The 144,179-nt window shown below is 45.9% G+C and overlaps 5 protein-coding genes across 6 annotated transcripts in view; 2 read left to right on the forward strand and 3 right to left on the reverse strand.

The window, feature by feature from the left end:
* LOC119446218 (myotubularin-related protein 3-like) overlaps positions 1-8,973 on the reverse strand; it is a 44,652-nt gene extending 35,679 nt beyond the window's left edge. The window contains 1 exon segment of the mRNA XM_037710584.2: positions 8,826-8,973. The gene's annotated coding sequence lies outside the window, so the exon portion shown is untranslated.
* Positions 8,974-9,294: 321 nt separating this feature from the next.
* On the forward strand, positions 9,295-22,581 carry LOC119446220 (F-box/LRR-repeat protein 20). Its single transcript, XM_037710587.2, has 2 exons — positions 9,295-10,268; positions 11,011-22,581. Exons 1-2 carry the CDS (start codon positions 9,723-9,725, stop codon positions 11,776-11,778), a joined length of 1,314 nt encoding a protein of 437 aa, XP_037566515.1. The 5' UTR covers positions 9,295-9,722; the 3' UTR covers positions 11,779-22,581.
* Positions 22,582-23,064: 483 nt separating this feature from the next.
* Positions 23,065-35,437, reverse strand: LOC119446221 (coiled-coil domain-containing protein 86). The gene is made up of 4 exons (XM_037710588.2): positions 35,237-35,437; positions 33,586-33,715; positions 26,016-26,090; positions 23,065-23,217 (listed from the first exon to the last, which is right to left on the reverse strand). Exons 1-4 carry the CDS (start codon positions 35,326-35,328, stop codon positions 23,110-23,112), a joined length of 405 nt encoding a protein of 134 aa, XP_037566516.1. The 5' UTR covers positions 35,329-35,437; the 3' UTR covers positions 23,065-23,109.
* Positions 35,438-56,805: 21,368 nt separating this feature from the next.
* On the reverse strand, positions 56,806-119,933 carry LOC119446222 (smoothelin). Of its 2 annotated transcripts, XM_037710589.2 has the most exons (10): positions 119,760-119,933; positions 93,797-93,878; positions 93,233-93,308; positions 91,151-91,306; positions 90,455-90,640; positions 89,781-89,870; positions 77,426-77,492; positions 76,306-76,405; positions 62,705-62,856; positions 56,806-59,927 (listed from the first exon to the last, which is right to left on the reverse strand). In XM_037710589.2, the coding sequence occupies exons 2-10, from the start codon at positions 93,860-93,862 to the stop codon at positions 59,804-59,806; spliced, it is 1,017 nt and encodes a 338-aa protein (XP_037566517.1). In that variant the 5' UTR covers positions 93,863-93,878; positions 119,760-119,933; the 3' UTR covers positions 56,806-59,803. The 2 variants fall into 2 exon arrangements, with proteins under 2 accessions (XP_037566517.1, XP_037566518.1); XM_037710590.2 differs by lacking the exons at positions 56,806-59,927; positions 62,705-62,856; positions 76,306-76,405; positions 77,426-77,492 and adding exons at positions 83,214-84,183; positions 85,933-86,160 and having other exon boundaries at positions 119,760-119,928.
* An 11,883-nt stretch (positions 119,934-131,816) lies between these two features.
* On the forward strand, positions 131,817-143,285 carry LOC125944410 (carbonic anhydrase 1-like). Its single transcript, XM_049664865.1, has 8 exons — positions 131,817-131,890; positions 132,288-132,422; positions 136,872-137,023; positions 137,589-137,681; positions 139,096-139,210; positions 139,679-139,683; positions 140,953-141,099; positions 143,190-143,285. The coding sequence occupies exons 1-8, from the start codon at positions 131,839-131,841 to the stop codon at positions 143,283-143,285; spliced, it is 795 nt and encodes a 264-aa protein (XP_049520822.1). The 5' UTR covers positions 131,817-131,838.
* Positions 143,286-144,179: the final 894 nt, after the last annotated feature.

Consider the following 144,179-nt stretch of genomic DNA (forward strand, 5'->3'; position numbering starts at 1 on the left):
ACTACGCAAACCACGCAAAGACAGTAACGCTAAATCTGAGAAATAGCGAGCGTACGCTATGGGATCGGTTAGCGTTCTGCGCATGCGCAGCGACGACCCTCTATGTTATAGCGTACGCAACGGTATAGCGTATGCTAAACTAAAACTGTCTAATACTCTGCAGACGGTCGACGCTACCTCTGAAAACAGTTTTTTTTTTGCGATTTAAAATGTTCCAAGTATCTCAATTTTGAAAACAGCCTTTCTTCCTCTGCCAACAAATCTGTCACTTTTTAGGCGCTCACACTTTGCCACTGTCAGAGTTTCACTGTCAAGTGATGCACAGCCTGTCACTTCAGTGTTGGATGCAATGTCGTCTGGTCATCACTCGTGATAATAGATTGTGTTAAAGAGGTTGAGACGCCAAATTTGGAGTCTATAAAAAACCTGCTGTAGGCTTCCTCTGTATGCAAGAACACTCCACACGAAGTGTTGGACACAACAAACATTTAAAATATATTTTAATTTGCTTCCAAAGAGTGCCTAAATGCTCGTTCTTGCGATCGAGACCCATTGCTAGTGCGATTGACACCGACGTCACTGTGTTGGAAGCGTAACGAAAGTTTTAGTGACGTCATACCACATTAGAGTGACGTACAATGAGTGGTGACCTACAGCACTGGGCAAGCCTCTCTCTCTTAGAGAGCGTCAAGTCTAGAGTGCAGTGAGCCGCATCGGACGCAGACGTAGAGGGAGAATTGGAGCTGCCGCAGCTAGCCATGACAACTGTCGGTGTGGTTTTGCTTGCCTGCGCTGGTACAGACAGAACGTGTGTGTGAGAGCAGACGATGCAGCAGTGCGTGCGTCGCAGCTTTGTGGGCCCACGTGACCAAGTTTCCTAGACAGTGACGTCACTGTCCGACTCGGCGCCCAGAAACCGAAAATCATTCACCTAAATAATGCAATATTAAATTATTTCCCTAGAATATACGAATCTTTGAGTGTGTGTCATGCTTCCTGGAGCAATGAGAAACGTTTGAAACAAAGAACGCGCAAGCCACAAGTTTGATGTCTCAATCCCTTTAATGCATGTTGCAAATAATGGCTTAAAAAATGTGTATAATATGCTGGCAAATTTACCAACCGACACTGTCAACAATTACAAATGACACTTTCCTTTCTTTCCAGCAGTGCGCTAGCCAAAGTGACATCTGCTGTGGCGAAGTGCACATGCAGCTAATTTGCCCGTACGATTCATGTAAAAAAATGTGGACATTATTTCATCTTGCCACTCTTCCCCTGTCTGCATGCATTTAATGATCATGGACTAGTAAGTAAAGCTTATCATATAAGAAATTCCCTACAGCAATGGGTGCTATGTTTGCTGCATGGTCGGATTTATCGTATGGCCAGTTGTGTTTTTTGTACACTAATATGGTGGATGTCTGGAATTCTCCATTGTCAAACAAGAGAACTACTCTCAACAGGTACTGTGTGTGGTTTCACTAATGATTTGTGCTCACCATAAGCACCTAGATACACACGGCTGTACCTAATTCATAATTGCACTTGGAACTAGAATACAATGTGATTAGGAATACCGCATTCAAATTTTGTGCATGTTCCATGTAAAAATGGCTGCCTACTTTATATTACATCATACATAGGCTGCTTCCATTTATATGATGACTAGTGGCAAGCAGAGTTGCAAAGTGGCAACTCCGGAGTTGGAATGATTCCGGAATCATTCCACATTTTTAAACACCCAGAATGTTATGATGCCACCAGCATGACAGATGGAATGGGAATGGAATGGAAGCCAGAAATTCTGGCAATGGAGCTGGAATGGAACGGACAACTAGTGCTGAACCATTAAACACTGAAGATAAGCGAGATTACAAATCTACAAAACTGGTAAATTTGCCATTTAGGCTAAACTAGACTATAGAATATATTGTATATATTGTATTATAATATATTGTATTATAGAATATAGAATATATTGTATTTCTCCTACCGGTTCTTTCAGTATCCACCTATAGGCGACTACTTCTGCCACAATAATTATAAACACGGTAGTCTGCGTGCCCAATTCTACTTTTCTGAAGACCCGGAAACCTTCCTGCGTTACAAGGCTAAAGTGTGTTTAAAGAGACAAACTTCTAGTTGTCAAGAATTACTATTCGGTTTAGCAGTCGAGGACGGCAGAAAACTAGGTGGGGTGATGAAGTTAGGAAATTTGCAGGCGCAAGTTGGAATCAGCTAGCACAAGACAGGGTAATTGGAGATCACAGGGAGAGGCCTTCGTCCTGCAGTGGACATAAATATAGGCTGATGACGATGATGATGATTCAGTTTAGCAAGAGCACAAACGACCTACAACACAAAGATAGAGGCCAAGAACGATATCGCAAATTGTTGCACCCTGCACGAGTCCTCGGTAATTTGGAATGCACGCCCACTAATATGCCAGTAGATAGGGAAAAAAATATTAGTAGATATTAGAGAGATCACAGGCAATAACGCAATGCAGAGGTAACAGGACGCCAAGCATATTTCTAGTGCGAGAAAATTTGATGTAACATTGTAGCATCCTGAAGTCCTCAAAAATATGTTTTCAGTTAGTATAGGCAGGCAAGAGCAAGCAGTCTACAGTTATAGAGAAAGCGCTCATTTACTGGAATTGGAGGAATGGAGTGGGTCAGCTCAGAAATTGCAGAACTGGGAATGGTCCAACTCTCACCAGTCCAAGGAGGTAAATGGAGTGGTGTTACGGGTTATCTCCATTCCCCTGGATGAGGGCCCCACTCCGTAACTCGGGTGCTAAACAGAATCTTCGGTAGGTTGGGTTATCTTGCTTGTTTTACGGCTATTATTACCACCATTCTCATTTCTTTGACTTCAATGCTGAGCAATCACCTATCTGACACTTCCTATTTTTCATTAGGATTCAAGTTATCCCTCTATCAACATACTCTAGGCATTTTAGAAGCAGCAGTAGCACTAAGAACCAAGAAGTTCTGGGCATGATTGCGTACTTAACCAATGGCACACACGAACACAGGAGTTTCTTTTGATGTCGCTATTCCTAATGCCGCCCTGTCTTGTGTGCAAATAATGCAGTGTTAGGAAAAGTGTATAAGAAACTTACCTCATTAAAAGGGCCTTCTAACACTGTTTGAAGCTGTACACGAAGAGCATTTCAGAAATGTCTCCCAATAAAAAAATTTTTGAAAGCATTTTGTTATGAAAAGGAAAAGTTATCACTATGGCTTTGCTTCTCTCTTTTTTCCTAGCAAGTTCTAAGCCCGTGATTCACCACAGCAAGGGTAACGATCCCACCCTCCTGACGAGCCGCTGTGATGCTGTATTTGTTTTACTTATTTAGGTTGCTTAAAGTGCGTTCTTACTGTGACTTTCTCACAAAAAGCATGCAGTATTGTGGAGTCCAGCCCTCCCTGCATGGAAATAAAAGAAGTTCCTACCATAATATTTTAGCCTTGTGACCGCATCCGCTGCTTGTGGGAATAAGATGCTGCCAGCCCCAGAGGGTGACATTAAACAATTCAGATGCTGTGTCCACAAATGCACACACTAAGATAGTGCATCAAAAGCACTGATAAAAATAATAACATCTAATTGTGTCCGATACATCTTGAAAGACTTCTGATGGGACCTGTGCTGCTAGCTTCAGTAATATGTGTAAAGTGTTTAAGTAAAACAAGTTGGCAAGTAGATGTTAGGGTGTTCACTTTTATTGTCAGTAGGTTGTCATGCAGCGGGTTCACTTATGTCCGTCTTTCATGATGTTTTACAACAGGAATATTACTCAAGGGGACGGAGAGGTGCTTTCTAAATATTACAAACATGAATAATTGGTGTTCTCATATCTGGCGTACTGTATAAAATTTTTGCATGGAGTCCACATTCAGAACAGCTGACAAAACTCACTGAAGAATATGCAAGAACTATGGTGAAACTATATATTCAATGAACAGAATTAATTGATGGCTGAAGAGGCTAAAGTGGTGCGAAAAATGATTTTGACATTCAGAACTGTGCCGTTAAGTGAAGTAAACTATGCACCAAAATAACTGGGCATTTCAGCGGCAACATTAAGCAATCTTTAAAAGCAGTGCAGTAGAGATAAGCAGGTTACACATTATGCACACCTCCAGACATCAGAAAATGTGATAATCCTTGATCAGCTTACTAATGAACAATATTCACAATTAGCTTTTTTAACAAATTAACGACTCATGCTGCAAGTGTGGAATTTCTCAAGACTAGAACTAGCTTTAAGATATGCAACCCTAAACTTGCAGCAAGATGCATTGACATTCCACACAGTTGTGTACAAGGAAGGCCTTCTGGGAATACAGTACGTGGATTGGCAATGCATGTCACCTGATACAACTACAAACCACCCACTTCAATCAAACAACAGTTTCGGTGAAAAAATAGCATAGTTGTTAGCGGCAAGCTATGACTCAACGAGTGGTAAATAGATCTCTCGCGTCAGGTTGCCTATCTGGAAACAAGCCAAGAGCATTATGTACAATGGAAGCTAAAAATAATTGTTTACTGGATTGCTTGTATTCACCAAGGTCAACAGTTCAATGTTAGGAAGAGCACAAGTTAAAACATTCACTACGGCAGAGTCCAGCAAAGCACAAATGTCTTACTCGACACGTAACACTCAGAGGAAGTTGTCATTTTTTTTTATCGCCGCTATTAGCTCATATCAGATGGTGTATCAAGGACAAACTAAGAGAGCGTTGTTCTACTGAAAGAATGTTGTTCTACACTAACCTGATCCAGACCAGTGTAGCTATGACATAGAGAAAAAAAAACTCCCTCTCGAGGTAAACGTCCCAAAACTGCAGTGCTGCTTTCCAAGGTACTCTAGAAATGCCTTATCTGACGCTCTCGCTGTCTGTCGCTAGAATGGCAACACATAAAAGAGCGACGCGACACACCGCCCATGTTGTGGTATGATAAGATAGAATGCATCGGAAGGGCTTTGACTTCTGCTGCAAGCCGCATTTTTTTTTTTTTAATATTTGTCTGATAAGCTCACAACAGTGAACAGATTGCAAGCACCAGATTGCAAATTGGCAACAATTTCTTCAAATGTTTTCTGTTCTTTTATAAGAACAAAAAAGTGATACATGCAAATACCGATAGCTCAGAAAAATAAAAAAAGTCCACTGGTTAAGGACCACCAAAATTCGGAATGAAAAATTTACGATCAAGAAAGCTACTCGCCAGAGACGGCCTGGACCAAGGCCATTGATTCTCTGAGCAACAATACAGTTTTATCTCTCTCTCTCTCAATATGTGGATTTATTTATAAACACAATGCAAGGAGCACTTTTGAGATAGCCATGGCCATGCTGCAAAGCCCCATGCCTCACACTGTTTCAATTATACCAACATACTCACGTGTTTTTTGAAGAGATGAATTTAAAAAAAAGTAATAATAAAGAAAAGGGGGCAAGAAGCAGTTCACAGAATTAAAAGTGAAGCACCATGTTCATTTTGAACCACACGTGTATCTTGTGACAACCCTACATGGATGTCTTAATAAATTTAGAAAGTGTTAAACAGTGAAATAAGATATCCAGCTGGTATTTGGAGGAGCATTAACTACTAAAACCTTGCCAGCTGCACTCCCTTAGAATGCATTAAAAGACCAACAATCCTATATGCAAAAGTAGGTAAGTGCATGAAATGCTCACACCTAAGTGGGACAGAGACGGTTTGAGTTAAACAACTGATGTTGCCTGCAGGCAACCTGTGGAGCATGCAGTCTCCAAAATGCGGCAGCTGCAGCAGTGGAACGACTTCCAGCAGAGACAAACAAAATGACTGACTGTTCCAAGTTATATTTGCGTATCAGCTTGTGGGCATAATATGATGACCATGACAAACTGTATTGGTGTGGACGTATGTCGGCAAGCTATGAGTCAACTCACTCAGAATCACATAAACCGGTGTCACACAGGCCCGACTGAACCCGATTGGGATCGATCAGTCTGGGCAAAGAAGCCATTTACGATGGAAGAATTCGATCTGGATCAGTCTTGATTGCGATTGAACGTGCCAGGTGTGACACCGGTATTAGACTCAGACCGACCTGCGAATCCGAGTGAGCCTGGCTGAGTGCAAGCGAGTCCAGCTGTGTAGAATTTTGGTGTGTCCAAGTTCGAGTGAGCCCTAAGCACACAGTATATTTTGTGAGCAAGTCTGAGTGAGTTCCGTTTATTTTGCCGACCTACGAGTATGGGTTCTGTCTAGAGACAAATTAGGACTTGTGGACAAGTTTTTTTAAGAGTGTGTTGTCAGACATTATTTCTCAAAGCAGCCATCAGCTTTCAGGAGGTGATGAGCTGATGTATTTATCTTTTCTTTTTGTTACTTGCACACCTGCTATGTGGGTATGTACTAAACTCACTAGCAAGAGTTTGGTGATCACAGATGCCACAGAATTTCTTTTTTCTCAGCGTAGACACCCAGGCTTAAATCAAGTAATATAGCTCATGCGTGCCTGCCCAACCAATGTAATGCATTGAGACAATTCCACGTACGCCTGTGCTGGAAGAAGTTACAATTTTTTGGCTGATGGTGCAGTCTCGAAACTGTTTCTCCAGAGGGTGCATACCCAGTGTCGCAGTAAGCCGCAAGGTTGACTCTGCTGTTTAAGAATAGGTGGATGACACTGTTGAAAAGGGACATGTGATTGATTTATTGCTTGTGGTGTACCCCAAGTGTCGCGACATATGCGTCTGCATGACCCTGCACCTCACTGTTTGATACAAACTGTGCAGCTTCCCCTCCAGCAGATGTTACTCTGTGTCACACAATTAGTCAGAGCAAGTCCTTCACTTAGAAACATCAGCTTTTTTACATGCATCTCATGTGAAAAAATTACCAGCGACCAGCTTTACAATAGACTTATGACCGAAGATTCATAGCCTGCTTTCTAATGCCTAGCTGATTACATGGCAAAACAAAATTAATCAGGCAGTGCTCCAACGCACTTGTCCTCTTCTACCATACCCTTGCAACACTTGTATGGGCTCATGCTGAGTGCTCCTTTTAGTTGCTTTTGCCCAATTATGCACTACACATCTTTCAAAAGTGAAAGGCCTTGAGACAGGCGGTGTACAATGAAAGGGCAACACTATACTCAAGCACTTTTAAAGCACCCATCTAACTTGCAAGCACAAAGTTTCCTTGTTGGCAGAATGTCAACAGTAGCAATCGAACACAGCTGTCATAGGGACGTTGCGACAATCGCAAGCAAACTGGAAGAGGAAGTGTGGAGGGAGAGAATGCGATGGTGTAAAACAAATCATTTTTCTTAAGCATTAAGAAACTGTCGGCAAGCATGCGTTCACATTCCAAAACATGCGCATTGTTTTTTGTTTTCCCAGGTCGGCCTACGTTAGAAAGTGCATAAATGTCCTATGCACAAGCCAGGCATAACATTCTACATTCAGTAGCTGGTCGCACTTGTCCATTCCAGGACCATATAAAGGCAGCAGTGCCGTGAATCTTAAGCTGTGCCCTACCCGACAGAATAGACGAAACGCATTTACCACTACACGCTCAGATCCGCACCTGGCCAGCTGCTTCACAACAAAGAATCGAGCACCGGCGCGGTCGCAACGCAGCCGAGTTGGTTGGCTAGGCGGTGTACGCGTACAGAGCGTGCGCGCGCACGCGCCAAGGCACGGGACGGATACGAGAACGCGACTACGACGGTGGGGCACACCGCCCCTCCTTGAGCTTACAAGGCTGCGACGGCGGCGTAGTACATACAGACCAGCAGGGGCGAGCTGCCGCCGGTCGGGCGAACGACGGAAAAAGGAAGCAATCGTTTCCCTCCTCGGGTTTCCGCGACACGGACGAACAGGGACGAACGGATGCAAGGCCGGCAACCACACACAATCGCATCGGCCTGCTCAATGGCAAAGCCGCCGAATTCGGCGATCGAGTCGTCCGGAGTAGTGCGCGCCGAAAGAAAGAAAACCGTAGGTGGCCGGCGTCGCCTGTCCCGAAGAATGTGAATGCAGTTTCTCCAGCGCGCGCGACTCGCTGAAGGTCACTTCGCGAGCGCCCGCTCCTTCACCTCGCGCGCAGACGCAGCGCTTTTGTTACTGTTTTTTTCATTTCTAGCTCCGGCTGAGCGTTCTCTTCCTCGGCTGCCGAGGGGAAAAATAGGAAACCGTCCGCATTCCCGCTATCTCAATCGCCAATTCCTGAGGTGCCGTGCGAGGCTAGACTGGCCAAGCGTAACCGAGCGAAGAAAGCACAGCAAGGAAGGGCCGCCTGTTTGCACTGACGTTCGTGACAACCCCCACCTCCCCTCCCCGGACGCGTCGAGAACCTCGATCGGGGAAGGCTCAGCGTTTCGCGACAAACACGCGCGTTGACAATGGCAGTGCATGTATTGCAGTGTGCACTAGTACGTCCTGTCAACGACTGGAATGCTTTTGTGAGACAGTGGAGCGCTATCTCGACTCCAGCAGTCTGAAGCGCCCATGTAAACAACCCCTAGTCAGTGCTGAGGAAGAACGCTTCCACAATGACCCACTTTCACCGCGACGGCTAAGCTTCGCCCCAACCCCAATCGTTTGCGCCACAGCTGAATACAAACCTTATATCGTTTCTTCAAATGTGCGAGAATGCTCCTGTTAAGTCTCCAGCAAACTTTAGCTTCGTCAGGTTCCAATCGGAGCGCTACAACAAGCGTCGGGACACAGCGATGCCCGACAGACCAAGTCATTCGTGAACGCAATAGACGGCTTACATCGAATCTATACGACAACCGGACTTACCTTAAACGTCAAGAAGCTCAGATGTGAGAAGGCAAACTGAGTTCTCTACTCACAGTACTTATAATTTTGCTGATTATCATGACGTAAATAGGGCCCTAGCAGAAAATCGATTGCGGTCCATGAGTTACGTCACATCACAACAAAGTCCTTCGAGAATGCTTTTTAGACAGGGGGCGCAACTGATCGGAATTCTTTTAAATCGCTTTATACAAATTTTAAAGTAACCTAAAAAAACACTATTATGCAATACACTCTCTAGCTTAGACTTAAATAAGTAATGCAAGCGCAATTTAGTGATATTCTAGTAATATTAACTAATGCACTGTAATAAGGTTTAAAATGCTATTTACACGACAAGTTGTTGTATTTGCATAAAATCATGAGTATAAAACAAAATAAATATTTAAAAACAGTATCAAACAATAAAATACTAAATATTGTTATATATTTGGATAAAAGGGTAGGGGCGCTAGCCATTATTCAGAATCAGGATTTTAAGAAGAGTTGCTGTTTCTATCACGTTTCCCTCCACACGCCCACCCCATCTTCCTCGCGTTCCCGCGATGAGTTTCATGGCATGTTTACAACTTCATACCCGTGTTGCTGTGTTTACTGAGCGGCGCGAGAGAGTTAGTTAATGTGGTTCAAGCATTTTATAGTTGCAGTGTCTAAGGGGAAATTGCCTGTATTCAGCGATCACCTGCCTTAGCGCGGTAATCGAGGCCTTCTTCCGAATCCCTTCGACGACAGCGGAGGGAGACGCTGCGTTGTTCCGCGCATTGTTCCGCGAAAGACACAAAAGCAACCGACGCGCGTCCGCAAAAAGCGCGTGTGATGGCGAGCGACCAAAACGCGTAGTCGTCACCAGTTGGGATACGCTTCGTCCCTCAACAAGTGATGACCCTGGCGCCCAAGGCTAAAGTGGAAGTGCTGGTCAGAGCAGTCACGGCGGCGGACGACGATGCCCTCATCAACAAGAAACTTCCGAAGGAGCTGCTGCTTCGCATCTTCTCCTACCTGGACGTCGTCTCGCTGTGTGCCTGTGCACAGGTGTCCAAGTTGTGGCACGAGCTTGCGCTAGACGGAAGCAACTGGCAGAAGATCGACCTCTTCAACTTTCAGACGGACATCGAGGGTCCCGTGGTGGAGAACATCTCGCGCCGATGCGGCGGCTTCCTCAAGAAACTCAGCCTTCGCGGCTGTCAGAGCGTCGAGGACGCGTCGCTAAAGACGTTCGCCCAGAATTGCAACAACATCGAAGACCTGAATCTGAACGGCTGCAAGAAGCTCACGGACAGCACCTGCCAGAGCCTTGGGAAGCACTGCAGTAAGCTGACCTTCCTCGACCTGGGCTCGTGCTGCCAGGTGACGGACCTGTCACTCAAGGCGATCGGCCAAGGCTGCCCTGCGCTTGAGCAGATCAACATTTCCTGGTGCGACCAGGTGCGTTCCCTTGCTTTTTGCGAAACGCCACGGCTGTATACCGGCTATGGCGTTCTACTACTGAGCACAAGGCCGAGGGTTCGATACGCTGTAGCAGCGGGCGCAAATTATCTAGGGGCAAATCCAAACCTGCCCGTGCGCTGAGCATTCAATGCAGGTGTCAGCCTCAGCGCGTAGATAGAAAAGCAATCGCTTACTGTCCGTGTTGCTAAGTTAATTTTTGCGCACAACTTTTTTGTAATAAATGAGATCGCGGGCATTTCCATCTGTCTGTGTTTACTTCATTTCTGCTTAAAAAGTAAGCTCACTGTTAGATAGATTGGTAAATGTGCTCAAGTCAGGCCATAGAAGGCCAGGCCATTACTTTTTACACCTAACATGCATTTAGTGAACATTTTGTAAAATTGTGCTCGTAATGTGACCCGCTCGGTGTCGAAGCTATGCATTTAGCTTCCATATTTTCTTTATTTGTTACTTTCACTGTCCATTTAAAGTTCTGCTGTTCAATCGGGAGCACCTTTCCTCAATTCTGTCGACTGGAATGCACTTGTCAGGTTAATTTGATGCATCATCATAGGTTCTAATCATGGATCTAGAGAAGACGCTTTCATCGGACATGCCATCATAATGCGCAATCTTGCACTGTGTCTGCTAGATGCATACATGTCATAGAGAATGGTGCTCTGAATCGGCCAGTGGACTTGCCACTGTCACTTCAATATCAACACATGTCCGTGCGTAGGTGTCAAAGTATGGCGTGGAAGCTCTGGCTGCTGGTTGCCCAAGGCTGCGCAGCTTCGTCAGCAAGGGCTGCCCGCTGGTCAATGACGAGGCAGTCTCCAAGCTGGCCCAGTATTGCGGCGGCCTGCAGACCCTCAACCTTCACGAGTGCACCAACATCACTGATGCTGCAGTGCAGGCTGTCAGCCAGCACTGCCCCAAGCTGCACTTCCTGTGTGTCTCCAATTGTGCGCATCTGACCGACACTGCTCTCGTGTCTCTCAGCCAGGGCTGCCACGCGCTCTGCACGCTCGAGGTAGCCGGCTGCACGCAGCTGACGGACAGCGGCTTCCAGGCGCTGTCTCGCTCCTGCCACTCTCTCGAGAAAATGGACCTTGAAGAGTGTGTGCTCATCACGGACAACACGTTGATGCATTTGGCCAATGGCTGCCCTAAGCTGCAGCAGTTGAGCCTTTCCCACTGCGAGCTCGTAACGGATGAAGGGATCCGGCACCTCGGTGCGGGCGCCGGTGCGGCCGAGCACCTGCTTGTGCTGGAGTTGGACAACTGCCCATTGATAACAGATGCTTCGTTGGAGCACTTGGTCGCGTGCCAGAATCTGCAGCGTATCGAGCTGTACGATTGCCAGCTGATTACACGCGCTGGCATCCGCAAGCTTCGCAGTCACCTGCTGGACCTGAAGGTGCATGCCTACTTTGCACCTGTCACGCCTCCGCCCTCAGTCGGGGGTGGCAGGCCTCGGTACTGTCGCTGCTGCGTTGTGCTCTAGTCAAGTGAGAAAGACGTGGGTGTGGGGGAAATGGGTGCTTTTAGGAATTGCCTTTTGCTGCTGCTGATCAAGGTAGTGTAGAAATTGTTAATGTTGGACATGTAGCCCCAATCATCTACGTGTGGAATGTGTCGACAGTTTTCTGATGTGGCAACATCTACGATTGCCTGTGTGGCTTAAGATAGCTTTCTAGAATGTGGTGAGAGGAACGGTGACCATGTGGCAGCATGTTGTCACCAAGAGGTTGTTTCAAGTCCACAGTTACGTAAATGTTGCTACTGCAGTTTGTTGCACACTGTTTGCACATTCTAAACAGGTGTGATTTGAGCTTTACATTTCACGTCATTTTTAGCTCTTTTTTTTTCCTGTCTTAACACAACTCAAAGCACATTTTATCGATGTCAGGGGCAACCATTCTGTTGAAGATATAGACGAAAATTTGATTGGCAACATACCACCTGCCACCACTTGACAGTGATTTCATTATGCCAGTGACGATGACAGTCTTTGTCCACAAGTACAGACTTGATTCCCATTCCACAGTTTGCTAAGTGCTTCTTTGAAAGCACCGGCTATTTGTTAACATATTCCTTGCTGCAAGTGGGTTGTAGGTACTGCAGTCTTCGTGATAGTGACACTTGGTCATGCTACTCAGTGGTAGTAACACTTTGACAGTGTGAGAAATTGCTTAATCATCCTTAAACTTGCATTTCTTGTTTCACCTGGTTCTTGATTACGTGTCTAACGTTCAGTACTGCATAACAGGTGTAATCACAGGTATAATGACACATCAAATAAGGTCAACTGTAGACGGTGACCTGAAGAATGCAGATGGCTTAGTGGTATCATAAATGCCATACTAGTGCACTGCTTGTAACTTCATCTATTTAATCGTATTAGAGGATTAGACAAGCACTGATTTTTTTATCATGCTTGTGATTTACTGTCATGGTAGTTGCTGCCAGTTTGAGCAGATGTGATACAATGCATCATTTCCAGAGGTAAAGAATAAAATTAAAAAGCAAAAGCTTATACCTGACTGTTTGTCTGCTGATAGGCACGTTTTTTTTTCTCCCTCTCTTATCCTGCAAAACATCGCTCCGAGGCCTTGACAGCCTGTGACATATGGTATCTGAATTGGGACAGTGAGCATATTTACCACTTGAAACAACATAAAAATGAAAGATGGTCCCAGGGTTGAACCACAGATGTAATCTATTTGTGTCCAGTTTATTCCACCTTTGCATTTTTGTTCTGCTTTGCGGTTGTGACCTTGAATGGTTCAGGCGTGCTTTTGCCTGCAAGAACCTTTGCAGCGTGCAACTACATGATGCTGGCGGCAGGGCAGCAATGTTTAGTGATGCAGGCAAGGGTGCTTACTTTTCCATTTTCACCAGAACACTGCGTACACAATCACAGTTTACGTATCACAGCACTGAATCTGAAATGTGGTGTTCAATTTTCAGGCTCTTGAACCCTGTGCACTCGAAGGCAGCATGATTGTTTGTCTTCGGCTCGCATGACAAGCAGATGAATTTGTACAGCGCAGATGACATACATACGAGTGGATCCCTCGTCCATGTGTCATCTTCTTTATAGGAAAATGGTTAAGAGTTACTAACAAGCCTCCCATGACCTCTTAATAGGCAATGTGATGATGCAGATTCACTGCACATATCGTGGTGCACGCACAATGTTTCACAGCACAGCAAAATGTGTGCACTGTGTCTTGGAGAGCAGGCTACAATATGCCTTGATGCAGCACCATAATTAAAGACTATGTAACGAACGCCATCACTTGTGCTGTTGTGACACCCTGTTGGATGCCTGACTTCCTATAAATCAAGACTGCAACCACTTGTTAGAAAAGAAATTGTTTGGGAATTAGGTTATCACTGCAAGGAATAGTGATATTCAGAAGAAGAAAAACCTACAATATATTGTTTGTCTCTACTTTTCAGCATAAGCGAGTTTTGACTTTGAAACGGGCAACATTTTGGATAAGTCACTACAGTTGTGAGCTATCAACATTTCCCCCTCTCTCCTAATAAAGGATAAGGTTTCCTGCTTGAGCTTCTGACCTACCCTTTTCACACGTTGATAACAAGTCAGATAACAAGTATCTTCTTTACGTACAGTGGACATTTGCATACTAATCGTGTGTGAAGTAGTGTAATGAGCAAAAAACACTGACACACTTGTTAACAGAGCAAGACTACAGCTTTTCTACAGCTTTAGTTGCTTGAACCTACCATTAAAAAAAAATGAAAAAAAGCTTTTTCATAACTGCTTAGCATGTTGGTCAAAGTGTTGGCCGAAGGTGAAAATGTGGTCAAAAGACATTTTAGCATGGTTTCGTTTGTTTTTGCATGCCCACGTGAGGATTGTTGCGCACGATGCAGCCTAGAATATTGGTGACCTATAGCATGTACCACAATACTAAATTGGTAATGCGTAGTCACACTTGTTCATTGAAAATGTTCTTCAACTTGATGTTCCAAGTTTTCCCCAGTGTGAAACCTGTGATTTCACCATAATTAACTGTGCCAGGGGGCGTGTTATAGCACTGAGAATGTCGTGAGCACATTGTGTGTGCCAGTAAAAGAAAGTCTGTCACTTCTAGTGACTTAGACCATATATCAGACCACTTTTGTGCCCCCAAGCATGGGTAACGCTTCAGTAGCAAAGTTGTGTAGAGCACTTGTCAACTTTCCTTAATTTGGCATCAGTTACCAAAGTACTAAAAGGCACCCATGTTTTTCAAACACTTATTACTCAGTCTTATTCAAAAGGACTCACTTGACCTTTAATTAATTTGAAGCAAAAAGAATAATCTTGCTGGGTTAGGCTTAAAAGATGAGAAATAATGCTTTGTGTGCCTGCCATTTGTACTGCAGATGCTTTTGCAGATGATTTCTGTAAGTGAGGCTTGGCATGATAATTAAGTGGTTCCTTAGGCGTTCAGCAGAAATCTTGTGACATTTTTCTTCATGAAACATCTAGGGCATATGCATTTATGTGTAATGCTGAAGCGGTGCATTATCCAAATGCATTTTGGCAAAACATTACTGAGGTGGAGCTTATCTAATCAAAATAAAAGTTTGACCTCCTCTTGAAAATGGACAGAAAACTGCAAAGGAAACCAGCTTGGTTCTTCGAGAGATAACATTGTGATTTAAAAAAAAGTTTTCTATAGTTAATTTTCACCGGTTGAGCAGGTCGTAGACTAGGGTAAATGTCTTTCAGCTACACCGTTTACAGTGAAGAAATAAATCTGGTTTCCTTTGAAGCTGTCTGATGATATCACTTGACATGCTGTGTTCCTCTCATCAGAAACATTAGTTTCTGACTTGCACATTATATTTGTACAGCGTATAACAGCAAGGCACAAAGACGCACTTTTAATTTACCATGCAACTATTATTAGCTTCTCTGAACAATTCATGCCAATTAGTCTTTTGGTTCTTGTAAATGCCATATTCATTTGTGCAGTCACCTTACTGTTTGCGTCGTTTGCAACAGATATTTCTTCATGGGTAGAGCACTCGGGAGTTCAGTTTTAATTTTATGATATCAACACAGTTCTTTCCGCCCTTGCATATTGTACAGCAGAATCTCTTTTATATGTTCCTGATTTGTGCAATTTTCCCCACAGCAGACAACATTGAAAATATCCGTGATACGTCGTCTTAGAAATTGTGCTAGTTCTCGTATTTTTTCATCTTATTTTTTTAATCTTTCCAATTGTATCAGTGATGTTCCACCGTTTAGCACCTAAGTCCACTTGTTTTATCAGCAGCATTCTGCACGTGTAGCAGATGCCTTTGCATTTACTTTTTATCTTTTCATAGTTGCGGCATTGTATTGTTTTTCCCCCAAATACCATTTCAAATTCAGTGATGAGGTACCGTAATATTATTGGTCATTTTCACGAAATGCTGCTCTCCATGCATGCAGCTTGGCTAAACGCTGTGGAAGCTGATTGGATGAAAGGAATTTGTACGCAGACATGCTTCCCGTTGCCGTTATTATTTACATCACACTTTCTTGTGTCACACATGCCCTCTCGCACTGTGTTCCAGAGGTACTGCGACATCCACACACGCTGGTCGCTGCGCTGAGCTATCTTGCTTGAGAGAGAAAGCATAGCTAAAAATGATTAACCAAGTGTACGGTGCCTGTTTTTAACTGATGCCTTCGTCATTGAATTGGTAGTTTTGGCTAAGCTGTCTGCCTTTTACTTGCAAGCACCATCTCCTGCTTATCTGGTTTTGTTCTGTACTCGCTAGGGTTCAGCATTTTCGGTTAAAGTAAAAAAAGAACGAAAGAAAAAGAAAGTAAAATAATAACTTGGGTGCATCAAATTCATTTTAAGAAATTCAGTTTTTATTTAGAAAGGTCAGCATTTGGAAAGTTGAAAAAGGAGAAATTGCACGCTGTTGAAGTTTATACGCAGCAGCTATGCATTTGTGAAGCTTTATCATACAAAAGTTGGGGCAGATATGGCATAGAAATGGCAACTATTATCGAATAAAGCGCTTGTTATAAGGTGAAAACTACATTAAATCCTAACCAGGGTCTCGTCGATATTAACGTCAATATTGTTTTATTGAATTGTGAATTTTATTGAATTCTATGAATTGTGTTTTATGTGATTTCAGCGTTCCATACTGTATAAAGAAGATTGCGAGAGAAAAATATTGTTTTATTGGCAGGTTGGACTTGGGAATATCAGCAAGGTTTAAAGATTGAAGCAAAATAAAGAGACAGGAACACGTTATGCAGACACACACAAGTGCTCCCTTTTCGTTCTTGTGCCTTTCAATTTTCCTTGAAAATTTAAACATGTCTCGTCAATCGTACGACATGGCCAAACCTCATCAAAGGAATGATGGTTAGCTGAAGCAGCAGAAGCTGGGCATGCAAAAATTTTTTTTAAATAAATAAAAGACACTATGGAACAAGGAAAATGATGGCATCTCTTTTGACTTTCTCCTTCAGCTCCCCATGATTTCGTAGATTTTAGCACTGTCCAGCTGAGGCTAGTTAATATTTCTTTAGTTAAATGATTAAAGAAACACCAGTTATGTTGCATTAGAAAAGAAACGGAAGATTCAACCTAACAACTGTTAGACTTTGTCTACAGAAAGGTTCCAAATATGCAAAAGTGTAGTAAAATTTGGTGTTATACAAGATGGTCAACGGCGATGTCATTAGGGCATGAAATTTAAAAAGGTGCGATGCTTGTCTTTTGCGCTAGTAGATAGTATTTTTCTGTGTTTTGAATGGAGAGAGACAGTTATGGCGCTGGTGCATTCCTCAATCCCCTCAAGTTTTGAAAGCGTAATCTACCAGGACAAATTGATGTAGTGTTTATTAGTATCCCTTTTAGATTGTAGCTACCTGAAGCTACATGTACTTACATTTTTTTTGTACGTCCACACATTCACATTCTTTTATGAACAGCATGTGTAGCTGTTGCATGTGCCTCATTAAGGCACACTCTTGCTTCCTACTTCTGTGCATAGTTGACAACTGCTAAAGCTCCCTACTGACAGGAAAAGGATTACTGTGTTCACTGCACATTATGCTGACCGATGTATCGTAGATGTTACTTAATTTAGTATGCAAACCTTTATGTGAGCACTCATTGGAATAAATGAGTAAGCTCCTTACAGAAAGAAGCTGATAAGGCTAAAAGTAATTGAAGATCCGTAAAAGATATTAATAAAGAGCGCGCCAAATATATGCAATGTAAAAGTTGGAAATGCTGGTCCCTAGTCATTTTCACATTACATTTTCTTGTTTTTTCTTACATTTTGTGGCAGTATGGGAGAAAAATCAGTCATGTAATAGTGTAAGTGGTGAGGTTCTGCCAATGGTTTCAACATGTTTTGTATTACTTCGCATACGTTGACGTTGGGTCTTGTTAGCAATATGAGCAAGTAGCCCTATTTCCACGACCAAAAGGTAGATAGCTTTTATACGTGGTGTATTTAATGCTAACTGTATATAGCACTGTGCCGAGAATCTCACTGATGAAACTGTCCATGCTTCCTGCCAAGTGTTGCACTGTACTTCATAATGACGTGATGCTAGTTGGCTCTCAGTGCATTTATATTTCACTGCTTTTGCTACATACATTGGTCTTGGGAGTAGTATTTCAACATAGTCATCGCATTTGCACGTGTCGTTGTGTACCGCACTCATTGTGGTAGCACCGCTTAGTAAAGAGAGTTGCTTTAATATTCTATGAACAAATCTGATCTGTACCACTGGCAACCTTTAGAGTTCTGAGATCACACCAGTTTCAAAGTGCCACTGGTAAAAGCTGGGTGTAGTGAGATGCCAATCCGTTGAGCTTGACCGAGGTGCAAGCTGTGAGTGGTGACCTGAAGCATTATTTCAGCTCATCAGCTATTGTCGATTGAAAACGAAGTTGCTTGAAATGGCAGGTGCAGCCAGTAGCAAAAAGATGCTAATTTGTAAAAGTTGCTTATTTTGTGTTCTGTGCTGTATGTTGCTTGAACCTGTCATCATGTAGCTTTGCAGGCACAGGGTTTCATGGTTAGCTATTTTCCTTTTTTTTTTTTTTTCGAAATGGTGACATGATGTTCAGCACAGACATTCCTATGCTTTTGGCCAATCAGCGTGCCTGTATTTTAAAACATGGGGCCTATGGGGGAACTTTTGCAACTGGTGTGATTGTAAAACTCTGAATACCCTTGTCTTCTGGAGGGATGGCCTCACTGGCAAAGAAAAATCTTGCAGCTGGGAGAAGAAGTGTTTCTCGACAACTCTAAGGAGTAATTCGTAGACATTTGTACACTGAGTATGGTTAGGAGTTGTGAGCAGTAGTTTGCCTTTTCTTCTTTGCTTGCAGCTTACATCTCTGTGTATTGTTAGAATGGATTTACATGGTCAAGAAACTTGGTAACTTGTGTCCACCAAAGCAGTAACATTTTTTTCGCTCGCGATACAGTGTGTTAGAAAGATCCATGTTGATAATTTCTACTGGCCCTCTGAAAAGAAAATATTTGTGTGGAATGAGGATGGTGTGAATTTATATTGGTGATGCTGTGGCTCTGTACATTTAAGACAACTTGTATGTGGGACTGCATGTAACATACCAATGCCTTTCGGCACTTTTCGCGTTCATGAGTGGTCCGGGCGGAGCTTCGAAAATGGCCACTCACGAACATGAAAGGCACCAAAAGGCATTGGCATCAGGAAAAGGCATTGCTACAAAATACCGGCCCTGAAGTTGTGTGAACGATCACTAACAATTTAAATTCATGATTTTTGTCTTTTTCATTTATCATCGTATTTTTTTACTTCATACCTCATATTTCAGTTCAATTTTTATGTGCTAAACACTAATTTTGTTTGTGCAATGTTCACATTATGAAATGGCATAAACGCATGTATAAATTTATTCCAGTGCTGGGAGATTGCCAATTCACTTGTTCTTGCATACTCTGTTGCCTAGTATGATTTATGGAAGTAGCAAGCTTGCAATAGTGCTGACATGCATTCTTACCAGAAATATTGTATTTTAGCACTCACAACCTACACTAAAAATTTAAAGAAGTTACAAGTACATAGCTAGAGTGCGGTTTGTGTGCGAATTTTACCTCCAGGTGCAGCTTTACGGCATTGAAGAGCGCGTTGCCATGAATTTATAGGGGTGTGTAGTATTCATAACTTTCACATAACAAATCGAATATATTGTAAACTTAATTTGGTCTTCAAATCGAATAGTCGCTATTTGCTAACACGAATATTTTTCTATTCGTTTTTGAATATTTTCAGTCGTCACCTGTGGCCGATTGCGCACATAATTGTAGCAAAAAGTGCAACAAATTTCATCCCTGCAGCCATAGTGCACGAATAAAACAAAAGAAGTTACTTAGTGGAGCACATTGTACGTCATTCAGGGAGCCATACTTTTCCAGTTAAACTGCTGTCATTCGCACTCATTGGAGAGTCCCGAGTTTGTGAACAAACTGCTTATTTGCTCTGAATGCTTCATTTGTGCAGTGTAATGACAGAAGCTTGATAATGTAGTGAATATACTAGGACGTGAACATCGATTTACATTTTATGGTGGGCACGGCTGTTTATTATTTGAAAACTACATTTGAAAAGTACTCTACGTTCGAATCGCTTCTGGCACTATTCAATCCGTATTCGATTTGATGTAAAAAATTACTATTCGCACAGCCCTAGTAACTTATGTATAAACTCCAGTCATGTCATGGTGAAGCCAATGAAAAGCAACAGTGAAAGCAGTGATGTATGATTGCACAGATGTCGGGTTAATTTTATAAAGGTTTTAGCATTGTTCTGTGTTGCTCTATGTGCAATTTATATGTGCAGTTTTTTTTTTTTTTTCCGTGGGTTGTAATTGAGTGCAGGGGTTATATAGAGGTTTAGGTTATGCATGGGAAATGCGATATTTCCAACACGGGGGGAAGCAGCGGATGAAAATAATCAAAGCATAAGTTGCATGATTTCTTACCTGGAACAGAGGCAAAAGCAAAATGCAATTATTTGTGAATGAGTTGTACTAAAACATACGTGCTTTGTACCATGCACTTCTTATGTTAACACTATTGGTAATGTTGGAAAGCCAGTTAACATTCTGACTTTACACTTTGAGAGAAACTGTGATCGCTACCAAGATGAAGCATTGTTGTGAAGTTGTTGAACAAGTTTACTGCTAACTTTCCCCTCCAATTTCTGACCTACTAGGCAAGATACCTTGACTTGACAAGGAGTTATTTAGTGCAGACTTGATACAACTTTCACAACATTTCTTACTAGAGGGTTATGTGGAGAATGCCAAATATTGAAGTGTTTGTATGACACGTTACGGAATGCAGAGTTTTTGTTACTGTCGTGTACATGTGGGCTTGCTAGTTGCAAATTCTCGTCAAAGGGCTTTGCATTACATAATAATTACACACATGTAATGGCTATTGCCTTTCATTAATAAGACCAAGATGATGTTACATTAAATTACAATGATTACAATACAAACAAGGCAGAAGTTTACAGGAAAGTGGAGGCTTGAAGCTATTAACAGTAGTTGAACAAGGAGTGCCACTGGAACCAACGCTTCAACAACTCAACAAGGAGACTTGTCAAAATTAGGACAAGTCCCCTTGCCAAGATGGTGGCACCAGCGACCTTCCTTGTTCAACCACTGTTAATCGCTTCAATGATTACAACGGAACTTCTATGTAACTCGCTGAATAATGATATACATGTTCACTTTCGAAAACGCTTTTATGCAGCTAAATGCCTCTGTAATAGTGCAAAGAAAATGTAATTTTTGAGTTCCCACACAGAATTTGCAATTTTGTGTCACCATTGAGTACTTGCCGTTTTGCCCACACACTGCTGTTTACAATAATTGGCATAGAAAATCTGCGCTGGAATGGAAGCTATTTGAATAGCTATCATGCTCAACACTGCTCTCGAAACTAAGCAGACGAACGGACGGCACAGAGGTACAAGCACGAGTGCTCTCCTAATTGGCTATGCTAGCAGTAGCTTGCACTACACTGTCATATTATTGTGAAGGCAAGTGTAGTGCAAGCACTTTGCTGCTAAATTAGATTTATTACTGAATGACTAACACACACATACAGTGTCACTGCAGCAACAGTGTTGTTGATGTGCCAAGCTCAAGTGCTAAGCAAAATTTAATTTGTACCACTACATGCCTGAAAGCTGGCTTCGAAACACATGTGAATTGTGATGCTACATCAAAGATAGCTTCAGTTTATTCTTCAGATTTGTAGCGATATTTTGCAGCATGTGATCTACTCCAAATTAAAACCTTGTCCAAGATATTCTTTCAAGGTTAATACAGATATCCCGAGCTACTGCATGCCAAATGAAATTCATTGTTACAATGTCAGGGCATTCAGTAAAAAATTTTTTTGACAAATGAAGCATGAAGAGATTTTGCAGCAATACTGTTTAGTTGATGTGCTGAAGATTATTGCGTGTTCTGCTGGGCCTAAATATAGATTTGATAGAGTGCATAAGGAAATAAAGGTGATGAGAAGGGGTGTTAAACCACTATTCGAGCTCTATGTTGCCACTGTGCAGTATTTAGTCAGTAATCTAGCGTCTGTGCAACTGTTTCGTCTTTTGCTTGCCACCTAATCGTTGAGGCTATCTTCCACTTTAAGAGTCTATGAAAATTTAACAATTCTGCACTGTACAATATTAGACTGCTAAACTTAATTACTATGGCCATTTACAAAGATAGGTTTGTGCTACTAGAATATGCACAGTAAACTGTTTTGTAATTCTTTCGTGTTTAGCATTTTGCTGGCTGATGCAAGTGAACGAATTGGATAAATACACATACAGTAAGACAATGCCTTGTTACTTTCACTTTTATTTGAATTATGCAGATCATTGATGACAGTTAAGCTTTTGGTTTACGAATTTTGGCATACTGCACTGGAATAGGGCCAGATACCTAGGGCCAGCAGAACATTTTGCATTTATGTATGCAGGCAGTTTATGATACTACAAGAAGTGTACTGCGTGATCTTGCCTACGTGAACCATTTCAGGTGGTTTTGAAGTGGTGGAGGTAGAACCAAACTTCTGTGCATAAGAGCCAATTGTGTTTTAATTATCCTTTTAGTTTGGCTATGACAAACAACCCGACTGCAAAGGGAAGGCATGCAATACTCACCTGTCATTGCCGGATAAAGTGATCATGCCACTGCTTTTTGTTTGACTCGGCATGTTAAATAAAAAGCTTTAAAAAATACAACATTGCTGCATTTTATTTTGTGCCTGCGTTTGAAAATGCTAGCACATGACAAGGTATGGGGCCAGGCTAGTCACTGTTCCATGGTACAAATTGTAGCATGCTACTGGACAAAGATGAGAAGGGACCAAGGGCTGTTTCCAACTATTTCTTAATTCTGGAAGTAATATGATACATAGTCACTGAGAAATGTTCGGAATTAGGAATTGCCTGGCTTCCCCACTGAGATTTCACTGGACTTTCAGATGATCACGAACAGCGGAAAGGTGTTTGGCACTTCATTAGTACTGCACTTCATTAGTAGTGCATTTGTACTCTCACCATGGCTTTATGTAAAGTGTCCACACAGGGCATAAAGCAATGGTAGCTGAACATGCCTGCAAAATCAACTAACAAGCACATGCTTGGCTATTGCCAGTTCTGCATTACCTGATGCAAATAGGGCAAAAAAATATATATAAAAAAGCAGGAAACAGACTAAATATAACTGAGTATACTTTAATCTTTACAATTATTCTGTACATCACACCTTTATTGGTCAGCATTCTTGGGCTTCTTAGAAACAACTGTAGTATCCGCCTTCTTGACGTGCCGGAGCTGCTTTTTGGACATCCGCTTGATTTTGGCAGTGTTCTTGATCTGTGGTATGAAAAGGAGGGAAGAAACTGCTGTTTACATGGTCACTTATACTATACAAGAAACAAGGATCATATGTAATGCATGGATTTATTGAGTCCGAACTGCAGTGCTTTTCCAGGTGAGCATCAAGTGCATTTAGGCTGACCTCTCAGCTTTTCTATCACAATACAGTCGAGCGCCTCTAGAACAAAATCACCTATATAATGAAGGAATAATTCTGGCCCGGTTCTAATGTAAGCTGTGCGGTGCACGACCTTTACAACGAATTGACCAGTATACATATGATTTCAGAGGCCCCAAGCACTTCATTATAAAAGCATGCAACAGTAAATGTCTCTCTCTCTCTTTCTCAGCACATAAGTATTTTTTTCTTCAAGCAGAACAATGTGTATTAGAGAGTATATCATGCTATATTTATTTGCTGGGTCAAGAAATCCTGCTATGTAACAACATGCACTTGCTCTACGACCTGTAAGTAGTGCAACTGAATGTGCAAATACGACGCTGCCATTGTAGTGTAAACGTTTCTGCTTACTGCTTCCATTCCAAGTATTTCAAAATGGCATCCAAACAGTCATCTTTTATATGAACAAACACTTAGTATAATGGCCAATTTTCTAATATGCATTCTGTACAACCATACAGAGCATTAGATATGTAAAAATAAGCTGTCTATCCCTGTGATGGCTTAGTGACTGTGGCATTGTGCTGCGAAGCACGAGGTCGCAGGATCAAATCCAGCCTGTGGCAGCCGTATTTCAATGGGGGTGAAATTAAAAATGCGCATGTACTGTGCATTGGGTGCACATTAAAGAACCCCGGATGGTCAAAATAATTTGGAGTCCCCAACTATGGCCATGCCTCATAATCAGATCGTGTTTCTGGTACGCAAAACCACAGATTTGTTTTTTAATAAGCAACCTAAAATTAAACAGCATCTAAGAGACCAAAGAACTGTACAACATGAGCATTTTAATGCACATTCAGGGGTGGGACTGTAATTTTGGCACAATTTCTGGAGTGTTTTGGAGCAGTTTGGAGCAGACCAAATAGCATTTGAGAGCAGCTTGGAGCAGACTAAATTTCATTTTGGAGCAGTTTTGAGCAGGCCAATCTGAATTTTCTGAATAGAATACGGCAGCACACTTCAAAACCACGACTAAACACAGAATAAACCAACAGGAAGCTCGTACTAGAAGCACACTTTGTAGCTATAACGTACTAGAATATGGAAGCGCGGGTCGAGCGGCGGCTCGGCGCATGCTTTTCTGTAAAGTTGGAAACATCAGTTGCACAACGATCAAACTATATATTTCCGCGCCTACGCCCATGACGATAGCGGAAAATGTTCTCAAATTATGCAGTCCAATCAACGTTGTAACATAATTTCTGTGTCACCACATGTCACCGCAGATCAAGAGAGCTGCAATCAACCCTGGGCTGGTATGATGTAAAACTATTCGAATCTGTTTTTTTGCGATGGCAATTATATGGACACTCTAGGCGCATTTCTGGCATCGCTGTCGCCGTGATGTTCCATACAAAGTCCAGGGGCGATAACATCATCGCCGCGTGCCGCACACTGTATGTGCGAGTGAAAGTGTGGGGATGAGCCGACGATGGCGGCTCAATCTCGCGCGCGTGAGGGAGGAAAGCGGGGACGAAGCACACTGTCTTCCATCGCGCGCAAGGCACCAGGGGGGGGGTCGTTCTACTGCGGCGGCTGCTACGCATGGCGCGGCTGCGCGGGCCCTATCCTTAAAGCGATGTGCGATGAGGAGATAGTGCGAGTGCTGATAGCTTCGTGTGTGCTGTTTTTTGCCACTTAGTTCGCGTTGAAGCGAGGTAGCGCAAAAGTGAATTCGCTCGTGGCTGCTGCCGCGCTTGCTCATTCCAGGGTTTTCACAGCAAGTTTCTGTGGTAATCCAGTGAGATGTGTTTATGTTTGCATGTGCGTGCGTGACACCATGCTTGTTAGTTTACTGAGTGAACACTTGTTTACAAGTTTATACGACCGATAAAACTATTATCCTTGCTTCTTATAGCTGTCTACTAATTTGCTATCGCAATCGATGCTTAGTCTTTCAGGCGATACTGCGACGTTTTATTCCAAATCTGCCATTAGCCCTTCATGATAGGTCAAAATGGCTCACGCCTCGCCCATATGGACATAAAGACAGATTGGAATAGTTTTGCTATACCGGCCTTGGGGACATAGACGCCCGCCCGCTTCACCTGCTGCAGTGCGTGCCTCCAAAACATCTAGTTCGCTCACAGTGCTCTCAGCCTACTTGTTGTTGTTTTGCATCTCAGCTAGGGAGCGCTGAGCCGCTCTGCCCACTAAACCATATTAGCCGTCCCGACAACAGCCGGCAGTGGCCGCGCGCGTGCCGGCCACTTGCCGGAAGCGCAGTAAAGTGCAGTGTTACAAGCGCGAACATTACGACAAACTCTGCGGAAGGTGCCGTCACACGTGCGTAATGTGGATGGCTGCACGCTTTTTCTTAGAACAAATTGGCTCGCTGTTCGTGGCCACTACTTAAGCCCTTCTGGCGCAGCATGGTGCACTTTCAGTAAATTTTCTGTGTTTAGCGCAGTTTGGTGCAGGAATTTGCGTCTGTATCAAAAATGCGCAATTGGCGCAGCAATCCCACCCCTGCACATTGTACATGCTATACTAGGCAGTAAAGTGTAGACACAACTTGTGCATATCTTGTGCTGCAATCGCAAACTGTCACTTGTGCCTTGCTTACAAGATGAAATTTCGTTACAGAGGACGGAGAGAGACAAAAACTCACCACTTGCACTATTTCTGCCTTCTTGGCATTCTCCTCACGTCGCCTCAGGTTTTCTTCCCTCCTTTTCTTCTTCTCCTGAAATTGGAATAAGTTGGAGCCAATTGAGAAACTAAATATATATACACACACACATGTATACACACACGCACATACTGAAAAAAAGTAGCCTTACCCACAGCAATAACAATCTGGCAGTCAAAGGTTGTGCTGGTAAGATAAGGCTGACAGTAATTGAAGCTAAGAGAGGGAAGAATTGAAATATTTCACCTGCACAGGGGCAATTGAGATTTTTAAAAATTAAAATGTGCGCGAAGCAGAAGCAAGTAGAAGAAAATATGCCACATAAGAGTTGCTGAATAGAAAATAAATTCACTCTTTCATTACATGTGATGCAGGCCTACTCTCCAGAGCTTTCTTACACCACGAGTTGCAGAAAGGACTCAGCAGCACTCATGCTTCTAATAGTAGCTTTGAGCAAAACGAGAACAAGGTGAAAGCAGGAGCCAACTGTTTCGACAAGTGGACTTGTCGAAACGTTGGCTCCTGCTTTAACCTTGTTCTCGTTTTGCTCATCGTCTTGAACTTCTATTTCTCGCCTTCCCCGTGTTTTCCCTAATAGTAGCTTTGTTTCTTTTGACAAAGCCCTGTATACACTCGCAGACACACACGTGTGTGCGTGTGCTGTTGTTCAGACATTTTTCATATCGCAGCATTAAGTTTTTTCCGTTCCCGTGTCAGAGAATTGGGTGATTAAAGCTTTGCTGTCATACCCATCCTGTGCTTAACTTTTGATACCCCAGCTTCTGAGTGATGATCTCGAGCAGCAGGGAGCGGGTGATTTATGGAAACTGGAAGGGCAGTTTTGAAACTGAGAAGCGAAGATTTTTTTCAACTGCGCGCCGCACGCTTTCGGTCAGTTATGCAGTAATGATTGATAGCCTGCCAGCGCGGTCTTCGTCGTGCACGCTGCATCGGCCTGCCGTGAAGTACCTGCACCATTGCCTGACCATACTGCCGCTCGTGACGTCCGGTCCATACACTTCGCACAAGTGTCGATGTATCTCTTCTGACGCCAGCTTTTTGGCATGTAAGAACCTGATTACGCTGCGAATTTCACATTCTGTAGGAGATTGTATCTGAGCGGCCACCTCCCGCGTCCCAACGTGAAACCTGATGTTCCATACCTTTCAGGAGAATTCCCATTCCTATGTACACAAATTCCCTGTTTGTGACAATTCTCCCTGCACTGTTCTAAAAAAAAGATCCCCATCAATTTCCATGCACATACACACACATAGGTTAAGTGTGTATATATATAAAAAGGTGTCTTGGCAACTGTAGGTGAAGTCATGTTCAAAGACATTACATGGTTTATTTAACATTTCGATCGGACAGAAATATAGTGAGAACTCAATTTATAATGTGGAACTCTCTAATGCCAGTTCCCGACATATCTTACGTGTAATCAAAGCTCCAGCATAAACTAGCACTCGTGGCTCACAGCTCTTTAGCAATTCTGAGTAGATCACCATATCTAATACTGACGCAACAAACTGCAGTTCCCGTTTTGTACCCAACAGCACACCAGCTTTTCAACAACAAAGGCTATTAGAACTTGAAGCTAATCGACTTCAAGTTTGGTCCGTGCACTGAAAAGGGTGCGCTGTGGGTTGTCAAAATGATGGCTTGCTCAAAGGCATAATTCTAATATTTACTTCACCAACCTTAAAATTCCCTGCAATATCGCATAGATTACAACTCTCCCTTTCGTCGAAAATTGTGGCAGAAAATTCCCATAAAAAGGGAAACTTCCCTGCACGGCACATCACTACGCGAAACACAAGAGCTGCATGTGGCAGTGGAATCGGCGACACCAACAACCCTATGCCAACACCTACGACATATATCCCTAGAACGACGCTTCAAAAATGCCCAGTTTGCTGGGAAAATCCCTAAGTTTGTGTATTTGTGGTTGATGCATTGTCAACATTGGGAAAAATAAAAGCAAAAGCTAGCAAAATTTATTTTGCTAGCTTTCGCTAACTCTTTCATGTGACCCTATCGCTGAGGTGGGCCGCCGCTCTGCGCAGCTCCGACCTCGGCGACCAACTCTGGGCTGCCCAGCAGGCCTGCGAGGCGGCGCTGAGAGGATCTCGACGTCCCACGTGGGAGACCTGAGCCCAGGTCGTCAAAACTGCAGGACAACTCAATAAAGTTATTACCATCCATAGCGCAGGTGAATAGGATTGACATACGTTTAGCTGTCTCCAAACGTTCTCATGCAGTCTCCCCAGTTTTGAAGCCAGCGCTGCGCCAAGTAGAGTGCGGTCTGGGCTCGAAGCCTCAACCTGTGTCCCATGCAGGCATTCCGCTGTCATCACACCATCGTCTTCATCATACTGCCATCATCATTTCATCGTCGTTACAGTGTCATCATGCCGCTTTCGTCACACTGTCCGCCATTGTCATTCCACTGCCTAAGTCATCTCCGTCGGTGTCATTTCAACGTCATCACACTGTCGTCGTCACTCTGCCTTCATTCTATCGCTGTCATGTCGTAGCCATTCCAGCGTCGTTGCCAGAATATTGTCATTACACGCACATTCGTATCACGCACAACTGGATGTCTGACTAGTTTTACACTACGAAGCCATCACTTGACTTTGATCCCGATGGTTTCTGCCGGTTTCCTTTTTCTTTTTTTCAGCGGCCATCACAATCTAATTTCTGTATGTTAAATTGTTAAGGTGTACATCTTTGAAGGAGCTGATCCTGGCTCATGCCCCTCCACATCTCATGCAACTTGTCAAGGGCTTCACAAATTTTACAGATGGGTAAGCGGCGATCTTCGTGAATCTTTCTGAGAACTGTAGCCATGTTGACATTGGCTATCACAATTGAAGGGCACTGTTATGTTTGGCCCTGGTTTATTTTACAAGATGTCAGAGCTCGGGTGGGATGCATATGTGGACGCCGCATTCCTTCCAGGATGGCGCCTGTTTCGAGCCATACGTTACGTGTCAACTGTGTGCACAGCTCAAGTTTGTTTGAGGTGTGCACACAGTTGAGCATGCTGTCCACAAAGGAAACGGCTGCTTGTTGGAAACAGCCAATGGTCAAGGGCTGCCATATCTGGCTCCCCCCAGTGCTGGCTGCAGTGCATCACCACCTGCGTTCGGCGGCGTGTGCACCACAGACAACCCTGCTGCGGAAGCGGAATTCTGTGCTTCACCACCGTGCCTGACAGTTCCTTTTGACCTGTGCCGGACCATAAGCATTGCCGGGTGCACCACTTCGATTGACCGCGGGATGAGCCCGACGCAGCAACGCGGTTCTAGAAAGTGTTGCCAACCTTATATAAGTGCTGTTGGGGCCAGGAAATCTGCCTGGACCCTCTGTTATCCCTGCTTCTTGTATAGGGATGTAGTAATCTACCGTATAAAAAGCTCTTTGCCAAAAAGATCTCCTCGGCTTTGCGTGAAGTGGGGTCCAGACCTCCTGCCGGCCACGCATACCTCGGCACATGCAACATTATGCAACGTGTTCATCATGCTACACAGGGTTCTGCCACTTTTGAAATGGCTAAACCACTCACTACGGCCCATAGTTTTATATCTAAATGCTTGAATTAGCATTCGGTAAGTCTTAACTGGCATCTTCCCCAGTCAGAAACAAAACTTTGCACATTCTTTGTGTTTTCAAGTAACTCATTACAGCCAATGCAAAAGTGTCAGCACATCATCACAGAAACAGTACAGCTCATGACGAGCTCTCTATAAAAGCACACACTGTGAACACTCTTGTCAGCTGTCAACAAAAAATTCTAGATTAGCTCATGATGATGAGTGGCTTTCCCTTTGAAGCAGAGTGGTGGCATGTGCCACCAAATTCAAGTTTACTACATTTGTGAATGCCACTTCAATGTCATTAACACCTCTTATTTTGGTGCCTCAATGTGTTATTGATGTCACTGTTCCTTCTCTACTTATGCACCACCACTCTTCTGAACATCTCTTGCTTATATTAACCATGATAATGTTTAATTTCCAGTAGCTACAATTGAAACGTACGGCTTCATGAAGACCAAGAAATGATGAAGACTGATTGTATATATCTCTCATCCTGACTTAATTGTATGCCATTCTAACAAAATACGCTTCATTGCCTCTGTGGTACTCCTACACGTTTTGCATAAAGTTTAGGGGTGTGCGAATAATGATTTTTGAGACTGAATCGAATACGAATTGAATAATGTCAGAAACAAATCGAATAATTTTCTAATAATGAACAATAATATAGAACGATGCTCACATCCTAGTATTCTTAATGTTAGCAAGTTTCTGTCATTACATAGTACGTTATGAAGCATTGTTTATTAAAAGCACCAATGGAGCTTTAGGAGCAAACAAGTAGTTTCTTTGCATGCACAGGACTCTTCAGAGAGTGCGAATGATCGCTGTATATATAGCGTGCAAATTATGGCTACCTAAGCGACGTAGCCTGCTCCACTACGCAGTAGCGCACCCAGGATCTCTGCCAGGGGGGGGTTGACAGTTTGCCAATACCATCTAAGCAGCACTAATTTCAATTTCTTCATGGGAAATTGTAAAAAAATTCGATTTTTGCGCAAGTTTGCGAGTGTGCAGACGATTGCGCATCTTACATCTTAGTTGCAGTACTCAAAGGCACAAGGAAAGAAGGGTTAAACAAAAAAAAAGGGGGGGGGGGGTAACTCGGCCTCAGGGGGGGGTTACAACCCCTGAATCCCCCCCCGTCAGTGCGCCACTGCCACTACGCAAGTTCTCATGTTTTATGTCTAAACTATGCCCGCGGGGGTGAAAATTTACCATACTTTTGCTATAATTTTATGTTAAATTGGGCGAAGGTGACGTTTAGAAATATTCTAAAAGTGTTTGAAAAATATTCACATCTACGAATAGTGACTATTCCATTCGTTATTCGAAAGTTTCGAGTCATCGCACACCCCTATAAAGTTATTTTGTAGCAGCCTGTCTAAGGGAGGCCTAGAAAAGTACTCAGTTGCCAAACCAGAGTTATGGCAAAACATCTCTTTCTCCCCTATTTTATAGTTTTACACAGCTGTCTTCTTTTTCATGTTCTCTAACCAATATTCGCCACCTGCTTGTCTAACTTTAAGCCTAATGCTCCTTTTCACGCCACTGAGAATTCAGAATTTGCCAACATAAATGCTTAAGCACACTTGCTGCCCACCTGCTGTCGTTCATATGGCTCAGTTCCTTCTAAAATAATATATTGTACTTTGTGCTTTCCTCACCTCGAATATTGTCCCATGAAACCCAGTTACTGCTTCATTACTCCTTCACATAGGCCTTTCACCACCGCATACTTGCATACTCAATGTCACACACACATATATATATAATGTTCTGTGCTTCCTCATTGCTGCATTTCTCACGGCTTTTGCTATAAGTGCCTTTTTGTGAGCTTTCAAATATCGCACCGTTTCAACACATCCATACACCAAGTTATTTGTATCCTTTTACTGTTGGTGTCTTGTTTTGGGACTCCCTGTTTCATTTACTGCTGAAAACCACTAGACCCAATTTTTCTTGGACTAAATGGGAATCCCAGCTTCTCACCCACACTGGCCACAAAATATCAGAATATATCCATGACTCATGGCAATATTGAATATCGCCATGACTATTTTTCTGCTAACACAATGTCTGCATACATTAAGCCTGACTGCAGTTCCTCTGCAAATACTACATTCAATATGGGACGAAATTTAAAGCCTTTTTTTTTTTTTTGTTCTAACCATTGTTCCATTCTTCTTTCAAAAATTATAAAAAAGAAGCGGGGACAGTGGAAAGCCTTGTTGCAGCCCTTTCTTAATACATACTGTTCTTTTCTCGCCTCGCGCCTTCCGAAAAAATCTGAACATTAATCTTCCTGTACATATTCTTTAGTAGCTTTTCAATGTTTTTTATTTTTTTTGATGGCCCTTACTAACAGCAAATACCATAATGCAATTTCTGCAAAACACAGGACTACTCGACGCTTAAAAAGTACGCTGCTGCGTTAACGACAAGCTTTCATCTCATCACTGTTCTCGTCATCATCGTCCTCCATCCTTGTTCTAGTCCTTTTCTCTTTCCTCTGCGCAGGAGTGGCAGGCCAGAGAGCACAAGCTCAGGCCTACCTTCGCTCCTTTTCTATAAATAAAGTCGTCTCTCTCGTAATATTCTCAACCGACTACACACTGTGTTCCGGCAACACATGTATTCCACAAACACCTCCTCTTTGCATAGTGATATGCATCACTTATGTTTGAGGAAGCTATGTATTGACCTTTTCAAGAAGGGCACTGTGAGCACCGCTGCCACCATGGGTAAATGGTGCCATCTAGCGAACCATATGAAGCCAAACAGTCAGAGAAGCTAAGGAAAGCATAGGGGAAATTATTTGCCATGTTTAATTGATGCCTAGAAATGATAAGGCAATGAAAAATAAAGTGAACGAAAAATGCAACTCGCACCCGCTGCATTTATGTGTGTACCTGTGCGGTGGTTATGTTGTCATAAGTATTGAGCTACACACCACCACCTCTGGAAAGATATATTTTGTCAATGCTAACGCTTAGTAGGATGTAAATTCTGCCATACAAATTTCTGCAGTGACCTGCAGTTGCACAGTAGCAAAAAGGCTTGTGGATTACTGAAAATCGTGTATCAAGAGATAATAAATGTTTTGTTTTTTTTCCAGCAGATTCCTTCTTTCTCTCCTCCCCTGCGGGGAGGGGAGTCAGGCGGCTTTCCCATCGGTGGCACAACCCTCGTGCAAACCAGCCACAAATGTAGACAGTCATGTAGCCATGAAGCACCATGGCCATTTGACCAAGCAAAGAACAAGGTAGGGTGGTCGGAGAGAAGAAGACTGCGAGCCCCAGCAAAGGAAAGACCATTGCTAGTGCCTTGTTTCTCTCCTTTGCTGCACCCTACCTTTGTTTGCTGTATATGAGCCCGGCAAATGCCTCAGTCATTACTAGCCTGCAACCCAGTGAGACTGCTGGTTGCAATAAACGTTGCTGTTTTCCTCAGTACGCTTCCACTCGTCCTTGTACTGCTGAAGTCCGGCCACAGAAGGCGAGCACTCAGGAGTTGGTCATCGAGCCTAGGCCCTACGTGTGAAGGCAGCTTGGCGAGAGCCCTGTCCACAAGCGTGCTGTTTCACCGTGAACCAGAATGCTGTACGAGCAGCTCAAAACATCCCCGACTATAATTTTTTTCGTTTGTTTAATCCACATATCATAATTGTGTTGGTTGCTTGTTAACCAAGGTTGCGACTTAGTGCACACAGCTCCTCAAAAATCAGCCTGCTGTGCATTTGCCTAACTATATGGTACATCAGGAAATGAAGTTCCTTCATCCTCTAATCATGTGCTTAAATAGAATAACAGCCACAGTATTATTTTCGGGAGCTGAAAATCTGGTACAAGAGAGTATGCAGCAATAAAAAACAATACCCCAGTACCTTTTTTTAGAGTAACTGCCATGCTGCTTCTACTTATTGAAAAGTTCAGTCTTACCTCAATTTTTCTCTTCTTCTCTTCCTTGATTTCACGGTCGAGTGCCACTAATGCCTTTCTTTCTGCTCGCTGTTCCATTTTAAACTTCCACGATGTTTTCAGAGGCCTGTCTTTCATCATGCTTGAGAACCTGCAAATGTTTCAGAATAAAAAAAATGAAAAGCCCTGTTTTATTGAGTATAAACACTAAGTAACAGCAAGGGAAGAAGAGGCAAGGTTGCGCTAATTCAATTACATAAAAGCAATAGTTCAAACAATGATGTATCTAGTACTCCATCCAAGTGGAACAGTAACCACTGCTAGAATTTCGCCCAGACATAATGCTAATGCTGTTGCTGGCATTATCTGCAGGTGTAACCCGAATGTCACCTTTGTCTGTATGGAACAGTGCTGAATGGCATTGCATTCTATCCAGACAGAACAGTAATGTTGTAGGGGGTGTTCCGTCTGGATGAAACCTACCATAACAGCTGTTAGCTGCTACACGTGGCATATTGGAATGGTCACTTCACAGCACTAGAAGGCCCATGTAAGACAGCAACTGAGCATAAGCATGCTGCAATGATTATAATTAAGGGCGCACGAATAGTAGTTTTAGAGACCAAATCGAATAGCACCAGAAATGAAACAAATATTGAAAACTTAATGAGCAGCTGTTTTCACCAATAAAATAACACACTGCCCACATCCCTTCGTAAGGCATTCCCTCACTTTTAGTCTAACGTCTTCCATCAACCCCTGTATTGATGGGAAATAAATATTATTATTATTATTATTATTATTATTATTATTATCCTAGTACATTCACAATGTTGGCAAGCCTTTATAATTAAGTTGCAGCATTGTTTATTAAAAGCACAAATGGAGTATAAGAAACAAATAAGGAGTTATTTTGCGTGCTCAGGATTCGTCGGTGAGTGTGAATTGGCCGGAGATGGCTGGCTCCCTGAGAGACATATAGTGCACTACGCTACGTAAATTCTTTTGTTTTATATCTACTATGGTCGCTGGGATGAAGTTTATAGCACTTTTGCTCCAGTTTAAAGTTTGACGTGGTACAGTTGACGATCTAAAATATTCAAAGAACTAATGATCATGATGACAGATTATCACTACTAGATACCCCGATTCTCGTAATACAGACTCTTGTCTGTATTACTCGATCTTGTGCCACTGCCAGCCCACAAAAAAGTGGCAAGCCAAATATGCAAATAAACAAGAGTTGCAGTGCCACGCGAGTAGCGTTTCCCACACACAGTTGTCGTGTAGTAAGAATTTCTGCGCATTTCTGCGCACTAAGCTCATCAACACTTTGAATGGTGGCGAAAGCGATGCGCGACCAGAACACGGTTTCGTAATATACTATGTTTTAAGATCAAAATTTAATCACCGATGTCAGCAGCAAGTTTGTCAAGCAGATGCACTACGAAGGTAACATCTCACCCGAGAAAACAAACGAAGCATATGAAGCGTGCAATGACGAATGGTTTTATCACACTTCCCACAGTAATTTTGATATGTTCACACGTTATCAAATATTACAGGTGAACCTATCTATATGAAAAATTGAAAGACTAATAGCAATGCTATTTTACCAATATTTCTCGCTGCACTTCCATGTGCGAGTTAGCACACTGAGCACGTGCCATACCTTTTTTTCTCACTTTTCCACACTCGGCCAGACTTTGGAACACCTCTTGGAATTTCTTCCACGTCGCCCTTCTTCTTTTTGGACCGGGTCATAATGATCGTGCGTTGCTATCCTTTTCAGTCCAACGAAGCTTTGCCAAAACGACAACACGTGCTGCGGACAGCGGTTTGTAAACACGATTGCTCTCTTGACTTGGCTCGGCTACGATTCGACTTGATCCGGCTACATTTTAGCTCATTGAAGCTTGGCTTAGCTTGGCTACAAAAATTAGCTACAGCCACCTAAAGTATGGCGGTTACGATGTAACCGATTACTTCTGGCATGAGGGAACGGCTGTTGGCACCGGCGCTCGAGATACCGAGTCGAATATCCTGCAGGCTGCAGTCGAGATACCGTGGTCGAATCCGCCTTTTTCACGGCGCTACGGCGCATGCGCCCTGCCCTGGCGGATTAGTCGCGAAACGTTTTGGAAGGGTCGCGCGCGCGGCCGTGCGGCCCTGTCTCGGGAAAACGTCCCCCGAAAAAAAAAAAAAAAAAAAAAAAATGCGCTCGCACGCGCGCTACTGCAAGTGCAAACTCGTGCTGTGTACCTCGTTGAAACTTCACTGGTAGCTCGACGTCGGTGCGGTACCGAAAACGTGCGTAGCGTAAGACTGCAACTCCGCTTTTAACAGAAAGCAGCGAGGGCTTCGTCCAGACTGCACAGCGAACCACGTAGTTGCCGCCTTGCATTGATGGCTGTAATAGCAAATTTATCGATAAACTCCTGCGTTACACTTCGACCACACTTAAAAACACGTTGCTGACGAAGACATCTTGCAGCGTCGGTCCTCGCTTGCTGGTAGTGGCAGCGTGTGCCCGACTTCACGTACTCGTTCAAGACGCGGTAACACTGGGTCGATACGAGACCGACAAGACGCGGACGCTTACGATTGGCCGACCATGCAGCACTGTGTCGCGGGGACCATTTTATCATACCAGGCCTACAAGACGTAACCGACGAGCGCGAGTTGTACTGCGACGGGCTTTCTTGTCAACCGCACCGATAAAATCAGCGTGCCGACCATCATTCGACCGAACCCCGCGCGATCGGCCGTCGAAGCCGATAACGCGATAGCCGCAACGCCTTCGTTGGTATATATAAATAATCGTGCTCAAAATGAGTCAATACATGCCTACGAAGTTGAAATGCACAAGATTGGACCCTCTCAATCCGTGCACATAAGTTTCAGCCAATGTTGATCCTGTTCAGCGGAGGTTAGGCCTGGCGCCGTCGAGTTCGCGCACCCGCTACCGGCGGACCTATACTGAAAAGTAAGCAAGTTAGGATGAAGGAAAGTGCTTTTATAGTCCAGTTCTAGCTTTAGCGATTTGAAATAAACTACTCTTCGCGTCGATCGCCGCGTACACAATAAGCTGCAAGCGGGGACACAACGCTGTGTCCAACGCCTGTGCCAACATCTGTACGTCACCGTTCCCGTAGGCTGCCGGTCATATTCGCAACGTAGATGGGTGGGTTTTTACGTGTTGGCACGCTGACACATTTCTTAATTCCTGAGACGTACTCTTTATCTCTGCGTCAAACCCGAAACAAGAGACGGTACATTCGGTACAGCAGCATAAACAGCCGCCTCGCTCAGTTATATACCAACGGTGTCAGCGATGTCATCCGCGTTATTGCAGGAGAACAACACGGCCTTTAAATGAGCGCTTATGCGAGCACAGTTTGCTCTAATAATGTTTTATCACACGCGCAAACTAACTATCGCGAAGTTAAAGAAAAGTGAGAATCAGTAATAAATTAACAGCCCAATATTTGTAACTGGATCACAGCCGCTATTGTTTAAGTGGCTCAGCCGCTCATACTGACTCGTCTCACGATGGAACAACGCGGCTCATATGAGCAGATATGTGTGTTTTATTCTACGTTTCGACATTCTTTCATATCAGCGCATTTTCATATATGCACCTTTCCCCTATTTTTTGAGGCTAACAACGATCTGTGGCTGTAGATGCCGATGTAAACAAGTGCATCGCTTTGCTAAATCCGACGCGGAAGGCTGCGCACTCGAAAACATCTTATTTATGCGAAATGTCTAAAGAATGTGTAAAAAGAATTACAAAAAAAGCGAGGTGCAAGTGCAGGAGTTAGCGCCAACAAACTCCAAAGCAGCGGCTACGGTAGAGGGAACTCAGCGTGCCTTTATCGGCCGCACTGTAAACAAAACAGCACACTCAGGCCTGCTCATAGCTGCCAGGAACGACAAGCTGCCCCCCCCCCCCCGAAGCCATTAATAATTATTCGCAATCCACGAAACGCACAACCGATGCGCACTTAACACGGGCGCAGGTTCACAAATCAACCGGCGAGAGCCCCAGCCCCCTACCAAAACGTTTCCAGCGGCGCGCGGCAGAGGGCAGCACAGGAAAATGAAAAAGGCGGATTGCCCGTCCAACTCGGGTGCGACTGTTTTCACAACAAATCCGTGCAGGGGCGGGGCCTCGCCTCGACGACGTATCATCATTTTCTTTTTTTCCTCTCTGTTTGGCGGCGCGGTCGGTTGTGCCCCGGTGCCGCGGCGGTCGTTGGGTGTTGCGGAGCGCAGCGTAGCAACACCCCAAATAAAAAGATACTGCTTCAGTCAGGTAGACTGATCCCTCCCTGATAGTGAGATTATCTTTGGATCATCAAAACTGTGATGCGTTTATTTAGGAATACCATCGATCCCTTAACAGCAGCCACAGTTGTGCCTAGTCACCACCAGCCCAGCGTGTTCTCCGTTCCAACGCCGGCTAAAGCCTTTAACGCCGGCGTCGTTGGAACGCCGCCAAACACACAGGAAAAAAAGAAAAAGAAAATGGTGATACGTCATCGAGGCGAGGCTCCGCCCCTGCACGGATTTGTTGTGAAAACAGCCGCACCCGTCCAACTCTAATGGTCCAGCGGTCATCTCACCTACGCATTGCATGGCCTGCCCAGCTCCATTTTTTTCTCTTATCAACTAGAATATCGGCTATCCCCATCTTCTATCTGATCCACACCGCTCTCTTCTTGTCTCTTAGCGTTACGCCTAACATTTTTTCGTTCCATCGTTCTTTGTGCTGTTCTTAACTTGTCCTTGAGCTTTTTTTGTTACCCTCCAAGTTTCTGCCCCAAATGTTAGCATGGCAGAATGCAATGATTGTACAATTTTCTTTTCAACGACAGTGATAAGCTCCCAGACAGGATTTGGCAATGCCTGCCGTATGCACTCCAGCCCAATTTTATTCTTCTGCAAATTTCCTTCTCATGGTCAGGGTCCCCTGTAAGTAATTGACCTACATAAACATATTCCTTTACAGACTCTAGAGGCTGGCTGGCGATCCTGAATTCTTGTTCCCTTGCCAGGCTATTGAACATTATCTTTGTCTTCTGCATATTCACTTTCAACCCAATTCTTACACTTTCTCGATTAAGGTCCTCAATCATTTGCTGTAATTCATCTCCATTGTTACTGAATAGGACAACGTCAACTGCAAACCGAAGGTTGCTGAGATATTCGACGTTGATCCTCACTCCTAAGCCTTCCCAGTCTAAGAGCTTGAATACTTCTTCTAAGCATGCAGTGAATAGCATTGGAGAGATTGTGTCTCCTTGCCTGACCCCTTTCTTGATAGGTAACTTTCTACTTTTCCTGTGGAGAACCAAGGTAGCTGTGGAATCCTTGTAGATATTTGCTAAGATATTCACGTATGCCTCCTGTACTCCTTGATTACGCGATGCCTCTATGACTGCTGGTATCTATACTGAATCAAATGCCTTTTCATAATCTATGAAAGCCATACAGAGAGGTTGATTGTACTCCACAGATTTCTCGATTACCTGATTGATGACATGGATATGATCCATCGTAGAATATCCCTTCCTGAAGCCAGCCTGTTCTCTTGGTTGACTGAAGTCAAGTGTTGCCCTGATTCTATTGGAAATTATCTTGGTGAATATTTTATACAATACTGAAAGCAATTAAGCTTATAGGTATATAATTCTTCAATTCTTTAACGTCTCCCTTCTTATAGATGAGTATAATGTTGGCGTTCTTCCAGCTTTCTGGTACACTTGAAGTCGTGAGATATTGTGTATAAAGGGCCGCAAGCTTTTCAAGCATGATATCTCCTCCATCTTTGATTAAATCGACCCTTGTTACATCTTCTCCAGCAGCTTTTTCCTTGGTCATGTCTTGCAAGGCCGTTCTAACTTCATTGCTAGAGATAGAAGGAGCCTCTGTATCCCGTTTATCACTAGTAAAAGCTCGATGATACGATCACGGCTAATACGAATTTCCGGATGATACGAATTTTTCTGTGGTCCCGGCCGAGCCCCAATACTTTGCAACGTGCTAGAGAACGGTTGTTACGAATCGATTTCCGGCCTGCGTTGGTTGATACGAATAAACGCCGCCCCACCGACGGCCGCGAAAGAGAACAGCGCGCAGTCACGCGCTTTCTCCCGTTCTCTTTTGGTGCGGAGGCGCGGACGCGGCGCCGGACAGCGCGGACTCCGCGACTGGGCGCGAAGAGTTTGAAGCGGTGGCGCTTTTGTACTTTTCCTCCTTTTCGGCGGCCGCCCATCGGACGGAGTGGCTGCTGTGCTTCGGGCCGCGTTCTTTGTGTTTGCGCCATTTTACCTAGTCGCAGCGAGCTATGTCTACCGAGATAGGATTGTCTACCGAGATAAGACATTAGAGACTTTTTCTTCAAGAAATAAATGCTTTTTACGTACATGTGCCTGAGTGAGTTCACCTCTGACTCTTTAATTTAGCTACCGTCGAGTCTCGTTAATTCGAACAAGCTTATTTCGAACATACCGCGCACCGACAATGCTCTTAGCAGCGCGCCAAATCACGCGGCGGCGCCTCCGACCGGCATTGCTCCGACACCGCCGTAGAGCAAAAGCTCAGGAGAGACCCCTCAATGCCGCGCGCGAAGGAACGGGGGAAAAAAAAAAGAAAAAGAACCCGCGGCGGAAATTTCACCCTCTCTCAAATTGCAAGGTCGCCGTTTCTGCATCGCGCCGGAACAAGCGTGTACGTGCCGACTAGTGTGTTCTAGACAACCGTATTCTAGCACACACTAGTGCCGACGTCTCAGCCACGCGGATAAAATGGCAGTGAACCCTTCTCCTCTATGCTTCCTCTATTTTCTAGTCACATGTTGACCTTGCACGCTGCGGCAGCAGCGCAGAGGGAAGCAGCGGCGGAAGCGCAGTCGGGCCAACGAAACTGCCCACGCCCGCAAACGCTCGCTTCCCGATAACGGCAGAAAACGAAACTTCAGGGAGCGGCTAAAATAAGCTGGCGCCAGCACGGCGGCGGGCGCGCACGGAGATGTGCGCACGGAGTCGAAGGTGAGAAAGCTACGAGGGAGTTGAGAGGGAGGAAGGGAGGGAGGGCGAGGGGAGCCACAGAAGCGGCGGAGTTGACGCGGCCAAATCCGCTTCCCTGCCGCCCTCCTCCCTCACCTTCGACGGTCTCCGCGCGCACCCGTGTGCCGGCGCCGCCCGCTCCCTGAAGCTTCGTTTTCTGCCGTTATCGGGAAGCGACCATTAGCCGGCCTGGGCAGTTTCGTGACCCGCGCTTGCTATGCGCTTGCTTGCCGCGATATTTCACGACTCGCACCGTTCGTGCATCGTGCTATGGTGCACGAATACTTCAAAAATACGTCCTTTATATTCGAACAAATTTTCGGGCCCCTTCGAGTTCGAATTATCGAGATTCGACTGTAGTTTTAATTGTTTCGATGATACGAATTTCGGCTAATACGAATATTTTTCGTGACCCCGTGAGATTCGTATCATCGAGCTTTCACTACTTCAAATGAAAGTAGCTTGGCTGCTCTGGGAACTGTACAGGTCAGTATAGAATTCTTCCGCTGCTTTTACTATGTCATCGAAATTTCTGATGATATTACCGTGCTTATCTTTCAGTGCATACATTTTGCCTTGTCCTATGCCAAGTTTTCTTCTTACCGATTTCAGGCTGCGTCCATATTCTACTGCTTCCTCAATATTTTCCACGTTATAATTTCGAATATCCCTTACTTTCCTCTTGTTGATCAGTTTTGACAATTTAGCAAATTCTATCTGATCTCTTGAGTTGGACACTTTCATGCTTCGTCGTTTCTTTATTAGGTCCTTTTGTTACTTGGGAGAGCTTACGTACTAGTTGCCTTGGTGCCTTACCTCCCACTCCAATTGTTGCTTCTGAGAGGAGCCTAGTTACGGTTTCATTCAGTACCTTCTATGCTATTTTCATCTTCCTGTTCTAAAGCTGCATATTTATTTGCGAGCATCAGCCTGAATTGGTCTGCTTTTACCCTTATTGCGTCTAGGTTGGCCTGTTTCTTCTCGACTCTCTCTCTCTCTTCAAATTGAGAGAAATCCTAGACATCACTTACCTATGGTCGTAATGCAACTAACACAGCGCAGTAAGGATGAAGGACAAGTCGAGACAGGACAAGCTTCCTCCTATTCAGCCTCCTATTTATACTTCTGCATTGAAGTCGCCCATGACTACAGTATACTGAGTTTGCACCTTTATCATTGCCAATTCTACATCTTAAAACTTCTATTTCTTCATCATCATTGCTGGAGGTTAGAGCGTAGGCTTGTACTACTTGTATTCTATACCTCCTATTCAGCTTGATTACGACGACTGCTACCCTCTCATTAAGGCTGTAGAATTCATCAATGTTACCAGCTGCATCCTTATGGAATAGAAATCCTACCCCGTATTTCTTCACCGAATCCAATACCTGCTGTTTCGACCTTGCATGGCCGCCAAAATGTTTCTTTTTTGTTTTTTTTTCTTTTTTTCTTTTCCAGGAGGCGGGTGAAGGAGTTAGCAGTGGCGTATCAACTAGTTCACGAGTGGGGGAGCAAGCGCCAAGCCCTCTGGCCACAGTGAACTAGAAAACTACTAGTATTCTAGTTAAGTATATGCCATGACCGTCATATACGTACTATATTGTACAGGGTGTTTCAGCGAACACTTCAAAAATTCTTAAAGGTTGCCTGTGGCAGATAGCATAATTTTAGTTTACGAGCTGGTCTACTCGAAGAGGCGGACATTACTTGCACAAGAAATGAAATGCGTAATTGAATATAACTACCAATAATTCACTAATTAGGTTTTTAACTAATTACCTGATGGTCTATATTGCAATTTACAAATTGTAGCCGTGGAGTTCGCAAGGCGGATCCACTTGGAACGAATTCTCAGGATGACACCAGTTTCAAGATATTAATTATCGAACTTTGCGGAGAAATGCATTGGCATTCCAGTTAGTATCTTAAAAAAAAAACGTCGCTTTATGGATTCAAGCACAAATTTAACTGAAATAAATTTTGAAAGTGTTCGCCGAGACAATTTGTATACTAGAGGTGGGTCAATATCAACGTTTCCGAATACGAATCGAATCTGAATAGTAAGTATCGAATTGTCAAACGCGGACGCATGAACCGGGTGTTTCTACGAAGAATAAGTAATATTAAAAAATAGTTTTGAAATAAAAGGACGGTTCATCATCCATGGACTCGGGAGCCACTCAAGCGCAAAAAAAAAAGGTATATTTTTCAAAAGCACAAAAATATTCATTGTAACGCGAACAGCGCATCAACATAAAACATAATAAAACACAAATTAAAAACAATTTAAAATTAAAGAATGGTTGCACGTTGGAGACTTCGCAGATGCGCGTGGTTCAGCGCGGCAGTTCCCAGCTGTAGTGCACGCCATGGCGCCGCATTTCACGCAACTGCATCAGCCTGTGAAGTCCCAGAGGACACGGAGGAATGACGTCGGTCGACGGTGGCGGGACGTCAGCTGCCCCGCCTTCGGCATGAGGCACCGCAGATGGCTGTCTTTTCGGGGTCAAGCAGGGTAAACGCATCTGGTGGATGGGCACCCCGTCCTTGACCATAGTGGAATTGAAGGGCCCGTCCGATCCGGGCTCTCGCGCGGTGACGAAGGAGGAGTTTGCGCCGTCAGTCACCGAGTCGAAATGATCGTCGAGATCCGCGGAACATCGCATGGTCTCAACCTCTTCGTCTGAACCTGAAGAGGGCGAATAAGAAACTGTCGTCGCGACTTGAAAGCTACCGGTGGAAGATGCCAAGTCGTCGTCGTCGTCGTCGTCGCTAGCCAGACGAGAAGGACGATCCTTCTCTGGTTCCGTGGCCGCCGGGAGCCCCATTGTAGTGGCGGGTGTCGAATACGCCGTTCCACACTTGCGACGTTGTCGAGCCGCAGGTGCCGGTGTACAGATTGCGGGTTCCTGGCGGCCACGGAGCGCTCGCTTTGGGCCACGGAGGCTCCGTTTGGGAGCTTGTGAAGGTGTTTCGAAGGTCGGACGCTTCGACGCCATGCTTTCTCGAGAAATATACGCGCACTCCTTGTTCCTCGCCTTTCACCGCAATCATTTGGTTGCCTGGAACTTTCACGGGGTATTTTATATTGAGCGATGCTAGAACCTCCCCCCCCTGGTGACCAGATCTGCGATATCAGATGAATCGCCAGAGATACAGCGGGTCCCGTGCTTTGTGATGTTCTATTTCGTTTTCCATTCTTGTGTTGCGCCGCGTGGTAGATATCAGCGATAACGGCAACGTGGTAGAGTACGTTCCAAGCCCGCGCCAGTGACGAAGGGTAAATCCAATTCTAAAGGCGCAGATACAGTTCGGCGTTTCCAGCGTGCAAGGCAGCTAGAGGTCGGCGAAACCGGATACGTCACGCCGGTGACGCCAAGATCGCCGCGTTGAACGCGGCGGACGTGGCCCGCAGCAGCGCGGTGAGCGAGCGCTTTTTCGTTTGGCAATGGCGCATACTCAGCACAATCTGCGTTCATTGCACCCTAGCCCCTAGCTGTAGGCCGGCCAGCCAAGCTAGCGCGCATGCGTCGATGCTAGCGCGCGATGCACTCTGGTCAGGGGCTCTGACGCGTGATATGACCACGACTACGGTGTACTAGAAGGGGACACTGTAAGAAGTACACTGTAAGAAGTACACTGTAACCACGACCTACGAGTTCAGTAGGTCGTGGATAGGACATGTTCTATTGACGCGCTTGTCGCGCCAAAGCGTGACGAATGCTGCCAGTCACGTTGGCTGCACAGTGACGCTTTTACCACTTTTACTGCCACGTTTTATTGCTAGCACGCGCAGTCTCGGAGGCCATGAGCGAGCTAATTAGGGGTGGGCGAATATTCGAAGTTTCGAACATGAACCGAAATGCACACTAACTATTCATATTCGTATATAAAATAAGGAACTTTTCGATATTTTCGAATATTACAATATTGCCAGATATTGCACAACCGACTGTTGATGTACGTTTACTGTTCTCTGCCTTCTAAATAAGATATTACGAATTATCAGAAGTGAAACAACAGAAAAGTTTTTGAAGCAATTCAGAAGTAAAATGGGCATGCAATAAAGCCTTGTTTTAGGTTTTGCGGCGGAAGCCTATATGACAAATTGTGATGTTTTGCTTGTGTTCTGTCGTGTAGTGTATTCGGCAGCATAGTCATGTAGCGATTTGTATTTTTTACGCTACCGCCAGTGATGTTTTCCTTTCAACGGGCCCTATTACACGTGTCTACGGCACAGAAGCTTCGCAACAAATTTTCCCTTTCCGTAACTTGTGTTCTTTTTTTTCAGCAACCATTTATTTGGCATTCTTGGAAAGCTATAGTCATGCAGTAGCCATTCATTTTTGAAGGAAGGTCAGATATAGCCAGACGTTGGCGTTCGATCAGCGCGACTGAGAGGAATTGTCGACGTCACGGCTGCGCACTGGCCGTGGTGCTAGCACATCTACGCTCGTGTGCAATTTGTACCATCATTGTGTCACTCCTGTTGCATCTGTGAAGCAACCGTGGACCATAGGGAAAAATTCAACAAGAGGGGACACTCGGCAAAACTGGCAACAGGAAACACGTCATCATACGTCACACTATAGAATTGATGCCGAACGTTATCTGCCGCGAGCATCGAAAAAAAGAAAGTGAAATTAAGTTAACAGACATTGATTTATTTTTAAAACTTTTTGCCGCGAAAACTAAAACGTTTTGCGTATAAATGAACTTAAGCTTTGCAACTTATTTTTCTTGCCTTGCCTAGCGACAGGCCAATGACGCGCCAGATGCATGCGTCATCCGCCAGACACTCCCCCGAAGCCAGCGAGGACGGCTGCGCGCGATTGAGCGCGCGCGCGGCGACCCGTCTGCCTCCCCCCCCCCCCCCCCCCCTCTTTTTTTTTTTTTTTTAAGTGTAGCCTGGATTCTTGGGCTCCCGGCGTATTTTTGCGTTCCTTCTGCACTGGGACAAGACACCACTGCACTATTGGACTACGGCAAGTGAGAAATCTTGTTTCACAGTCTACGACGCAATTAGGCTTACGGCACGGGACCGAGACTTAAGACGCAGTTAGCAAAAAAACAGCTCGGCCATCCTGGCGCAGTTAATTTGAGTTAATGCATCGTGCTGGGACATGTTCCGAAGCTTTCTAGGGGATTATTGTAAGTTATTTCGGTTCTCTTGAGGCACACTGGCCGCACAGGGCACTACATGTGACGCAGTTAGCGAGAACCAACTCGGCCGTGGTGCGTGGTCTAGTGCATCTTGCTAGGAGAAGTTTGTGCCGCTTTCCCTGACGCCAGACATTACTGAAAAGTAATTTCGTTACTTTCTGGGGTACTTTTGAGGCACGCTGGCCGCACAGCGCGCTGTGACGCAGTTAGCGATAAGCAGCTCGGCCTTGGTGACAAAGTTAGTTTGGCGTGTAATGAATCTTAGAGGGATTTGTGACGTTTTTTGTGGCCCCGCAAGAACATATACCTTCCTTCGGTACTCACGCCTGTTGAAAACGTGATGGGCGATTTCCAAGAGTGATAACGTATGGGAGTTCATCCGGCGCCACGCGCAAAAGATAACGCCGAGGAACATATCAGAAACTTGTCATTCGAAAATTCCGTCTTCTAAAGGACTGAAAACGGGCTTTGCACCCACGCATTTGTCTTGAGTGCGAGTAGAAGGCATTTTGCGAACGTCTTGCATGGTCCGGCTGGGAGCCTCTGTCGCGTCGCCCGTGGCCAAGTTTTGGAAACGCGAAGTCGCCCGTGTATTTGTGCTGCTAAAGTGCAGGAAATAATGCCCGGAAATGGGGGAACGCTTGGAAATCAGATGTTTTCATATTTTATGGTATTGTTTGGGATGAGTCGGGTAGTATCTACGCCATGTATGTAAAAGCGAATTGCTTTTGTTTGTAATGCCGCCCATTCACCGCTTTCGCACGTTTCGCCTCTACACGCAGTATTCCTATGTCTAAATACCAAAATGACACATGCTTGTAACATGCTGTTACGTGCTTGTAAATGTAACATGCTTGTAATTTACTTTTTTTCAGCTGATGCCGTCCGGTGGAGCTTCAAACGGGAACGACTGCTTACGTGAGGTCACAACGTTGGATGAACGCACAAAAAGCGCGGAACGGCCTGTAGGCTACAGCGTGCTCGCGCACTATGCGGCGTTATCTCTAAACGCACGCGTAATCCTTGTCGCGTATTCTCGTCGGAATCTGCATTCATTCTAAGAGAAAGTCATGCTTTCTGGATAGCTTGGGTGGATGGAATACATGAGCGTTCATAACTGAGTGGTGACCAGTGAGTTCACCATGCTCTACTTTTAATTATACCCAATGCCTTGCATATCTGAGTTATTTCGCCTAACGAAACTATGAATTCATAGCTTATCTTTCATGTGGGCGAGCGCCGCGGCTCGCCTATAATAGCACTGGTGGAGCGCACTTTTCATCCTTATTATCGTGTTGCGCGATGTATGTCCTTGTTTAATTATAATTCGAGACGCATTCACTACTTGGGAATAAGATCACAACTTTGACTGTAACACGACGGCTCCTTTAACAAGGATGACTGCGTGCAGTAATAAAAGTTCCCAAAATGACATCAGACGGCGTATTCCAACACGCCAGTTTCATGCACAGGAATTAATTTTATGCATGCGGCACTATAATAAAGGTCTCTTCAATGCTTCACAGTAACAATGAACATCGTATAGTGCGCTATTTATTTACGAAATCTGGCCGCTTCGCTGCACCTTTAGTAGAGAGTATTCTAACATTTGATCGTGTCTGCGTTGGTTGGCGCAAACATTCATTTTTTTTTGTTCAATGTGGTGATACGTTGCTAATCAAGGGGGTGTTCAGCAGCGTGAGTTAAATGAGTATGAAAAAAAAATTCATTGGTGTCCCATATCGATTGCCAAGACGACTTTGACGGCGAAAGCTTTAATGCGTTAACGCCGTTTCATTTACGATTGTTTGCTTATTTCGGTTAATTAATTCAATAGCTATTAATTGGTCACGACTAGGTTTAAATATTTTTTACTTGCTGTTACGAAGTCCTGAACTGCCTCTGGTAGGTACTACCAGAGTCCTTCCATGTCCTTCCAAAAATGGAAGGACTCTGGTACTATTCTTTGGAACTCTTAATTAGTCTTAATTTGGGGGTGTGACTAGCCTTATCACGGAGTCTCGAATTGATGTTAAGTAGTCTCTACTATTCGCAACCCTTAATTACTTTTAATTTAATCGTAATTATTCTTACTTAGTAATTCACTTTAGCACGCAATAATATAGGTGTCGTATGATGTCCGTGTATTGGTCTTGTTAATTACCTTAATTACTTTTAATTAGTCTTTGGGACACTTGAATTACTCTTAATAACTTTTAGTTACTTGGTGATTCATTCACTTTTACATGATTTATTGAACGGTTGAGGTGTAGTACGCCGCTTCTGATTTTTGCTACCGCGACTGTTGCCGACGATGGTCACATTCCACGACTTATGAGCCAGTGAAGCCTTTTCGCGTTAAAAGGCGCCTGATGCCTATTAACGCACGAGCGCTTATGCTCCATCGCGTGCACACGCGCGCGCACACAGCGTTTTAGAGACCGCATCCGCACCTGTAACAACCCTAAAATGCACCCAACGCTAGGCAAAACCTATTTAGGTGCACCGGGGAGCGAAGTGACCCAACACCACCTAGATAGCACAAGGCCTGTTCACTCCGATTCATGACGTCATGCTATCTGACCCGACTGCCATAGAATCTAATGGGGATGCTCCCGAGTAAGCTAGCAGCGGTGATTTTGACGTCAGCGCTTTCGTCACGCCAGCCTTGGCAATGGAAATTTCGGGTCAAATGGCATGACGTCACGGATCGCAGTGAACAGGCCTTGTGCTATCTAGGAGGTGTTGAGTGACCTTGCTAGGCAGACCGCGCATGCGCAGACCCTGGCACTGCTTTTTCACCGGCGCTTTCCACCGACGAGCGGCCACCGGTCCGGCGTTCCAAGTTATTTTGTGGGCACTTGTACATACATCTACCCTTCTAGCCTAGAAATTCCAGTCGGGATCCGGTTCTTGCAGTTTATACTGAACCATTCTGCCACGCACACACGCATACTTAAATTATGGAGTTTTGAGCTCCAAAGCCAGCCAGATCTTTGAAACGTTCGGAGCGTACGACCCATGCCACTTCCTCATCACTGTTCCTTGTGGCAGCACACGCCCTGAGGCACCGTGTTATACTGCACTGTCTCTGGAAGCGGCTCACTTTCCTGGTAGAAATTGTGAGACGTTGTACCGACTTCATGATCGCCCAAGTTATTCATGCTTTAAAATTTCTTCGTGAAATACGCGTACAAATGCCATCGGCGTTTTAAGATACACCACATGACATAGCCATATATAGATACATGTACGATTGCATACCACGTAGCTGCTAATGGCGTCACAATTCGTGTTTCTCTCGCTTACGCTCGTCCACTATGCCTACGTAGAAACCAACAATCGCCATGTCGTATATATAGGTCGCGCCGAACGACCGGCATAGAAATGATCCCGCTACCGCCACACGGTCATCTTCGACGTGGTCGTCGTTACGCTGCTGTCGTCACAGACACGTACGCTCACGACTCACACACATAATTACTCAATTTACACAAACACGTTGGTCTACCTGCTATCACTTTGTGGAATTTCAAACAATGCTAGATAACCAGGGCCGGTATTTTGTAGCGATGCCTTTCCCGTAATAATGACTTTTCGCGCTTATCGCGCTTTGTCAGTGGTCAGAGCTAAAGCCCCTATATATAAAAAGTAGCGCCATTCTTAGATCTTGCAGCCACCGCGCTCACCCCCGCGTTTCCTCCTCGCCACCTCCTGTCGCCCCAGCCTCCTCCGCTCCCCTATTGGCCAATCCGTGTCACCAGGGTCCTTCAAATTGAAGGACCCTGGTGTCACGTAGAAGCAGGCGTTGCGCTTTTGTATATTTTTTCTTTCCAGCGCGCTCCGACCGCCATTCTCGGGCCTGTGCGACGAAAGTGCTGTACGTACAAACGCATCAAATGTGTTAGGGACAAGAACTTCGTTGTGATGGCATGCTGCTGCGCCTTAAGTTGCCGCAACCGACAAGGCGAGGGCAAAATGCTTTTTTTGTTTACCATCCGGCGAGCGCAAACGCTTGCTGCACACTTGGTATTTGCGCCGTCTCGCATCGTCGCGTTGCTACTTCCAAAACGGCATTATTAAGGCCAGTTATTGACTGACGAAGCAAAATCGGGCCTCAAAAACTGCTCCGTAGGGCGCGATCGAAGTTTTCCGCGGATTTCCTCTGGTAGCGCGTTATCTGTCGTCTGCCACGGCAGGCCCGACGTAGGCGGCGCCACTGTCGATATCACGCTTCGATCGCGCTGGCCGCGCTGACCGCCACAGTGGAACGGAAGAGGAGGGAAGTGGTTGGCGCTGCTTCTTATATATAGGGGTTTTAGTCAGAGCGACGGTCCGCTCGCGTTATCAACGGGATCAGCCGGCCGTGAGCAGAGGATGATAAGACTTTTAGAATAAGTCATAGGGTATCGCTACAAAATACCTACAAAATACCGGCCCAGGCGGGATCAGCCGGTCGTGAGCAGTGGATGATAACTTTTAGAATAAGTCATAGGGTATCGCTACAAAATACCGGCCCAGGTACCTGCAAAATGCTTCGCATAACATCGATCACCACAGTGCGTGGGATGCGCACAATTTTAACGATGAGTCCGGTGTCGGCGTCGGCGGCGTTGTCCGTTAGAATCCCGAACCGAACTACGCGTCCCGAACCACGCAGGCCCTCCGCGTGGCACATCATCATCAGCAGCCTATTTATGTCCACTGCAAGACGAAGGCCACTCCCTGCGATCTCCAATTAACCCTGTCTTGCGCTAGCGTATTCCAACTTGCGCCTGCAAATTTCCTAACTTCATCTTCCCATCTGGTTTTCTGCCGACCTCGACTGCGCTTCCCTTCTCTTGATATACATTCTGTAACCCTAATGGTCCACCGGTTATGCATCCTACGCATTACATGGCCTGCCCAGCTCCATTTCTTCCGCTTAATGTCAACTAGAATATCGGCTATCCCCGTTTGTTCTCTGATCCACACCGCTCTCTTCCTGTCTCTTAATGTTAGTCCTAAGATTTTTCGTTCCATTGCTCTTCGTGCGGTCCTTAACTTGTTCTCGAGCTTCTTTGTTAACCTCCAAGTTTCTGCCCCATATGTTAGCACCGGTAGAATTCAATGATTGTACAGTTTTCTTTTCAACGACAGTGGTAAGCTCCCAGTCAGCATTTGGCAATGCCTGCCGTATGCACTCCAATCCAATTTTATTCTTCTGTAAATTTCTTTCTCGTGATCAGGGTCCCCTGTGAGTAATTGGCCTAGATAAACATACTCCTTTACAGACTCTAGAGGCTGACTGGCGATCATGAATTCTTGTTCCCTTGCCAGGCTATTGAACATTATCTTTGTCTTCTGCATATTCATCTTCAACCAAATTCTTACACTTTCTTGATTAAGGTCCTCAATCATTTGCTGTAATTCGTCTCCATTCTAACGCCTATGTTTAACGCCTATGTGCCTCGCGTGGCACATAGGCGTTACCAAACTAATTGAATTTCTCAAAGTAAAATGCGTCAGAAAATTCGTAAAGTGCGACTTACACGCAACCTACAGACCTGATAGCGTCAGATTGTAATTTGAATATACGAGAGAGCATAATTCTGTTACGCGGAAATTCAAACTCAAACCCCTTTTCCAGCTGCCGTTTGAGGAGTGTCTTACTCCTGACACACGGGCAAAAGTAAAGTCCTTTGCAGGAAACCCCTTTTGTTCTCTCTGAAGGACCCTTTGCAGAAAGGAGTTGCGCCGATGACACACGGCCGCGCACTAACTTCTTTAGGTGGTTCCTCACATGAACGCCGGAAAAAAGAAGAAGAAAAAAAAAAAAAGGCGCTGCTTGGTAAAGCAGCAAGAGAGAGAAAACATTTACAAGAAGCTGACCATGTAGATTACATTTAGTGATTGTAGAACCTAAAAACATTTTTTCCACTTTTGATGGTTTATAATGCGCATATTTGGAATTTAACATGGCGGCGCTAGCGACGTGCATGGTGCGGGCGTTTGAGAGTATAGCTAGAGTAAATCTTCACTCTTCGACAAATCGCATTACAGCTAAAATTTAAAACATTTTTCAAGGTAAAACAAATGCTTACGGGGCACCTTAGTTATGTAACAGGTTTTCTTCTATTGATGAGTTGTGCACGCTGTATGCGAGAGTACGCCTTTCTGCTTGAAAAGTAGATGCCCGATCTTCTTTCCCGCAAAGGAACTTTGCCGCCGGGAGGGAGATGCTCCTTTGTGATGTGTCACTGCGCTTGAACGTCTTTCCAGTAGATGTCCCCTTACGTAAAGGACTTTATACCCCTGTCAGACGGGCATCCGCAAACTCCTTTTATCTCCGTCGTCTTTATCTTGAGGGAGATGCATGCGATGTCACACGGTCGCCCTTCCACTAAGGAAGTTTAACGGAGCTTTTGGTCAAGGGAGATCGGCGATCTCCCTTGACGGCGATCTAAAGGAAGTACTCTCGTGCTCAGGCTTGTTGTTGTAAAGCTGATAATTTAATTATGGTTTGCATTAAAAATAATGTCGAGTGTTTTTCAAAACAGTTCTGTTGAAATAAATAAACGTTCAAGTACAACCCGCCGGGGTGGCTCAATCAGCTAAGGCGTTGCGCTGCTGAGCACGAGGTAGCGGGATCGAATCCCGGCCGCGTCGGCCGCATTTCGATGGAGGCGAAATGCAAAAACGCCCGTGTGCTTGCGTTGTAGTGCACGTTAAAGAACCCCAGGTGGTCAAAATTAATCCGGAGCCCTCCACTACGGCGTGCCTCATATTCAGAACTGGTTTTGGCACATAAAACCCCAGAAAGAAGGAGAAACCTTCAAGTACAATTCAGCCTACTCGCCACGCCGCAAAGGAACACAGAGAAGCACATGATGGCTAGCGTCACTGTCAGCACTGCTATGTTTAGAGAGCGCACTTTGATTTTTAGCGAGGTGTATGTTTTTTGCGTCAAATATAATAAATAGTATTTTTTATGGAAGGAGTGTTAATTATAATAGCTACGAGCGTAATTAGAAGTTATATTTTTGTAATTCTACAAACATCAAACGCCGCTGATAGCACCTCTGGCGGCTTTTTCTGAAAGCTTGTTATTGGCCGTGTGACACGGCCACAACTTCCTTGAGGTCGAACTCCCTTAGGAAGTTTCGCGCTCCCTTATCCTAAAGGAATTTGTGGGTGCCCGTGTGACACGGGTATAATGTGCCCGGGTGTCAGGGGTATTAGTGGGAGCGGCGCGTCCCGCTCGGTTCCTTGCAGCGCGCCACCCAGATGGCGCTCGCCTCCGCGCATCCGCGGCAGCGGCGGATCCCGCTGCGCGGGGGTAAAAAAAAAAAAAAAAGAACCAGGAACTGGCCTTCGTGAATAGCGTCCGCCGCCAGCGTTTGCAGGTAAATATTATTACATAAGCTGCAGTTGCCAGGAAGCATGAGAAGCATTTTGAATGCTATCGCGTTCCACTCTTAAAGGCGAAGCTTAAGCGTCCTCCAAGTTCTTTTTGTCCTAAATTCATGGCGCTTACGATGAAATCTTCGCGATCATGCTTCATATATAGCGTTAGGAAATACTTAATCTATTTGATCGAGTGAACAGCTAGTATTCTAATTGTGTGACTTTCATCACTTTTTGAATCTTTTCAGTGAAATTTTATTTTTCAGCTACGTACTTTCAGCCGTGCGTTTGATGATCGCGCTGTATGCTCATTTTTTATAATTGACTTCTGGACATTGCGATGCCCAGAGGGCAACGTGATTTGTTGTATGTTAAATACGTCATTTTTATTGCGAGATTTGTCGCTTGTCATACATGTGCATGTGCTCTATATCCGACTGATGATGTTCTTTTTCCTTAATTTTTCTGTGTACATTCACCTTTTTTTTAAATGTTTGCAACATTTTGTCGCTTGATTACAATGTACCATGTATAAATTAAAATAAAATTCTTATTTGGTTGTGAGCATCGAAATTTTCGCTTTATAAGTACCTAAATCAGCGCGCTTATACGTCAAAGAAGGCTAGCTGTTTTGTACAGTTTGCGCGTGCTCAGTACGGATGACGATAAAAGCAAACACAGGAAAGAGGAAGCTAAGAGGCTCCGCGCGTGTCGAGATTCCGCACCACGTACTTACGTGCCGTACATTCTAGATGTAGCGAAGCCACTGTCTGCTATAAGATGGCCGCTTTTATGCGTAAGCCTGCTGTGGTTGTATAACATTAAACTTCATTAATTGGCATTTATGTAGAAATATCAATTGCCTTCTCCCACATGCCAGGTAGTCCATTTCTGCGTCCTACTGACATAACTTGCGCATGCGCTATGCGCACAAGTCGATAGCGCATTGGCAACGTGTCGCCATGAGGATAGATAAAGTGGGCTATGCCGAACTGGTTCGCGAACCGTTATATTTTTTTCGGAACCGAAAGTGAACCGAAAAGAGAGTAGAGCGCGTTGAACCCGAACCGAGTCGAACCACTGTTTGTTTTTCGGTTTTACGCCCTGGTTTGATTATCTGTAAATGTTGGTGAGTGCGAATGGACGTCATTACGAGCGTGAACGAGTACGTGTGAATGTGAGCAGAAGAGCTAGTGTGCAAGTGAGTGTGTGGCAGTGCAGATTTGCAGACGTGAGTGTGAAAGTGACTTTGAAGCGAGCTCGGATATTACTCTCTATCAGTGGTCCGTTTAGTAAGCTGGTAATTCACACGAGTTATATGCCTGTGAATTTGAGTGAAATGAAGTTGGCGATTCCATGAGGTTTAATGGAGCCTGTACCCATGATTCCGTTGTATAGCTGCGTACGTAATTTGGCGTGAATCCGAAAGAGCCCGAGTAAGTGTAAGTCCGTGAGCCTTCGGTGAGTTTGAGTGCGAGTGAACCTGGCTTACTCTGACCTTGGTGAGGCCGTCTCTAAGTGAGCCTGGCTGAGCAGAATTTTGCTGAGTTATGTAAGTACGGACAAAATTTCGTCTTGTATTTTTTTCTAGACGACAACTTAGTCGCATTAGTCAGCCGCAATTAGCCGCTCGGACTCACGACTGAGTCCGAGCGACCTCTAAGCAAAAAAATGATATTTTGTAAGCGTCTGAGTGAGTTCTGTTTATTTGGCCGACCTATGTCGTGGACATCTCTTAAAGCTGCAACAGCAAGGGACTGAAACAATTACAATGATGGAACGGGGTTATTTTGGGGTGCTGGAACTATTGAGCAAATCCAAAAGAGGGAAACATCGCTAAGATAAATTATTCATTCTTCTCATAAATCATTTTTGCTTACATAAAGCATTACAACATTATTTTTGAACCATGCATGCGTGATGCTGCGTGTGTGCGAAAAAATAAATAAATAAAACGTTGCATACAGAAAGCCATGGCCCAATTCCTTCTATTACTCCACAATTTATTGACACAAAATTGAAATGCTGTCTACAGTTAGCTCAACACCTAGAATATACCCTTCCAAGTCAGACGCCATTCCGCTGTTCTACATGACATGATGCACACGGAAAATACATTTACGCAAAGGCACGGATGGACTTATAAGTACTCGGTAAACGCATGGCAGTAAGATGCATAAATTAAATAACTACAACTTACGTGCTCTGTGACATCATGATTTACTTGGGTAATTAAATGTATTAACAGGTAAGAAAATGTATTTTAGAGAAGGGGTACACATAAAGCAAGCCGCTCTGTATAGAAACCAGCGGCGACAAACTCCGCGACAGCGGCATCGGCACGGTGTAGGCTATCATGTCCGTGGTCGTGTCGTTACAGTGGAGCAAAATCTGTCTCCCGACAGTTGTAGACACTGTCAACACGGCCATCAGCAGATGGTTTGCAGGCTGAATTGGCGTCGACGAGTTTACAGGGTTGGCGTCGACACGACGGAGACAGCTGTAGCCGGAAGTCGGCCGACAGAAATTTGCAGGTTGTCATCCTATAGTGGGACGACTCCTTCACGGTCAGAAGGAAAGCTCTTGCCGCTCACCCTAGTGGCCTGAATCACGATTTCCTCATTCAAGCCTCAGTTCGTTGAAGTTACCCTCCATCGCCTTCATGCCACGACGTCCACCCTCTCTCACCATCAGTTTTTCCGACTACGATCCTTACGTCAACCTGACCTCACGCCGTGAGTGTGAGGGTAGATGAGGGTGAGGACGCCCTCGTGAGGGCGCGCCTTCATCAGGGTACCCATATCTAAACGAACCATTTTCCAGGCCCTAAGCGCTTCTTTATAAAGGCGTTTTGACATTATGATATCTCAGGATCCGCCAGTCATGCCGGTCGGTGCCTTTTGTTACTGTACCCTCCAGTGACACCAGACCGGCATTGCCTGTCCCAAACTACAGGCGGGGTATTCTGTAAGTGTACTCCTAGTGGACGTGCCCATTTCGTCTGCTGCTGAAGTGCTGATTGGCTGGGACGTTTGCCCTTACAAGATCCCCCCCTACCCCTTATGACACCACGTGATGACACCACGGGAGCTTATGACACCATGTGATCCTCACCGCCACTTGTGGTGACGCCACTCGCGGCACGAGGCTATACGCTGCATTTGGTACATACATTGAACTAATAATCTAAACTGAACATCTTTTGGACGCTGGTGGAACTAAGGCTGACTAATTGCGACTAAGTTGTCGTCTACATAAAAAAATACAAGACGAAATTTTGTCCGTACTTACATAAACGCTCGGTGGATGGGCACATGACGTATACTTCTCTATACACTGACCATTGTAGCTCAGTGGCTACGGTGTCTTGCAGCTGAGCGTGAGGTAACGGGTTCGATTCCCAGTCTGGGCGACCGGATTAATATGCAAGTGCGTTGCGTGGAACCCCAGGCGGCCAACATCAAATTCGGAATCCTTCACTACGGCTTTTCTCATAACTCTTCAGCGTCGGGACGTCAAACACCATAGTTTCGTTTTACTTCTTACCCCATAGTTTCGTTTTACTTCTTACTAATAAGTAACAATAAGTAACAGTCACAGTGCCTAGTTTGTCTTGCATATAGCTTGTTTTATTCAGCTTACAAAAGATTCCACTATACAGCGAATGAGGGTGCAATGCTGAAAGCGTGAGGGCCATCAATATTTTCTCAGGCGTATACAGGCTAATGCGTTATCGAGCGCTAGAAGACCTGCACGACGCAAAGGTATAGCGTGTGTCTATATGATACAGCAAACAAACAACCACACACACAAAAAATCGATTGATAAAACAAAGAAGAAATCTTCACACTCCATTACTCATCATCTCTTCGCCCATATTTTACTGTGGACGTATTCGCAACGACTCTTTTGCAATGGCTAGGAAGAGTTCAGCTTGCGTTCGTGATATAAACTGTGATGGTTTGATGATTATGTGGTTGTTATAATAAGCCTGCTGCTTACTTGCTCGCTCTGCCTACTGCGCACACAAATATGTCCATTCGAATCAGCAGATGACTGCAAAGTGTCAAGAGGTGAGGCTGAGGCAGGAGGGGGCTCACAAAATTGTAACTACATATCAGAACGCATATAGGTGCGTTAAATAGTCACCGCCGTGATGAGAAAAGACAACTAATGCGAGTGTTACGAAAAGCTGCCATGATAGATTTAGACTGCTATATTTTTTACCGGCATCCTAATGCAGTGTTTCTCCCCACACTGGAATCCGCTGACAGGTACACTTGCTACAGTTGTCAAATCTGTAACAAATTAACCGGTGACCATTTTGTTAGAGTGCTGAGCATGAATGCCTGACCGTCTTCTTCGAGTGAGACTACACGCCAGTCTCACCATCGCAATTCTATTCCAGCTGGTGCAACGCGTCATCAAGAAAAAAAAAATCCTTAGGGCGTCTGTAATTATGGCTTACCTTATGGCGACAACAATTTACAGTATATTCAACTGTTCCTTTGGGGGCAGGAAAGTTCTTGTGAAAGCGAAGATTTCAGATGCGCGCTGCCGCGTTTTTTACGTTCACATTACGATTAACCTTCGCGTGCGCAAAAAGTGCGAGAAGCTTACAATCTTTGAAAGGACTTGCAGCGTCTCATTTAGCTCGTGTAGTAAAGCGTAAGGATCAACATTAAAGTCCGCTTCATCTCGGAAGTGCATAAATGCAACATTTAAAGCTCGTTTATTGTTCAATCAATAGTAAAAACAATGGCGCGCTATATAGGGCTCTTTTTGCGAAAAGAATGGCTTGTTGCATATTGTTTTTCATCACTTCAATGCTTCTATTCTACCAACTCAACGAGATATGTTCGAGAGCCAACAGGCCCTAGTGAGCCTATATCACTTGGTGCCACGCACCCCGTCGGCCATTTGCCTCCACAGGAATGTATACCTGCACCACTAGGGAACCAAACATAATTCTTTGGAGTGCTATCGAGCTGTTTCATGCTATCGTCACAATTCTTGCGGTCGCAATACAATCAGTTAAAAATTTAACAACGGTGCTACAACAGAGTTTGATCACGTTCTTAATTTCACAGCTTGACCAATACGTCGACATTTGTGAAATCAGAAATCTTGCCGAAGTAAAAGTCGTCCGGAAAGACAACACGTAACTCGCATACTGACATTGACAAATCACGCTTCTTTGCATATCTTAAAGGGATGCTTAGGTTAGAGAGTATCAGCGTGTCCGGTATTCCGCTAAACGCAGGCAGATCGGGCGGTATACCGGGTGAGCGGGGGCCTTCCTATCGAAACGTTGGCCGGCCTTTTTGAGTTACGTTATATATTCCTGTTTATAACCTTTATACTACAATGTACTGCTCCATTTGTTAGCCTCTTTCTCGATTTTGCTGTTACTTTGCTAATGAATATATTTTCGCCGCTGCCGAAAATTTACACCAGCAGTGAAGTCGAACACATTTGTTTATGGCGATATTAGCTCTGTCTTCGGTTGAGCGCTGCGCCACAAGATGGCTGCTCCGTGCAGGCCATTCACGTTAGCGCCTGCTCGCCCATCCGGCAAAACGCCCAGTCCGCTTCCAGTTTAGCGGAATACCGGACACGATAAAGCTCTCTATTAAGTACGTTTAGACTGGTAGCATTATTATTTCAATGCTCCGCTTGCTTTTCGTGGGCGGAAAGAGGGCGTTTATTAGCGGAGACAGTGGGCAAAGTTTTCGTCACGCCCAGACTGCCGCGGCCATGACGTCAGCATGAGATCGCGAATGTTGTTGAATTTTCGAGTGTTTAGACCGGGGCTTTTGTTTTAAAAAAGGTCGTAAAGTTGCCCAGGAAGAGTTTTTATCGAGTGCAATCTACATATTGTCTATACTTATAAACTCAGAACAGATGTCAAAATCCATGACGTCATTGAGAGCTGTTGCGGGAAGGCCTAGATGGCGTCGCCGCTTGTCTTTCTTATTTCGCGTCTCTTATAGCTCATGAAGCTTTGACTGGCTGCAACACTAGCCTATTGAAATTCAAGATGTATCATATGTCTGTATAGCCTAACTTAAGTCCACTAACCGTCCCTTAAACTTTAAGACTTTGCAAGCAGCGCAAACAGAACTACATCACACGCAATGGACAGGACAAACGCTACTGTTTGTTGTGTGACAACGTGTCTATAATGCTCGGGATCGACTTGCTCGCGCCACTTGCAATTAACTATGAACCGACTAGAACAGGAGCAACTGCTGCTAAATTGTTTACATCAGATAGAATTCAAAATGAAGTTCATCAACCGCGCTTCACAATCTCATTGCTGTTAGATACGAGTCTTGTATAGATGACTTGTTTAGCAAGCATATCGAAACACGTATAAATGTCTCGTGTTTATATATATATATATATATATATATATATATATATATATATAACGACAATGCCCATCTCTGGAGTGACGCCCTTCAAAGAAACGCACGAATCCTTGTGCATCGAGCAAGTGCGATGGTATACTGTACACTCGTGAACGCGCAGTGTACTTTGTTTCTTTCTTTTTTCCGTTGAACATACAACATTAAAAGACTAGATATGTGTATGACGTCGGTGCTACGACGGGGTCAGTCCTTGTTGACGAGGTTGCGGTACAGGCTCTGCACGTAGGTGAAGACGCACTTCCAGTCAGGCTTCTTCATCAGCACCATGTCCTCCGTATCGAGCAACGGCGATATTCCAGCCTGCTCCCTGAAAAAAAAATAAGAACGGTTTGCATTACGTCACTGTCATCACGTGGGGAATCGCAGAGAGCTACGAGAACGTCGTTCCTAATAGACAGATCCAGGTGGTCTCTGGACTACTGTGTATAGTGGTATAATCGGGAAAAAGTTAGGATTCTCGTATTTTTAGCAATTTGCCTGTGGGTACAGTTTTCGTCAGAAGTATGCTCGGCGCCTTCACCGTAAATGTGGTTAGGCTGTGTGGAGGGGTTCCTGTGGCGCTCCTGATGGTGATTATGAGAGTTATTTTCACTCCTCCATGGTACCGAAACTTATGGTAAACCACAGGAACTCTCTAAACCGTCTATAGTCAGCTTGCCAGTCGAATGCAACGTAGTCCGTATACTTTTGACAAGGATTGTACATTAGATATACAAATGTGCATCAGCAGAACCCCAATGTGGAAATTCTGTATGTTTGATTTTTGTGCAGTGTTGTTATACTGTCCGAATTGCTTTTATATAAATTTATTTCTTCTAACGCAAACTAGACTCGGGTTGTGGACTCAATGAGTGTTTGCAAACTCACTGTAGGAAAACAATATCGTTCAATAAATAAATAAATAAATAAATAAATAAATAAATAAATAAATAAATAAATAAATAAATAAATAAATAAACCAACCGTAAACTCGAATCAATTCAGCGTTCTGGAACCAAACGTTTCCGTTTAAATTGTACATACTATTTATTTGCGATTTGAATGACAGTAGAAATATCACGTGGGAAACAATGTGAGGGGTTATTGTATAAATAGATATGCTAGGACGTTTTCTAAAGTTACTCGACCAAAAAATTACACCATTTTCCCGTAGGGGAACCCTGAGTAGTATGCGAAGCAGCCATGGGGTCGACTCAAGTTCCCATTAGTTTTCAGATCGGCCTGTCGCCGCTGCCGTTTCGTGGCAGCCGCTTGAGCCCTCTTCTCCGCAGCGCTGTCCATGGCGCTGACACTGGCGTTGACGCTGGCGCTGCCCGTGGCACTCATCGCGGCGTTGCGGGAGGAGAATGAGAGGACGAAGTGAATGATGATGAGTGGGCGAAGCACCGGGGGATCATTCGGGCAAAACGCCGGAAGCGTTCTCCGGAAGCCGAAGCTGGCTTCCGGAACCGGAACCAGAAGTGGTACCGGAACCGGAAGTGGAACCGGAAGCGGAACAGGAAGTGGACGCCGCACGGCGGAGGGAGGGAGGGAGGGAGGGAGTGACATAGCCCCGAGCATAAGATGCTTCGCATCTAAAAGGTGCGTTAAACCACAGACGACAGAACCACGCTCATGGCGACCGAGTCAATGCACACGGCAGCGTGGATATCAAATATGCATTCGTTTTGATTACTCGCGAATCTATCTGATGCTTCTTTTAATTTTTTTTTCGGCGTTGCTGTTCCGTGGGAAGCTTAAAATGTTTAATTAAGCTGTAAGATTGGTTTGCATCAGGTGGTTTCAAAATACATGTAACACATAGCGGGCCAATAAATATTGAAATGTTTGTTCAAGTCAATAAATATATTGAATTATCCCAGTTTCAGTTATAACTACTCCACGCAGAAGTTGATAGTAAGTGCGAGGCCATAAGTACGTGATTGTTTAATCATGAACTATAGCCATTAGAAAGATATTGCCTATATAGTAAAATGTCCTTCACAGCAGAGTGCTTAAAATGCTTTCTATAAATGGCAAAATGAATTTTGGTAAGGATTTGGAAAGGACTGCGAGAATTTGGTCACTCTTCCTTCTCCTCCTCCTCCTCCTGCTACTACTACTACTACTACTACTACTACTACTACTACTACTACTACTACTACTACTACTACTACTACTACTACTACTACTACTACCACCCCTAACCACTGCCACTATAACCACTATTACTACTACTACTATCACATCAACAACTAGTACTGCTAACATCACTCAGGCAGTGAAGAGAAATTGAGACGTGCATGACAAGATGCACAGAGGGGTTCGATATAAGCTGCGACCCGATGCCCGTGGTCGACGGGGCTCCAAGAATGCCGTGTTGGCGCCGAAATATATGACACACCAGTAATTGTAACGGTAAATAGCTCCCCAATTATTCGTTTGTCAACGCCACTGTGCAGTCTTGGGGCCCTTCCGAAAACAGATCACCATGTTGCAGCTCTCACATCTAACGACACTGCACACGTACATATCTCAGCACCATAACTTCCGTTGTGATGCCGAGAATCAAAGCGATGTCTGTTATTACATTGTATGTACATTCGCTACGGAGCTATGGGCCGCCACCGGAAAGACGATGCCTTAAATTACGTGGTAGGCATCGCTTTCATTTCGAAATATCAGGTTCATGACGAAGCCTATGTGAGCGGCATAACGATTTCACGAGAGCGCTTTCTGATCTGGTTGATTCGCTAATTTTAAACGCTCCAATACTGCTGCAACACATTTGCATCGCATTCATGAACACCGAATGATGGAGCTTATCCTTGTTGGTCGGCATTCGCAACAGCCGCACCAAAGTAGCAGTTAGAACTATCATTGCAAAGTGGAACAATGATCATGTAGTTGGCGCCAGTTTTTGTAACAGCGTCCGTAACAGCGTCGGCTCTATGACAACAAAAACACGCTACGACAAATGCACCATGGCTAAATTTTAGCACATATATACCATATCTACGGTAAGCGACAAAAAAGAAACAAACAGTAAAGTATTTTCTGTGTAAATTTCGGGAGTCAATTTTCTGTGAATACAAGCTCACGTACTCGGCTGTGCGGAAGGCGAGGTCGAAGTTGTGCCTGCGGTTCTTGGGCTCCAGCTTATCGTAGTCGAAGGCATCCGGGTAGAAGTGGTGGATGAGGGCGCAGAACGCCATACCGTCATTCCAGCTCGTCGAGAAGTTCGTGATGTCCACGTGCTGCGCACAAGACAGTCATTAAGCACTAATTTACAACGCCAGACCACGCATCTGACAGATACCGGACCGCCTCTCCTTACGTTAAGTATATGCAGTTCTACATCCATCGAAGTTAGTTGGGCTATACACGAGCAGTTGAAAAATGAATTTTTAAACGATGCGCAGCCAGGTTGAGTTATTATGCATTCAGCACATGTCAAAACTCAGCGCCTGAACTACAAGTCTAAAGCAAGTATACGTTAGGAGCATTTGTGTGTTCTGACAGGAGCATCCCCTCACGCTCATCCAGAATATGCTTTAGTGCTGTGCTCGCTACTGGCAGCGGTGAAGTGTGTGTACGATTGTGGGATTGCGTACGTATGTACCGTATGGGTTAGAATATAGGACGACCTTTTTTTTTCCCGAAGATGTGACCCAAAATTAACTATCGACCTATATTCGTGAGCAAAGCACCTCGACTTATATTGTAAGAACAAAGCTAACAATGTACCGAGCTAACGAAGTTCTTCCGTCGCGCCCGCCGTGAAGCCAGTCTGGAGATTATACAGGCTGGCGTTAAGAAACGCTACATATACGACGCACTCGACGGCACCGAGGACGATGTGGTTTAAGGTGCCGACGACAGCTGCGAAGCATCCGACGGGGGCGAGTTCTACGGCTGTTTCGACGAGGATGGTGCCAGTCATAGAGTTTCTCACTATAACTCCTAGAGGGTAAACTGGCGCCACCGTCTATGCGAGTTTCTTAAAGGGCGCCGTGCCCTCATGGGAATGACGGGATATGTGTCTGCGAGGCTTGTGTTGGCTGGTGTTGAACGAGGCTTCGTCTAGAACGTGAATATGGCTACACAAATAATGCGTTCTTAAAGTAAAATATACATAAAAGGCTTTCATTCACCCATATTACATCTCTCAATAAAGTTTACTCGCCTAAAATGCAGAATCAAGCGAAGAAAAGCAAGAACAGACGACAAGTTGTTCCGAAGCGAGCGAGAATCTTGTCGTCTGTCCTCCAACTTTAGCGGCCAACCGATGCTTTTTACGCTTCATATAATTGTGCATCCAATATAGTAAGTCCTCAAAATTAAACAAAACATGTTTTCGTGTAAAAATAAAGCTAAAGCAGTTTTTTATAGCACGTAAATGTATCTTTGTGACAGACGGAACGGTGCTAGCCAGGCGCGTCTTCAAGGCGTTCTGGCTCTCGAAGAACGATGCCAATCCGAAGTCGCAATATACCGGCATTCCCATGGATACCACAGCGCAGCAGTGTGTCATGAGTGAGTAGACAGCGTCAACGCACTGCGTAGGAGCGTCTGCTCCAATTAAACACCATCGAGTCGCCGACAAAGACGACGATGTTGGCGGGCGGTGGCACGAGCGACCAGACGAGGGAGAAAGAGAATCGACCAATCAGGGGTCGACACGAAACCACAGGCTGTGGTACGAGGAACGAGGAAGAAGGAGAAGAGACTGGGACGCTCGAAGTGAGATCGTCCACGTTCTGCCTGGTCCCTGCCTGGTTCTACGAACTGTGAGCTCTTGGGGTTTCGGCTAAGTGTCGGGCGGATTTATTTCCCTGATTGTGGGTGCTAAGTATCGTTTTGAGAGAAATTTAATTTTTATATAGTCAGATAGTGCCACAGATGTCGACAAATTCTCCGGGGGATGGCCCGGGGCGATCTCCGCCTTGGTCGGCCTCCCTACCACCTGATCAAATGCCTCTTGAAGCTTTCTTCCGTAGCGGGGTGAGCAGCATTCCTGTGGCACTGGTGCCTTTGCATGGAGGAACCATCCGGCTAAACAACCCAAAGGCAGTGCAGGCGCAGCTTCAGGCGGCCACGCATCACTACTTGCACATTACCGATGTACGACAGTTTGGCAGGGGTGGGATTGTTTGCCGATCGCCAGACCAGGCGTGCGTGTATGACCTACTTAAGTGCTCATCATTTGGATCATTGCAAGTAAGTGCCTTCATCCCTCCGCATCTTGCCTGTACCAAGGGAATAGTTCGTGGTGTGGACTCGAATTTAAGTCCGGCAGAGACCCTGGAAAAGCTCTCCGCGGCTGGGGCAATTTCTGTTTACCGGTGCAACAGACTAGTGGACAATGCACGTGTACCCACAGAATCAGTAATTGCCACGTTTGCGGGTACATCTTGCCCCACTGAGATAAAGGTCTGGCCTCTGATCTTCAGAGTGGATCCGCTTGCCTCGCGCCCATTACAATGCCGCAATTGTTGGCGCTTCGGACATAGCATAGGCGGTTGTAAATCTAGCCTTCGCTGCTGTACATGCGGGGAGAGCCATTCCGCTAGTGACTGCTCGGCTCAATCGGACACGTGTTGCCTTTGCGATGGAGCCCACAAGGCTGATTATTCTAACTGCCCTGCTAGAAATCAAGAAATTCAAATCCTGGAAGTTATGGACAAAAGGCGTTGCTCACGCCGAGATGCCATTGTGGCCGTAAAGGAAAGAGCTCATGGATATGCGAGTGTGACAGCACGACACCAGGCTGTCGCTGATGGAACCCTGTCAGAGGTAATCGCACAAGCGATTGAAAAGTCTATGGCTAAAATCATGGAGCGTATTGTAGAAAGCGTCACGGAATGTTTTAATGGCCTTATATCCTCACAACTAGTGCAATTATTACCGACTGCTACTGCTCAACCAATGCACTCTGAAATGAATGCTACTACACCTCACGCTCAGGAAGATGAGGTTATTGCAACATCTCTCATAAAACAAGTTAGGCCTATTCCAGGTTCCTCAAGCAAAGACACTACTAGCTCAGTCAATTCTGATTCACAGGATACCTCAAACATGGAAATTGATGTGAGGGCTCAGAAAAGGAGGTTTTCTCCACTGGAGAATACCACTTTACGCTCAATTAGTAAATCTAAGAAAATCCTCTCTGAAGTCAACTCAAAATCTAATATTTTGGAGGAGGCAGTTGCCTCTGCGGTGCTCTCATCACCGGAAGGTAGATGAGGGTACTACAGTGGAACTGCAGATCAATATTCGCTGCTTCTACCGATTTAAACGTTCTGTCTTATCAACTTTGTCCAGATATAATTCTACTGCAAGAAACTTGGTTATCTCCTGAAAAATTATTTTGTTTACGTGATTTTAGATCGTTTCGCCTAGATCGTCCGTCTAAAGGAGGGGGCTTATTAATTATGGTATCAAGCAAGTTTTGCCACAGGGCAAATATATCATTCCAGCTGATGTCTCCAGAATGTGAAATTTTAGCGGTAGAAATTACTCTCCCTGGCAGTAGGCCCCTCTCGTTGGCTAATGTATATTTTCCTTCGGGTGTTCAGGATACACGCCCACTAGACTTAGTTCTGGCAAAATGCGGTAAAGAAATTGTATTGGCTGGAGACTTCAACTCACATCATATATCCTGGGGAGTCAGATCAGACCAGTGTGGTAAGCGTCTGTGGGACTGGGCAACAAGTAATAATTTTCTATGTCAAAATTCGGGATCAGTTACATTTCTTCGCGGACAGTTTAGATCTGTGCTGGATCTTACATTTTCGGGTCCAGGTCTTTCCATATCAGCATGGGAAACAGTGAATGTTGGGACAAATAGTGATCACGTTCCAATTAAGTTTGAAATCATAGGTTCGCAGTCCGCCGTGGAGGCTCGAATCCACTCATTTGTGGATTACAATAGATTTAAAAAATGTTTGCAGACCACTTTCAAATCAACAATTGAAAATCATGCATTGAACGCTGAGGACATTTGCTCAATCTTAGAGGCTTCGCGCAAAAGATCAGAATTCCAGTTAAAAGCTAGCAAGAACAGTACTTCTACGCGTTGGTGGAATGACGAATGCTCGCGGGATTACAAGCGACGGAAAGCTGCGTGGAAACAACTCATGCAGAACCAGTCTCCGAGAAACTGGAATAACTATAAATTTATGGCTGGAACGTTTAAAAGAACGGTATCTAAGGCAAAAGATGATTACAATGTTCGTCATTTTGAATTTCTTTCAAAGTCAAATAATAAGCGTGCACTGTTTCGGTTTTTAAGATCACAAAAATTTATTCCGCGTCCCTTGAACTTGGAGTCAATAGTTTTAACCAAGAGTGATAAAGTAGAATCTCTAGAGGTAATTGCGAGAGGTTTGGAGGTCCGATTCTCGACTTGTTTTCCCTCCTCTCCTCAAAGACAGGGCACATTTGAAGATTTCGAAGAGATTTCTTTGTCGGAATTGTCGGAGGCTGTTTCATGTTTACCAGCTGCAGCCCCAGGTCCGGATGGACTCACTACTAAGATGCTTAAACTTCTATTTGACATCGCTCCTAACGTTCTGTTAGATACTATAAATCACTCAATACAATATGCTTGGATCCCTCCTGTGTGGAGAATCGCGAAGGTGATTCCACTGCTCAAAGACCAAAACAAAGGGTATGTACTAGACAATATTCGGCCGATCTCTCTAACATCAAATTTTGTAAAATTAATAGAAAGGTTATTATACACCCGCATGATTGAATTTGTGACAACAAGAGAATTATTGAGCCCCTGTCAAATTGGATTTAGGCCAGGGATGTCAATATGGTGCGCACATGTCGACCTAGAAAGCAGAATTCAATTGGCTCGCTACCACAACCAATGTGCAGCCCTAGTTACATTAGACATTTCAAAAGCATACGATAGTGTGGAATACCCTATTTTAACAGAAAGGATGCAGGAAATTAGATTACCTGATTACTTCGTAACGTGGACTGCTGAGTTCTTGCAGGGCAGGGAGTTTTACTGTGCGCAAAGTGGAATTGCATCAGGAAAATTCAGACAAACACGCGGGGTTCCACAAGGCTCAGTGTTATCTCCGCTTTTGTTTAATATCTTGCTAAGCTCCATTCCTTGTCGTCAGAATATATGCACGTACGTTTACGCTGATGATATAGCGTTTTTTGCTTCGGCAAATGATATTCAGGCACTGTACGAGTACTTACAGGAATACTTATGCGAGTTGGAAGCTTGGCTGGATAGTATTCACTTGTCTCTTAATGTAAATAAGAGCGCTGTTCTTGTCTTTCCGGTACAAGACCCATTTACGATATCCCTTTCGTACCGCCATTCCACTATTCCACAAGTGGAAAAAGTCAGATACCTAGGAATTGTTTATGATGGAAACCTTAACTGGCGTCTACATATTGAAAATATAACCTCAAAAGCTTCCCGTGCAATGGGGATATTGAAAAGGATTAGCAATAATCGATGGGGCATGCGCAGGGACACACTTTTAATGATTTACCGCATGTATATCCGGCCAATACTAGAGTTCGGCTGTGTGTTATTCTCTGGCTCCCCTACTTATAAACTACGTCCACTACTATTGCTGGAAAGGGAAGCACTTCGTTTATGTCTGGGGCTGCCAAAGTTTGTAGCAAACGCCGTGCTCTACAAGGAATCACGACTTCCTTCCCTAGAAATGAGATTTAAAATACTCACTGTTCAAACATTCATAAGGCTCTATGAATCACCAATAAGAAGATCCCAGTCGATATTTATTGGTCAACCCGCTTTATTTTTTGGAGTCCCGTGGCCTCGGTTTCACACGCCACAGGTGAATAAAACAGAATCGTTATTAAGTCCGTTAAATGTACGATTAAATGATATAATCACGGTTAGCAGCATCCAAAATTCATTGGTTATTACTTATGATAACATATACCCCAACCATGCGAAGCAACTTCCCTGGCATATTCTTAACGGCTTACTCCAAGATCACTTGGACAAGCTCCAAACAAACGTAATTATAGCCACAGATGCTTCGCAGAGTGAGGAAAAAGCCGGGGTTGGAATTTTTTCATCTGCATTAGACTGGTCTTTTTCTGTTCGACTCCCCGACTATACTCCAATATTCCTAGCGGAATTCCTAGCTGTTATCTTAGCTTTGCGTAAGCTACAGCCTCCCACAACAACCGCGGTAGTATTAACAGACTCTCTATCCTTGTGCACCTCACTTACTGCTCCTGGCGAGTCGCATATAGTAAAAAATTTGCACTCATTGGTTCCAAGTCATTTGCGGAATTTGCGGTTAGTATGGGTACCTGGTCACAAAGGCATATTTATGAATGAAGCGGCAGATAGCCTGGCAAAGGCTTCTATTACAGGCCCTGTGTGTTCCCTTCTTCCAACGACAGGTTTCATAACGTCTGCCAGGTTTAGAAGATACACCCTTATGGCATCAAAATCAGAACTAACATCATCCTCCGAACTGCACCACTTACAATTCCCTTGGAGCAGGAACTTTTGCAAATCCAGACAAACAGAGGTGGCATTAACAAGACTGCGATGTCGAGTCCCCCGCCTAAATTTCTACATGCACCGATCTGGTCTGGCGATCTCCCCTTTGTGCCATTTCTGTAACGAATTCGAAACGATCGACCACTACTTACTGGACTGCCGGCGTTTCTCCTCCCTAAGAAAAAGAACATTGCAAATTGCAATGCGACAGCTCGGCCTGCCATTGAACTCTCCGGAACTGCTGTCTTTCGGAGCTTCTGTGCTTGGACACTCACACAGGAATGTATGCATCGCCATAGAGAAATTCATTGTTGAATCAAACCGGTTCCATTGTTAATCATATTAATCCATTTATCATTACCTTATTCCCTCTTGTACTAGTATGCCTACTTTCTTATATATTTATTCTCCACTGAATTGTATTAGAATTTATTCGCTTTATTATATTTAACAAAATTAGACATTTGCTAAATTTATTCAATTAGCACGTATATAAAATCTGCCCGACTCTTGGCCGATCCCCGTGAGTGGGTATGCGCCAAAGAAAAGGTCATCATCATCATCATCATCGAGATCGCTCGGAGTCGGGGTGCAAGGATCGCTGGTGTCGAGGTCGGTGTCGCCGGGGTCCAGACCCGAACCCGAGAGCCTCAACAGAACCAGCATGGCCCCGGTTGTCCCTGGAGGGATCCACCGAGCGTAAGGCCCGGTTATTCCTGCGGCAGCTGCTGCTGCCGGCGTTCGTGTTCCTGCTGGCGTTCCTGCTCCTCTCGCTGTTCCTGCTGACGTGCCCGTTCCGGTTGGCGTTCCTGTTGCTGTTCCTGAGCCGCCGTGCGGAGAGCAGAGGTCACCTGGGGGTGACCAGAGGCCTGGAACGACGCTGGCGAGAGGCGCCAGGGCGAAGCCGCGAACCAGGGAACCGGTACGGGCGCCGCTAAGCTACAGCGGTCGGACTTGGTCGGTCTTCGACTCCGACAACCTTGGACTCGGACGTCCGGGTTGGCTCTACCGTGCGTCCGCGTCCCTCGCATGCCACTGCCCGCCACGTCACTACTTCCGTCAACGCAAGTGCTAGTGCACGCCGTCAACGCAAGTGCCCGAGTAACTAAGACTCGATGATTTTTGTTTCTTTGTTTTGATTGAGACTCTTCTTGCGTGGACTAACGGGGTTAATTGTACTTTTGGTTTTTATGTACTTTCTGTGTTCTGTTTAGTGTTCTTTTCTTTTCCTCCCTTTCCTTGCTTTGAATATTAAGTTTGTTTTGAAAAAGAAAATGGCTTTGTCTTTCCTGAACGGAGGCTCTGCCTCAGTGTAACAATTCACTCCCGAAGAACCTGACATCACAAAATTGGCATCCGCTAGGACAGGACAAGACAAAGCCATTTCTTCCAGTTATCATTACCGTGTAGTCATCGAGATGAGTTTGTCAGAGCTTACGGCGTTGGGCGAGCGTATGGGTCTGCAGGGCGCGGAATTGCGAAAGTGGGTAGATGAGAAAGCCGACAGGGCGCAGGAGGAGGCTGCCAAAGCACGTGAGGAACGGCTCGCGGAGCGCGAGGCAATCAAGCAGCGTTTAGAGCTCGAACAGAGGGCACTGGAGCTACGCCTTAAGTTAGCCGAGGCAGGAGGTGGCACAGAATTGGCAACTCCTAGCCGCGAATCGGAAAGAAGTCGCTCATCTTTTGTGAACCCTCACAACTTAATTCCAGTGTTTAATGAGAATCGAGACGACTTAGACGCTTATCTAAAGAGATTTGAGCGTGTCGCCAATGGGCAGGAATGGCCTAAAGAGAAATGGGTCACGGCACTGAGTTTGTGTCTGGATGGAGAAGCATTGAAAGTGTTTGGCCGCTTGTCGCCTGAGGAGTCGATGGACTATGACAAGGTCAAAATTGCATTGCTCCAGCGCTTTCGTTGTACTGCCGAAGGCTATCGAGAAAATTTTCGTCGGAGTAAGCCCTACGATAATGAGACTGCTAAGCAGTACGCTACTAGGCTTTTCAGTTTTTTCGACAGATGGGTAGAGATGAGTGCCCAGGGGAAATCTTTTGACGTGGTTCGGGACTTAATAGTCGCTGAACAGCTTTTGAATAATTGCCATAGTCGTCTTTCACTGTTTCTTCGTGAGCGGAACTGTCAGACGGTTGAGAAAATCGCAGAAGCGGCTGACCACTTCATGGAAGCCCAGCGACAAAGCAACTTGCTTGTTTTCCGGGAGAAACAAGATGAAAGCAAAGAAAAGGACGCTGGTCAAACTGTGAGGTCGAGCATAAAATGTTTTGTTTGTGGAAAATCAGGACACAAAGCATCAGATTGCCGCGTAAGGGTCAACCAGCCCTATTGCGGGTACTGCCGAAAAACGGGACATGACGTCCAGTCCTGCAAACGAAAAGGGGGCAATGCAAAAGAAGCATCGGCTTGTCTTTCTTCACCTGTCGAAGTTCATTGCAAGAAAGAAGAGCCTAAGTTTGACAGGGAAGACGCGACAGAAGTGTCTCCAAATCAACCGACGGGACTCTACAACTTACCTGTTTTGCCAGGAGAAGTATATGGAAAAACGGTATCGGTACTACGCGACACGGGCAGCAACAGTCTCGTCGTACGCCGGTCTCTTGTGCCGGATGACGCGATGATCGGCACCAAGGCAACGCTGCTGCTCGCTGATGGTAGTACCATTGAAGTGCCGGAAACGAAGGTTCACATCTCTCCGCCATATTTTTCAGGTCTTGCCATCGTGAAATGTTTGAGAACCCCACTATACGACGTGATAGTCGGGAATGTTACAGGATCACGGGACCCGACAGATCCCGACCCAGCCTGGAAGCCTCCTAGCAGCACCAGTAACCTCCCTGGAAGTAGAAGGACGGACTGTGGAGAAAAGCACAACCCAGTTATGGTGGGAGCGAAAGTCGCGACTGAGCAGCGCACGACCGTCTTGGACTTGCTTCAAGTATCCAGGCAGGTGTTCCAAAAGGAACAAGAACAAGATGCGAGTTTAGACGTCTGCAGGAAGAAGGTCGGCAAAACGTTTCCTGGCGTGGGATCAACGGCACAGTCGTTTTACATGGATAAAGGGATCTTGTATCGCGATTACCAGTTTTGTCCCGGAAAGACGGTACAACAAGCTGTGGTCCCAAAGAAACTTCGTAGCCAAGTTTTGGTACTCGCGCATGAAAATGCATTGTCTGGACATGGAGGAATTAAGAAGACCACGGAGAAAGTACTTGGTGCATTCTTCTGGCCCGGCGTTCAAGCAGAGATCAAAAGATATGTTTGATCTTGCGACTCCTGCCAAAGGACGTTTCCCAAAGGGAAACTCGGCAAAGCCCCACTCGGTCGCTTGCCGCTCATAGATACACCATTCGAGCGAGTGGCAGTGGACATCATAGGTCCTTTGTCGCCAACTTCTAGTAAAGGCAATCGTTATATATTAACGTTGGTAGACTTTGCCACGAGGTACCCTGACGCTGTACCGCTAGCGGCTATTGATTCAGCTACAGTAGCTGAAGGTTTGCTAGAAATGTTTTCTAGGATCGGGTTTCCACGAGAAATCCTATGCGATAAGGCTTCCTGTTTTACGTCATCTTTAATGAAAGAAGTGAATGAACTGCTTGCTATTAAACACCTCAGCTCTACTCCTTACCATCCAATGTGCAACGGTTTGGTTGAACGGTTTAACGGCACTCTAAAGGGAATGCTGCGCAAGCTATGTCAAGAGCAACCGAAGATGTGGGACCGATACCTTGCGCCTCTTCTCTTCGCATACAGAGAAGTGCCGCAGACAAGTCTCGGGTTCTCACCCTTCGAACTGATGTATGGTCATCAGGCAAGAGGGCCATTGAGCGTCCTGAAGGAGCTGTGGACTAAAGATGAACTCGATGAGGCAGCGAAGACCACTTACGGATATGTACTCGACCTTAGAGAACGATTGGAACAAACGCTACATCTAGCACATGAAAACCTTGCCAAGCCACAAGCGTCACAAAAGAAACGTTATGACAGAAAGAGTTGTCACAGACAGTTGAAGGTTGGGGAGCGAGCATTGCTACTGCTCCCAACAGAACATAATGAACTGCTGATGCACTGGAAGGGACCCTTTGTCGTCACGGGAAAGAAAAATGACTTCAACTATTGGTTGGACCTTGGCAACAGCAGGAAGTTGTTTCACATCAATATGTTGAAACGCTACGAAGAACGCAAACCATTAGAGACAGCCCAAGCATCGACATTCATTGTGCTTAAAGAAGAAGAAAGGGATAATCCAATTCCTAGGTTTAAGACTAGAGAAGGACTCTGGAACGATCGAGAAGCATCGCTTGAAACTATTAAGAGCGTGCTGGCTTCTAAACCTAACGTCAAGGCGCCGGACATCAATAAGGAATTCCTAGTCCGCTCCGACGCGCCCGACAAATGGATAGGAGGCGTTGTCATGCAAGAATACTCTTTTAAGGTAGAGCCACGGCCGCTGAAAAAAAAAAAGGCCTGATAGAGCACATAAAAGGCTCTGAGAATGTAGGCGCAGATTTTTTGAGTAGACTACCAGCGTAGCTGGTCTACCCTTTTTACTGTGTGTGTTTATTGTGCATGTGTCGCTTTGCAACTTCATTGTACATGTGTCGCTATACCCCTCACTCTGTACTGCGTTTTTTTTATGAAAAAAAAACTTATCGCGGGGGGGACTCTTTGTCATGAGTGAGTAGACAGCGTCAACGCACTGCGTAGGAGCGTCTGCTCCAATTAAACACCATCGAGTCGCCGACAAAGACGACGATGTTGGCGGGCGGTGGCACGAGCGACCAGACGAGGGAGAAAGAGAATCGACCAATCAGGGGTCGACACGAAACCACAGGCTGTGGTACGAGGAACGAGGAAGAAGGAGAAGAGACTGGGACGCTCGAAGTGAGATCGCTCGGAGTCGGGGTGCAAGGATCGCTGGTGTCGAGGTCGGTGTCGTCGGGGTCCAGACCCGAACCCGAGAGCCTCAACAGAACCAGCATGGCCCCGGTTGTCCCTGGAGGGATCCACCGAGCGTAAGGCCCGGTTATTCCTGCGGCAGCTGCTGCTGCCGGCGTTCGTGTTCCTGCTGGCGTTCCTGCTCCTCTCGCTGTTCCTGCTGACGTGCCCGTTCCGGTTGGCGTTCCTGTTGCTGTTCCTGAGCCGCCGTGCGGAGAGCAGAGGTCACCTGGGGGTGACCAGAGGCCTGGAACGACGCTGGCGAGAGGCGCCAGGGCGAAGCCGCGAACCAGGGAACCGGTACGGGCGCCGCTAAGCTACAGCGGTCGGACTTGGTCGGTCTTCGACTCCGACAACCTTGGACTCGGACGTCCGGGTTGGCTCTACCGTGCGTCCGCGTCCCTCGCATGCCACTGCCCGCCACGTCACTACTTCCGTCAACGCAAGTGCTAGTGCACGCCGTCAACGCAAGTGCCCGAGTAACTAAGACTCGATGATTTTTGTTTCTTTGTTTTGATTGAGACTCTTCTTGCGTGGACTAACGGGGTTAATTGTACTTTTGGTTTTTATGTACTTTCTGTGTTCTGTTTAGTGTTCTTTTCTTTTCCTCCCTTTCCTTGCTTTGAATATTAAGTTTGTTTTGAAAAAGAAAATGGCTTTGTCTTTCCTGAACGGAGGCTCTGCCTCAGTGTAACAATTCACTCCCGAAGAACCTGACATCACACAGTGCCAGTTTTCCCTCTAGGTAATATAGTGAGAAACTCTATGGTGCCAGTGGATGCCGTTTGTGGCATCGACTAGCAAGATAAATTTAGTAGCCTTAGTAGCTGAGCTAACGGTAAGTAAATTTGTGTCATGTTTAACGTTTCTAGTTTTTCAAGAAAGGCGTTGGCGGACCTGTGTTCAAATTATATATTTTTTATTTCTCGGCGAGTTTCATATATTGGGGGCGAGATCCACCACTGGAAAAGCTGGCGCCACCGTCGGCGTGACGTGGTATGAGGGATCACGTGGACACAGCGGCCGCGTCATCTGCTTCGGAAGCGCCAAAGCGAGCTGGAAACGAAAGTATGTATGTATGTATGTATGTATGTATGTATGTATGTATGTATGTATGTATGTATGTATGTATGGTATGTATGTATGTATGTATGTATGTATGTATGTATGTATGTATGTATGTATGTATGTATGTATGTATGTATGTATGTATGTATGTATGTATGTATGTATGTATGTATGTATGTATGTATGTATGTATGTATGTATGTATGTATGTATGTATGTATGTATGTATGTATGTATGTATGTATGTATGTATGTATGTATGTATGTATGTATGTATGTATGTATGTATGTATGTATGTATGTATGTATGTATGTATGTATGTATGTATGTATGTATGTATGTATGTATGTATGTATGTATGTATGTATGTAATGTCCAGCATAGCATGCCAATGTACCAACCATTAGGCCACGATAGCATGTACGCTTCTCTCGTGCCAAATTCTCCATTTGAAACGTGTCGCGTGTGTCACCTGCCAGTTTCTCGCGTTATCCCCTCGTGACAGCCAGCGCTTTGAGACGCTGCGTTAGACTGCGCAGCCTTCAGGATCGGCTCACATATTAGGCGCAGCTCTTATCCTGCGGCGAGCGTCGGCGTCACAGAGCGAACGAGCACAGCGAAGGATAAGGAGCGAACGCAGAGCGTAGTGGGGGACGAAAATTGCGAGGAGGAAAGCAGAGGAGGGGGGTATGGCGTAAGCGTGAGAAGAAAAGCGTAGTGCGGCGACGGTGGCTACGAGATGGCGCCAGAGTAGCGCGCGTCACCTGGGAGGTCTGTCTGCGGCTGCTGCTGTGAATCGCACCCAGGCGTCACCCTGACGCTGCCTCTCGCGATCTACAGATGAGCGAGGCAGTCGCGCCACACTTCGCTGCGTTTGCAACGTGCCGCACGTGACAGATTGTCCGTGCCAGCCAGTATAACGCGAAATGAAAACACGTATAGAGCTGCGCTGAAATTTCGTATTGGGAAGTATCGTAATCGTCGGTGAACGTTTTCGTCTGGCGAACGCCTACAGTGTGTGTGAGGTCCGCTTATAATGATGCTGCATTAAAAGGGGCGTTGGCTAACGCAGCTCATATTGAGCGAGATAGTACATCCAGCTACGTGCGCCAGGAAGAACTAATATTATTCAGAAGCTTCCTGCAGAGCCGCTGAATGATCACCTCGTATCCCTTGGTCTTGCTTTTGCACCAGTTCAGCAGCATCTCCTTGATGTCGCTTGCACTTCGCGTCGTCGCTGCTCCACGAACCGGAACGCTGAAGCTGCAGCGACTGAAAAGACATCGCGGTTAATCACCGTGTCGTCCTGTAGCACGCTTGAAGTGATCTACGACATAATCGCCTCGCGACTGGCCGCTCGAGGCAACTTGCGTGGACTTCTTTCACGCTCGAAAAACACTTTATGTAGCACGTATTGAGCAGCAGAAAGCTGTATCGGGAGTTTTCCATGTTTTTACGATTTTCTCATGTACACTTTTAATCTAATTATAATACTTGAGAAGTTGATTAATTAATTAAGACTAACTATCTAATTAGGCGGAATGCAAAACAAATCATCAGCCCTTCCCCTGTCGAGAAAATGGGGGTAAGCGAAGCTTGGTCGTGTGTGTATCTGACCTTCGTCACGGTAACGTAAAGTTCACGACATGTCACGGTAATAAAACATAAACGTTTATTATATGTATGCATCGAGGGAAGGAAACCTAGAACGGAAGGAAAAGTTGCACGAAAGGGAGACAAAAGTAGAAGGAAAGGGAACGAAAAGTAGTAGGTCAAGTACACGCACGACAACCTTCGCTTATCCCAATTTTCTTGACAGGGGAAGGGCTGGTGATTTTCTTTCCCCCTCTCTTTCTATCTCTTTATCTCTATCTATCTTTCTCTCTTTCTCTCTCTCTTTCTCTCTCTCTCTCTCTCTTTATCTTTGTCTATTTCTCTCTCTCTCTTGCTCTCTTTATTTTTTGTCCCTGGTATGTGCCATTGAGCTTGGACCCTTTCTGCACTATCACTAGGATCGGCCCACTTTTCAGCGTGACACCACCACCACCACCACCGAAACTTGTGAGCCTATAAAGCTTCGGTTAAAAATAACCTGAGTATCTCCAAGGGACGGCAAACAACATTACCTAGGTTCTGTCCAGCTACGTGGCGTTTGCATATTTTTAAATCATCTTGGTGCATGATAGTTGGAACACCCTGTATATGCAGTGTAGCGAGACCTTCGCTATCCAACAGGCAACCGTTGCACGCAACGACACATCTTTTAAAGCGCCGTATACTCACGTGGGTCTTGCCGGCGCGGTAGCGGAATCCATCTGCTGGAACTTGGCGAACGCATTCTTGGGGGCGTCTGCGAAAGACGGGAGTATGCGACAGTGATCATCGAAAGAAGCAGAAATATAGGTATAATTATAATTATTTTTTTGACAAGCCCCTTGCCAGGGGTTTTAAGGTGCTCCCTTCGCGGTGATTGGATTAAGGGAAGGCAGCGGCATCGCCCGCGACGAGATCAGGATGTCCTAACTGCACAGAACTGAGGAAGAAGAAATAACGTGGATGAAGAAAGTAGGAAGAAAATCTCCTAGTTCAAGTTAAGGTATTAACGTAAAATGAAATTCAGACATATTCGACAATGCTACGATGGTCGGCCGTTTGCTATCCTAAGCCCACCGCTGATGGTCGCCAATTCTTTTGTGAGGAATGCCGGGATAGGGCTGCTGGGGGAAAGTAGGAAGGGGGCCACTTAAATGACTGAAACCGGCAAAGTGAAATGTGTATGCATATACGTACCTATAACGTTTTTCGTCCTTCATTTATGTCTGTATTTTACTGCTGTACGCGGAATGACGCGACCTTTCTTTCAGTGATAATTTTAAATGTCCCATTATTGGAAAAGTGAATGTTGACTTCGGCCTTGATGAGGTCTGCTAACAATATTGTATTTCCACGCAAGGTATTCATTGTACTGAATGCTGAAGAGCGCATTGCGATATTGCTTACAAAGACGGAAAGAAAGCAACCTAAACGAAAGTGGTGGACATTTGAACATTTGCAAAGCACTGCTTGTCGCATATATATGCATGTCGCGTTTGCATTGAGAATGAGTGACCGAGTACACGTGTCCCTTGACATAATAAAACCGGAACAAATGGCCGTCGCAGCGAGTAGGAGTTGGACTCGAAACTATTCAATGAAGTTAAGTACTGTTCCACTAGAACCCAGGGAAGTTGACGACGATATGGGAAACTTGGCTAGGTGGTCATTATACATACTAGAATGAGTAACGACATACCTGACAAAACAAAGAAGTAAAAAAAAAATTCCGGGGGTTGCCTAGAAATTTTAAGAATGTGACGCGAAAGCCTAGTTGGAGCCATAGCGGTGTGGAATGAAGCTCTGAGCCCTCGCGGCGACATATACAAGGCGCGCGAGCGCACTGCGATCGTGCTGCCGCCGTTTCCAGAACGTTCTACGGGTGCCGCCGCTGGCATTTCCCTCCTCCCCAACGCTGCAACCGCGCTTGCCCTCAACGCCCCTACTGCGGTGCTGCTATTTTCCTCCTCCTCCCCAGCGCCGCCGTTGCCCTTTCCGCCAACGCCTTCCCGCGCCACCGCTGACATTTCCCTCCTCCTCCCCAGCGCCGATGTTGCCCTTTCCCTCAACGAGGGGCAGTATGGGAACGCTGGCCTGATGAGCGTCGTCGGAGCCAGCTGTGAAAGAAGACGAACGCGCGAGCAGTGGCACGAGCGCGAGGCAATCGCGAGGCACGAGGGGAGGCGAGCTCGCTCACTTTTTCTGTACCTTACAGCGACCTTGAAACAGATTTCTTTCGCTTTAATGCGCGTCACAAGATTGCTCTCGCAACAACGTTTGTTGATGGGGCTCCCAAAGTTTCCTGGACCAAAGGAATGTGTTATGAGACTTGCACGTGGGCTTTAACAATTGCCTTCTTTTACAACTACAATTACAATCACAATTGCAATTGCAGGCTTGCTCTGTAATTTTTTTACCCAAGGCATTATCCTTTCTTTTTGCGATAAGGGAAGGCCCGAGAAAGAGCGTGGTATGACATCTCGTCCTCTGCTGCATCGGGCACCTGGTAATGAAGTCAGATATATTTGCCTTGTTTATACGTTTTCACTAAGGTACTGGCGGTGAAAATGAGTTCTTCGACGTACGTGGTACGCGTTCTCTCGTAAGCTTCGATGAAAGCAATTTCTCTGGCCAAAGTTGCCGATATTGCTATTCGCTTTAGTTTGTGTGAAATTCGTTTACTTCGCGAGACGCGTCTAATTGGTTCCTCCTTTTTGTTACTATTTTTATTTCTCATGTCGCAGATGTATATATTGATGCTGACTGTCCCAGTTACTAATTACGAGTTAAACTTACGAATCCATTCGTTTGCTTTCAATATGTCGCAGTTTGGTCCGCCCTCCTCCTCTCACCCTCATTATAAATAAAAGAAGAAGAAAATAATAATAATAAAAAGAATAATAACGATAAAAAAAAGCCTAAGCGTGAAATTCGTATCTGTAAAGTTTCGTTACATGCATTGCGACATGACCGTGTGAAGGTGTACGTCTTTCAACTGACTGTCCAGTCCTTCTGTGTCTTTCTTTCACGTTGTGAATGTTTTAACGCTACTCTTCAACCATTAATCGGTATGAACTTGCCCAATTTACTATTCTCCTTAATGTTTATTCGCTACCAAGAAGAAGCGTAGCAGTTTGGATTTTCCGTGTACTATTGCAGTAACAACTCACTCTTATAACAAACGAGGTTATACCGTACCATTGTTTAACCAGAGTCGGGTAAAGACATCGGGGTCCTGTGATAACCCCGAGGTTAATATAACTGTACAAGACAGACAACCTGCACAATGAATTCCGTAACATAATGGCGCCACTACATAACCACGTAACACGGTACAGGTGACACAGCGAGTTCCTCGCCACACTATCTTGCGCTTGACGTGCTGTATAATGCCGCACAGCAGCGAGAATTTCAATATGCATTTAGAACGTTTGTCTGTTTGCCTGTACATGTATACCCTGCTTTGTACAGAAGGTAACAATGAACATTCTAAAAAAGGAACTTGAAGGATTTACTATTGAGCGCAGGACAATACGTAATTTGTAGTATAACCGCTTTGCATTTTTACCGTATTCACCTCCTTCCCGCGAGGTTACTGTGATACAGCATGCCTAATTTCACCCCTTCACCCGCCACCCGAGCAGCTTTGTTCTCTGAGGGCACACGTTGTCTCTCTCTTATAGGCAACAGGTGTGTATAGACGCTTCATGTACAACCTCAGTCTAGCTGTTTCAAGCTTCTGTCGGTAAAAACGAAAAAAAAAGGTCAGAGCTGTAATTTTTACTCTTGCTGTAGCTTGTACGACCCCTGAAACTTTATGGCGAAAAAATAAATAAAAATAATAAAATAAAAAAAATGAAAGCGGGCAACCGACGATCAAGTCCTATGGGAAAACATTTTTTCTTTTGTTTTATCCTCGCATTTTCTTGTTGCCATGGGCAATTTCCTCCCGATAATGCGGATCATTGCTGGAAAGCTAATCTTAGCGTTCCTGAGAGCGGCTTCACATTACATACTCAACCTGACGTTGCCAACCTACTAAACACGCGTACAGAGTCTTGCTTGTTGGAAAGTACCATTCTGTTCTCGATATGATTTCTGGAAAATGTGAAGTGACCGGATTTTTCGAGTACGTAGATGCGTATATACTGTATGTGCTCTCGAAGCTTGTATGCTATGCGGTATATGAGTGCTTTGTGACATTTTATGAGCATTTCTGCAAGACATCTATGAGATCTTTACGAGTCATCCGTTCCATGAGCCATTTATAAGCACTTCGTGAGTCCTTTATGAGCCCTCCATGAGCCTTTCTATGAGCCATTTATGAGCCTTTGTGACCGCCCGATAAGCCTTTCATTCAGTCCTTCATGTGTCATTTATAAGCCCTCCATGAACCTTTCCAAAAGCTCTTTATAACCCCCAGTAAGTTTTTACAACGTCTTATTATAACGCCTAATTAGCCATGAGTGCTTTATGATTGTAACTTCTTTATGAGCGCTTCATAATCCTTTCTACAAATGCTGTATGAACCCTCCTTGAAACTTTATATGAGCCATTCATGAGATCACGAGCCTTTGCACGAATCCTTCATGAGCGCTTTGTAAGTACTTTATGAGCCCTCTGCGAGCTTTTCTATAAACTATTTGAGTTCGTTGTGAGCTCTTGTGAGCGCTTAGGATGGTTGTGTGCGCGAAATGAAGCATTGCTACAGATATCGAGTGATAACTATACGTAAACAAGAAAATGGGGCGTAGCAAGAGTGAACGTCACGGATTGACGTCTGGTATCTCTGTCACCGCAAGAATGGTAACCTATTCCCTACTACTTGTCCTTGTAGCGAATGATGCCTTCGATCCACGTCATGCGCGAAAGTGTGAATAAAAAAAAAAAAAATGTCGACGCTCCTTCCACCGCGTCTCCGATAGGGAGCACGTGGTAAAAAGCGGTCATGACGGGAAGCATCGAAACCAAGAAGCAGCGTTAACGCACAGCGGTACTCGGTCGACGCAGGACCGGGTTAGTGACGTCAAAAGAAACCGCACACAGGCAGCGCGCAGAGAGACACCACGGCAGTGTGAGGAGCGAAGAATAGCAGCCGGTTAGCGGGGTTTCGACTCTCGTCTGCGGAGCGCAGACAGCGTGGTGCTCACCTGTTCGTGGGGAACTGAGGGGCTTCGCTCCGTACCGGTGTCGAGATGACGGCATCCGCAGCAGAGGCTGTTGTTCACCATTCCTGGCACTTGGGATTTCTGTGGTCTAAGCTTTAAACAAATGCTAGAAATAGACTCGTCGTGCGCCACTATATGTTCATTGATTGTTTATTCCGGCGCTTTCATCGTCACCATCGTCGCAAAATCAATCGTCGTCATCGTCGATACGAGCTGAACCGAATCCTCTGTAAGACACGGGCTTCTCTCACAATGGCTACCTGTCGTGTGTAAACAGCCACGCGCCTCGTACCTGCAGATTTCATAGCGTCATCTTTGAACTTTCAACTTGAACTTTAATCAGTGTGCCGTTATAGGTCATCCACTATTTGTTTCTTTTTTCGGAGTATCCATTGCCGTCAGCATTTCATCGAGTAATTAGAATTTTTTAGTAATTCGAGCCTTAGCCCCTTATGAAGTGAAATGGAATATCATGAAGCCCATGCATCCAACGTCTCCTCCATCCTCCAGCTAATCTATCTATCTATCTATCTATCTATCTATCTATCTATCTATCTATCTATCTATCTATCTATCTATCTATCTATCTATCTATCTATCTATCTATCTATCTATCTATCTATCTATCTATCTATCTATCTATCTATCTATCTATCTATCTATCTATCTATCTATCTATCTATCTATCTATCTATCTATCTATCTATCTATCTATCTATCTATCTATCTATCTATCTATCTATCTATCTATCTATCTATCTATCTATCTATCTATCTATCTATCTATCTATCTATCTATCTATCTATCTATCTATCTATCTATCCCACCTCATTTTATGACATGTGCTCCTTTTGTACTTCAGATAATTATGTTTGCTTTATGTTCAACAGCAACACCAGTACCGCTTCAAGTTTTAAACCAATGCGGTCATTTACTCGTAATACCCGTACAGAGAATAATGAGCCGAACTTTTATTTATTTTTCCTTTGGCTGCTCTTAGGCAGAAACAAGACATTCACTTGTCACAGTGAAACAAAAGTATTAAGAAATGTGATCTAGCAATGAATGTACTGACTGTTAGAAATCCATTCTTTTTTTGCCGTTCCTTGCAACTAGATAGCAGGAAACCCCCAGGGACAGCTGTTCCATCGTATTTCTTGTCCCTCTACATCGGCTGAAGCGGACATCACCAGGTGTTAGCTTACCTAAAGTAGGCGGACCCAATAAAAGGGCCTACTCGAGCGCATGTGATGCTGACGTTGTGCACGTTTGTAACGTGAAAAGTAGAAAAAAGGAATGCCGAACCAGATTTTTCATGAAATAAGTTATAAATCTGTTTTATTGAGCTAACATTTAAAAACAAGAAATGTAAATATTATGGTTGAACACTTAACAATTTGTTGTATCGTCTCTGTCTACTCAAGAAGATCTTACTCCAGATTGACAGATATTTACGTTTTTGCAAAACAAGTAATGTAAACAACAACAGCAATAAAAAATTACAACAAGCAATAAAAATAGTAGAGGCGTCACGCGGGCAAACTCAAAAGCCGTTGAACGCCTATGGCGATTGGACTCACGCTTATAAAAGGCCTCACTTGCCGCACCGTATAGCTCGATCATTGGAGCAACAGGTCTTTTGGAGCAACAGTAGCAATTTGAGCAACAGGAGTAACAACAACAGGTATTTAACTTTTGTGAACAGTCACGAACGACCGACTGGGCCGGCCAAGTTGTCATAAGTTCACGCGCGATGGCGTCCAATGACCAGTGACAAAGCGCGCGTGACGCCGGTGCAACAGAAACATAACAATCACACTTCAAGCACGTCGTTTGACCGTCCGTCCAGAAGTGTGATGGCGTTCACAGCAGTTAGTACTTTGATGTTTCTTCGGCACAAGAGGTAATGAGATCTTCGCTAGCCGGTCCGGAGGGTTATGAGCATTTCGTTGTCGGTATACGCTTCGCTTACGTCGAACTATAGGGAGCACAAAGAAAAACAGCGTTGCTCTGTTGTGTTGCCTTCTTTTCGTTTCGTCAAACTGTGGCCGTAGCCATCGTCGGGGGGATCTTGCTGATTCGGCTCGCCCTGCGTGAGGGCGTTGACGGAGTGACTCAAAAGCGAGGGAGAGGGTGACGAAGGTTGAGAGGGGGAGAAGGGCAGTGACGCAGTTACCGGGCTCCCGCCCGTTGCTTCTGCGGCGTCTTCACAGAAGCGATGCCACCCTTGAATCCCGTGGTGCAGCTGTACGGGTTCTCGAACGTCACGTCTTCGGGCACTGCGCGGCATCCGGTCACGTGATGACAATTGAGACCACGCCGATAGGGGAGAGGAGAAGGCAAAGAGGAGGAGAAAAAAAAGAAGAAACGCTTTAATCAACATTTTGATGGCTTTCAGTAAAGCGGTTGCTGTTTCTTGGCACTGTAGAAAAAAGTTGCAACTGGCGTAAGCCAATCAAAAGCGTAATCGTGTGAACGCGCGATGATCCTACGCCATCTGTCGTTCCGTGTGTTATCGTCGGCTTATTAGTCTCAAGCTCAGTGTCGCCCACTGCGATATCTCAGCGGTTATGGCGTTGCGCTGCTGAGCGCGAGGTCGTTGGTTCGATCCTGGCTGCGGCGGCCCCATTTCGATGGTGGCGGAATGCAAGAACACTCGCGTACCGTGAACTGGCAGCAAGATAGAGAATCCCGAATGAGTAAAATTAATCCGGAGCCCTCCAGTACGGAGCGCCTAGATAACCCAACGTGCAATTCTATGACTTTAAATTTATAGGTTATCTTTAATTTAACCTCAGTGTAGAGCGTCGGGCACGTATCCCAGATTGCACGATAGTACCGAATCACCGGGAAAGGATACGGAAAAGTAGCTGTGGAAAAGCGCCCTCTCGCAAAAAAAAAAGAAAAACAAAGAAAACCGACCACATTTGAACAAGAATATACATATGTCGACGTGCGTGTATTACTTAACTCCCAGGTTTCAGTATTCCTTTTTACCATTTAATTCCCTTGGAAAGGCAGTTTTTTTTACGATGTAAGCGTATATGCAGCGAAGCCAAACTTGCGTGTCTCTGATGACAAAAATTGCGGCGTCTGCGAGCAAGCTGTCTACGCCCATTTCTACTGGCTCTCAAATTTTAGTGAAAACATTCTTGTTTATCTTGTGTGGAGCTGCAAATTAAACACGAGGCCATACGATGGCTCACGTGACTCGGAGCTAAAAGCAAGGTTTAGTTTTTTTCTTCTTCTATCTCGATTAACGCACATCAGATGAGTCGTAATGCTTGCTGACACATTTTGCGAACTCGACTGACATTCATGAGCGAAGGTTTGCATTACCTTCGAGCCTTTAGTTCATCGTGGGCCAGTGCCAGGGTGCGAATATGCGTTCTCAAAAGACATCGTTTCAACCCCTGTTTTCAGCACGCGCTCGCCAATGGCAATGGTTGTTCATTTTCGACTGCTATACCGTAGCGCACACAAGACGAGGTCTCGAGAACATTGCACGAACACACAGACACCGCGCTATCTCCCAACAGCAATATTCTTTGCCACAGAACAGGCATCAGATTGCAAACATTTGTGCAACCAAATAAATAAATAAAAAAAGGAAGAAGGAAGGAAAGAAGAAAAAGAAAATACTGACACTCAGTGCTTAATCTCAACTCATGTGCAAGAATTCTTCTAATTATTTACTTGACAAGCGACAAGTGTGAGCATTTCCGTGTTTTTTTTTTTTTTTTTCATAAGTGTTCACGCTTTTACGGGCGTTCTGTGACGCGTGAGGCAACAGGTAGAGGTACGTCCTGGTACTTGGAAAAAAAAGAACACTGCTGTCGACAGTTAATGGCCGTGTCTGTGTGTTCGTGCGTTTTTCTCGGGTTCTCGTTTTGCCTGTTGTACACTGAAATGATTCTAAGACAGCATACCAGCGAGGCCGCATCGCAAACGTGGTTGTTCACACGTTCACAGTTCCTGCCTTCGCCTCGCGTTATATACGTGAATGTTTACAGCTCGGGGTAACATACCTTGCAGGTTGTTGTACTCCTCGAGGCAGACGGTCTTGGGTCCGGCTCCGCTGCGTGCCGCCACCTGGTATGCGGCCAGGATGCGTCGCTTGCGCTCCTCGGCTTCTCGCTGCCTCTGCCGGATACCGCGCTCGACGGCGTCCAACTCGGGCTCCTCCTCGCCCGTCAGCGACATCTGACGCCACGCTGGGGCGCCCGGCGCCGTCGTCGGCGGAGTCACCGGCACCGCTGGAGACGACCACCGCTAGAATTTACACCTGTGCTCCCCCTTTGAAATGCCAAGTTTCTGCACTTTCTATAACCCGCGTTGGGCATTTATTCCGGCGCATATTTGAATAACGAAGTGGGACATTGACATCCAGGTGACCGCAGCACGAAGCTGCAACAGTTCGAATGGGCAGCTATACGAGTGCCTCGTTCGGGTAACCTCTATATAACGTAATATTCACGTTAAAGGTGTTGTAGGGTAGACAGGTTACCTTGAATAGAATTCTCGATAGACCCTAATATGCGGGCTGGAAGGGCGAAATTGCGAAAGGCTTAGTTTTTCCAGCGTCGTTCTGCATGTGCCTGCCTACATTTCGTCTTGCGCGCTTTAAGCTGGCATCTTCGGATGAACCGGCAGGCAAGAAAGACTGCACCAACGAGTCCCATCCCTCGAGAGCATATTGTCTTGCAGCCTTCGGTGGGGCTCAGGTACTCTTGTGGTGCTAATTTGGTGCTAATTAGGCAGCTTTTTGTGCCCCGTGACTACTGGTCTCTGGCGCGACTTAACTACAGTACTGTAAATGCTTGTGAGACGTCGCCATTTTCCCCCAACCTACCAAAACGAGTACCGCGGTCGGCTTGTTACCCAAAAAAAGTTATGCGATACGCTACTGTTCGCTGGAACAAGAAACAGAAAAAAAGGTTGAGACCAAACGGCCGCTCGTGTGGGCCGGTCTCCCGATGAACAAAGTTGTTAATTTGATTCTACGCTAAAAACTAAAACTACAGTAAATGTATGCTAGGTACTACGCAGCCTTAGGGAATAAAAAGAGTTGTTGCGCGCAAAAAGAGACAGACGATGCAAAAATTAAAGAAAAATTGTCAAAGCGGCGCTCAAAAAACACGCAGACACAACAAGGCCGCATGACAGGAGCACCAACAAGTGGGCATAACAACCATGCGGGGTGATCATGCGCGCGAGGTGTTCAGAAAGAGGCATGCTGGAAAAAAAAAAGAAGGAAAACAGTGACGGGACGACGAGAGAGCTCGGCAGCGGCGCTTGCGTCGCTACAAGGACAAGCAAAGTTCTGGCGCGCTTTGTGGCAACTGCGGTATCGGAACTACACAACGTCGTGCGCGGGCCTTACGGGCTGAAAGCGCCTAGGGAATCCCGTCAGAGGGTGTTATCTCCTTATTTGATTGCAAACACATCAAAAGATTGCTCATTTCAACTTGGTCAAAAGTATTCGTCGGCACATTGTACGACAGAAGGCATCGGGCGTAGCAGCAAGAAAATTGTCGGAGCTGACGATACTGTGATAAACAGCGAACGAGTCGCTCCAACAGCAGAAGCAAATTCGAGAAGACTCGTCTACAGAGCCGGTGTATCTAACTGCGTCAGCTGTAAGCAGCGGGTCGAACAAAGGATGCCTCAGGCTAGAGCCAACGTCTCGACATGGGCGTCTTTGTCAGGGCAGTTGTTGTCAGTTGTTCATCTGACAAATGCAACAATTTTGCTAGAAGACAGATCCCCTTGTTAAATCTTTGGCTTCAGCATGAGGCATTCTTTGTTCGGCCACTGTATCACTTCAAGTCTCCGTCAGCCTGTAAACCTTTGTCTCACTTGGATATCAGCCACAGTTTCACGTTTTTGTTCATGACGTGTTTCCAGGAAATCTCCTGGTCAGGTTGCGTCTTCATTTGCTGTGATGTACTGAGACTGTGGGAACTGAGGTCCACTCAGCCCACGCGCCGAACAGAAGCAGGGACATCGACGTCAAGAAAAAGGTAGAAGTAGAGCGCAAGACTGACCGGGACCAGTTAACCGGGGTTGCAAACCCGGGGCTACCCCAGAGCTTGGATGAATTGTGTTACGCTTCGTAATATTTCTTGTCTCAGAGTTCCTTCACCGTTCTTCTTGTCATAAAGTTGCCCTCGTGTATAGAGGAGAGAGATTTAACTTTATTCGCCTGCTTTGAAGGCGAAAAGCACACGAAACTCTTTCACAATTATGGGACGATTTGCACCTCGCCAGGTTACGTTTGACCATGCTGATTTCTGTTGGGTCTACAGAAATAACGCGCAGATGAACTGCTTTCTTGAACTTTGTTATTGTGTTTATTTCTTTCCAAACTTGTCTTTGACTAATACCATCTACCGCTGGAGTATGCCAGAACCTTGAATCAAGAGAGCAATTCCTGATGCTTCACTTTTGCTGACGCAGTACGCCCTTTACCAGAGGTACCCGGACCACCCATTCTCGCTGTGGGAACGGTCGCCTAAACGTGAGGCGAGGCTTCTGTGCTACTCCGGAAGCTATAAAGATAAAACAAAACAGTGCAGAAGACTACCTTTCTTAAAGTATTGAGCGCCGGCACTGCTCACGATTTCTTGGTAACGTACATCCGGTTCTGGCTCTTCTGTGTATTGTTACTTTTCTTCTAGGCGGCCTTTTCTGAGTTGTTTGGTGTTTCTTGGTTCTTACATAGTAAGCAAAGCGATCTGTGCTAACCTCCCGCAAATCAATGCACCCCTGAAAAGCCGGACGCTTGGCCGGGGGCCCGCTTGTACCCATCTTATAACCGGTGGGTGTGCAGCAGTGGGGATCGAATTATGCATCTCCCGCAGTCGAGCCGGGCGTCCTACCCACTGGGCCACGGCTGCGGTTGCTTGTTCTCATTGCAGTCTGTGCCTACAAGCTCAACAGAACAATGTCCAGCTGCTTCTGGCACTTAAAGACACCAGCTAGCCTTGCTCGAGTGAACAGGGTAGTCCTCCACAGTGCCGATAACCTCAGAGTACCAGCCTACCAGGGGCCGAATTCACAAAGCTTTTCGTTCATAAATGTCATTTGCCATTGGCCAATTGCTTTCGCTAATTATTTGTACAGCATCCGGATTGGCTGAAATTTTCTTTTACGTACTCGTAAAATTCTATCGCAAGAGCTTTCTGTGAATACGAGCCCAGAAGGGTACTTTATGAAACAGAATCTAGGTACAGATGACTACACGCTTCTAGGTCAAAGAGTACTTCAGAAAGATGCTGTCGAGATCGCCATCTGTAGCAGCAAATCACGAACACAATTTTTGAAACGCGTATCAATCTTCTCGTATGCCATTCAGAATCCCACCAAGTTAAATTCAGAAATAAGGCGTGCTATTGTTGCGAAGGATTTAAAAGAAACGCAACCCACATCAGACTGTTAAAATCCTATTACAATGCCTCAGGACAGGCTAATGTTCACGGTTATGACAGTCGTTACTCTTCTTAATCGACTGAAATGATTTGATGCAAAAGAGTAAGGAAGGAACTTGGGAACTTGGCGTGTGGTAATGTTCATTTCCTGCGGCAAATGCAAGCTTTGATACTAGTACGTAGGTGCATTACCGAATGGAATGCTACGCTATTTGGCATGCTCTTCTTCACATACGCTACTCGCATTCTGCAAGTCACTAGGCTACGTACGTACGCTACCCGTATATGCTACATGATTGTTCGCTGTATGCCAATGGCAAATACTGTTTGCGTGCGCTATTCGCACGCTCTCAAAAGTGGCTTGACAGCCAGGATAACAGGCACCAACTCATACACCTAAACAAACAAAAGAAATGAAAAACAAAATGTCGGTAAAAAGTACTGACCTTTGACGATCTTTGGCACTCCGCCTGCTGCACAGAATGTAGACGAACCTGTGGCGGCGCCGGTGGGCTTGGGAACTTCGAACGATGACACTGTGGAAGTTCGGTAATCAGGCCACGTGCTCCCGAACGCCACTATATAAACTATACCGAATAATTTGATAACATCAAAATAATAGTAAGATGAGGTAATTTTTAAATATTTTAGGCAGAAAGTCGTCTTTGACAAGTAGAAATTTCTCAACTGCTTCGAAGATATCCTTAAGGCAGTGTCCTACTGAGGAGGCTTCCTAAAGATAAAACATTAGGGAAAAGAACGGTTCAATTAAATGTGGTGAAATGATCCTTCTAAACTAGTTTTTCTCAGAGGTGGTCATAGCGCTAGAAGACACGGACAAGAACGAGAGAACAGGACGTGTCTTCCGTGTCTTCTAGCGCTATGACCACCTCTGATGTATCTAACCAACTAGCCCAAAAAGCCATACTTGTAGTTTTTCTCAATGATGAGAAATGGTGGCACAATAAGAAAACGTGATCGATCGTCTTATCGTCGCCCATAGTCCTGCATCAATAATCAAAACTGCGTCGTCTTTCTTTTTTCTTTGTACGTCACGCGTCCTTCAGCTTCGTATGCCTCCGCGAACGTGCAGCGACGGCACGTCATAAACGTGACGCACCGTCGGCCTTCTTGAAGGAGTCGAAGTCCACGGTCTTGACTACGCCGGCGGGGCCGGACTTGGCCGCTGCGTCGTAGGCGGCCATGATGCGCTTCTTGCGCAGATCGGCCTCCCGCTGCCTCTGCTTGATGGCATCCTCCACGAGGTCCACCTTGCCAGACTCGTCGTCTTCTGTAGACTCCACGCCTGCGAAAACATTGAACATGTACCAGCCCATGAACATTTTTCATGTGAATGGACGTGCACGTGTACAGTCGGAATCACACTCGTCTAGAGTGGTCGAGTGGCCGGCTGAGGTCTGCGCCAGCGCCCGTAGCTGCTATATACCTCGCCGCAACTGTTTAAGTTTTGCACATGTTTCTCAGTGAAGGGGCGTTGACTTTAATCCATTAGGGCCACGGTTTCTTTTTCTGCGTTTTTCCCCTACGCTTCTGTAAGACTCCCATGGAAACAAATAGGGTGTTCTTTTTAGCTTCATCAAAATTGAAAAGAATCACGTGGCAGACATCGCAATTATATCCCTTGAACTAATTTAATCGTTGAGGTGGACGGACGGACGGACAGATAGATAGACATATAGATAAATAGATAAATTACACAGACAGACAGATAGATTATATATATATATATATATATATATATATATATATATATATATATAGATAGATAGATAGATAGATAGATAGATATACCGACCTTCCTTGTACAGCGTGGTGTCCAGCTTGCCGGTCTTGGCCATCTTGTCGTACATGGCGAGTGTGCGTTGCTTTTGCTCAGCGGCTTCCTGCTGCCGCTGCCGGATGGCGTTCTCACGCTCCTGCTCACGGTTGCGAACCAGGGCTTCACGCTTGGCTGCCCACAAGAAGCGAGAAAGGAATCAGCAGTGCAAGAGAAAGAAAGTGCCGGCCACTCCATCAGCATTATCACTCACGGTCACTGAGCGTCGAGTCACTCCGTCAGCATGAAGTAAGTAACTCGATGCCGCACAACTCCGCACAACTCCGCACTAGAGACGCCAATAAATTCATTAATTAAAGGGACACTAAAGGGCAACTATTAGGTCGAGCTAAAGTGATAGATTAGTGCTCTAGAACCTCCAAGGCGTCAATATTATTGCGAACAGAGCCGTAGTAATCAAGAAATTGACGTAAATGCAGGACGCGATTAGAGACTTTTCCGGGACATTCAAGTACGTGCTCGATGACAAAGGCACTCCTCATTTAAATTCTGTGGCTAGTATTCAATCACTCGTTATAAAAACATAATTTATTGCATTATAAGACGAAAGAAAATGCTACCTGTCGTTCGAGAAAAGTCGCAGTTTCGCCCGAAAGGCGAAGCATCGATTGCAATAGCAAATTAGTAGAGAGCTCTTCGGAGTAGGAATAGTAGTTTATCGGCTGCATAAACTTGGACACATTGGCTTACTAACTGAATTAACAATCGTGGTGTCAGCGCGCACAAGCAAACATGAATAGATCACACTGAATGACCGCAGCCAACGACTGTCAAAACGCTGGCAGCAAGCGCAAGTTCGCGCGGTCTATCGCTTCAACAGAAACTGAGCGGCGAATGCACAGCGCATACAAAGGTCAGAGCCGTGTGTAGATAAGAGACGGTGCGGGCGACCGCCGGGCAAGAGAAGTTGTTGGCAGAGGAGAAGCTGCCCCCCCTCCCCCTCTTCCCGTTTCTTGCTTTCGCGTGGGAGATTGAGTGGCAAGATACGCCTTTGGCGCCGGAGCACAGCGCCGCCCCGCCTCCCTCCCTCCCACTACCCCCACGGCGTTTCGCGGGACGGTCGCGTTTGCTTTCCGCCGTGCGTTCGCTGTCCATGATAGCGCGCGGGGGAGTTCGCCCTCCGTGATAGCGCGCGTCCCCCGCGCGCTTTCGCTCGCGCATACGGCACGCGGCGACGATTTTATCGCCCTTGGAATCTATACGGAACCTCACGGCGACGGCGACGCCGACGGCAGAAATCCGGTTGAAGTGTCCATATAATTGCTATCGCAATAAAAGAACTCAGTGACATTTCCCTTGACAACGACGCGGGTTGCCGAAAGGTTTCGTTTTCGCTCGACTCTGCGCCGCGCGCGCTTTCGCGTTTAAGTAGTTTTGTTCTCGCGTAGTTCTGCACTGGCTTCGCTGGCTCGCTAAACTCGCACAAACTGCAAGTAGCAGAGAATTGTCGCGGGATGCCCGAACGGTTCACGCCACTTGACCAAAAGCAGCTGCAGCGGTAAAGGCATATAGCAGCGACGAATCCACCGCTCTGTCTCGGCTCGGTTTCTCCTGGCCGCGCGTTTGCGTTTTGTGCGGAAAACCGTACCGCCGTCTGTCGGGCGCCGTTTTACTCACCGACGGCAGCAAAGGGTGGTGATGGCGTATGCAACGTCACCACTCCCCGATTGGGTTGCGGGAGACTTGAATTGCGATAAAGGTATTAGGACCATTCAGATGCAATTTTCTTGTAAACTAAACTTTTTCTTGACACGAAACAAGCATTGCGAGCTTTCCGGAATGGCATTTAAACAGCTTAGTATTTGCCTTTAGTGCCCATTTAAGATAAAAACTGGTGCGAGGTCGGCCTGAATTAAAGTTCTGACACGCTGCTCGAGCACAAGGGAAGAAAAACGGGAGTGAAAAGAGAAAGAGAGAAAAAGAGAGTAATGCCCCATAATATTAAGTTTGAAGTTATTGCAGAAGAATGGGAAACTGGAAAGTTATAATAACGCTGTGATAGGACGTAGACAAGATCGTCACCATCCTCTCAAAACTCACCTTTGTTTACTGCCTTCACCTCCTGAAGCCTGGAACGGACCACTTTACGCTCTTCGAAGTCCTCTGTTGAGTCAAGCTGAGCGGTGGAAGAGCAAAGAAAACATTGTGGAACACAACCAGGGGGTGCGGGAAAAAGCCTTTGCTTAAACGTTTCCAAGCTTAATTCTGTCTTCGACTTATAAATAACTTTGCGTAAACGACTGCGAATAGTCTTCATATTTGCCAGCCTTTTATTGCGTGCGAGTGTTATTTGTCGTTTTGTTTGTCATTTATTTGTTTTGCTGATGGTGAAATTCAAGACCACCTGGGCACATTAATCTGGTTCTGCTCAAAAAATATGTGTAATTCTATGTACTTCGAGCAGTACGTAATCGACAATTCGCAAATATATAGAATATCTTGTGCATGAAGTGTACAAGTGCCGGACAGGCGATATAATTGAAAAGAAAATACAGGTATTAGTGAATCTTTTCAAACTTACAGTTACATTATTCTGCCTTAACGTTGAATTACACTCGTTACACAATGACTGCCGAAGGATAAAAAAAAAGAAGCTTCACTCACGATTTCCATCAACTTGAACTCGTCATCAAGACTGTCGATGTTGATGCCTCTCACTACCCGTGCCATGATTGCTGCTTTGTCTCTGCAAGAAGAGTAAAGCGGGTAGATTTAGATAAACAGTCGATAGATATGCAGATGTAGAAATACAGCATGATGTAATATCGCGCTCCTATCTCCACGTCACACGCACGCACACACGCATAAGTGAGTGCCCCAGTATTTCGATTTCACTCGGGTCCGTTAAAGCGGCATCAACTGGTATGTTGGCACGCAATGGCACCCAATGTATGTTGAGAAGCCATGTTTGAGTTTGGTGATCGCGATATTTATTGAGGGTGTGCAGCGTGCGCACACCCTCAAGAGCTCAGAAAACTCAGCGCACTTCTGGCTCAGTGAACATAAACACTTCACTTGAACCTACTTCAGTATTTTGGAGAGACTGCATGCGTGTTGCAGTAAACGTTTCACGTTGGAAATGTGCACAGGGCGTTGCGTCAAAAGCGTGAAGTCGGACAAAGCCCGTTTCTTTTGTTTCCTGGCGCTATTTGTTACTTAGCAAAAATTCGAACCAGTGATCAATCCATGGTGTTTGTTGTTTGCTGTCAACTCCACGGAAAGGCATGCGTCTTGCCGTTTGCACGGCGTTCGCTGACGCGCGATTGGCGTCACGCCAGGGCACGCTCGAACCACTGGGTCTCGCGTTCTTGTAGCTTCTGTAGAACCGCTAAAGAATGTGGAGAATCGCACCGCAAGGAACGCGGTGCTTCCGACGCGTTCTAAGTGTGGCCTGTGTCTGCAGGCGTAATCAACCGTTGTCGCGATGGCCGAAGTGCATCCGTTCCAGACAGCAACCACGTGAACTATAAACATTTTATCCGGCATTATGGGCTAGCCATCGTGCGATGTAAAATGGACTCTGCGGAACCGTACGACATGACACTAAATCGAATATACTTCGTTATGTGGCACTAAAACAAGACGGAATTACGTTCTCTGTGGTGAAGAAATAAAGAAGTAACAGTACATTACTACCCCGACAATTCCAGGTCTCGTTTGTTCGCGAAAGACAGCGTTTCAGTCGTCGTTAATGGCTCGCAGTCACTAGAGGCGCTAGAACGCAACTTCCGTACAGAAAAGATTCCATCTGCGAAGCCACGCATAGAATCTGTTTTTTATACGGCAATCCCAGTTCATGGCCTATGTGCTTAGATATACTCGCGGAAAGGCACTGTTGCCACACCTGTATTCAGCTAGGTTCCGCATAGAGCCACTGGTTGTTTATGCACCGTATGTACGAAGGAAACAAACTGATCGGAAGTCCTGACGTAAAGTTTGTTTTGAGGCCGAACGGGATGAATTCACCAACTTTCTTGGACCACCTTGCTTCTTTCTCCTCTACCTTCTGTCATTACTGTCACGTGCATTCTTGCGAGTCCACCGGTTTCTCTCGCCTCCACTTAGTCTCCCTAGCCTCCACAGCGTTGTCACGCCATGCCACAGCGAAGGTCAGGTTTGTGTAGCGTCGAGTCGCCGGCATTTCCGAGAGGTGGCGACCAAGGAAAAGTTCTTCCATAATAGTGCCTGCGTAGAGCGTTGTCAGCGATCTCAGCGTTGCAAGGATATTCGGCAATCGGTGAGTTTTGGCCACGGTGCAATCGCAACCTCGTTGACAGACGTCACAGAAGCGCGCATGGCTAGCCCCACATGGTTAGGCAAATCACCTACAGAAGTGCAGTTACGTTGCCCATTACCCCATAGCTGCCTTGAAAAAAAAAAGGCAGATCCGACGCACATGATGAACATTAAGTAAAACCAAATTTACGTGAAGCAGGTGATTTAAACCTATGTAACTGTTCATCTTCGGCACATCGTTTTGAAGCATAGCGATTACGTGCCTGCGCGGCCAGACCCCCTCCACGCGACCCACGTGACCCACGCGACCGCGACCGAGGATTACTCTGTATCCGGAAACATGCCCAGTATTTATTACACCATTAGGTCGGCCCAGATTACTTCACTGTCTGCAGGATGTGCTCTTCTTACTCGGCGAGCAACCGACCACGCAGACGGGCCCGGCCCCGAGAATGAAAGCATAGAAAGCTTCGCTTTATTAAAGAAATTACGCACTCGAAGGCCTATACTTGTTGCAATGAGGATATTTAGTAACCGCTTGTTTCAGTGTGTAGTTCCGCAGAGGACAGAACGGGTCACCGGTAGGAGTACGCTCTAAAAACGGGGAGAGTATGTTAAGAGTAAAAGGTCGAGCACTCTTCAAAACATTGTTTTACTCTCGCGAAACGTCGGATGAGGTGAAATGCATTCTTTACTCCGTTAGAGACAAGATAGTGAAATGTTCTTTATACTCCGTTATTCTGAGAGAAAGTGTACAATGCTCGTTCTACTCTTGTGGCAATGGAGAGTAAAGCGTAGCGAATACTCCTAAGTACTTCAGCGGCAGCCGGCCCAGGGCTTGGCAGTGTAGTACTTGCGTACAGATGGCTTCAGATATAAACCGATTTGTTATACGAGTGCTGTCCCGCGAGTGAGCTATTCGACAAGACAGCAGCTGCAGCAGCACCCAGCAGCCGTGGTCAGCAAATCTGGCCCGGGAGGGTTCGCAAACAAAGCCTTTCTTTTAAAAAAAAGAAAGAAAAAAACATTCCACCTCCTCCACACTTTCTCTGGCGCAACCAGGCTGGCCTGTTCGCCGGAGCCTCTCTCGAAGCTTTCCGACCTCCGTGGTGCACAAAGACTCGTCCCTTGTTTTCGGCCTTGCTATACTCTGTTTCCGAGATTTTTGCTGCGCATAAGGCCGGAGCGTCAGGTGTCAAAAGAAAGAAGAAGCACCACCAGGCGGCCAGAAATAGAAGCGCGCCGCGCTGCGTCAAGCCCTTCTCCTGTGCCGTACCGCGAGATCGTCCCACACTCATCCGCGGCTCTTGCGCGTGCACCATTTGTTGTACGCGGAAGCTTCTCTACAGCACAAGAAGGCGACATACTTGACTGCCCGACTTTACATGAGTTGTACCTTGCTTAGTGCGTGTGAATGCTCTGGACTCACGTCTTTTCTCTCTCTCTCTCTTTCACTTCCCTGTCCCCCCTCATCTCGTATAGGGTAGTAAATTGGACAAACTATAGTTAACTTCCTGCCCTTTGCTTCCCCCGCTGCTGGACTTGGCCGAATCCTGCCGGACTTCGCTGACCGAGGCTTCTTCTGGTGGACGCTACTGCTGCTACTGGCTTATACCGAATAGTTCACACACAGGGCAGCACTTATATAACGAATCGGCTCACATATGGCCATCCGTACTACTCCTACAGATGTGCTGGTGGCTTGCCTATGTTCCCTACGGAATCGAGGGCCGGCAAGTAACCGCTGTGTTGCAAGATGTAATGTAGTGTTATAGCATTCTGTAAACTGCTTCACGAGAGTTTCACTTCACATAGATTCCAACATGTGCTCTGGATCTGCACATAGAAATGTTTTTTTTCGCCACAACCGTTGTTACTCTTCGTTTTTCTGATGGCGCCTGGCTGTGTCACGACTGGCTGTGTCACGAGTCATAAACAATTTCCCGCATGTCACATGCCCGCGGGCCTGCCAAAGGCACGTGTGTCGTTTGTTCTATGATATAAGCTTACGTCCGACTGCAAATTTTTTTTTTTTTTAAATCGGCCAGTCGGTTTGCCTGTTCATCCCTCAGCACTGTGTGCTGTAGGTCCGTCTGCCCGTAACCGCATTTTTTTCCGGTCTGTTTCGTCTTGATGTTTCGCAAGCTCACGTAGTAGAACGCCAGTCGGCGTAACTTTCACCCAGACCCCTTGGCTATCAGGTTACAGTGGTCATGGCGTAACTACCCATAGCGCAAGAATTTTGAGTAAAATACAAAGTCGCTTTTGAGTCGCTGATGCAACTTGCTGTGTCTATTTTTGCTAATACAGTCATGGCAGCGCCTTCGCTGACAATTCCCCCTCTCCGGACAACAACGAGCAGCGTTGTGAGTCAGCGTATGTATGCCGGTTGGCTATTTGGCAATTTTCTCTTCCCGTTCGTCAGCATCGTGCTATTTCTGGTTTTGGGGCCGAATTCACAAAGTTTTTTCGTTGTTGTTGTTGGGGAGAACACTACATTTGATTGGCCGTCATTGCTGATACTATGGGTCCGTTATCACGATCGGCCGGTGCTTGCTGTTAACGAGTCGGCTTAGAGTATGACCTGCTTTGTGAGGGCAGGTCCTGTTTCTGGGACTATTCAATCTGAATACCACGTGTCCCAGCTAACGTCAGCCAAGGATGGATTCTAGGGTTTTACGTGCCAAAACAACGATTTGATTATGAGGCACGCCATAGTGGGGGACTCGGGATTAATTATGACCACCAGGCAAGCTGTTTAACGAAAAATAATATTTAAGAAATACAGTGTAAAATACAATTATATATATAAAAAAACTTAAGTAGGGTGTCAATAAGTGCGGGAAAAGTCCAGGAAAGTTTTAGGTGATTACTGCAAAAACGACACTCAAGTATCACTTTCGAAAGTAACACTTTTCACGTCGAGTATGTCGTCTGGTGTCGAGGATACGTAAATAATTTACGTGTACGATTGGTTCAATCGTAAAAAAAAAAAAAAGTGTGCAGCAGAGCAATGCAGATATAAAAATTGCAGTGCTTGCACTCGAATTCTGCTGAGTAAAATACAAATAACTATTTGGTTTTAGCGCTTTACTCAAACTCGTCTGGCCACAAGTTCACATTGGTTCTCGCAGCCACTGCGGTTGTGTGTGTCGATTAAAGTTTACCTTAAGTACAAGGCTACCATAGCCGTGGGGCAAGCTTGCTTGCTAGGCGAGAGTAGCGAAAGTCGAACTTAAGGTTGCCAATGGCTGTACTTTCTGGCACTCAAGTTTCGATTAAAGTTTACCTTAAGTACAACATTTTCTATGAAGCGCGTTAAGTATCGAGCGGCTACTTATGTCATAAGTTAAGGGTAAGTTCCGTTTGTGAATACAGACCATGCTTTACCACACGGCCTCAAATCAAGCGGCAATAGCACACGGTGAAGCACGTTAACGGCCCACTTGTGTGTTGAAGGTGACCTCGGGAAGCATTGTCGAACCTTTGACTACGTCCTTTCTTAAATAATTTTGACCGCGGGGCCGAGAATAATCGCACTTAGCTGTTGAAAAACCGGTCTTTATGAACACATAACGCGGCTTTGCCACTGTCACTTCCATGTCGCATGTACCCTTTGTCATCGACCCCACCATCGATTATATCATACCATTTCTTATCGATGTTTGGCCATTACTGGCCCTTGCGCCACAAAACCTTATACGTCATCTTCATGCCACTGTCACTGAAATACAAGCAGTATCTATAGTGAGTGATGTGGTTTTATTGTGGCGTTTAAATAAGTAAATTCAAGGGTTTTACGTACCAAAAACCACCACAGGATCATAAAGCACGCCGCAGTGGGGGACTCTGAAATAATTTTGACCACCCTGGGTTCTCAAACGTGCACCTTAATCTAAGTATGCGAGCATTTTTGCATCCCCCCCCCCCCCCCCCCCCCCCCCCCCCCCCGCCGCCCTCTTCGACTTCGAGTTCAGCAGCGTCACGCCATAGTCATTATTGTGGGTCTTAAAGTGATAGTATTGCGTGTGCTGAACAGATGTTAGGGTAGTCTGCGATGAGATTGAACATTAATCTTTTTGCAGATGTATCGTGCTCTCTGACAACGTATAGAGAACGACGGGCCATGCTTATAGTTTATGGAATGTTTTAGTCCCCCGATTCTTTTATTTTCTGCCTGCCTATGATATTTTAGTTTTAAAGGGAATATTTAAAGCGGTGCGTTGCCGATTCGTTGGTGTGAAACCAAACGACACAAAGCATCTGCAATGAGAGATGAACTTTGTTGAAAGTAAAATGAAATTGCTTTCTTTTCGTCTGTCTTAAACGCGCATTCCACAACATTCTGCCCAAACCAACGGAGGTGATTGTTAAAGAGAAAGCGAAGTGTATATACTGTTTCTTACCATACTGCGCCTGTCCTCAGTTTTTTTTTCTTGTCTAGACGACGCGTCACCGATTTGCGCGGCTGCCGCACGGCGGAACCTCACTGTCCAGTGTATGTGGGACAGTGAGACGCGCGGCTGTTCGTGAACTGCGTCGTGAACCCCTGTCTCGTTTTTGTCACGCATTACGCAACACGCAACGCGCCATCTCTGCCGTCGACCTAAGTCGTTCTTGAAGAAGGTGCAACGTCACACAATGTCTCGAATCGCTTGCTGCCCTCAGGAAATGATGAAGGAAACTGGCGCGCTCTCACTGTTTAAACATTATTTTGTTGGCATGCGATGCGGCGCACGCGCCAGGCTTCTCAAAGCGTTAGCTTGCACGAGACTAGAGACTATAGCAAGGTTATCCAGCCATCGCCATCGTACACGTAATCTCTTCATTGACCGACAGCTTGTGCCAAACCGTCGAGGCGAGAAACCGACCGATCAACCCAACCACACCAAACCACGGGGGAAATGGCTAAAGAAAGCTTTGCCTCACAAGAGGCGCTTTGTTGTGCAGCTCCGACGCGTGCGCTGCCAAATGGGAGGCTGAGTGTGTCGCACACGTGTGGTTAGGTGAGCTCGGAAGGCGTCCAACACCTGCCTTCTCGGCGACTGTCAGCGCACCTCTGTCCCAACACGCTGGCCGGCTCGTCCTTTTACTATGAATAAACTGCGGCTGCACCCCACAGCACTCTCTCTCACCCCCGTACCTTCCTCCCACAGTTCCACCATTGGCGTACCCGTCTCCTAGATCCTCCAAAAAGGCCTCCACACCTTCTTTCGTTCTTTCTTTTTTTCTTTCTTTCTGCTCTTCTATATCTACGTCCTCGTTATGTCAGACGAAAAGACAAAAAATAAAGAACAGAAAAAGAGATGTGATGTCGCAGGCAAACGAATAAAATGGATAAACTTGCGGCAAGCTATCTTGCGACACTTTCACCGTAACCAAAAAAAAAAAAAAAAGAATTCTGGCAGCAGTGATACTGCTCAACTTTCAATTCGTTCCAGGTGTGGTCGTGGCGTATAGGGCGATGACCGAGCATGGCACCGTTATTTTTCGCCACGCTTTACTTTTCTTTTTCCTCGAACCAGGGAAATCTGTCGTTCACGCTCATCTTCGGTGGTGCCAAAACGCCGAGACCCCGCTCACCGAGGCGCGACCCTTCGTCGTCAAGATGACAAGTCTTGGGTAACAGCTCCCTCGCCCTCCTTGCAACTAGCGTTGGTTATTCGACACTCTCGTATTTTGCTTTTCGCGTGCTTCTGGATCATTGCCCATGCCAATGGGGCATTGGTCGATTTAGCTTCGTCGCTCGCTCAGCTGACCTACTATCATTCATCTTTCTTTCTTTCTTCTTTTCTTGCACCCTTTGGAATTGAGTCTAACTTTGGCTGCATTCTTTCATCAGTTGCGCTTGGAGTCTGTGTACTGGTTCCAAGTTGAAGGCTGAGCATGCTAACGTCTTGCGCGAATACATAGGTTTAAACCTAATTCACCGTTACATCTTTTGAATGGCTATAAAATCCCACCGGCATTGCCAAAAGCCATATAAAGAACAAAAAAAAAACAAAAAAAAAAAAAAACAAATACCAAGTTACTGCTCTCTGTAGTTCTTTTTTGGCTAGAAAGAAAGTACAAGCATTTCCCTGAAGGCTAACGTGCTAACCAGCATAACTGACGACCTGCAGGTGAGAACGTCACTACGAGAAGCAACTTGTGAAATCACGCCAGTGTGCTCGAAGGAAAACCTATTCGCCTGATTATTGCCTTAATTTAAGAACTTGCAGATCATTCAGATTACGAGAACGTGGGAGTTATTATTGGAATTGAAAAGTACTGTCTGCATTAGTGTGCGCTTCCATTTTACTGGATTCAGTTATGTGTCGTGTGTGCTGCGTAAGACTACATTGCTTTTCCATATAGCACAGTAAGTACTCTGTTTCCGCAAGAGCTTAAGACCAATATTGCATACGTAGCCTGCGCGGAACACGTCAATGCAAAAGGCAAACACGATGAATTCTTGATTGTATAGTTAGCGCACGTTTAGCCTCAAAGTCTAATTTCTGCAAGAAGGACGAAGGCGTGCGCTAGCAACACACAAGCACTCGTCCTGCGGATCTGGCTTATATGTGTTCATCCTGCTGTTAACATTTTCCTGGTCCTTGCGCCTCAATTACTTCATTTTAATGACAAGCCTCACTACTCTCTGCTTCATCCTATTCAGTGGTGGAAATGGTTTCTTTCAGTTTCATGTATTCTAGCATTGAACGCTCGATGACTTCCTCGAAAGCAATCTAGCTCCATTCGCACTCAATCCGACTCCATTTGTCCATCCGTAACGTGACGCCTAAGCGTCACAGCTGAAGTCATTATAAAGTCACACCATCGCTCTCTCGAAGAATTCGCAACCACGTGGAACGATTTTGCGACATAGTTCCCGTGCCGTTCCTCTTTCAAGCTGTGCGATAATATGGGTGTTATGAAGGCCTCGATGCACATCACGGAGATTTCGGCTTCAGCCGGCAACAAGACAGAGCACGTTCCTACGGGTTATTACAGCGTAGTAACCACGCTGCAGCGTGAAATACTAGACATGCAGAGGCTGGGTGGGGCGCCACGCCGAAAATACACCTGAAATATGTTCCATATCGCTTCCGCTTTGATGTTGTGCGCGAGCCTGCTCTTAAGCTGTGCTTCGTGCTAGCGTACATGGCAAGGGCGCTGATATCCGGCCTTCAGCCGACGAGCCAGCCAGCCAGCCAGCCAAGCCAACACCGGTCCAGCTCCATTTTCCCGCTGGCCCCGAGAGAGATAGAGACAGACCCGGCGCGACGGACGACTGTGGTTCGTCTTCCACCAGAGCCCGCCCGGGCGCGCGTTCTAAGAAAAGCCAGCGGCCTGGAGTGCAAGCCCGGCGAACGCGGGAAAGAGGGGGAGAAACCGGCGTTGCCTGCAACACACCCGACACATGCGCTGCTGAACTTCTTTTTCTCAAACCCAGAGAGTGCGCGCTCGTACTCTCGCCTGTGCAAGACGCGTCTGCTGCCCCGCGAACGGCGCGCAGCCTCCTGTTGCTGCCGACCGGAGGAGCTTGGCTGGACCGAGCCTCTTCTCGGTGCCGACTGTTTTGCTGCCTCCTTGTTTCTACCTCGCCTCTTCCCTCGCTCAACGCCGACCCCCCACCACCCTCCCCTCGTCGTCGGCGTTCTAACCCCTGGAGACGGGCCAGGACTCCAAATAGGGTCCGCCCACGCCGCAGCGGCTCGGCTACGGTGGCGGTGTGTACGACTGTTCTAAACAAGCCACCACCGACGGCATCGGCGTTCGCGGCAGCTAGCCGCACCAGCGGCAGCACCTCGAGAAGCACGTGTCAGCACGGCCCGGCAGCTCTCGGGTGTACGAGAGAAACGCGTCGCCCGGCTCTGAGAAGCCTAGCATAAACAACTGCTATTACGCGCGGATCGTGTAAAGGGGGCTTGCGGCAGCTGTTGTACAGACCACGTCACAAAAGCGCAAGTTTATGATGTAGGGATCCTAAATTTATACGTTGCACCATCGATTTAGAGGCGGAAACAGCCAGTGCGTTGCATTACACAATTTACCTGGCACTTATCACACTATGTTCAACGATGTCATAAGAAGCCAAAAAACATTAACACCAAGGACAACATAGGGGAAATTACTTGTACTTACTAATTGAATTAAAGAAATGATATATTCATGGAAATGAAAATGGATGAAAAAACAACTGTCCGCAGGTGGGGAACGAACCCACGTCTTCGCATTACGCATGCGATGCTCTCACCATTGAGCTCAAGTTCTAGTTGTAAAACATAAATACCCCAGAAAGTGGATGGGAAAACGGTTCCACGGTAGCTCAATGGTGAGAGCATCGCACGCGTAATGCGAAGACGGGGGTTCGTTCCCCACCTGCGGACAGTTGTTCTTTCATCCATTTTCATTTCCATGAATATATCACTTCTTTAATTCAATTAGTAAGTACAAGTAATTTCCCCTATGTTATCCTTGGTGTTAATGTTTTTTGGCTTCTTATGATATGATTAATAAAAATCGGGCCCATCGGTTCCCTTTCTTTATGTTCAACGATGGCATCACGTGGCTGGGTTTCCGGCGCGGAAGTCACTGTCTCTGCCATATACCTGCGATACATTAGGGGTGCAGGTCGAGCCATCTCCCCTTTAAGTCTCTCTCACTTTCTGTATCGGCCCTATTACTCACTGGGATCAATCAGTACGTGGAAGGGAAATGGCTTCGGATGTTAATTTTGGCGGGTATTCCAATATTTTACGCTGTAGCGTCTTCTTCCACATATTTGAGTAAACATTATCGAGTGCCTTCCTGCGTTACAGTGCACGCAACAGCATTGTGAGATTTGATGTCTTTAACGTTGAAATTATATCACGTGTATACATTCCCGCGGGTTTATAACTACTGTTTTGTCTTCGCAATACATTCCAATTTCAATGGCGACTTCTAGTAACTAGGCGCGAGTATATCGGTAGCAATGCATTGAGAATGCGAGCAAATGTCGATGGCATCTGTTTTTAGAGTGGCTAAGCTGACATACAATTTATGAGAACGAGAACAAAAATTATGTGCGACAATTTTCCCGAGCAGGAAGGAATTGCAGGATGGCATGTAGCTTTCTCCTAGCGTAGAAACCGGAAACAGGGCAGTACAGCTACCATACGTTGACCCGTTCTCACGGAAGATAACCACTTAACAATAAACGAGGCTACGAAAGTTAACTCAGACTGACGTTATAGACCTTTGTGTATTCTTTTCTACTGTATAGTCTATTCCCTTCGCCTCCCTTTGAAAAGAATAGAATGATCTGGCCAGAAATTTGGTTCTCTACAAGAGTAGCATTGACCAAGTAAATGATATTGCCAGTTAACAGATGCCAAACATTGCAGCCCCTAAGAGAGTAGGGCTATCTTACATTTGTGACAATGTAAAAGCATAATTACATCACCTGTGCGTACACTTTGCAAGTTTATTGTTTCTTTGCTTAATAAAGATTTTCATATCTATGTGTCCTTGTTAAAGAGAAGGAAATTGATTTGAATATTGTAAATATAGAACTGAAGGAAAGAAGCAAAAAAAAATGCAGAGTACACATTTAAGAATACAAATAAGTAAGTCTCAGTGTGCTCGAGTCAACGCGTGCGAAATTCAGTGCTGATATAAAGTGAAGAATTGGTCAATCACAATGCGCACATCACGTTTCTTACCGTTCACGAGGCGTTCGATACAGCACGCGAATGACGCGATTATTTTGAAGCAGTCACTAAGACGCAAAGCGTCCGAACACCTTAATTGCTTTTGCTCGAATACGGTCATTACTGCTCGCTTCACTTATTCCTACAAGACCGTCGATATGAGCGACTAACCACGTCATTCCCTGTCAACACGCGTGCCACGACACATTAGCCCATTCAAATTAAGGAAGTCGAAAGACGTCTATCATTTGCCACTTAGTTGCCTTTGCGCGAGCAAGTGAAAAAAAAAGAAGAAAAAAAGAAAAAGAAAGGAAAGAAAACAGAGATCGGGGGCTTCCGCTTGGCCCACATCACGTACCAAGTGGGACAAACGAGCGGCCTTGATTGCCCCGGCCCAGGGAAGCGCCAGGTGGCGGACGTCCACGCTTGGTCGAGCAGTTAGAGCATGTAAACAAGGGGCCCCGTGACGCGCGTCAGTGGGCGTCGGCGAGCGTCGGCGTAGCAAATCGTGGGGATGCGGCGTTGGCGGCGATCCTCGAAATAGCGGCCGGGGAGGGGGGCAACATTAACAACAACAACGCTAGATTGTGTGCTGGGTGACACTGCTCGCTTCATTACATCTAACTTTAAATCAAATTATGAGGTTTAACGTAACAAAGCAACGATGAAACCGTAAAAAGCCGTAGTGTGGGTACATTGATCAACGTCGACCATCTGTGATACATTAACGTGCACGTAGATCTAAGTACAAGAACGTTTTAACGCGACAAAGTTAAGGGCCCCGTGTCGCAGAAAATCCGCCATCGGCGTCGGCGTAAGCATCACCCGTCTGGCGAAAATAATCATGCCGAACCACATCATCCCAAACCATCCCGATCGGGCGGGCCCTTCGCGTGGCGCAAGGCGTTAGTGAACAAGCATTGAATTTCTCAAAGTAAAATCCGTCAGAAAAATCGTAAAGTACGCCTTAACCACAACCTACAGGCATGATAACGTCGGATTGTAATTTGAATATTCGAGAAAAAAAAGGCTGATAAGCAGCCAGGAATCTTAGAATTCTATCGCCTTCTACTCTTAAAGGCGAAGCTTAAGCGTCTTCCAATTTTGATGGTGTTTCGCTGTACATCTAGGCAACATAGTTCTAGGCAACATAGAGGGAATGTTGAAAGCCGAGTGTTTCTAAATTTTGATCGGGCCCCATGTCGCAGCAGATACGGCTGTCGGTGTCGGCGTCAACGGCGTCCAATAACAGTATCGCGTTTCACTCTTAAAGGCGAAGCTTAAGCGTACTCCAAGCTTTTTTTTTCTTTTCATTTCGCTTTTACCTGAATGCGACCGCCAGGGCAGGAAATCGAACCCGCGACTTCGTGCTCGGCAGCAGAACGCCACAGCCACTGAACCACCACCGCGGGTGATTAATTAAAATACCATTAAAGAGCAGCAGCAAATCAGCTTGGACTCTGCTACAGCATTCTTTCAAAACTCTATTCGGGCTTCTTTGGCAGTGAAATGCTTATTATTAAAGCGCAGAAAATGGAAGGTGTTAATTTACTTTTTGCAAGTTTACTTTAAATTTCGTGGCTAAATGACAGCGCTGGTTTCGCCAGGGCAGGCATTCTCCACTTCGGTTCTATACTGTGTAATAGACAAGACAGCCTTGCACATTTGGCAGTGTCTCCGTATTTCAATGCTGCTGGTTGCTTGATCACACACCAGAGAGAAGCCTCGGCACCTCACAATATCGTTACGTTGCGGAAGTCACAGATAAAGATGTATTTACAATACATACAAGAACGGCAACGATACATAAACAAGATAGCTATCGAGACCGATTCCGTCTCTACACGTCAAATCCATTTCTTCGGACCGGCGCCACTCTCGGATACGCCGTAACATCACCCCCGCCTGTAAAGGCGCCATCTCGGCGCTAACTATAAGGGACGTGAACTCGCGGCAAAGTAAGGCTTCAGCCGAGACACATGGACAACGTCAGTGGGGACAGGCGAGTCCAGCGGGGCGATCTCGTAGTTGACATCGCCGAGCTGACGCAATATCGTGTAGGGCCTGGTGTAGCGCGGCATCAGCTTTGCAGACAAGCCGATGAGGCGACGTGGTGTCCATAGGAGTACAACGGAGCCAGGGGGAAAGAGAACGCCCCGATGTCGGCTGTCGTACCGGATCTTCTGCGCGCCTTGAGACTCAGTGAGCCGGGAGCTGGCAATCTGGCGCGCCGTGTGAGGCCGGGCGAAGATGTCTTGGGCATGTTCAGTGGGAGTGTTCGTCGAGGAAGGAAGCAATGTGGTGTAAAAGGGAATATTTTCATCAGTTAAACATCCTACGCGTGTGTTATTCCCAGGAAACATAGACGCGGTCAACGTAACTACATTTTTTTTCTTGGGTAAGTTTGCTCATCCTTAGTACAGACATGTCCTACAGAGCAAGCACGCTTTACAGAAGGAGACCAGGAATAAAAGAAAAGAAAACTGCATTTAGCAATAGCGACAATTGTTAGGAAACATGCTCCTGTGCCCCGAGAGAGGGTTTAAAATACTTGTGCACCTATTTTGAACTGTTCGATAACACCCTTTGCTGATGCCGGAGCGCTGTCAGTACGAATAGGTCCTTCTGATAGGCGTTGAAGACGAACCCATGAGTGTCAGTCCGAGAGGAAATAATGATGCGACGCTTTAGAGATTGCGCAACTCGTGAATCTGCTCTAAACGAAATTGCAGCAGAGAAAGAATAAAGAGTTTGTGTCTGAGGTGACGTCAGGTGATGGAGAGGGAGCGGCGTTCTTTTGTCCCCGTGGCAACGTTGCATCAGTAAGGAGGCCTGACGGAGAGTGATGCCTCCTGCCACGGGTTGGCGAAGAGCGTTGCCTCCCAGAAGCGATTAGTGACGCAAGAACCCGACCGCTAGACTGATGACGTGCTAACCCAGAGTAAGAAGCTCACCTGCGTTGCAGGCTATGTTAGCTGCGCTCTACTATTCCTTTTTATTTTTTTTTACTTCAAGCTTCGAGCAACAAACGTCTTCCCGGTATTTAACTCTAGGTCTAACTTGTACATTGAGGGGATTTTAAATTTAGAATGAGTTTATTGCGACAAAAATGACGTGAGGACATTGGTTCCCAACGCCACAGAGCGTTGGTTTTCAAAAATTATAAGGGAACGACGCAAATGTAGTGACGGGGACATGCAGTCAGCAACTATTTGCTAGGATTTGTGCTTATCGGGTGACTCACAGCTGCGGCAGGCGAAGCTTTATTTTTTTATTTTCCTTAAGTTGCTTCTCCAGAAGGTGTAATCATATCGAAATGAAGTTTTTTTTTTTCATCTGCAAACTTTACACGTGTCCAGAAGCTCGTTTCTGACAGGTGTGAAACAACTTATGGCCTTTTTATTATTTTTTCTTGTATGTGCGCTTAGTACTCTAGACGGTAATTATAAATATCTACAGAGTTCTCGTAAGTTTGCGAAATACGTCTGTTGATGAACATTACTTCGTTAGCTGACTTGTTAGAGTCGCGGATCGATGCCTGCGTGTCGTGCCTCTCCCGTTGATAGGATGAGTCGGCGGGTAACAAGCCTTAATTGCTTCTGGGAACGAAGTTGTGTGCTAGAATTGTGGACACAAAATGAAAGCTGCATGTTGGAAGTTGCAGGTTCCATGCCCAGTCACATTTTAAGAGGAAACATTTGCTCGGGGCCATTTTTAATGCCGCCTACTCAAATACACGTAAAACACAGAAAGGCTTTTATGAGACAACTGCTGCGATTGACTTGGAAACAACATTTGTTGCATTTGAGATAAACGGTTAAATTCTAGTGACTCTAGGATGCAGAACTTTGATTTAGGGCCTGCATTTTTTAAAGAAAATTTCCCCAAAATTGGTAAATTAAAACAACAACAACAACAATTGAACCATGAAGTTTGCAAATGTGTAATTCAGCACCGAAATAGATAGCTCAGTTCTCTAAAATGAAACCGTAGGAGCTTCTCAAGCGGACAAGTATGATATATGAACTTACAGCTTACACGAAATTGTTACAACATTTACGAGGGTTTTGAAAAAGTGCTATTCATAAATTAGGGTAAATTACGCAGCGGTGAATAATACATCCATCTTGCCCGCTGTATTATGAGGTACAGTTTAGAAAATTGTGATGTCGTTTTTCATTGTTGAGTTACAAAGTCGTAAATTTAACAATTGAGTTTTCTGAAATATTTGAATTTTCAAGAATTTTCGTTAAAAAAACTGATGGCATAAATAAAAATCTTATTTATTGCAATTACTATAGCTTAACTCTTGTTTTAATTGCAGCAAATCTCATCAAAATCGGTGCAGTGGTTGCTACTAAAAAACGATTTCTACATTACAATGTATTAAGATAAGAGTTCGAGTGGTAAACGTTTCTCCTAATGGAAGAAAAATAAAAGAAAAAAAGAAAGCAGAAAAAACAATAAAACAAATCGCATGGGAAAACAACACATATAATTTGCTGATTTTCTTTATCCTGTTACATTCCTCAAGACGGGCTCAAATCTGTCGAGAGCTTTTCAGTAGTGCTGTCTTTCATATCCTTGCGTTCAGCCTGCGGACGTAGATGCCGCAATAGTTATCAATCTAGTATCTCTGCAAGCGCTTAGGCTCAACATATGCGAAGTATCGGTAAACGTTCTGCATGTAACCGTTTGTCTAAGCAACCGAACCGTTTCTAAATCGAAGCGGAACAATAGAAACCTTGGGGGAGAAACCTCTACGCACCAGGTGATGCAAAATAGCACTTGATGATCGCCAACGCGATAGACCCCCGCTTATCAGGCGGTTCCTCCCGGCCGCCGCAAGTTGTATAAGTGGCTGTTTTGACTACTTTCTTGTTTTTCGCTGACCTGATTGCGCGCGTAAATAATAGATCGCGAAGAGGATGGGGAGTTCTTTCTTCGCAGATGTCAGTGCCATCGCTTCGCAGCCCGCCGACTTTATTTTAAGTGGCTCCCCGCCAGTTGGCGCACCTCTTACGAATGCACCGTTGTTTCGCAACGCGGCAGTTTCGGAGAGGAAATTGCACGCGTAAAACGGCCTAGTCAAGATCACCTCCCATTGTTAAAAATAAAGCCGCTCTTTATTGGATTGCAGAGCATGTCACCGGCTCCTGAAATGGCCTGAAAAAAGAAAGAAAGAAAGCTAACACAGGAGGTAAAACAACATTCCCGCTGCCGCAACGTAGTAGCTTGGAGATAATGGTGTTGCTAGGCCGAGTGCAAAGTCGTGGGTTCGGTGTCCGCCTATGCTTACGAAATACTATAGATGAGGGGGGGGGGGGGGGAATTCGACAACACACGTGTGCGGACACATCGGTGCACAATAATAAAAAAATCGTGTGATCGTATATTGCAGTCGTACGAGAAGTAATCCGTCGTAGCTTATCTGTAGTTTTTACGGTATGTAAGTGAGACGCTTATTACCTTATAAAACATAGAGCTATCGTTCAATAAACAACTATAGCTCCGGATCCATACCTTATTAAACAAAATCTTGTCATTTTTCGAAGCACAAATAAGACAAGTGTCGGCAAAGACAAAGAGATTGGTTTTTTTTTTTTTTTGTTGGAAAGGCGTGTTAGCTGGCGGTTTGCATATACCAGATATTGGCTTTCGAGTAAGAACACAAATATTCATCTCTGTGTGACTTTTTTTTTTAAAGCAAATCTTTCTTTGCTTACTGTCCCGTGTTTCGCGTGGCTGTCTGGCCATCGGGTCGGTCGCTATCTCGCCGGATAGATTTGCATATATATATATATATATATATATATATATATATATATATATACATACATACAAACAAAGGTTATATGGAAGTACTCGCGAAGTGACTTATATAACTCGTGCGTGTGGACTAGGTATGCGCACCACTGTATTGCGTTACAAAAAAATGTTACTTTCAATGTAAAGCCTCGCCATATAATGTCGGTTCACAGACATCTCTAGAGCACGCCGATCTGTTATTGGAATGGTGAATTATATTCAACAGATCTTTAACCTACTTTATTTTCAATCACTTAATCTCTCAGTGCATTTAACTGGGTGATTTCCCAATCCTCTAGAATGGGCGTGTTCCACTATGACGCAAGAGGTATGTAGAAGAATCCCTAAACGTTCCTTGACACGCGTCGTACTTTTGTGTGCATACATCTGTCACCACCATTCTTCCCTAGACAAGCATCATACATCGCCTTCGTCTTTGCTGAAGAAGAAGAAAAAGCAGACAGCGAACTCGGGTACTGAGGCAGAAATTACAGAGGTGTGTTAATGCTATTGGCATTATTTGGGAACTTCACTCAGCTTTCGGTATGTATGTATGCCCGTGCCCAACCTCTTTCAAGCCAACTTCGGTCTCTGGGTAGTCTATGGCCAACTGGGTGTAGCATCGCGCTGCTGTGCTGAGGCAACCAGGCTCCAAAGCAACCGTTGAACCAATTTGGCTCACTGGGAACGTGACAGTAGGTGTGTGCTGCTCTCCAATGGACATCTTTGATGCCAAATTGGGTCACAGGGTGTGTGACAGTGAGTATGTGCCGCTATTCAATAAACCCTTCTGACGCCAACTTTGGTCACTGCGTATGTATCACTGAGCGTTTGCCGCTTTTTATAATAACAACCATACAAAATATATCATCGCCAATTACACAACCATCATAAGAGAGATTGCTAATCGCAGTTAAGTAACCAGTCATCTAGAAATGATGGCTGCGCCGCCAATTTTCAAGAAAGCTCAAGCTGTATGGATCACTGTAGTATCAACGTTACCACTGGTCCCTCTTCACGCCCCTCGGTACTATGCGCGCGAAACGCCACGTTCTGGCTCACATAGTCCTGATGTGACGGGCCCCCAACCAGCCCTCAATGTCCTTCTTCAGAAGGAACTTTCCATGCTTTTGAAACGATTAGGTAATTTTGTTGTTTTGCCTCCTCTTGCCTTTTCTTTTGGAATACCTCTTCGCTGCTGAAACAAAACTTAGCGCTGATCTCTTCACCACTGAAACAAAACTTAGCCCCCCAGCGGGAAGAGAAATGCAGAAGCATTTCACAGTGCTGCCTTCATTCTCTCGCTGTCTCCACTTTCTTCCATCGACGATGGCGGAGCGGAACCACTTCTTGTCGAGGCTTCTTGCGGGGCTTCGTGTTACGACCATCCTTTTTATTGTGATAGCAATTATATGGACACTTCAAGCGGATTTCTGCCGTTGGTGTCGCCGTCGCAATCGTCGTCGCCATCGCGGTCGCCGTGAGGTTCCGTATAAAGTCCAAGGGCGATAACATCGTCGCCGCGCGCGTTATGTGCAAGTGGAAGCACGCGGAGACACGCGCTATCACGGAGAGCGAACGCACGGCGGAGAGCAAACGCGACTTCCATCGCGCGAAAGGCCGTGGGGGTATGGGAGGGAGGGAGGGAGGGGGGGGGCGACGCTGTGCTGCGGCGCCAAATGCGTATCTTGCAACCGGGCGCAAGGGGAATTGGCCACTCAATCGCCCACGCGAAAGGAGGAAAGCGGGAAGGCCGCGCGGGAGGGAGGGGGGGTAGCTTCTACTCTACCAATAACTGCGATTGTACTTTAATTGCGCCCTTGCGGGCTGTCACGCGCGCCGTATCTTGAGAGCGATCTCCACACGGCTCTGACTTTTGTATGCGCTGGGCATTGGGCCGCTCAGTTTCCGGTGAAGCGATACACCACACGAACCTTCGCTCGCTGCGGCGGCTGCGCTTGCTGTCAGCGTTTTGACAGTGGTTGTCTGCGGTCATCGAGTGTGATCTATTCATGTTTCCTTGTGCGCGCTGACACCACGCTTGTTAATTCAGCTAGTAAGCGAATGTGTCCAACTTGATGCCGCCGATAAAACTACTATCCCTACTCCGAATAGCTATCCCAGCTCTGCGTTCCCCATCTCATTACGGCGAGGCAATAGTATACTTGCCTGCGTTACCAAATGAAACACACCACGAAAAAAAATACAAATTATACTATAACCACGCCAAAGTAAGTAAACTTTTCTCTTGGCCAACATAGCTCAAGACCGTCGTCCTTCAGTTTGCCTTTCTTCTAGAGCCCACCTGAGGAACAGGGTGAAGAAAATGTCGCCCTGCTTGTGATTTTCGATCACATTGGAACAGGGCGTCAAAAGAGCGGTACCCTTCGAGGCACCTTTGCGCGGTCGCGACAAAATGAAAGCAAGAAGGAACTCAAGTGGTGGCTGCCTCAAATGTAGGAAGCTTCGTGAAGCCCAGCGTGTGTGGTATAGTGCCGTAAATCGCTGGGGTTTTGATAAACAGGACGTTACCGCGATTTGTGTAGGTGAGTTTTAATGCGAAGCTTTCATTTTTTTTTGGTGCTTTCCAGGCACTTTGCAGGAGGTCCGTAAATAGCTAGGTAGGTAAGTATTTCGTGTCTCGTCACATTTCAAACCTCTTTAATAATAATAAAAAAAATCTGTCAGCCCTTCCACTGTGATGGAGATGGAAGACCAGCGAAGCTGTGCTATGGGGGGAATTATGTATTTCCAATTATGACTATTAATATGTGCTGATGTAATTGGTTATTTGAACTAATATAGAATGAGAAATATATATGATCAGGTGGTTTTCATTTATTTAGTGACCACAGAGACCATGGCTATATGGTCGCTCCGGAACACCGCCATAGGGTGTATGGCAAAGGTTGGCACATTCTTCATAAACACGTCACCAACGCCGCGCGCGTTCGGGGCGAACGCGGGCAAAACGCCGCCGCCGTCGACAACAGTTCTGCGCGTTGCTGGTGCTGTTTCCCTCCCTCCCGTCCACCCACGACCTTTCGCGCGACGGAAGAAGTCGCGTTTGCTCTCCGCCGTGCGTTCGCTCTTCGTGAAAGCACGCGTCCCTCGCGCGCTTTCACTCGCACATACAGCATAGGGCCAATGAGAGTTTTTTGCTACACGCGGACACGATCATCAGGGACTGAGCGCTTAACAGCTTCTCTGTAAAAATTGCAGGCGATCCACGAAGTGAATGCTGATGATGGAGCGAAGCTCCTTGGACGATTACGGCTGCTGCTCGAGCTTTCCCTTCGGGGTCTTGCTGCCTTTGCCCGCGTGCTGCTTCTCGTGCTCGTAGCTCGGAGTTAGCTTCGCGGCGTTGCCGTTGGGCTGCCGCGTCTCGTCCTCGAAGTGTAGGATCTGAGTCACGACGTTTGCGCTTACGTTCGCGCTCCTCCATACTGCAGTGCTAAGTGTAGCGACAGCGGCGCGGTGCCGGCGCCACACCTGCGCGCGGTCGGTATGCGCGCTGCGTGCGCTCTGCGAACGGTTCTGCGCATGACGTCATGCGCTTGCTCAAAGAGGGGTTTCGGAGCGGCGCCGGCGCAGCGCAACACCTGTGCGCGGTCGGTATGCGCGCTGCCTGCGCGACGGGGAGCTACGACGACGACGGCGACAACGGACATCGTGAGAGCCTAAGGAGCTTCGCTCCTAAAAAGGAGTGCATGAGCGACAGTGGAATTGAACCTGTGCTTTCGAGCACCGCAGTTCATTGCTCTAACCAGTAGGCCCTAGGGAGCCTTGCATGTAGGCTACCTATAGGCCCCAATAGCAACGCATGCACCTCTCGTGCCAAAGCTCACTATCTTTTTGAAACGCTTGGTATGTACGTAATATGCCACCAATTTCTCGTGTTCTGTCCTCATGACAGCTCACGCTTCGAGACACTGTGTAACACTGTACCCCTGTCTCCGGGATCGGCCCACATTCCCCAGTGCTTTCCTCGTCGTAGCTTACGCTATACGTAGAAGCTGTGCGACACTGTACGGCCTTCACGATCGGCCCAAGTCAAACAGGCGTTAACGTTTCGTCGCCGGAGTGCAAATGCTATCGTCGCTTCAACATACACCACATGACGTAGTCGCAGGTATGCACGATTTTATAACACGTAGTCGCTGATGACGTCATAATCCGTGTTTCTATCGCTTACACCTCACCCAGTGCCAATGTAGAACCCAATAATCGGCATGTCGTAAGCTAGCGTCGAACGGCTAGAGTATAAATCATGCCATCGGGCCTACGCGATCGTCGTCACCGACGTAACATGCACGCTCGCATCAGACCTATGTAAAAGCGATGAGAACGCACTCGAAGTGATTCTCCGCAAACTCAACAAGAGAGCCCTTGATCTCCCCATCTCTTCGTCCAATCAACGTCTTCTTGAGTTGGGAATGACGAACACCTTTGGGGAGTTCCATGAGGCACATCTCAACAATCAATACTTGCGGTTAGGCAAGACAGCAGCGGGTAGCCACCTTCTGACCCGCCTACAGATCACTTACACAACTCAATGGGAGTAGCGAATCGCCTTGCCTGAAGCCTGGCGCTTCGCACTGCAGGTGCGACCCCTCCCCAGCAACATGACCAAGGATGCCCACGATGGACGCCGCCTCGCGCGTGCGGCGTTCATTTCCGAGCGGTACGGCGTCCGGTCGGGGGTATTCTACACCGATGCAGTTGGCCAGCCCCACGGCACGGGGGTTGGTATGCGGTAGCTGTCATCCACCAAACTAACCAGTACAGGGCCTCACTTTCTGTGCCCCTAACATAAAACACGCGGAGGAAGTCGCCATTGTGCTTGCCGCTGCGGATCCAGCTTCCCGAGTCATCACCACCGACTCTAGGGGAGTCGGCCGCAACCTGGAGCAGGGACGCATTCCGTATCGTGCCTTTGAAATTCTTCGCCGATGTGAGTACCAGTGTTACACGACCAGGCGCACCGTCATCTGGGCCCCAGCACATGCGGTGATCGAGGGAAATGAGGTAGCAGACGCTACCACTCGCGCACTTAGCTACCGGGCATCGCCTCATCCGTCGCATATAGAGGACCAAAATTTCAATCCGGCTATTAATTTCCGAGAAATTTCTCTTTTCTATCAAACTTCTCACGACAGGTATCCTGCCCCGTGTAAAGGCCTCACGAAGGTGGAGGAGCACTGGCTCCTGCGCCTCTATACCAACACAGTACTGTGCCCGACAGTACTTAAGCATTTTCATTCAGCTTTTTCAGGCGAGTGCCCGCACTGTGGGAACGTGTCCGCGGACACCTACCACATAGTGTGGGCATGCCCCAACAACCCAGCGGGCGGGCCCTTCTGGCTCGTCCCAAACTCCCTCTTTGTACATAGCCACAATAAATGTTTTTTCACTCACTCACTCACTCCCTCAGACCTGTAGCTGTTCGTCTTAGGCAAACACATAGCTAGGTTTACCTGGTAACGCTTTGCGCAATCCCAAACAATGCTGGGTAGCCAGCCACCAACTACCAGCTGCCAAACGCGCGGTGTTTGTGTTGTCCGTTTCCGCCTACTTGTGTCCGTAAATGGCACGCTAACTTTTACACATGAATCCCTACTAATTTAACTAGCTCAGCTTTTGGCGTTGTGTGCTTTGCATGACAGCGATTCCAACAATGCGTGGGATTTGCTTCCTTAAAAAAAAAAAAACATTTCGCGTTGCTTTTCTTCTTTGCTGGTTGCCGTTCAGTTTCTCTAGTTACATTACATTACATTCCGTCGCATTACATTACTTAAATCCTTTTCTTTCGTTCTTCTTTTTCCCCCTTTTTTTGTGCGGCACCACTGGAGAAATTGTGCTGCCAAAAGGCTTACTAACGCTCGCATGAGTGCAATTGTACTGAATTAATAAAGAATGTTTTTTTTGTGACCACGGTTATTTAGAGTATCCAGCACCACGGTTGCTGTTTATTGCTGCCGTAATATATCCACAATTTTTGTTCCCCGCCCTCTCTTTTTTTTCACGCATGCTTATAAAGACATAACCGTTTCCACTATGAAGTCGACCATTAAAATTCTGAATGATTGCATGTGTATTGATTATAGTCGGCTCTCTCTGGTTATCTGTACCGACGGTGACGCATTCATCACACTCTCTACAGTCGATGCCGGTATATTACAGGTGATGACACATGTGATACAGATGCTATAGGTGTCTACGGGTGACACTCGGGAGAAACGGGGCGACCTTCGTGCCATGTCGGCAGCGAAGCGCATCGTTCTACGACTTCGGGCAAAACAAAAAGCCATATGTGCTATTCATTTGCGTATGGACGACGTTTCCGACGAAGCCGGTAAAGCAATTCTGAAGAAGGTGGCGTTCTTTAAATCGCTGCGAGGCTTTAGGAAATCGAAGTACCCATGTCACCTGACTCTTTCACGAACGCAGTCAGCAAAACAAGACGTATACAACTAAAAAAAGTGTCTAAAATAAAAAGAAATGCACAAAAAAAAAAACCTGCCGATACAATTTTTTTACCACTTTTGTTTTACGTACGAACTCGTGTGTCAACGAATGACCGACCATGCACGATATCTCGTTTTCTTCTTTCTCTTGATCACATAAGAACCAGTAATGAGTTGCGTAACTCAGTGGACTAAGGACCTCTGTAGATCGAAACCAGCGGTATGCAACAGTTCCGACATCTGGTTTAAAATTGTTCGTGCTGTATTCGTTACAGCAGCACGAGCTATGGCGCTAGGGTAGGAATAGTACATTCGTTTCATTTCGATTATGCTATCTTGTCTCTTCGTCAAGAGTTCTTCAGCTGTGTCGCGCCATCGCTATAGCTATGTTCGACCAGTCAGTGGGATTCATGACAACGAGACATAAAACGAATTTAGAGGAACCGAAAACAACGTTATTATTAAACAAACGTCGAAGAGAGGAGAGGGAGAGATAGATAAATGAAATGCGAAAGGCAGGGAGGTTGACCGGAAGACAGATATCCAGAAGAGGTAAGGGGAGACAGAAAGAGAAAGAAAAGCCTGTCATATTGATGAACGTGTAAAATGTGTCGTCCTGCATAGTGTCTTTTTTGTCGTTTGAAAAGCCAGAGGCGTACGGTTTTAAGACGCCGATTGCTGTCACATCGCCACACTCTTCGTTACTGTTGCGCGTGTGCCTGTAGTCTCATTTTCTGCAGCCCAGACACTATATAAGCGAGCAGTTGCTTAGCCCTTTAAATCTAGGCCTTGACCATTCGTAACCTAACGATGCGTAACTAAAGGAGTCCGAGCCTGTCGTCCATCTCCGGCGAGTGTTTACGTTGTCGGATGAGCAGGCACCCCGCCAGTCCATTATGACGCGCGCAGACGAACCAAGCGAAGCATTTCTGGCGCGCCGCCTCGACCCATTTAGTTTTCCGCGCTGACATTCGCGAACAGGGCTTCCAGAAGCCCACCTCGCCGAGCCCACAGTTTCGGGCGTTGATGTCTGCGAAAACAAACACGGCGAATGTTTTACTGCTAAGGTCGTATAGACGACGCTGAGCTCCGGCAGTCGAGGTGTTCTCATTCCGTTGCGGGTGGGCCGGTGCACTGATTGCGCGGCGAATCACGCTGGTGTATTACGTGTGCATCGCAATGCGCACGCGTAACCAGGCGCAATAAAAGCTGTGCTGAGGCAGTTTGGCTTCCTATGAAACAATATAACACCAGCGTAAACGCTTCACCATAAGGTGTCTATTTGAGCCTGTTGATGTGCCAGTGGTGCATATATTACGTCGCGCGTTACGTGCAAGAAGACCAGAAAAAAAAAGTGATACAGTGTATCATTGTAGCGCCGGGTGTGAATACCGTAATTTCTTCCTTTCTGGTGTCCTTGCCCGTAACGAGCGACGGAATCTGAAGCACATATGTTGCTCGTGTTGTGACAGAAAAGTCTCGCTTTCTGTCGCGAAGTTCACTGTAGCTTTGCGTAGCGTGCTTTAACTTTATGTATCTTCATAAAACGTTAAAGAACACCTCAATCTGAGAATATGTTGTTACGAGGAAGCGAAAAGGATGCGTAATCGTACAATAGGCCAAGGTCCGAGTGGTTACTCCTGTAGTCGAAGCTGTACTCGACTTAGTCTCGACAGCGATGACAGTCGATCGGAGGGACGGGACGGTTACCACCAAAGAACGTAGCGTTGGCTTTACATTTGACATGGGCGTCACATGAACGCTAATCGCAGTGCATGATCTCTATCTGAACAAATTTACGGCGCTTAATTGCTTTCGATGTCGTGACAAACTTCGTACCAAGTTGGGGTATTGCGCGTCGACGAAGACGATCAAGCCACCACCTCCCTCAACCTAGGCGTAGAAAACATCACCACGTATGCGATGACAGCATAGCAGTGCCAACGGGCTTATGACTGAGCACGCCGTGCGCAAAGTACGCAGATTCGCTCTCGTATGATCGATCAGAACATTCATACTACGTCACTACCCTTCGTGAAAGCCACGAAGCCGTTGAGTCAAGAAGCGCACGATGCTTTTGGCCGGTGGTTTCGTACTTTCGTCCTGCTAAGGTGACCATGCCGAAGCCAATTCCTAACGATGCAGCCCGTAGCGCCATCGTAGCTCAGATGTATCTAGATTTACAGTAGCCGACGGTCAAGTATCCAAGCTGTCTCGGGCTTTTCTTGAAGTACTCCACATTGCAGCTCGCGCTACTGTTCGCCATCTACGCGTCGACTTCGAACTTTCAATCCGGTTAAAACAATTCCAGAGTGACAGCGAACGCCCACACGCCACCTGCATCCCGGCGCATTCGAAGGACGTGCTACGTGAACTCACCTTGCTGGCTTGTAGCTCGCCGGTGGTTACCGCTATGCCCCTGGGCAAGGTGTCTGTGCGTAAGCGTCGCGCGGAAGGTGTGCCGAGCCTGTGCCCGCGCAAAGGAAGGCGAAGGGGAGGAATGGGGCCTGCGAGAACGGAGGGTCCCCCTGGTGGTCGGGTGTGGAGAGAGGACGGGCAGCCAGGTCCCCCCTTCTTCGTATAATGGGAACGTGACGTCTGCCCTCAGGAAGCCCAACGCCAGCCGCCACTGGGCTCGGGGAGTCCCACCCGAAAATAGACGCCGGCTGCTCTTGCGGTAAAAAGAGAAGCCGCGCAGCAGCAGCCCCACCGACTGCGTTGCCCGTGGTCTTGTGAGGCCGGGGGTGCATGACTCGCTTGCGCCTCCTCCTGTTCTTTGTTTGGGTGGTTATTTGTTTGTGCGGCTCTGTGCCACTGTACAGTGCTTGCCTCCACCTTCGTCGACCAAGCCTCCGGTGTAACCACCTTCGCCACCACTGCTGGCGCGGTGTCCTTGCTCGCTGCAGCACTATAGGGAGCCGCTGGTGTGACGATGTACGGAGCACTTCTTCTCGGCCAGTTGTGTTCTTTATTTCGAGCCTATACGCGCGCCGTGAACGACTGCAAGGTGCGCGAAAAAGAGCCACTGCCCTCGCATTTGCCGCCGATCGGTCCCCGAAACTCAGGTCACCGACCAAGCGCTCCATACGACTCTTTGACGCGCGGCCGGTGGACTTTCTAAAGCGACATGACTTGGCCGTAAAGCCTAGTTTTCTTTCTTAGTCGGGCACGTGCTTTTTCTCGAGGTCACCAGCGACAACTTCGTAAAGATTGCGTAAATTGGCTGTGTTAAAGCGTAGCTTAGGAAGAAAGAAAATTTTGAAAACAATTTAGATTGAGTTGATTGAGATATAAAAGAATCGAAATAGGTCCTCCACATATGTGGTATATGAAAAGCAGTGTGTTTGCATATTCTAGAAGAGAACCAAACATTTGCGTTGTCATATTACGTGGAAGCAATAGACGCATATAGCTTGAGATATTGTTAGCCTTTTGATCTCACCGCAAACAAAGCGGAAAGCACAACTTTAACTTTACACATTTCTTTTTCAACACACACATCCGCTTTACATGGAAGTAGGAGGCACGAGGATTAACTGCATGTAGCCATAATTATCCTCGTTATTCACGTAGCTGGTTTTGCCTTACGGTCTGTTAATGGTTCTGTGGTGCTGCGATCTTACGAAGTAAGTAGAAATCAGCGCGTGGAGGACTTAAGTCGTCGACATTAGCATGGGGTAACTTTCTTTTTTAGTACGCGAGAACATATTTCTTTGCTTCCCCATATCGACTTCGCTGAACTTGGGTTTATAGCCGCGAAGCGGGTGCTAGCGCCCCACAGGTGGTGTCCTAACGCTCTCTAACGCGCCCACATTGTATGGATCGGATAAACTACATTGCTTATCGACGCACCGATATGATGCCCATAATGATGTTGATGATGCTGTCATGATGATAACAATGTAACGATGGTGAGGCCTCAGATAATGCCTATTATTATGATGATTCCCATGCTGATGGTGATGCTTTATGCTTATGATGATGAGATCAACCATGAACGTCAGACGCCCCCGCATTAATTAACATCGACAGTTCATTGATAGATGAGTTCTATATTTTCTTTTTCTTTATTTCGTTGGTTCATTTCTTATGCTCTTTACAAATGGTTGCACAGGATGACTGGCCCAGGCAGGATCTAGATGGGCGGGTTAGTGGGGCAGTGGAACGCTCGCTTTTTGTTTAAGTCAAGGCGCTAAGAAAAGGTCTTATTCAACGCGGCGGGCGGGCCGCTCCTTCCCAAAAAACAAGCAGCTCCACCAAAAACAAGCAATAAATCGCGCGAGTATGCTTGTTGGCCACTTCTTCCTTTCTACTCGCACTTTCTCTCCAAAGCCAGAAATACATGTTATAGCACATTTTGATAAACACGACCATGTTACTTCCGACGTCCTTGAACAAAGCAGTCGAAATCAATATCGCTGTAAAAGTGGCTCGGCACGCTCGGACATGCACCCCGTGAACCACAGCCAAGTTTAGAAGAGCTACAGTGGTTGCTGTTGAACGGGCTTTCACTGCTGGATAGCGAATCGAAGGGATGAACAGCTGCCGTTTGATGGGCTTTGCTAGCCGCCCTGAACAAGTACAGAGGTCAGTGTGATGTGGCGTTTCCTGAGGTCTAATTTATCTTCAGGTGCAGATTGAATAATCTGAACGAGGTCCGAGAAGGACAATCCACAAGTATACCCGATTTGCTGCTCGTTTCCATCTTCAGTGGCCTTTAGTTTAGGTTACGCATTCGTGGACATTCTCTAGCCCATTGTCGCAGGCAAACCAGTCAATGGCGGCTGTAATCTTCCGCAACGAAACAGAAAATATCATTTCCATACAAAACCAGAGAGCCATTACGAAGGAGTAAGAACGCTAGGAGACGTAACAAAGGGCCCAGAGATGTGGAGTGACCTGGTCCCATGTATACAACGGACTGCAACGCGGTCGCTGTGGGAGATGCATTCGCAATGTAATAGCGATACCAGAAGGGTAGTTTACACACGCGACTATTATGACCAGTCATATTTCACGAGGTCTAGGATTTGTTTGCATGTCGCGGTGGATGCATTCCAATTGGAAGAGAATGCGAAACGCGGCTGTTGAATATTATGACCAGTTATGACGGCGGCTGTTGAATATTATGGCCAGTTATTATGACCTATTATGACCAGTCATATTTCACGAGGTCTAGGATTTGTTTGCATGTCGCGGTGGATGCATTCCAATTGGAAGAGAATGCTAAACGCGGCTGTTGAATACGGCTTATGGGCTGTCGCTATGGGTCGCCACAAATCTTCGTTGCCAGTCGGATATGTGTAAGGTGCCAAAATGGAATACACTTATAGTAAGCGCGGCTTCGCCACGACGTGACAGGAGAACCGAATGCCAGTTGCCCGTCACACCGAATCTGTAATGAAAGTAGCAGCCCTCCCCTTTTTTGTACCAAACGCAGTGCTTGAGCCCTTATTACTATTACTATTACTATTATTATTATTTGAATATAATGCATGAGTTATAAGTTATAACAATTGCCAAATAAGCCTTACCATATGAAATACTTCAACAGTGAAAATATTTTGCGAAGCCCTGAAAACGTGTGTGTGTGTGTGTGTGTGTGTGTGCGTGCGTGTGTGATTTGATAGCAATGCTACAAAAAAGAGAGAGATAGAGAGAGAGAGATGACTATACCTGCTCTACTGTGCTGTTCGTCCGTGTATCCACGAATGCACTGCTTTCAGAACAATAAAAAAAATCAATTCAAGTGCTCTAATTGGCGCAGGAACGTTGCCTGGTTTTTCTAGTAATTTTCGAGAGAGCAGGGCTAGTGTGGGTATTCTCCGCGTTCTTTTATATGGCTACGGCGACGCCAGCTCATGCGCAGCGGCAAACGTACCAATACTTTGCGGCACCCAGCTCTGCGTGTTGGTACCCACCACTATCGCCTCTCATGCACCTCCGTAGCTCCTGCGGAGAAGCGTTAATTGACATTGTCATCTCATTTTGCCGACAAGCTATTTCAGCGTAAAAGAGAACTCGACCAAAGGTGGCTTTCACCTTCGGTTACGCAAAACAACAAATTTTGGTACTATACAATGTTATTACGCCGCATCAGAAACGACGGAAGTTTACGAACGATTATTGTACATCAGCGAGAAAAACTAGGCAAGTGTACTCTTTCGCTGCTAAGCACGAGGTTGCGGAATCAAATCCCGGCCTCGGCGGCCGCATTACGCTGGAGGCGAAATAGCAAAAACGCCCATGTCCCGTGCATTGGGGCCACGTTAAAGATCCCCTGGTGGTCAAAATTAATCTGGAGTCCCCCACTACGGCGTGACTCATAATCAAATTGTGGTTGTGGCAAGGAAATCTCCAGAATTCATTTCTTTACTCGTAATCCTTGTCTCCGTGTACAGTTTTGTCAAGACATGGGGCGCTATAACTAAAGCTTTTCCATGTATGTTTCTATTCCATCTCTGCCATTAGCCCTTCACGAATGGTCTAACATTTCCGGGCCATTTAACCTGTCTGTCACGCGACGTCCCAAAAACCACGAAAAATCTCCATCTGGTACGACGTGTGCACACTGATTATGCCCATGATTAGACAAAAAAAGTTATTTTCAACTCTGCACCTTTTTCTCCATTAGCCCGCCAATATTGGTCAAAATGTTTTCGGGCTGCGCCAACTTCGCATGTCCGTCACACGACGTCACAAAAACGGGAAAACTCACCACGTAAAAGTGACACGTACGAACTAAAGAAGCAATACTATGGCTGGAGACTGACCCCTTCCGAAAGGAGTAGAAGATGGCTGCCTGCCGAAAGCTCTGGCACTGGCTACTCGGAGCTGCCGGCAAGAATGACAGCTCCGAGTATAATACTTGGGTATAATAAAAAAAATCTGTGGCAGTATAACGTTGTCGAGTCCTTTGGGCGCATATACAACATCATTCTGCAAACTCTTCTTTATTGAGGACTTATTTAGCGCAGTTTTACCTGCTTTTTAATCGCGATTTTCAACCAGTCACTGCAAGCTAAGCAAGGGGAAGCGGACCAATCGCAAGCACCGGTACCAGCCTCTTCATCCGGTTATCTGCTTTCGCTGCTCGCCTCTTGTCAGCCAGTTAGGTAAGAAAGATCTGCGAAGGTAGGCAATGCTATCCGCTTTTGAAACAAACAGAAGTGACCTGAGTAGAGCGTTTCATGGAGTTGTACAAACGACGCTGCAGGTCACCGCCCCATGCTTGCGTCGGTGGCTGCGCAAATTTAACGTGAGGAGATTGGCAATAAAATCAGAATGGAAGAGTTGCACGTTATGCAGCCCCTGTTGCCTCGGCGAAAACCTCGAAGCCATGGCGGCCGTCCGTGAACCATAGACGTGACGAGCTACGGGCGGCAGCATACCTCTACGTATACGCCTGTGACGCACTGCCGGCCCATTGACACGGTTTCGAAGCGTCTTTATTTTTTCACGCCCGGGACGACGTCAAAGGCGCAGACAGCTGTCGCGGGCGACTTGGCAGGCAACCCGCGGGCTTCTTAGAGCTATACAAAGCCCAGTGCCGCACCCCGATTTTCCAGTTGGGCGTGTAATTCTAACTAAACAAAAATCATAAGGGGAGGCAGGAGCAGAGCGAGAAGGTTCAACGACTCGGGGTGATTAATGTCTTGGTTGGCCGGTGCCCGGGGCATGCATTCCTGTGTTGCCATTTTCCTAAGTACTTCGGTAACAGCAGGGCAAGCGTCTTGTATTTAGCAAACAGTTCGCTACGATGCCGCTAAAGGGTTAGACGGGCACGAAAGCTTGAAGGAATCCTGGAATGAGAGCGTTTTGCTAGGAGCAAACGTTAATATTTCTCATAGTTTAGGTTTTAAGTGTTTCCCACCCTTCAGGTTTCCCTTAGCTTTACGGAGTGTTGAACCGCAGCTATTTTCGAGGGTCCTTCATATTCGCAATATGTGTGTTGCTTTGTGACAGGTGACGCCTCTTGCTGCCTCCTCTGGTACTACGGAGCCAGACAGCACGCAGCAGTATATATGACGGCAACATTATTATGCCGCAGAAGGGCATAAGGCAGGGCGAAGAAGGAATTTCGAAAGTGCGCTGCGGTGGATTGTAGCTCCTGGAAGAAAATTGCACTGTCTTGTGCATTTTGAAAGGAAGCACGGAATAACTGATAAACCAGAGATTGCTCCTAAAACCTTGTTTCAGATGGTGACGATTGAATATGCGCGAAGCAGTTGACGCATTCAACAGTGTGAGGATTTTCGAGCGTATTCTTTTTGTCCCACGTGAAGGTAGTGTCATGTTGGCCACTCGTATGCAGGACTGGTACTCTTTGTCATATAGCGAGCTACTGTACGTGAAAATACATCCGTATTCACGCAAAAGAAGTTTCTCATTGGTGAAGCCAATGTAGTCAAAGTTTATGGGGGAAGGGGATGGTAAGTGTGCGGTGAGTTTATGTGTAACCTTAATTGGCAATGACTGAGGCATCAGCCAATGTACTGGCATTGTACTGATTTCAGAATTGGCCCATGCACCTTGGAGCGATGTCCGGGATAGCTGCATCCACGAGTGGCGGTTTCGAGCCGTTGAGTTGAGGGGGCGCTAGGTGTCTGCGCTGAGCTCTTATTTCGTGCGTATAGAGAAGTTGACAGAAGCAGTGAAAGAGAAACAAAGCAGCGCACTTGGACTTGCTTTCCTATTGGCATAGTCAGTTGTGCCGTTGCACTGTCATTCTATGCATGGAAGCGAATGTATGACGTCGTATGCACATTTGCAACACTGCTTACAGTTGCACAGCATTTTACAGTAAGGTGCACTGCTAAAGAAACACCAAAGTAGTATTCCGGGGTTGATTACAACTTCGGTTTTGCATTAAGGCATAAGCAGTAATTTTTCTTTTTACATGTGAGGACTATTTAACGCGTTACATCAAGTACGTTTTTCTCCCTGTGAAGTCGGTTTGAATAATAATTAGGTGTGTCCTTTAGGAATGAACCTTGCTATATAGTATACTTGTATGGAGTAATATATGTATTTGCAGGAAATTTGCAGGAGCAAGTTGGAATCAGCTAGCGCAAGACATGGGTAATTGGAGATCGCAGGGAGAGGCCTTCGTCCTGCAGGGGACATAAATACAAGCTGATGATGATGGTGATGATGATGATGGTGATGTATTTGCATAGCATATCGCTGCTCCTACGAAACAAGTCATTCAAGAGTAGCCTAAAGAAGGCATAATTTTGTTTACTTTGCTGCACAACAATTTATGCACTGCGGCAGAAGCAACAGCTTCGCCTTAACTATAATCAGAAGCGCGGCCGCAGAAATACAAGGATACGGTGACACGTGTTGCTTAGCGCCAGAGGCTCGTCGGCTGATTGTCGAGCACAATACGGAGTGCCTGAGCCCTTACAGTCAACTCCACTGACGGTCCGACAGCACATACCGTCCGCTTTCCACTGCGGGGCTCCTCTTTCGCTCTACCTGCCTTGTTACTCGAGATGCCAGTTCACTTAATACACGACAAACGCCATTGGGCTAAATTAGGCACTTGTTGAATCGTGCCCTTTGGCCGCGTTCCCCCAAAGTGGGCTGACGTGGTCTGTATCAGCGTACTCGTAAGCGCCTCAGCTGCTCGAATGCGTCGGCCGTCAAGGCCAGCGACGGAGAACGGCACTAAAACGACAAGGAACTCCGCGCCTGCGGGGTCACTAGAGATCTTACGTGCTGATGACAAGTTAGGAGAGAGATAGACCGGAAGGTTAGAGTGGGGAAGGGAAGCAAGGGGGGGGGGATGAGGAAGGTTCCGCACCGTTACCTTGCTCGAAATACTCCGCGCGCTCAACACAGATCGCCCTTGGCGACTCGACGCACGTTTCCGCAGTCTCTCTCTCTCTCTCTGGGGATGCGAGGGAGGGGTGGAAGGCCGCAATTTATAGCGGTGCGGAGCTGTTGACAAAGCAAAGACGGTTAAGCGCCGTGCTTACGCGAGTTGCATCCGCGAAAAAAAAAAGTAAACAGAAAAGGCACAGCAAATGACGACATGTTACACCGTTTGCTTTCACTATGTGTGTATCTCACAACAAAGCACACAGAGGCACACTCGTACACGCACACACACGGTGACGGCCGGTGATTACCGCCCGTTACCACATGACGACAACAACAATGATGGCGATTCAATAGTGACGATGACGGCTGACGATGACAGCCAACGATAGAATGAGGATGACGGCACGATGTTTGACAGTCAAGGACCCAGGATGCAGACAGACGGATGCCTCGGTGCAGACAGACCTTTTCTTTCGGGATACTTTTGCTGAAGAACATGATTATGATATCTAATTTCAATGTCATCAAATATGGCTGAAGCACACTGTGAAGTATCCTGACAACGTTCGCTGTGAATAAACAAAAAAAAAAAAACACGTACACACAGGAAAACACTTAGAAAACTACACACCTTGGACAGCGAATAGCATATTCTCGCCGTTGGCTTGTTCTTGAAATTCCCAGAAGTCATCACTGAAATCGGGGGCGACGGCGGCGAGATATTCGCGCGTCCTGGCACACCATCTAATGACTCTGGGGTGACTATGGGGTTTGTTCGATGTGTAATGATGATTAATGCGATCAGGTCTGCCGCCTTTATCGGAGCTTAGCGTTTACTTTGCTGACGCGCTGTAGATCATTTGTATTGACTGAAGTAAAGGGCTCCTGTAGTACACAAATCTTAGGCATACGCTACGAGGCTATTGTTTCTGGTACCTCAGGCACCCGTAAATCAACATAAGGTATGTGTAGGTAAATTGTACTTAAGTAAATCTACGTAATCTACGTAAGGTATAAGTAAAATCCACAGGTTCTTCCGCCAGTTGCTGCTTGCTGCAGCTGGCGGATCTTCTTTGTCACCAAAGATCAGGAGGCACTTCTTTTTTCTACAATAAATATATTTACAAAAGTCACAGGCCTGTCCGGCACACGCAGCACAGTCACAGCGTAAGCTGGAGGACTGGCTGCATAGGAGCTCCATTTTCGGCAGCACGCATTAGAGGGCCTTCGCGGCGAAGTATCTTCGCATCATTTTCACGAGAACGATCTGAACTGTCCACCCGGCATCGACGGCGAGATGCGGTTTGTGCTGCTCTCTGCACAGCGGTCTGCTGAGCCCGACGCTGCCTACTTGCAGCTGCGCGTGTAGCGCTACGATGAGCTTCTTCAGCAGCAATTTATACCTTGCGAGGAGGCGCCATCCGCGCTATGCGGCGCACATGTCACACCCATTGACCCGTGACACCCGCCGGGGTGGCTCAGTCAGCTAAGGCGTTGCGCTGCTGAGCTCGAGGTCGCGGGATCGAATCCCGGCCACGGCGGCCGCATGTCGATGGAGGCGAAATGCGAAAACGCCCGTGTGCTTGCGTTGTAGTGCACATTAAAGAACCCCAGATGGTCAAAATTTATGCGGAGCCGTCCACTACGGCGTGCCTCATAATCAGAACTGGTTTTGGCACGTAAAACCCCAGAAAGAAAAGAAGACCCGTGACACGATACGAGGCTGTTGTTGTTTTTGATAATGATGAGTTATTGGCATATCCTTTGAAATTGGGCGGTGACAAATAGTCACCTAGCCTGCTTCAGTTAACCAGGTCCAGCTACATGCAGCATGCAACTGCGACTTGCAACTGCTACATGTCGGGACACCTGGTGGAATAGAACGCAACTGCAACGCAAAGTTTGCGCGTATCGATGCTACGTGACGCGCATGTCACGATACGAAGCTAACGATGATCATTTATTGACATACCCTCTGTAACGGGACGGTGACAGAGTGTCACCTAGCCTGCTTGATTTAATCAGGTATGCTATACATGTTTTTAAATGCGAAGCATTTCTTGGCGAACATTTGCTACTTTGACAGTATCTATCTATCTATCTATCTATCTATCTATCTATCTATCTATCTATCTATCTATCTATCTATCTATCTATCTATCTATCTATCTATCTATCTATCTATCTATCTATCTATCTATCTATCTATCTATCTATCTATCTATCTATCTATCTATCTATCTACCCGTCGACGTCGTTGTGCTCTCATGGTCGTTTCGTTAACTTGGTATGTACCAAAATTGGCATACTATGACAAGAGTATATGACGAACATAAATGATATGTCATGACATGCGTGTCATGTAGGTCATGAAACAGCCGCCGACGTCTTGGTGCTCTCATGGTCGTTTTGGTTAACTTCTCCCTGCGATCTTCAATTACACCTGTCTTGCGCTAGCTGATTCCAATTTCCACCTGCAAATTTCCCGATTTCATCGCCCCACCTAGTTTTCTGCCGTCCTCGACTGCACTTCCCTACTCTTGGCACCCATTCTGTAACTCTTATGGTTCACCGGTATCACAAATTTCATTGCAGCGCAAAGGCTAGAGTGCAAAGCCAAATGAACCTCTACATCGTAAAAGAAAATTTATATGAACCTTTAGGACTGCGACACAACCACAATATAAACAGACTTTAAACGATACGGGCGCCGTGTGCTCACATTTAAACAAGTAGCAGCTAGCAGACGACGCAACGCGCCATCCTCATTCAGCCAGTGTCCGCCAGGTGGCGACTCCGCTTACTCTCACGGCCAACAAATGCATGGCATGACATATATCATACATATACCTAAATGTATGCGAAGCCTCACGGCCATGCCGATGGTGACGACGACGGCGAAAATTCGCTTGGATTGTCCATATAATTGATATCGCAATTGACTTTTTTACGTAACGTTAGGAGACACGAAGACGAGGGTGCGGATTAGAGAGCAAGCTGTTGTAGCCGATATTATAGTTGACAGAGTTACAGAATGGGTGCCAAGAGAAGGGAAGCGCAGTTGAGGACAGCAGAGAAGTAGGTGGCGTGAAGAAATTGGAAAATTTGCAGGTGTAAGATGGCATCATCATCATCAGCCTATATTTATGTCCACTGCATGCAGGATGAAGGCCTATGGTTGTGATATCCAATTACCCCTGTCTTGCGCTAGTTAATTCCAACTTGCGCCTGCAAATTTCCTAACTTTATCAACCCACCTAGTTTTCTGCCGTCCTCGACTGCGCTTCCCTTCTCTTGGTATCCATTCTGTAACTGTAATGGTGACGACGACGGCGAAAATTCGCTTGGATTGTCCATATAATTGCGATATTATATGGACAATTCAGTTGATAGTGAGTGGTGTTGTCGTTGTTTTCTTTTCTGTCATCTTCGTGCAAAATTATGCTGGCCGATTCCAAACTGGTGCAAGACAGGGGTAATTGGAGATCTCCAGGAGAGGCCTTCGTCCTCCAGTGGACATGAATAGGCTGGTGATGATGAACGCTAACTGCTCTTTTACAGATTAATCTTCCTTATTATCACATATGTTTTTTTTGTACTTTCCCGCTCAGCTTTTAGGCTTCTTACTACTACCTGATTCTGGGCATATTCCCCGCAGTGTGTGTTTGGGACATTTTCTTTAGTAATCATCATCATCATCATTAACAACGCGCGTGCATCGAACGCCACAGTTTCGCCGTCGCCGCGTTCCACGCCTACGCGTGTTCGGTTGTTTTGACCAAAATTCGCTCTGGACGTCTAAATATTACATGGCCATGCTTTCAACAATTATGCTCGCGTACGTACTCGCATTTCTATTTCATTTCCCTCTAATCAAGACTGGACACGTTTGAGATTGCTGCGCATCTCTGTTTCATAGTCGTCAATATACCAATGGAACGGTAAGGACAGTTACGTCGCCCCGACTGCCAAACAGGTAACCTTCACAGCATCCTCTTAATCTAAAATTTCATTATCTATCTCAAGATGCCCGCGCGTTTTCTTTGCTTCTGTTTATCATGAGTTCGGGCTTTACGAAATCCTACTCGCGTGCCAGAAGGCTGTCTCATGAACATACTTATCATGTTGGTATTATCAAAGCAGATTGTTAGTTTTGCTGTAAAGCCATCAGATTACATGGCATCAGTGTCACAGATAAAAAAAATTATATTGCCAATTCTCATGAAGTAATATTCGCGTAGTAGTAAAGAAACGTTGCATGTTGACAAATATACACGTCTGACGTTTTACATCATGCGAAGAGAATTTAAAGTGGGCCCAAAATTTCGAGTTTTCGGGTTCTTATGTTTTCAGAGGAGGCACCCGTGCGTAGTTTTCTTGATCAGATTTTTCTAAAGAATACACAGGGAGACGTAATTTAGCGTGAGTTCTTCGAACTTTACTGGTGCCTGTTTATATTGTGTATGGATAGAGAGCTAAGCTGTACCGAGCGTTGGTGTCGCCTCCCAAGTAAAGAATTAGCCAAGTAACGTTTACTTAGAAAATGCGCCGTATGACCAACCTTCAAGCAGTGACCTGTCACGTCTGACGCAGGTGCACGAGAAGGGGCTACCGTTCAGGCGCTGGGAAAATGACGGCACAAATTTTACGTAGATCGTCCACGACCACGACCACCCTTCAAGGTTAGTGTGCGCAGAGGCACATTTAGGCGTCTCAGAGACGAGTTCTTTCAAGCCGAAAAGTGGCCAGTTGAAAGATGGTGGATATGCAAAAGGTTTCCAACGTCATCTCTCAACTGTACTCACCAACTACGCCTTGAAAGGGTATTTTATCTCTCCCAATAGCTTGGCTAAACGTCTTTGCTTAAAAAATCCCGAAGAACTAAAAGTGTACATACGTGTGCGCGAGCACGCACGCACTTAAGTTCGCCACTGAGGACAAATTAACAAGCCAAGAGATAAACGGAAATAATGAATTGTTCTTTGCTTTAGGGTTTTCGCGTTTCAACCTATCCTGTCTGCTAAGATAGCTTTCGTTGGCGCCGTACGCTGGACGCTTTCATGTTCAATCGCTGCATAGGAAGGTGGCAGTCACCCGTCGGGCTTTGCACACCGGGTCGTGGTGAAAGGGTGGAGAGAGCCAGGGCCGACCTGAACATGCACGGCTACCACGTCCCGTTCACCAAGTACGAAGTGAAGGACACCAACATCGGCCGTGAGTGACTCGATGTCCTGCTCGATCTGAATACTTGCGCACACATGTTTATTACTCGGATTGTACATCTGTGCGTCAACTACCTATCTTGGGTGAGGAGGCCTGCTCGACCATGAGGAACGCCGTCACTTTTCACCAGTCATACCAGCTTCGAAACTCTGGATCTGAAGGTGAATGAGGAAGGAGAGGTATGTTAAGTGCGTGTTGTCCCACGATGTAACACAGTAGGTCAGGTGACTGTTGATCACGGCGTAGTAAAGCGATTTCGGAATACGTTGCTGGAAACAGTGAATTGTTCAAGTGAGTAGACGGATGCCATAAGCAATCATCTTATAGTAACTCATTTTACGTGAGAACAGTATTTTAGTTGAGGGTCTAGTTCAGCACCAAGGAATGTAACAGAATTAGAAGGGGGAATGACGCAGTTTTATGACTACCATGCACCAAGAGCTAAAAAATATGCAAATGCCACGTAGCTGGACAGAACCAAGGCAATGTTATTTGCCATCGCTTGGAGATACTTAGATTACTTTTTTGCCTTCCGCCTCATTTCATAGTTAGTGCTAATTAATTGATCAACTTCTCACATATTATAATAGATGAAAAGTGTCAATTCGATAATTGTAGAGCAACATAAAAAAAAAAAGACCCCGCGGTCCCATGGCTATCAAACTTGGGTAGTTAAAATCCAGCGCTAACGCAGCTCCACTAACGTGAAACCTGGGGAAGTGCGAAGCGGTGATGCGCCAGCGTTGCCGCTCGACGCGTGTCTGCAGCTCGGCGTCCATGGCACAAAGGAAGTTCCGGAGCGCGCCAACTGCTTATGAAGCCCTGTTCCTTCTCTCTTGCTACATGGCGCGCGCTGATCGGGTGCTGGAGTAGCACTGAAGTGAGAAGGAATCGAGCGCTTAGGGGGTGGTGGCGTGTTGCTCTTGCGCTGCGCTGGTACCAGACTGGCATTTGGGCCACGATTTTCACAAGTTTCTGTTAATTCATGCGCTTATTGCTTGATTATTCCTACCTTTTAAATGATTCTAAATTATGCTAGCCTATTTTGAACCGATTTTGATCAATTCTGCACTTGTTTTGACCCTGTCTTTGCGCGTGACCAGGACGACATGAGATCACGTTACACGCCGACAGCCCGGGTCCCTAAAGTTCTTCGCACTTAAAACTCTGTTGCTCAATACGTGCGACATAAGCGTTTTTCTGAGCGTAAAAGAAGCCCGCCAATGCACGCGAAGTGCCTCGAGCGGCCAGTCGCGCGGCAATATCTTCGGCGTTATTTTTATAAGAGAGAGCGCACGTAGATCCGCAAATACTTTCAATTACGTGTCATGCTATCTCCCGTTCAATGTGGTTGTAGTTATCATCGTTATAATAAAATTTTTCAAGACAACGACATCGCCTAAATTCAGGTTTCCACTTATATAGGCCTGTTTGCTCCGCTTTTCTGTGTGCACAGTCTTTCTGTTTTATTGTCGTTTTTAGTTCTTAGGAAAATGTTTTGAGAGGTATTGTAGGTATGGATATGCGCATGCCATCTTCAATCACTTTCGTAAACAAGTTAACCAGTTCATCAACATCAGCTGTCCCACGTACATGGCTGAAGCTTTGCAGTTATGTTTAAGCACATCTGGACATTGCAAAAAATGGGAACGCAGAATTTAAGAAAAAAAAAAAAGCGCTCGGTTGCACTTTCCTTCTCGCTGAATTCGCATCAGTGAACGTTTAACAGCTTCCAGGAGGTGCTTAGAAAAGCGCCCGTTTTCTAGCATGACGCTTTCTACCTTACATTTTTGCCTAAAGGTGAAGACGCGATTTTGAAGCCGAGCTTCAGCATGGTCTTGGCAGATCCGCTTGTCGGTAAATTCAAACAAGAGGCCTACGTGGAGCTTTGAAAATGACCGAAGGCATGTCGTCTCCAGGTTTTCAGAGGGACGTCGATAAGACAGGCACAGAAAGAAGCAGCGATCCACACGTCTGGCTGTCCATGCTCATACTAAAGCCGTTCCTGTCCACCATCCTCTGTGAGAGGATGTGTATAGCAGGAGTCGTTGCGATTTATGCAGGGATGAAAAATGCAAACAATTCCCCAGCGCTACGTGCGCGTACCCATCTTATCCGTGCGTATCCGCGTGCTGGTACGAAGCCTACAGTTCCGCACGCGCGGTTGCTGGGGCTCCCATCACCACAGCTGAGTCAGTTTTGAAGTTCACATAACACTAGGGAAGCAATGTAAGCAAACAGCTGAACGCGAACGTTCGCTTTCAGGGACACGGATGCCTCCCGGACGCGTTCTTACTCACTCGACACGGTGCATTCGCCACTCTTCCAATTCTTCTTGGGTGAGGACACGTCTGGGGGTACATTTTATTGCGATAGCAATTATATGGACACTTCAACCGGATTTCTGCCGTCGGCGTCGTCGTCGCCGTCGCCGTCAGGTTCCCTATAGATAAAATTTGCACCGCGCGCCGTATGCCCGAGCGGAAGCGTGCGGGGGCGCGCGCTATCACGGAGAGCGAACGCACTCAATCTCCCACGCGCAAGCAAGGAAGCGGGAAGCCAGCGCCGGAGGGAGCTGGGGGGGGGGGGGGGGGGGGGGGGCACTTCTACTCTGCCAGCAACCGCGCTCGTCGCTCGCTCGCACCGTCGCTTATCTCCACACGGCTCTGACCTTTAATGCGCCGTGCATTCGCCGCTCAGTTTCCGTTGAAGCGATAGACCGCACGTACCTTCGCCCGCTGCTTGCTGCCAGCGTTTTGACAGTCGTTGGCTGCAGTCATTCAGTGTGATCTATTCATGTTTGTTTGTGCGCGCTCACACCACGCTTGTTCATTCAGTTAGTAATAGTCGGGCCACATTTTCCAACGCACGCTACACATGCAATGCTGCCCGGATCGGCAGTGCAGCGCTACAGGTGTGTCCCTTCGCACGCGCTGCGCACGGGAAGCGCTTCTCATCAACACCACCGTTTCACACGCGCCTTCTCGTGGTCATCGAGTCTCTCTTCATGTCGGTCTACTTACGGCGCAGCACACCTGCTTACTTAATCAGCTCATGTTTACTACAATTCATATTGCTACCAAAGCCGCTCACCTCACTTCGTATGGCATTGCTGTGTTGCTATCGCATTCATTGCTTCGCCCTTAGGGCGAAACTGTGACATTTTTTTATAGAACCTAATTAAAGCAAATTTCAAACGCTTACAATACTTGTGTTTTAAATATATAAACGACAAAGGACCGACAAAGCGAATGGCAAGGCGAACGGCGAAGCGTCTAGGAAGCTATTCGCTTTGCTAAAGGAATGGTGTGCTTGAAGGTGTATTATGTATTTATTGCAGTGACGATATTTATGTAGCGCTTGTTGTATTGCGGAATTCTGTAGAACACAAGGTATCGCACCAGCACACCAGTAATGGCAGTATTGTGGCCATATAAGCCGGTTCATTATGCGTGTGTTGTCTTTAGGTGTGCGGCGTGGAAGGCAACCTCAGTCTCCCGCGACAGGAGCCCTGCTCGCAGCCGGCAGAGCGGGAGAGGGCAATACCGGCAGTGGTGGGAGAGGTGTCGCCGGCGCTCTAGCATTGCTCTCTCTCTCTAATAAAACAAACAAACAAACAAACAAACAAACAAACAAACAAACAAACAACAAACAAACAACAAACAAACAAACAAACAAACAAACAAACAAACAAACAAACAAACAAACAAACAAACAAACAAACAAACAAACAAACAAACAAACAACAAAAAACTCAGGCGGTACCTAAAGAATCTAGTCGCTTTAAAATTAAGGATTTCTAATTATTTTGTTTTACGCGCCCTCGAATTTGTGTTTGTTTTTGTTGCAGCTCATTACTGTGTGCGGTGGTGCACGCTTTACAGGTGAAATGTCGTAGGGGGGGTTCCGGAGGAAATTCCGCTAATGTCGAATCAATTGCAGCGATAGTTAAACTTTTACGAATAGGATGTAGCCGGACTCTGTGCAGGAATATTGACATTGGAGTGTGCGTTATACTAGCGACGCATAGGTGAACGCGGGTAGAGCCTCAGATGAACTTTTATAGCCTGCTGTGCACGAACTTGCACGCGCCGGTTCCTCATGCTGAGACAAGGGAGACAACGTGATTACGAGGACTAAACGGGTGGATTCGTGTCTGTATAGCCCGTCGTTTGTTCTCACTGTTCATTCTCTTACTCATGCTGTTTAGCGGAGAAGCACATCTCCCTCTGGTAGGGAAGCGATAATGAAGACCTCGAGTGATGACGGACAGTTCTATGTAAGAAATGCTCGTGAATGCGACCTCACAATTCGAATTGGACGCTGTGATTTTTGGAACATATGCGATTCACGTACACGCACACTAGCCTCGGTGAAACTGAAGGGCTCATTCTTTTTTTTTTCTTTTATTCTTGGCGCGCGTTTCACTGTGCTTCGCAGTAAGGGTCCGACCTCTAGGAGCTATCCAGCCTCGCGTAACGGGATCAGGTCTGCCGGGCAGATTTCTGCTGCACAATCTGCACTTCCACGTCGGTCTCGACGACACCTGTGGCTCTGAACATACCATCGACGGCGAAAAGTTTGCTATGGAGGTAGGGATGTACGTTTGTGCGGAGGCATTCTATGCTCTAGGGGTAATTGTACTGTGACATTTCTTTTTATTCAAATACTAACCTTCGAAAAGTAGAAACTACGAATATACACTCAAATGCTAGATACTAATAGGCTTTATGAAATTTAAAGAAGAGAGAGAAATAGTTCGAGCGAATGTAACAAGAGAGAGAGAGAGTTATTTCATTTGAATTGACAATGGTTAGTTCATCTGAGCACCTTGCGAAGAGCAATAGATTAAAGCTCGCAAAGGCTCGAGGGTGGTTAAGGACGTGTACTTGAAGCTGCCGGTAGACAATATTTGTGGAGTAATTACCTGAACAGACCGGCTCTAATAAGCGTAGTAATTTCTTACGCGGGGCTATAATAGAAAATATGAACATATCGAACGCTGATTCTTCGAATAGAATGTTTCTCCATTTGTGCCTAATTTGTGCTCCCATTTGTACTTAATTTGTACGCCATTTTTACAGCATTTGTGGCGAGTACGTTGCACGTTCTGACACACGACTTTGGTTTCTTTGCTTTTCGTTCTTTCTTTTTCAGGCCCACTTTGTCCACTACAGCGACCGGTTCAGAAGCTTCAAAAGAGCCGCGACGGAGAGGGACGGCTTGGTCGTGATTTCAGTCCTCTTCAAGGTGGGCGCGTTTACACAATGCCCATTGGGGTCTGTAAGACGTCCATATATATATATATATATATATATATATATATATTACATGGAAGCGTTACCGAACGGGAGCTTTGCTTTATCGAGTTTTTATAACTGACTAACAGCGTCGGAATTGGCTATATACTGGTGGTTAGAGGGCACTTTACTGTGAGAAATTTTGATCACGGATTTCCGGGATAAACGAAGTAATCGCCGAGTTGCAGCGATTAAACGGCAGCAAATCGCGCTGCGTTTTCTCAGCACCTAATATCTTCATCCAGCCCACCATGGACCTGGTCGCCAGCGACATCCGCTTGCCACTAGCAGGGAGCACACTTCCTTTCTGTCGACGACGCGTAATTGGGGCTTCCATGAGCAGCAAATATACTTAACACGGCCCCGACTGTCAATTGATTGAGGGCGTAATTCTGTGCAGCGCTATTCGCTTCCATCCCGAGGCGGATGAATGAGCGATAATTGCATGCATACGCAACGCTTGCCACGACTATTATTATTTTATTGATATTCATCTAAATAGTGATGGTCGAGCACTTTTCTCTGGAACGATAGAGAATGCCTCACTGGCAGAAATCGCTTGACATAAAACGTCCCTCTGTGCCTGATTCTCGCCTCGAGGACGGTCCACGACTCCAAGGCGAGGAAGCTTTTCTTGACCTTTTAAGAGGCTACGCAAAAAAAAAAAAAAAAACGCTGCCTAACTAAGCAGCCGTAACCTCGACCGGTTAACGGAAACCGGTACTGGCGCCGGAGAAACCGCTTGGTCATTTTATTTTGCAGACTCCCCGCGATACGAATCGCCGCAACACTTCGGCAGGCATTATCACAAAGGTGTTTTTAGAGCGGTAGCTCTACTACTGCAGGTACAAACCCAGAAAACGCCTGGTTCCGTAAACCTGACCTTCAAGCTCAACCAAGGTCAAAGTGGGACTTATCCTGCCACTACCGGCGGCTGCTGCGTACGCCACGTGGGCGCCCATATCTTGAAAGCGATCTGCGATGTGGACAAAGTGCGTGTTCACACGGGCCTTATCTTCAAAGCGATCTGCGTTGTGTGCAAAGAGTGCCGAGGGCTGGTAGCTTCATATGCTCTATGCTTTCGACGCTTAGTTCGCGTTGAAGCGAGACGCAGCATGAAGATCAATTCGCTCGCTGCTGCTGCCGTGCCGAGCAGCGTCTGTGTGTTGTCTTGTGGTGCACTTGTAGATGCGGTAGTTGCTGACGGCGCCGAGAAACGTCTGCGTCCTTTCCCAAAGCAAGCAAAACCATGCTATCGCTAGACAAACTGGGTTTTACAGCCTTCGTCCACGGCCAATTTTTAAAAGTTTCCAAGACTTTTTACGGATCTCTTTGAAGTACACGTTTGCTCATTTTGAACGCAGCTGTCCGACGATAAAAGCCCGGAGTCCCTGCAAGCCATTATATCCGCGATGGAGTCACCCGAAAGGAGAAAGGTACGACTAAATATTTGCAGTGCTATAACCCTCAACACTTTCAGTACTATAAAATTATGCTTTTCCGGCATCCTCGAAAATGACTGTTTGGGCTTGTTACTAGCGCTCTTTCTTGCGTATTCTGTCGTCGTTATTATGTACTTGCACTAAAAGAAAAAAGAAATTCTAATTTCTTGGAATGGCTCAGCGAAGGTTGCAGGTTCGATTGCGGCCGTGACGGCCTCGTTTTCATGGGGGCGGAATGCAAAACTGCTCGTGTACCGTGCGTGGGGTGCACGTTAAAAAAACTACAGTAGATAAAATTAATCCAGAGTCTTGCACTGATGCGGCCCATGTGCCATTTACTGTGCGATTGCGGGACGTCAAGCCCCACAATTTGGTTAACCTAGCTATATATGGTTGATGAGATAGCAATAAGATGATTAACAGGGCAAATATACGTCTTAAATTTGTTTTTTGTTGTTGATTCGAATCACCCTGGAGTTTTTTGAGTTAACGTTCTTGTATGCAGATTTTGTGAGCGCAAAGCCTTGTTCTAAATGCCATTTCACGACAGGTGTTGCGACTAATCAGCGATCTTGTTTCATCTATCTGTTGTTTCGTCTGGACCACACGGGCGATTAGGGAGACTTGGGACGTATGAAGGCTTACCAAAAGCAATAACGAAGCTTACGTGCTAGTACTATAACGCACTTTAGCTGGTACAAAATAAGCGCCCTGCAACTTGTAAAGGCGCGACATCTAACAGAGAAGAAATGAAGGAATACCGGAAAGTTCTGCATAAGAGAAGCCAGGTGGCGGCACTTGTCCATTGGCTGCCCCCAGGAGACACGTTCACCGTGAATTCTGTAGAAGAGTAGTTCACTCTTCACCTTTTACTGTTGAAGCGTTTTGCCACTTTATAGAAACTTCTGCCTGTCAAGGTTAATTACACAACCAAGGTTACATAGCGGAATTTCTTGCCCTGTGGGAACTGCCGGTAATGATAAACATGTTCTGGGCACTCATATTTGTGTTCTAGCAGTAAGAGGGAAGGTAATGTACAACGTGGCGTTTGTTATCGGACATCTGAAATTGCAGTTATGGAACTGCTGTAGCAAATTTGCTCAAATAGGGAATTTTGGCATAACCTCAGGGACGCTTATTCACGGGACTTTGCAGCTTCGACACGCTGTTTAAGATAAAATAATTTGAAAAGTAATTTTCTTCCGCGCGAATTTACGAGTGTAGTTTTTCACTAAGTAGCCAAAGAAGAAATCATTGTGGGCTGTACAGAAAATGAATGAATGTTTATTTATTTCCGTGAGCTTTGACCAAACAAGAGGGGAATTGCAGGTGAAAAGCTACGATACTATATTCTCAGGTTGTCTCTATCTTCGCTGAAAATGTGGCACAGCAGTTATATGCGTGGTCAGGCGCGATACCAAGCATTGAGTCCAGTAATAGAAGCAAGCAGAGAAAAAGCCCTAGAGGTTTCTTGTAACAAAAACAGATCTAAACACCAAAAGCTTGAACAGTATACATTGGTGGCCCTTTTTCTACATTTGCTTATGCAGTATGGTTCGCTTTAGAAACTGTAAATTCTGTTTCGCACAGTTCGTTCATTTTCAGAAAATTGTGCATTCTTCTGCACATTTTCACAGAAGTGCAGGTGCTTTCCTGTTTGATTATTTAAACTTCTGCGCGAGCGTCTGTATTAGGAAGATGAAGTTTTTCAGCACCGAGAGGTGCTCACCGCCTTGATGCTCGGTCATTGCGTACTTTTCGGCCCACTTGTCGGCGCAGGAGGCTCCGCTAATTTTGAGCCAGATGCTTCCCGGCGTTCCTCCGACGTCGTACTTTCTCTACCCCGGATCCTTGACGACGCCTCCGTGGTCCGAGAACGTCACCTGGGTGGTGTGCACGCAAACCTTGGAGGTCACGCCAGCCTCAGTATGCTCTCTCTTGTATTCTCAAACGCGCGTCAGCTCAATGCAATTTCTATCTATCTATCTATCTATCTATCTATCTATCTATCTATCTATCTATCTATCTATCTATCTATCTATCTATCTATCTATCTATCTATCTATCTATCTATCTATCTATCTATCTATCTATCTATCTATCTATCTATCTATCTATCTATCTATCTATCTATCTATCTATCTATCTATCTATCTATCTATCTATCTATCTATCTATCTATCTATCTATCTATCTATCTATCTATCTATGTATGTATGTATGTATGTATGTATGTATGGTATGTATGTATGTATGTATGTATGTATGTATTATGTATGTATGTATGTATGATGTATGTATGTATGTATGTATGTATGTATGTATGTATGTATGTATGTCTGTCCATCCGTCCTGTCTTGCCTTGTCTTGCCTTGCCATGCCTTGCCTTGCATTGTCTTGCGTGCCTGCCTGCCTGCCTGTGCTGACCAGTGCAAAAAGAAAAGATAGCTTTGAGGCACTAGTATGGGATCAGTCTTTAACACAAGTTCACTAATCATCGTTTGAAAAAAATGCGCATGTGGCCTCTCAACAACTTCTGAGCGTGGTTACAAACTATCTAATAAGAAAGAATGGTTGATGTATGTCCAAAAACGTCAAATAAATGGTTGCCGCAAAAAGATTAGTTGTGAAAAAAAAAAAAAAAAAAAAACTACCGAAGGATTTGTAGGCCATAGAAACATGTGAAAGGGTCTGTTGCAAGGAAACATCAAAACTTCAAGGGTAACAGATAAAATTGCTACATGACTAGAGCGTAAAAAAAAAAGACACCGTACAAGCAAAAATCACAGGTTGTCACGTACGTTTACGCCATGTAACCGAAAGGAAATTTTCAATTACCCATTTTGTTTCTGCGTTCCTTCGAAAGCTTTTGACGTTGTCTCACTTCTGATAGTTTGTGATAGTTTGTTTAGCGGACGGAGAACAGTAACCAGACTATCGTTCGGTTGTTGCGAAATATTTGGTTAACGAATATTCGAAATTGCCAAATGGTCCTTTTTCGAATACGAATACGAATAGTTATCGAGTAGTATTCGATTCGCATTTGAAACTTCGACTTCGAATATAATTTTTTCCACCACGACCACACCACTCTGTGTGGTCTATGTGGTTCGCCTAGCAATAAGCTTCGCGTAAAAAAAAAAAAAAAGGACAAATGAATGCATTGAAACATATCCTTCATGCAGGGGTACCTGCAAGCGTGACCTTGTTTTAGAGGGAAATGACACGTACATTTCCTTCTCGTCCTTCTAGCTTATCCAGCGCTCTTGTCCTAGAATCCGACAACCGCTCCTATTTGCCTCTAAGGTGGCGTATTAATCACCGCTTGATCGTTCAACGGGCTTGAATAAAGTTTCTGACGATTCCCGGGATAAATATTTGTTACGAGCTGCTTTCGCTAACTGTTCGAATACAGTGGAGCGGAAATGTATCTCACTGATCTTGCCACCCGCATTTCCTAGGAGCGTTATGGAAAACCATTGTTGATTTAGGTCGAGGAACAACGATGTCTCGCACGGTGTATTCGAAAAAGAGCTTCAAGTGGAGCCGCGTATATGCGTATGAGATTTGAGCCTGTTATATGGTACCTTTTTTGCATATAATTATTCCTTATCGCGCATAACTTGCTCGTCGTTAAGCCAGAACCGCAACGGTAAACTGCAACCGCAGAAACGCGCATTTTGTGCACAAAACTATACCGCCACAGCGTTGCCATGGTTTAGTGACTTGTCGCGTTGTTAATGTCGTGTTGCAGTGTTGACCGCGACGCCTCCTCGTTGAACAAAACATGCCTCTGTTAAGTGGAAATGCCGGAGATCTCATCGCGAATGTGTGTAACCAAAAAGGCTAGAGCGCAGAATAGCGCGAAAGTTTGCGGTTGAACGCTTTATTGAATTTGCGAACACCTGGTTGGGCTTCGGTTATCGTTCGCACGTTTCACTTTCGCCGGATACGCCTGTTCTGGCGCAGAAGTGCAAGCACCCGTGTCACGTGCCTCCAATTTGTTCTTCGCGCAGCTTGCAAGGTTCCGCAAGAATGCTGCCGTGCGCTGCAAGGGCAACATCCGGCCAATACAACCGCTGGGCGGGCGGCAAGTGATTCTGTGCACCTGATCTGATAGCGCGCGGCGTACGCAAATCGTGCTCGCATTCCGTTCATATTTAAAATTAAAACTCACTTATAGCGAAATAGTCAACCTCTTCCTGTTTCTCTTTCGGGAGCGGCACGCCGTCTTTCTGCGATTGGTAACCGACATCGGCAACAAATGAAGAGAGAAGGCCTTCCTTTGGGCGAGTAGCCTTCTTGGAGTAAATTCGGCAGAGCTTCCTTTTCTTCCGTATCAAAAATTGTCCTGCATATCTGCGCAAATGTATATCAAATTGCGGCGCTTAGGAAGAGAATGATCATGGCTTCTTTATAAGCCCTCATGCGCAATCACTCTCATGCGCAGGCAAAAGTGCCGTCTGATGGTGAAGCGTAGGAAAAAAGAACATATACTTCAGATGTCAAATCGGAGACTGATATAATAATTCCATAATTCAAATAACAGTGTACTTATGAAACCCGTGATTCGAACCCAGGACCTCGCAGTCGTAAGCGCCAATGCTCCCGCGAGGCGCCACGAAAACACGAGCGGAAAACGAAACTGTTAAGGAATATATTTGTCCGCCCCCGGTCGCGCAGGGCACATGACATCCCGGTTAGGGACAAACGGAGGAAAGCGTATCCTCCTCCGTAGTACCTAGGTGGAGTCCCTAGATTTTTATCTCGCAACTGACGCCTTTTCTCTGCAAATCAACGTCTCTCTCTCTCTATGAGAGAGAGTACTGGAGGCCTGCGGATTAGTTGATCTATTTTTACTATCTGGTGTTGTGTAGAGGTGCAACTGAATTCAAGTACACGAGTGATTTTTCATTAGGAATGCATCAAAACACGAACGCTGTGGCCAAGTAATACGCGCGTCACAGCGAGACGGCATCCTTCCTTTATACTCATGGGTACGGCCT

Source organism: Dermacentor silvarum, chromosome 3, assembly GCF_013339745.2.
Source record: "Dermacentor silvarum isolate Dsil-2018 chromosome 3, BIME_Dsil_1.4, whole genome shotgun sequence".
NCBI lineage: Eukaryota > Metazoa > Arthropoda > Arachnida > Ixodida > Ixodidae > Dermacentor > Dermacentor silvarum.

What these genes read in the sequence shown, in the direction of transcription:
- LOC119446220 (XM_037710587.2), top strand. Translation starts at nt 9,723, where the DNA reads ATGACCCTGGCGCCCAAGGCTAAAGTGGAAGTGCTGGTCAGAGCAGTC. An exon ending in ACATTTCCTGGTGCGACCAG is followed by an intron (nt 10,269 to 11,010) that starts GTGCGTTCCCTT and finishes GTCCGTGCGTAG; the next exon opens with GTGTCAAAGTATGGCGTGGA.
- LOC119446221 (XM_037710588.2), bottom strand. Translation starts at nt 35,328, where the DNA reads ATGACCCGGTCCAAAAAGAAGAAGGGCGACGTGGAAGAAATTCCAAGA. An exon ending in AGAAGAAGAGAAAAATTGAG is followed by an intron (nt 26,091 to 33,585) that starts GTAAGACTGAAC and finishes TTCCAATTTCAG; the next exon opens with GAGAAGAAGAAAAGGAGGGA. An exon ending in AGGCAGAAATAGTGCAAGTG is followed by an intron (nt 23,218 to 26,015) that starts GTGAGTTTTTGT and finishes TTCATACCACAG; the next exon opens with ATCAAGAACACTGCCAAAAT.
- LOC119446222 (XM_037710589.2), bottom strand. Translation starts at nt 93,862, where the DNA reads ATGGCACGGGTAGTGAGAGGCATCAACATCGACAGTCTTGATGACGAG. An exon ending in CACCACGCTGTACAAGGAAG is followed by an intron (nt 90,641 to 91,150) that starts GTCGGTATATCT and finishes ATGTTTTCGCAG; the next exon opens with GCGTGGAGTCTACAGAAGAC. An exon ending in ACCGCGCCGGCAAGACCCAC is followed by an intron (nt 76,406 to 77,425) that starts GTGAGTATACGG and finishes CAGTCGCTGCAG; the next exon opens with CTTCAGCGTTCCGGTTCGTG.
- LOC125944410 (XM_049664865.1), top strand. Translation starts at nt 131,839, where the DNA reads ATGACGGCACAAATTTTACGTAGATCGTCCACGACCACGACCACCCTT. An exon ending in GACCACGACCACCCTTCAAG is followed by an intron (nt 131,891 to 132,287) that starts GTTAGTGTGCGC and finishes ATCGCTGCATAG; the next exon opens with GAAGGTGGCAGTCACCCGTC. An exon ending in TGATTTCAGTCCTCTTCAAG is followed by an intron (nt 137,682 to 139,095) that starts GTGGGCGCGTTT and finishes TTTTGAACGCAG; the next exon opens with CTGTCCGACGATAAAAGCCC.